Source organism: Oryctolagus cuniculus, chromosome 9, assembly GCF_051225735.1.
Source record: "Oryctolagus cuniculus isolate XC-2025 breed Fujian yellow rabbit chromosome 9, ASM5122573v1, whole genome shotgun sequence".
In the NCBI taxonomy this organism is placed as follows: domain Eukaryota; kingdom Metazoa; phylum Chordata; class Mammalia; order Lagomorpha; family Leporidae; genus Oryctolagus; species Oryctolagus cuniculus.
Genome location: NC_142875.1, coordinates 508,234 through 645,870, shown reverse-complemented (window position 1 = coordinate 645,870; position 137,637 = coordinate 508,234). Strand labels below are relative to the sequence as shown.

At 59.3% G+C, this 137,637-nt stretch overlaps 3 protein-coding genes and 1 long non-coding RNA gene across 28 annotated transcripts; 2 read left to right on the top strand and 2 right to left on the bottom strand.

Moving 5' to 3' along the window:
* Positions 1-20,232: 20,232 nt before the first annotated feature.
* On the bottom strand, positions 20,233-45,032 carry ADPRHL1 (ADP-ribosylhydrolase like 1). Of its 3 annotated transcripts, none has more exons than XM_089303352.1 (7): positions 44,717-45,032; positions 40,249-40,413; positions 27,317-27,442; positions 26,437-26,577; positions 25,433-25,560; positions 24,578-24,710; positions 20,233-22,459 (listed from the first exon to the last, which is right to left on the bottom strand). In XM_089303352.1, exons 1-7 carry the CDS (start codon positions 44,925-44,927, stop codon positions 22,302-22,304), a joined length of 1,062 nt encoding a protein of 353 aa, XP_089159478.1. In that variant the 5' UTR covers positions 44,928-45,032; the 3' UTR covers positions 20,233-22,301. The 3 variants fall into 3 exon arrangements, with proteins under 3 accessions (XP_089159478.1, XP_089159480.1, XP_089159479.1); XM_089303354.1 differs by lacking the exon at positions 44,717-45,032 and adding an exon at positions 44,004-44,309; XM_089303353.1 differs by lacking the exons at positions 40,249-40,413; positions 44,717-45,032 and adding an exon at positions 30,771-31,579.
* Positions 36,753-52,284, top strand: LOC149124484 (uncharacterized). The gene is made up of 2 exons (XR_016212645.1): positions 36,753-36,986; positions 51,427-52,284. It is a non-coding gene; the product is annotated as an uncharacterized LOC149124484 (long non-coding RNA).
* On the bottom strand, positions 46,291-75,308 carry DCUN1D2 (defective in cullin neddylation 1 domain containing 2). 2 transcript variants are annotated; one of them, XR_016212644.1, is made up of 8 exons: positions 75,132-75,308; positions 69,658-69,874; positions 68,799-68,967; positions 57,768-57,898; positions 52,596-52,742; positions 51,054-51,136; positions 49,058-49,154; positions 46,291-48,177 (listed from the first exon to the last, which is right to left on the bottom strand). XR_016212644.1 is itself a non-coding variant. In XM_051841697.3 (7 exons), the coding sequence occupies exons 1-7, from the start codon at positions 75,132-75,134 to the stop codon at positions 48,101-48,103; spliced, it is 777 nt and encodes a 258-aa protein (XP_051697657.1). In that variant the 5' UTR covers positions 75,135-75,308; the 3' UTR covers positions 46,291-48,100. The 2 variants fall into 2 exon arrangements, 1 of the variants encoding a protein (XP_051697657.1); XM_051841697.3 differs by lacking the exon at positions 52,596-52,742.
* On the top strand, positions 75,292-130,327 carry SLC9D1 (solute carrier family 9 member D1). 22 transcript variants are annotated; one of them, XM_070048543.2, is made up of 15 exons: positions 75,292-75,427; positions 80,660-80,733; positions 81,917-82,060; positions 84,338-84,517; positions 85,185-85,376; positions 86,325-86,453; positions 88,634-88,726; positions 92,130-92,316; positions 102,112-102,229; positions 108,143-108,338; positions 114,411-114,561; positions 117,060-117,139; positions 118,839-118,988; positions 125,743-125,842; positions 130,052-130,327. In XM_070048543.2, exons 3-15 carry the CDS (start codon positions 82,007-82,009, stop codon positions 130,117-130,119), a joined length of 1,698 nt encoding a protein of 565 aa, XP_069904644.2. In that variant the 5' UTR covers positions 75,292-75,427; positions 80,660-80,733; positions 81,917-82,006; the 3' UTR covers positions 130,120-130,327. The 22 variants fall into 22 exon arrangements, 21 of the variants coding, with proteins under 21 accessions (XP_069904644.2, XP_069904635.2, XP_089159475.1 ...); XM_070048534.2 differs by having other exon boundaries at positions 81,534-82,060; XM_070048544.2 differs by lacking the exon at positions 75,292-75,427 and adding an exon at positions 75,549-75,686.
* The last annotated feature ends 7,310 nt before the right edge of the window (positions 130,328-137,637 follow it).

The window sequence follows — 137,637 nt, the reverse complement described above, 5'->3', positions numbered from 1 at the left end:
CCCGGGGGACCCCACACTGCGGGCCTGGGGCTCAGGGCGGTTCTGGCCGGGGGACCCCCACACTGCGGGCCTGGGGCTCAGGGCGGCTCTGGCTGGGGGACCCCCACACTATGGGCCTGGGGCTCAGGGCGGCTCTGGCCGGGGGACCCCCACACTGCAGGCCTGGGGCTCAGGGCAGGTCTGGCCAGGGCCCCCCACTGTCTTCTCCAGGACAAACCCCTGCACCCGCATCTGGGGAGTAACCAGCGGATGGAAGATCTCTCTTTCCCTCTCTCTCTCCCTCTCTCTCTCTCTAACTCTGACTTTCAAATAAATAAATCCATTAAAAAAGAGTGAAAAGGGCCTCTCCCATGTTATCAGGCTCTTGTGAGATGGGGGTGGAGCCTAACTGAATACCCAAAGGGGGTGGGGCTTGTCGTGTGTGTGTGTGTGTGTGTGTGTGTGCATATGTGTATGTGAGTGTGTGTGAATGAGTGTCAATGTGTGTGTGACTGTGTACGTTTGTGTACATGTGAGTGTGTGTGAGTATGTTAGTGTATGTGTGTGGCTGTCAGTGTGTACACTGTGTACATGTGAGCATGTCAGTGTGTGAGTGTGTGAGTGTATGAGTGCGTCAGTGTGTGTGATTGAGCGTGTCACTGTGTGAGTGTGTCAGTGTGTGTGACTGAGCGTGTCAGTGTGTGTGAGTGTGTCAGTGTGTGTGACTGAGCGTGTCAGTGTGTGTGAGTGTGTCAGTGTGTGTGACTGAGCGTGTCAGTGTGTGTGAGTGTGTCAGTGTGTGTGATTGAGCGTGTCAGTGTGTGTGATTGAGCGTGTCACTGTGTGAGTGTGTCAGTGTGTGTGACTGAGCATGTCAGTGTGTGTGAGTGTGTCAGTGTGTGTGACTGAGCGTGTCAGTGTGTGTGAATGTGTCAGTGTGTGTGACTGAGCGTGTCAGTGCATGTGAGCATGTCAGTGTGTGAGTGTGTCAGTGTGTGAGTGTATGAGTGCGTCAGTGTGTGTGATTGAGCGTGTCACTGTGTGTGAGCGTGTCAGTGCGTGTGAGCGTGTCAGTGTGTGAGTGTATGAGTGCGTCAGTGTGTGTGATTGAGCGTGTCACTGTGTGAGTGTGTCAGTGCGTGTGAGCGTGTCTGTGTGAGTGTATGAGTGCGTTTGTGTGACTGAGCATGTCACTGTGTGTGAGTGTGTCAGTGCGTGTGACTGAGCGTGTCAGTGCATGTGACTGAGAGTGTCACTGTGTGTGAGTGTGTCAGTGTGTGTGACCGAGCATGTCACTGTGTGTGAGTGTGTCAGTGTGTGTGACTGAGCGTGTCAGTGCGTGTGAGCATGTCAGTGTGTGAGCGTGTCAGTGTGTGAGTGTATGAGTGCATCAGTGCGTGTGACTGAGCGTGTCACTGTGTGTGAGCGTGTCAGTGCGTCAGTGTGTGAGTGTATGAGTGCGTTAGTGCGTGTGACTGAGCATGTCAGTGTGTGTGACTGAGCATGTCAGTGCATGTGACTGAGCGTGTCAGTGTGTGCGCGTGTCAGTGTGTGAGTGTATGAGTGTGTCAGTGCGTGTGACTGAGCGTGTCACTGTGTGTGAGCATGTCAGTGTGTATGAGTGCATCAGTGTGTGACTAAGCGTGTCAGTGCATGTGACTGAGCGTGTCAGTGTGTGCGCGTGTCAGTGTGTGTATGAGTGTGTCAGTGCGTGTGACTGAGCGTGTCACTGTGTGTGAGCATGTCAGTGTGTATGAGTGCATCAGTGTGTGACTAAGCGTGTCAGTGCGTGTGACTGAGCGTGTCAGTGTGTGACTGAGTGTGTCAGTGTGTGACTGAGCATGTCAGTGCGTGTGACTGAGCGTGTCAGTGTGTGTGCGCTCCCTTGTCTGCTGCTAATGGACCACTCTAATGACAACCCCGGGAGCGTGCAGGAAGTGCGCCGTGTTTTAGAGGACACAGGCACCCCAGGCTGGGCCGTGAGAGAAGCCCACCCACTCGCTTGCCTCTTCTCCAAGCCTGAGTCCGTGCTGACCGCAGCCCAGCACCGGGAGCCTCGCCAGGACGCAGGTGCTCAGCCCCAGGCCCTGGTTCCAACGAGGCCTCCGGGCACCTCTGATACGGCAGATCCACCCACCGGGTCGGGAGGGACCGAGGCCGGGTCCTGCCCCGTGGGCGGCGGGGAGGGGGTGGTCGCTCCTGCTCTTCCCCTGTGGTGTGTGCAGCGCCCGCCCCAGGGCCGGCGGCATGGCTCTCGTGCGTCTGTGTCCCTCCCAGCAGTACCCTTGGTCAGCAACTGTGCAGAGGCTCCCTGGGTGCGGAGGGGCTGATGGCTTCATCTGTGCTCTCTCAGCCGCTGCCCACTGAATCCCCTGATGTCCCGGGAGACTGACACAGGGGGCGGGGGTGGGGCAGAGCCTGTGCCCGCCTGCAAGTCCCACCCCCGCCTGTGCAGAAGGCCAGAGCTTCAACCCCCTCCCGCCCTCCCTCCGCTGAGTCCTTTTAAAAATATTTATTTTCATTTTATTTGAAATGGAGAGAGAGAGAGAGAGAGAGAGAGAGAGAGAGAGAGAGAACCTCCACCCACTGCTTAACTCCCCAAACGCCTGCAACCTCCAGGGCTGGGGGCCGGCCGAGCCAGGGGCCGGGAACTCCACCCGGGGCTCCCACGGAGGGGCACGGGCACCACCACCGGCTGCCCCTCAAGATTCCACCAGCAGGGACGTGGATGGGCGGTGGAGGCACCGTGGTGCCTGGAAACAGTGCTCTGCCCAGAGGATGTGGGATGCCAGTGTCTTATCGGCTGGGCCACGCGCCCATGTTTTCAGCACCTACTGGGCACGTCCCTGGCCCAAGGCAGAGCCAACGGAGCTGTCCCCTGGAACTGCTCGCCCTGGGCTCCACCCGTGTCCTTTTCCCCAAGCCAAGGTCTGGAGTCAGCCCTGAAGATCAGTTGTTGGGCCGCCGCTGTGGCGTGGGCTAAACCTGTGCCTGCGGCACCAGCATCCCATATGGATGCCGGTTCGAGGCCTGGCTGCTCCTCTTCCGATCCAGCTCTCTGCTGTGGCCTGGGAAAACAGTAGAAGATGGCCCAAGTCCTTGGGCCCCTGCACCCATGTGAGAGACCTGGAAGACACTCCTGGCTTCAGAAAAGCGCAGCTCGGCCGCTGTGGCCTTTTGGGGAGTGGCTGGGTCAGCTGGACCTGAGCTAGGCATGGTCCACCCACGACGTGCCCCCGTGTGGGCCACAGCCAGCCGCTTGTCAGCCCCCAGCCCCCTCTGGTCGGGGACACAGGAACTGGGCCTCTGCGCCATGCGGCCTCTGTGCTGTGTGTTTGGGGTGTGGCCACATGACCGCACCCCGACGGCCGGCCACCCAGCATCCTGACTGCCAAGCCCTGTGCCTGGCCGCCGCCCTGGGCTCCAGGTGTTTGAGGGGCGCTTCTCCAGCCGCACACCCTGCAGGCCTCCTGCCCCTGGACAGAGGCTGCTGTGAGGGGCCTGGGCCGGGAGACACAGAACCAGGTGTCCAGGACAGCCAACGTCCCTTGACCAGCAGGCGTGGGTGGGAAGGGCGGGTGCGGGGAGGGGAGAGCAGGTACATTTCCCGGCATTGCGGGGCTGTTTTCAGAACGTGGCCACTACAGCCTGCTGCGCTTAGGTCAAGACGGGCGCTGCCGGAGGGGCCGAGGGTGTGCAGACCCAGAGCCAGGCTCGAACAAGGCCTCTCCTGGGGTGAGACTGACAGCTGAGCCGGGTGCCTCCGGGCAGGCCTGGCTGGGGCTGCGCAGGCTCTGGCGTGGCACCGACCCCCATCAGAAACACCGTGACCGTGAAGAAGGAGTTGGCAAATGTGCCAGAAGTGTGAGTCACGAACACTCTCCGTGGTGACCGGGGCTTTGCTGTCCTGTGCAGGAAACCCAGGCTCGTCAAGGTTTGCCACGAAGGTGATCAGATTTGCAGGTTGTCAGCTCAAGGGCCCTTGCAGTGCGAGTGTTTAAAGAGGCGGAGGGAGAAAGCGAGTGGGGCGGGATTTCGTCCCAGACGCCAGCAGCAGCCGGGCTGGCCAGGCCGAGACCAGCAGCTGAGGACGCCATCCGGGTCTCCCAGGGGCCCAGGTGCTTGGCCATCCCTGCTGCCCCCGGGGTCTGCACCAGCAGGGAGCTGTGTCGGAGTGGAGGCAGGACTCCCCCCAGCTCTGGTATGGGACGCGATGTCCCAAGAGGCATCTTAGCCTCTGCAGCAGACACCTGCTCCCTGCCAGAGCTTTTAAATAAGAATTCTAAGTCATAAGGAAGCCCCGCGCCACGCTGGACGGGCGGGCAGGAGGTCGCTGCGCTGCCCCAGACCCTGGCTGCTGGCCCACTGCCCTCCACGGCGCCCTCTGCCCGCCCTCTCTCTGTTCCATCCTGAAGGGAAATGGGTTTTCTTTTCTTTCCTTTCTTTCTCTTTCTTTCTTTTTTTGAAAAGAAATAAAGTTAGCAAATCTTCAAAAGAGAATAAACAGAATACATTCAGTAGCTTTTCCTAACAAGTCCGTTTTGGAGACGGGCACAGAGGGGAAATTCAATCCATCACCGCAGACCAGTGCGCACGGCCACGGCGCCCCAGGAAGAATCAGCGGTCCTGATTCCGACAGTGACGCTGCAGGCGGAGCGTCCGCCTGTGGCTGCCCTCGGAGGTCGCTCCTGGCAGAGTCTGCCGCACCCAGGGCACCAGCTCTCCACAGTCACAGGTCACGGGTGGTGCAGGCTCACAGGTGGCTCACAGGTCACGGGTGGTGCAGGCTCACAGGCGGTGCATGGCAACACTAAGAGCCCCGCAGGTGTGCCATGAACTGTGAGCCAGTCAGCTCTGCAGACAAGGCTACCAGACTGGACGCTGGAACACACACGCGGTTTTTCTCTTTCCCTCGGCTTTTATTTGAGACGCCTGCCAAGGGGCAGCTTTTGGTGCAGTGGTTGGGACGCTGCTGTGCCCGGCTTTGAGTCTCGGCGCTGCTTCTAGTCCGGCTCCCAGCGGGCGCGCACCCTGGGAGGTGACAGCAGTGATTCAGGACCTGGGTCCCTGCTACCCACGCGGGAGCCCTGCACGGAGCTCCTGGCTCCTCGCCTCGGCCTGCCCCGGCCACAGCTGCCTTCAGCCAATCGGGGAATTAACCAGTGGATGAGATCTCTCCCTCTCTCTCTCTCTCTGCCTTTCAGATAAGGTGAGAACAAAAATAAGTAAATAGAAATTGAAGGAAAACTTGTCCAATAAAGCAAACTGCCAGCGCAGGGCGGGGCCTGCAACAGTGGCCGCAGCCGGGGGCTGGGGGTCTCCTGCGGAGCCGGCACCCCACTGGGCCGCCCCGGCTGGTTCTGGCTCTCTGCCGTGGGGGGTGGGGGCGCCGTGGGAAATCACCGTTCCCACACAGAGCCCCTGCGGGCTTCAGGAGCAGAGCGGAGGGCGGAGGGCGCTGTGACCTTGAGCCCCTCCCCCGCGTGCCTTTCCTCCCTGTCACCCGCACGAGATTCTGGGCGTTTTTTCCACCACTTAAAATAATTCCACTCAACGCGTTCTCCAGCACTGTGTAAAAATAGAGCCAGGCCCTGGGCTGCTTGCTTCCGCCCGAGAGTGTGATATCTTTATCTGCCCTGCCTGTCATCCCGCCGGCACTGGCTCCAGCACTCTGTGCGACCACAGGTCCAGCCAGAGAGCGCGGTCTGGCCCCCACGCAGACGCCCGCCCCACAGGCCCTGCCTGCTCCCCCACCCCCAGGCCAGGCGCCTCTGACTCCTCAGGCTGGGTCACCACGGCCCTGCAGCCCCCCACCCAGAGAAAGGACCCCCACTCTCCCCAGATGCCCAGCAAGACCCCCAAGCCAAGTCCACAGGCCCTCAAGTCCCGGTGGGGGTCGTCTCGTCCCTGACACTGTGCCCGAGGGCCAGCACCTGCATCTGGGCGACTCTCAGGCTCATGGGGCGCAGCCAGGAACCCAGCAAAGCAACCACCCCCGCAAGGGGGCAGGGGAGCGGCCCTGCGGGGAGGGGACCCCGCGTGCCAAGGGGAGCCAGCGTGGCCCCGCGGGGAGGACAACAGAACTTTGTAGGATTTCGAGGAAACTGCTCTATGGCAGAGGCCAGATGGGACACGGCTCTGCACTCCCTGAGCAGCGGGCGGCCGGCAGCAGGGACCCGGTGGCCCCAGGCTCGCCGTGGGCGGGATGGGCTTGGGGAGGCCTCCCCAAAGCTGAGGTCAGAAAGCGGCTTCCGCTGCCCAGGGCCGAGTGGGTATCTGTGACATCATCCGCGGGCCAGACCATGATTCTGCTGGCCTTCTGTGGCCCAGGGGCCGACATCCCCACCCCCCACCCCCACCCCCCACCCCCTGCTGGACGTTGGAGGCAGAGCCAAGGCAGCAAAGGCCGGGAAGCCTTTGAAAAGCCAAAGTCAACTTTCTGCAAAGAGGGCCGTGAGCAAGCCGGGAGGGCCAGGGTGCAGGCTGTGGCCACAGCAGCCCCGTGTGCCGGGAGGTGTGCGGCTGCCCGAGAGGCCCGGGGCGTGTGGGCACGCGGCTCTGCACGGCGGGCGGCTGGGACTTAGCGCGGGGAACACTGCCGGCTGCTCACAGGAACAGCCTTGGTGGACTGTTTCCTCCTGCCGACTTCTACACGCGATGCCCACGTGGAAGACTCGGGGCGCAGTGGGGACAGTCAGTGGCCACGCGGGCTCCGCACGGGGGCTTCCTGGAGTCGTGCAGCTCCTGGCACAGAGGAGACCTCTCAGCCCCTCGCGGTCGCCCTCTGGACCTCAGCGTGGAGTTTCCAGGCCCAAGGCCCAGGTTCCTGGTGCCGTGTGGCCCACCAGGGCCCCTGCAGCACGGGAGGCCGCAGTCCCTCCAAGTGTTAATAATCTGTTTTTATTCGAATGGCAGATAGAGATATCCCGTCCGCTGGTTCACTCCCCGAATCTGTACAACACCTGGGGCTGGGCCAGGCAAAGCCAGGAGCCAGGAACTCCAGTGGGGTCTCCCATGGGGGTGGCAGGGGCCCGGCCACGGAGCCCTCACCGATGCCTCCCAGGGGCTATGTCAGTGGCAGAGCCAGGACTCGAACCCACCCACTCCGACGTGGGGCCGTCCTCTCCAGGTGTCATGGCTACGTGTTGGCCACAGGGGAGCAGCGGGAGCCCCAGTGGGAGGCCCCGGGGCTCCTGCCGAGCTCTGCGTGTGCAGATGGGGGAGTGAGGCTGATGCCTCCAGGTGGACCAACCTGGGCCTGGCAAGGAGAGACCTCCAGGCCCCGTGCCGGTCACCTCCGTCCACGCCAGCGCGGGTGCAGGGGAGGGGAAGGGCGGCAGCGGAGGACATGGCTGCCCGCGGCGTCGGGGATGGGAGTGGACGCTGCGGGCCCAGAGCTGGCCTCACTTGGGGAGCTCACACGCCTCGTGGGCCCTGACCGTGGTTCTGAAAGACAAATCGAAGGACCTCTGGTCCCCGAAGCTCTGGGCCCTGTACTTTGCCAGGCGCACCGACCTCCGACGCTCGTCTCCCAGCGTCCCCTCCACTGAGGCCCTCGCGGCCCTCTCTGGCCCCTGGGCACCTGGGGCTCCCTCCGATGCTGGGGGCTGGGGACCTGGGTGGCCTCCAGCATCGCGCCCTGGGGAACAGGCCATGGTGCTCTTGCTCCCAAGGCCGCTGTCTCTAGGGGTGGGACCGGGGGCTTCCTCATGCCGGCCAGCAGTGGGTGGCCCTTCCACCATGCTGACAGGCAGCTCCCGGGCCTGCGTTGCTGTCCCGCTGGCCTGGGCCTGCCCCCAGGCGGCCTGGCCTCTGGGCGCATCTGCACGCTGGGTGTCATCTCCCTGGGCTGGGCTCCTCACCTGCCTGCCAGGAGCTGACGGTGCCTGAGGCTCAGCCTTCCGGCCCCCAGGGGCTGCCCTCCCCTTTCCAGAACCACGGGGCTGCTGGGGCTGCTGCGACCGCACGCCTGGCCCGCGGGCACCTTCTCGCCCCCCCACGCCTGCCCGTGCTTGCCGGGTCTGGGCCGCACTCCCCGAGCACTCTGTCTCCAGGCCAACCGTCTGCTCTGCCTCCAGACTTGCTACAGGTGTCAGATGTGCCTCGGGGACAGGGGGCTCCTGACCCCGGGTTCTCCCTACCTGCACAGCCTGGGCCCCTTCCCCTGGCAGAGCCTGGACCCCCTCTGCCTGCACAGCCTGGGCCCCCTCTGCCTGCACAGCCCAGACCCCCTCTGCCTGCACAGCCCGGGCCCCCTCTGCCTGCACAGCCTGGGCCCCCTCCCCTAACACAGCCTGGGCCCCCTCTGCCTGCACAGCCCGGGCCCCCTCCCCTAACACAGCCTGGGCCCCCTCTGCCTGCACAGCCTGGGCCCCCTCCCCTAACACAGCCTGGGCCCCCTCCCCTAACACAGCCTGGGCCCCCTCCCCTAACACAGCCTGGGCCCCCTCTGCCTGCACAGCCTGGGCCCCCTCCCCTAACACAGCCTGGGCCCCCTCCCCTAACACAGCCTGGGCCCCCTCCCCTAACACAGCCTGGGCCCCCTCCCCTAACACAGCCTGGGCCCCCTCTGCCTGCACAGCCTGGGCCCCCTCCCCTAACACAGCCTGGGCCCCCTCCCCTAACACAGCCTGGGCCCCCTCCCCTAACACAGCCTGGGCCCCCTCTGCCTGCCTGGTTGCCCCCTTGGCTGGCACTGTGAGATGTGCATGGGAGGGCCCGGCGGCAGAAGGGGGCTGCTGTCCACCCTGGGCCTGCACAGCCACCAAGGGTCCCCACGGCCCGCCCAGGCCGTGTGCTGAGTGCTCTCCCTGGGGCTCAGGGTGCCTGGCAGCTGCTGTCTGGGGCTGGTCGCCGTCACCCCGAGAGTCTTCCCCCACGGCCTCGCTTCTGCTTCCTAACGCTCTGCTGCTTTTGCTGGCTGCCCACCCATTGGAAAGACGCAGCTGGGGCTCAGCAGGTGCTGGCCCCGGGGGGTAACGCTGCCCTGTGCCTTCCGGGGCGCCGTTCTCTTCAGCTGCACACAGCCCTGGGAGGCGGCCGCCCGGTTCTGGGGCAAGACCCCGGGGCAGACGACTTCCCTCCCCGACTGCACGGCCTGCCGGCCTGGCTGCACCTTCCTTCTTGTCCAAAGTCACCCACTCTCCTGCTGTCTTGGTCTCGGGGCTCTGGGTGCTGCCGGGAGACTGCACCGCGGGAGGCTCGGTGTTCCCCATGGCCGCCGTCTGCCCAGAGCCTCTGCTGCCTGGCGTGGCTTCGTCCAAGGAGGGCAGCCTGTTCTGGGCAGAACGGCCGGCGTCTCCCTGGGCAGCCCCCGGGGGCTGAGCAGGTGCTGTCTCTGGGGGCCTTTTGCCTTCTTCCTGCTCCCACACATCAGCCGTGGTGACACCCTCCGGCCCCCGGCCGTCCTGGGCCGCGGAGCCTCCCCCGGCCTCTCCATGCTGACTGCTGGGGCTCGGCCAGGTGCTTTTTCCTGGGTGGCTTTTTGTGGCCCTGGGCGAATGCGAGGCTGCACCCTGGCTGCCTGTGGGGTTTTCCTTTGGGGCCGGGAACCGATGCTTCTCATAGCTGAGCTCGGGAGCACGCTCTCCGGGGGCGCACTCAGGACCTCCGAGCACACCTGGGCCCTGGCAGCTGCACCTGCCGTCCTGCCCTCCGCGGGGAGCATCCTTTGGCCCCAGCGCTGCCCCTGGGCCCTCAGGACCGGCCCCAGCCGTGCCTGCCGGCTGTGCCTGGAACCCCTGCTCAGGAGCTGGTCTCCCGGCAGCCCGGGTACCCATCCTGTCCTCGGCCACGGTGGGAAACACGGCCTGTGTACTGTCGGCCACGTGCCCTCCCCCGGGGGTGCTCGCCACGCTCTGCGGGGGGGCGGGGGGCATCTCGTGGATGACGGGAAGGCGCAATGTCACCTGGGGGGACTCCATGGCGCACTGTGTCCGCCGAGTGGCCTGCACGGCCAGCGGCTGGAGCGGGGGGATAAGTTCCAGCCCTTTCTCTTCTGGGAGATGCTTTTGGGTGGCAAAGACAGGGTCTCCTCCGCAGGCGGGGGCTGCCTCCTCGGCCTCCTCGTCAGAGCTGCACACCGTCATGGTGACTTCGGGGGCTTCCCCTGGGCCGGCCCTCACCTCCCAGGTGGCACCTGCGCTGCCCCCGGCCCTGGGCTCCACTGCCCTGTCTCCTGCGGCTGACCTGGCGCCCCCTGGGGATGGCACAGGCACGAGGCCGGGGAGGGCGTGGCCTTCGTGGGAAGCACGCTCCGTGCTCAGAGCCAGGCCGCCGTCCCCGTGGGCCATCAGTGGCAGCGTGGGGTGCTGGGCGGGCCGGCGCCGGGACTCCGCGTGGCTGATTCTGGCGCAGTGAGCCAGCCAGCTCCTGGGGCCGCAGACCACGGTGGCGATGCTGAGGGCGGGCAGCGGCTCGGCCGTGCAGGCCAGGAAGCGGGCGGGCGGCGTCCTGAGGCAGGTGCTGGCCATGGTGGCCGTGTGCAGCACGCGCACCTGGGGCCTGTGCATCTTCCGGCGCTGCAGGTGCTTCCTCTTGCCCGAGTCCTTGCGCAGGGGCAGCAGGCCGGCCTCGGAGCACAGGCAGCTGCTCTGCTCGAACCTCTCCCGCAGGCGGCACAGGGCCGAGCTCCTGCCCGGGGCCTTGGGCCGGCCCGCAGGGGGCCTCTCGCCGGCCTCCTTCTCCTCCACCGCCAGGAACTTCTTCAGGATGTTTTTCACGAAGCTCTTCCCGGCCGGGGGGCCCCAGCGGGGCTTCTCTCTGGGGAGGGGCCTCTGGCCGGGGCCGCCGGCTGCTTGGCCGGTGCTTTCCTGGAGCCGATGGATGGTGGCATTCACCAGGCTCCTGCCCGGCCCCTGCTTGTCCCTGGAGATCAGCCGGCCCACCTCCCGGGTCCTCTTGAGGTGGGGCTCTCGGCCCGAGCCCATGAACTTGGCCTGCAGGAGCTGGAAGCGTGTGGGCCGTCGCTGGGCCTCCTGGGGCCCCGGCGGGCGGCCGGCTCTGTGCTCCGGGCCCTCGGCTGCCAGGGGCCCGTCTGCACGGCTGGCGAGGTACAGCAGGAGGCTGCCGAGCAGGGCGCGGGCCGCGGGGTCCCAGGTCCTGCTGACCCTCTTCCTCAGACCCTGCTGCGTGTGCGCCGGCACCGCCCTGCCGCCGGGCTCCCGGCTCTGTGGGCTGTGGAGAGAAACTCACAGTCACATGCCTCGTCATCGCCTCCTCCCAGGGGCTACGGAACGTTTCTAAGGGGGGTCTCCCTCCTGAGTGCCCAGGGATCCAGGAGGAAGAGCGAGGCTGGGGCGGGGCGGGGCGGGGGGGGGCTACCACAGCCAGGGGCACCACGGGTGCTCAGGGCCCACTCCCTGCGAAGCCGCCGTAGCTTCTCCCACCCTCCTCCTGGCGTCTTTGAAAGCTCACACTCGGTGTTTGTGTGTTTGCGGGGGGTGTGTGTGTGTGTGTGTGTGCTGTGGAGCGGCGGGTTAAGCTGCAGCCTGGGATGCCCAAGTCCATATTGGAGCGAAATTCAAGTCTCGGCCCCTCCGCTTCCCATCCAGCTCCCTGCCGGCACCCTGGGAAGGCAGCAGAGGCCGGGCCAAGTGCTTGGGTCCCCGCAGCCCTGGGAGACCTTTGGCTGCTGTGGGCGGTGGGGGAGTGAGCCAGTGGATGGAAGAGCTCCCTTCACTCTGCCTTCAAATTGATGAATCCGTCTTAAACCCAGCTTCGTGAAAGCAGGGGAAAACCGCTTTGCCTGGGTGGGGCGTGTGGAACACGAACATGGGCACATTCTGCTCACGTAGACAGGCCAAGAACCCAGAATCACTGTGGGTACACGCTCACGCCTCAGGGCCCCCGGGCCTGCCCTCACCTCCCAGGTGGTCATAGCCTCTGCGTGGCCATTCTGCTGCAGGCTTGTGGGGCCCTGACCGACGGCACAGCCCCCGTGACCCAGCTCTGGGCAGGGCCTGGGAACCTGCACCCCTAAGGGGAGCTGGCAGAGCCAACACTGCTGGTCCAGGGCCCCGTCCTGAGCCCACGGAGAGAGCAGGACCAGCCCGTACCGTGGACAGCCGTGGATTACAGAACCAGCACGCTGGTGCAGACACTGACAGACTCACACCAAGCCCGGATGCGTCCACGGCCACGGCGGGTGTGAGCGAGCTCGCCCTCAGCGGGGCTGCAGAGTGATCCCGCAGCAGCTGCACGGCACGTGGGGGCTCTGCCGCCCGGGAGGCAGCCGCCCCTCTCCTCCCAGCTGGCAGACCGGTCCCGGGGCAGCCGCACGCCCTGGGCCCAGACGCCCCACCCCGCATCTCGGGGACCAGAAGGGAAGCTCCCAGGGTCATGCAGCTGCCCGTGCAGGCGGTGCCCACTGAGGCTGGCACTCAGGCCACGCCTCCACGACACTGAGGCCACGGCCAGCGGCTGCCTCCCTTGCCTCCTGGGCCATTTGCCAACCCATCCCCTCCACGAGGGCCAGGTCAGCGGCGGAGGCTGCACGGGGCTGGGCCCTGGGGGCTTCGCTTCCTAGGACGTGGTCCGCAGGGCGTCCCTCAGGGTCTCCAGGCCAGGAGGGCACTGTGGGCACCTGCGCCCCCCTCAACCCTCCTCCCCTGCTCCTCAGTTAGGGTTCATGTGCTGTGCCCGTCCCCCGGCCTGCAGTTCCCACGCGGTCTCTGCAGCAGTGGGGCAGCCACTTGGCCTCAGCCGCGGGGCTGTGAGTGACCACGGGCACCTCTCAGCTGATGGCCGCTCAGTTCAGCAGCGCAGGGCTGCCCCTCTGCTGTCCAGGTCAGAGTGTCTGGCAGGACGTCTGGGGTCTTAAAGGCATCAAGTCACGTGACCGAACCCAGCCGCCCTCACCTCGTGTCCCCTGCTGGGTAGGTGGAGCCCCAGGCCCGACTGTCCTCTGTCGGCTGCTCCCACCCGGTGCCACCTCTGGCTAGCAGACTGCGTCCCCAGTCTCCGCCTCCACGCTGGCCTGAGGCCCCCAGCTCTGCACCCGGGCCCAGCAAGGAGGCCTGCTCCAGCAGGGGCCGCCCACTGTTTCAGGGTGGAGTCCAGGCTCCTGACGGCCACGGGACCCCGGGACCCCCGATCCTCCTCTTCCAGGGCCTCTGCTCATTCCAAGGCCTCAGCTGCCGGAAGCTCGGCCGTGGCCACCGTCCTGTGCCCTCCTGGCTCCCCCGTGAGGTCCACCTCCCGCTCTCCTCAGCAGTGCCTCTCAGGGTCACTCAGCTCCTGTCCCTTGGGACCTGCCCTCTGCTGTGGCAGCACGTGGCACATCTGCGGCTCCTGGTTAGCCACGCTCCGTGTGGGCCCGTGTGGGCCCGTGTGGTCTCTGCTACACGCCTGAGCCCCAGCCATGCTCTGTGAGGGCCCGTGTGGTCTCTGCTGCACACCTGAGCCCAGCCATGCTCCGTGTGGGCCCGTGTGGTCTCTGCTACACACCTGAGCCCCAGCCATGCTCCGTGAGGTCCCGTGTGGTCTCTGTCAAGTGCCTGAGCCCAGCCATGCTCCGTGTGGGCCCGTGTGGTCTCTGCTGGGTGCCCGAGCCCCAGCCATGCTCCGTGAGGTCCCGTGTGGTCTCTGTCAGGTGCCCGAACCTCAGCCATGCTCCGTGTGGGCCCGTGTGGTCTCTGTCAAGTGCCTGAGCCCAGCCATGCTCCGTGTGGGCCCGTGTGCTCTCTGTCAGGTGCCCGAACCTCAGCCATGCTCCGTGTGGGCCCGTGTGGTCTCTGTCAAGTGCCTGAGCCCAGCCATGCTCCGTGTGGGCCCGTGTGGTCTCTGTCAAGTGCCTGAGCCCAGCCATGCTCCGTGTGGGCCCGTGTGCTCTCTGTCAGGTGCCCGAACCTCAGCCATGCTCCGTGTGGGCCCGTGTAGTCTCTGTCAAGTGCCTGAGCCCAGCCATGCTCCGTGTGGGCCCGTGTAGTCTCTGTCAAGTGCCTGAGCCCAGCCATGCTCCGTGTGGGCCCGTGTAGTCTCTGTCAAGTGCCTGAGCCCAGCCGTGCTCCGTGAGGTCCCGTGTGGTCTCTGCTGGGCACCTGAGCCCCAGCCATGCTCTGTGTGGGCCCGTGTGGTCTCTGCTGGGCACCTGAGCCCCAGCCATGCTCCGTGTGGGCCCGTGTGGTCTCTGTCAGGTGCCTGAGCCCCAGCCATGCTCCGTGTGGGCCCGTGTGGTCTCTGTCAGGTGCCTGAGCCCCAGCCATGATCCATGTGGGCCCGTGTGGTCTCTGTCAGGTGCCTGAGCCCCAGCCATGATCCGTGTGGGCCCGTGTGGTCTCTGCTGCACACCTGAGCCCCAGCCATGCTCTGTGTGGGCCCGTGTGGTCTCTGTCAGGTGCCTGAGCCCCAGCCATGCTCCGTGTGGGCCCGTGTGGTCTCTGTCAGGTGCCTGAGCCCCAGCCATGATCCGTGTGGGCCCGTGTGGTCTCTGCTGCACACCTGAGCCCCAGCCATGCTCTGTGTGGGCCCGTGTGGTCTCTGTCAGGTGCCTGAGCCCCAGCCATGCTCCGTGTGGGCCCGTGTGGTCTCTGTCAAGTGCCTGAGCCCCAGCCATGCTCTGTGTGGGCCCGTGTGGTCTCTGCTGCACACCTGAGCCCCAGCCATGCTCCGTGTGGGCCCGTGTGGTCTCTGCTCACTGCTGGATGCCTGAGCCCCAGCCATGCTCCGTGTGGGCCCGTGTGGTCTCTGCTCACTGCTGGATGCCTGAGCCCCAGCCCCGTGGAGAGCGGGTGGCAGTGGGGATGGTGGGTCTGAGCTGTGGAGGTAGTGGGAGCCACAGGCCTGAAGAGACCACGTGCCGGGCCTCCGGCAGGCCCAGCCACCTCCCCGGAGCCCCGGCACACAGCAGCTGCTGCTCTCTGGGCTATTTCAGTGTGTGCATGACTGTGGCGCTGAGTCACTACGAGGACTGAAATAGCCACACTGACCACACGCCGTGGGCATGTGCTGGCCGGCGGGCCAAGGCCGTGAAGCTCACCCTCGTGGACGGTGTTGGAGCTCCGTGCTCTGGGCAGAGAGACGGGAATGCGAGTGGTCGTGCCCGGAGGCGCACAGGCAGGAGGAAGCCCAGGGCTCTGCAGACACGGTTCCGCGCAGAGCGCTGGTCTGGGAGTGCCGTGGTCACTTCTCGGTGCTTCTCACAGCTCGGATGTCACAGCGGGCCCACGCCCAGCACAGCGGCCACAGCAGGTCCACGTTCCTTGGCCCTGGTGACCAGTGACACAGCTGGGCCCGGTTCCAGGGCAGCATTGGGCAACCAGCGAAGCTAACAGCCACTAGAAGGAGGCCTGACTCCCTGTGCCCACTGCAGCGGGCTCTTGTCTCCAGCTCTGGGGAAGGTTCCAGCAGGTTCCAGAAGGCATGTGTGCCCCCTGGGAATGCTCCTGCAGAGGAGCTCAGCTGTGCTCTGGGCCCTATGGGCTGAGGACGGGGGTGGGCCCCCAGCAGGAGAGGACAGGGGAGCCACACCCACGCGAGGCCACTGGCTACACCACCTGACCCGGGAGCTGAACCTGCCTTCTGGCTGCAGGTCTGCATGCTGGGCCTTTGGGCCTGGAGCAGTCCCTTCCCTCCCAGCAGACTCCTACTCATCCCTCAAAACCCTTCCCCAGGTGATCTGTGAGGGCCTGGGTTGGGGTGGCAGTGTGGCCCTCAGAGCAGAGCAGCCGAGCACGTTTTGCGAGGTCTGCGTTTCCTGTCACACCCACTTGTGCGCCCCCGGGACGATGGCTGGGGCACCTCGTGGCACTCAACAGCCTGGACCTGTGCAGACTGCGCAGACTCTGTCAGTGGCCCTGAGCCGGCGGGGGGCATGGAGGCGCCTGGGCCTGGTCACGACCCTGGATGCAGCAGACGTGGCCCTGGCAGAGTGGAGTGCGCTCCTCCAGGGCCGGCATGAGCCGCGCCGCGAGCCTTCCACGTTCAGCCGGCCAGCGGCGAGTCACTGAGAGCATATCAGAGGGGCCGGGAAGCCCGCGGGGAGACACCCCCAGGCCCGCGCCTGGGCTGGACGCCACCTTCCTGCTCAGCCAGGGGCCTCGGCAGACCCCGCGCTCTCAGGGGACGCCTGGCCCACCCGGCCACACCCTCAGGCCCACGAGTGCACTGTGGAGTGGCCGCCAGCAGGGCCCCCATCACTGTCCTGCCCTCCGCGGCCCCCTGCATCCCGAGGCCAGTCGGAGCCGCGCTGTGCCCAGGTGGGGGCACCCTCCACCCCCCTCGGAGGGGGTCTCAGGCTCTCCTGCCCCCACCCCAAGATGCTCAGGTGCCCTTGGGAAATGAACCACAGCTGCAGTGAGTGATGGCACCGCATGAGCCCGCCCCGCCCCGCCTGGGGACTCAACCGCCCTGCGCCTGCCCTCAGCACACACCTGTCTGCTTCTCTGGTGGCCTGGCCCATGGCGGCCCTGTCACCTGCTCGCAGGAGGTCTGTGGTGCGTGTCCCACCCAAGGCCTCACATCTGCCTCTGGAGCACCTCTGCACAGGGCTGGGGCTCAGTGCCCCCGCCCCACGGAGTCTTCCTCGCACAAGCGACTCCTAGGGACACTCAGTGACCAGACAGGCAGCCACGTCCTCACCTCTGTCTACACTGGCACAGAGCGACAGCCTGGGACACGCAGTGACCAGAAATAGGCAGCTTCGTCCTCACCTCTGTCTACACTGGCACACAGCGACACCCTGGGACACGCAGTGACCAGACAGGCAGCCACGCCCTCACCTCCGTCTACACTGACACACAGTGACACCCTGGGACACACAGTGACCAGAGACGGGCAGCCGTGTCCTCACCTCTGTCTACACTGGCACACAGTGACACCCCGGGCCAGACAGGCAGCCACGTCCTCACCTCTGTCTACAATGGCACACACAATGACCAGAGATGGGCAGCCGTGTCCTCACCTCCATCTACACTGAGCACACAGCGACACCCTGGGACATGCAATGACCAGAGATGGGCAGCCGTGTCCTCACCTCTGTCTACACTGGCACACAGTGACACCCCGGACCAGACAGGCAGCCACGTCCTCACCTCTGTCCTCCGTGGTACACAGCGATGCCTGTGGACACACGAGCCTGTGAGTCTCAAGGCAATGGCTGCTGTGTCCATCCCTACCAGGCCACAAGGACCAGGGAGGCCGGGCCCCCTCAGCCCCGCCCCCGCACACCAGCACCCAGCAGTGTCCTGGGGCAGGCGAGCGGAGGGGACGGGGCCATCTGCCCGGTGCCCTCCTGGGCTCCACTGGTCCTCACAGGACAGACGGTCTGCCTGGCTGTCGAGAGCTCAGAGCCCAGGCCAGGGTGTGGGTCCACGAAGCTTTAGCAAAGGCCAGTGGGGAGTGACCTCTGCGGCCGGGCGGTCATCCATGAGCCAGCAGCACTGCCTGGAGCCCGGCTTCCCCTGCGGTGACCACTGGGGCCCAGGGTCCATTTGGCAAGTCACTGTCGCAGCGAGAGCAGCAGCCTGGGCCAGGCTCCAGACCGGAGCAGGGTCTCCGTGAGGTGGGTTATAGACCGAGACAAGTCGGAACTTCCCGATGTTCTGCAGATAAATCCGTGTTGGATTCCTGAGTATGGAAACGGACGCTGGGGCTGGGGGCAGGGGCCTTCTGCGGGGGGGGGAGGGGATCTCCCTCCCAGCGGGCCTGAAGCCGCCAGCACGGCTGTGACAGCCCCGGTGTGGCCGAGCCACGAGGTCGTGCACGGCTGCTGGCTGTCTCCTGCCAGGAGAGGCTGTGCTAACGGGGGGTCAGAGGACCCGGACGCCTGTGTCTCCCTGGAAACAACCCGGCTTCAGGCTGATGGGCAGGGCCATGTGCCCCCTCGCTGTGACAGGGAAATGTCGCCACGTGTGGGTTCTCACCCTGAGCTGTGCCGGGTGTGCGATGGCTCATTTGGTTTTAACTGGCAACGCGTGCACGGTCAGGGCTTGAGGACGAGGCCGCGCTGTGGTGCTGGTCCCAGGGTCACTCCCAGGGCTGGTCCCAGGGTCACTCCCAGGGCTGGTCCCAGGGTCACTCCCAGTGCTGGTCCCAGGGTCACTCCCAGGGCTGGTCCCAGGGTGGCTTCCAGTGCTGGTCCCAGGGTCACTCCCAGTGCTGGTCCCAGGGTGGCTTCCAGTGCTGGTCCCAGGGTCACTCCCAGGGCTGATCCCAGGGTCACTCCCAGGGCTGGTCCCAGGGTCACTCCCAGTGCTGGTCCCAGGGTCACTCCCAGTGCTGATCCCAGGGTCACTCCCAGGGCTGGTCCCAGGGTCACTCCCAGGGCTGGTCCCAGGGTCACTCCCAGTGCTGGTCCCAGGGTCACTCCCAGTACTGGTCCCAGGGTCACTCCCAGTGCTGGTCCCAGGGTCACTTTCAGGGCTGGTCCCAGGGTGGCTTCCAGTGCTGGTCCCAGGGTCACTCCCAGTACTGGTCCCAGGGTCACTCCCAGTGCTGGTCCCCAGGGTCACTCCCAGTGCTGGTCCCAGGGTCACTTTCAGTGCTGGTCCCAGGGTCACTCCCAGTGCTGGTCCCAGGGTCACTTTCAGTGCTGGTCCCAGGGTCACTTTCAGGGCTGGTCCCAGGGTGGCTTCCAGTGCTGGTCCCAGGGTCATTCCCAGTGCTGGTCCCAGGGTCACTTTCAGTGCTGGTCCTAGGGTAACTCCCAGTGCTGGTCCCAGAGTCACTCCCAGTGCTGGTCCCCAGGTCGCTTCCATCGGGGGTTTAAGCTGAGCTGGTGTGGCCCCGGGTGAGTTTTTGGGTGAAGGAGACTTGCTCTGAGGTCCTTGTGGGCGTTTCCCGTTCCGTCACTGACCCTGGGTTGATTTCCCGGCCGCTCGGGTGAGCGGGGCTGGCGTCACACAGGTCACTCCGGGGTTGAGGGCCTGGGCTGGGCCGTCACCTGACCAGATTGCTCTCACACCTGCTGCTTTGCTCTGGGTGAGAAACTCACCCCCTCTTCCAGCCGACCCCTCGGCTACACACCCCGCGCGTCAGCACCCGCGCTGCAGGAGGCAGAGTGCGTGGACCCCAGCGCAGTGGGACGGACGGGGTGGGGCCGCCTCACCCTAGGGAGGCCCCAGCGCACACTGCGGTCGACTCCTGCAGCCGAGTGACCCGAGTGCTCCCCGCACGGTCAGGACAGAACGCGGCACCTGCCACTCCTGCCTCTTGCTGGTCCTCAGATGTGAAGATGCGGGGAGAAGAACTTCCGAGGAAGAGCGCCCCTCTCCTGATGCACACTGTCCACACGTGGCCTCCCCCGGGCACCAGGCCACAGAACCCTGGCACGGGGCCTGCTACACCTGCGAGGACGCCATCCGCGCTGTCCCCCCACCCAAGCCACCGCAAGGGGTACTGCTGACGGATGTGGGGGAAGCAGGTGCAGCGGGTCACCCGCCCCACCCACGCCTGCCTTGAGAGCTCACCCGGGCCTCAGGCGCCACTTACGGCGTGCGCCACCCCAAGGCCCTGCAGCCACACCGCCCTGTTAGGGGCGCTCGGAGGATTAAACTGGGGACAGAACATCTAAGATCATCAGCATTTCAGAGATACTGGACACAAAACACTGTTGCAGTCAGAAGCAACACTTAGAAGGAACCACAAGCTGTTTAGAAACGGGAGCAACATCAGCCTGCCGGGCCCAGCGCGGCGCCCTGCCTCCTCCACCCTTCCCCACCCCGGGACGTGCCTGCCACGGTGGTCTCCGTCATGTTCTGGGCCTGGCCGCTGGGGGCTCTTGTCAGCTGTCCCCTTAGACAGAATCCCACCATCCCCGCCATGAAGGGAGGGTCTGATTTGCACCCCTGCCACCTGCCCCAGCCTCGTTCCCCTGTGGGGCTGCGGGAGTCCCATCCTGCCCCACAGCACGGGGTGCATGCCGCCTGTACTCGCCTGCGCCACAGAAGGCCCTGCCCACAGTCACGTGGGACCGCAGAACCGGTGTTCTCCCTCCCAGGTCTCTCCCAGCCAGACATCTCTGCCGCGCGCCCCGGAGACACCAGGAACAGCATGGGCAGCTCACGGCCTGTCTTCCCCATGAGCCATTCCCCACGGGTCGACCTTAGAGTGCGGGTGTTTCTGAAAACACGGGCCCTGGAGGGAAAGCGCACTGACTTTCTGTCATGAGGGCCAAGTGCACCGAGCTGCGGCCCAGGTCGCGTGCGTGGTGAGGTGGTAGGTCTGCCCACCGACGGGCGGGCGGGGCTGTCGCTGGGTCACTGCGGGGAGTGGTGCACCCGCTGTGCGACAATAAAACACACCCGTGGCCCGGGAGGCCGCTGGTTACACTGTATTTGCAAGTCTGAGTGGCAGACCTAGGGGACATCAGCGGTGCCAAAGGTTTGGTGCAGGTGAACGAGACACTCACAGGACAAACGGTGATTTCCTCGGGCAGCTGGGTCCTGAGCCTGGGCCTGACACCAGGCTGCAGCCCACTAGGCGGCCTGCCCTGCTGAAGATGTGGTGTGCATGCCGGGGCCGCCCTCACTGAGGGCCGTGGGTGGTGTGGACGACGGGGCCGTCTCACTGAGGACCGTGGGTGGTGTGGACACTGGGACACCCTCACTGAGGACCGTGGGTGGTGTGAACCCTGGGGCACCCGCACTGAGGACCGTGGGTGGTGTGGACACTGGGACACCCTCACTGAGGACTGTGGGTGGTGTGGACGACGGGGCCGTCTCACTGAGGACCGTGGGTGGTGTGGACGCTGGGTCACCCTCACTGAGGACCGTGGGTGGTGTGGACACTGGGTCACCCTCACTGAGGACCGTGGGTGGTGTGGATGCTGGGACACCCTCACTGAGGACTGTGGGTGGTGTGGACGACGGGGCCGTCTCACTGAGGACCGTGGGTGGTGTGGACGCTGGGTCACCCTCACTGAGGACCGTGGGTGGTGTGGACACTGGGTCACCCTCACTGAGGACCGTGGGTGGTGTGGATGCTGGGACACCCTCACTGAGGACCGTGGGTGGTGTGGACGACGGGGCCGTCTCACTGAGGACCGTGGGTGGTGTGGACACTGGGTCACCCTCACTGAGGACCGTGGGTGGTGTGGATGCTGGGACACCCTCACTGAGGACCGTGGGTGGTGTGAACCCTGGGGCACCCGCACTGAGGACCGCAGGTGGTGTGGACGACGGGGCCGTCTCACTGAGGACCGTGGGTGGTGTGCACACTGGAGCTGCCCTCACTGAGGACCGTGGGTGGTGTGGATGCTGGGGCACCCGCACTGAGGACCGCAGGTGGTGTGGACGACGGGGCTGTCTCACTGAGGACCGTGGGTGGTATGGACCCTGGGGCACCCTCACTGAGGACCGTGGGTGGTGTGGATGCTGGGACACCCTCACTGAGGACCGTGGGTGGTGTGAACCCTGGGGCACCCGCACTGAGGACTGTGGGTGGTATGGACACTGGGACACCCTCACTGAGGACCGTGGGTGGTGTGGATGCTGGGACACCCTCACTGAGGACCGTGGGTGGTGTGAACCCTGGGGCACCCGCACTGAGGACTGTGGGTGGTGTGGACGACGGGGCCGTCTCACTGAGGGCCGTGGGTGGTGTGCACGCTGGGTCACCCTCACTGAGGACCGTGGGTGGTATGGACACTGGGACACCCTCACTGAGGACCGTGGGTGGTGTGAACCCTGGGGCCATCTCACTGAGAACCGTGGGTGGTGTGGATGCTGGGGCCGTCTCACTGAGGGCCGTGGGTGGTGTGGACGCTGGGGCACCCTCACTGAGGACCGTGGGTGGTGTGGATGCTGGGACACCCTCACTGAGGACCGTGGGTGGTGTGGACGCTGGGGCCATCTCACTGAGAACCGTGGGTGGTGTGGACGCTGGGGCCGTCTCACTGAGGACCGTGGGTGGTGTGGACACTGGGGCACCCTCACTGAGGACCGTGGGTGGTGTGGATGCTGGGGCACCCGCACTGAGGACCGCAGGTGGTGTGGACGACGGGGCTGTCTCACTGAGGACCGTGGGTGGTATGGACCCTGGGGCACCCTCACTGAGGACCGTGGGTGGTGTGGATGCTGGGACACCCTCACTGAGGACCGCGGGTGGTGTGGACGCTGGGGCCGTCTCACTGAGGACCGTGGGTGGTGTGGACACTGGGGCACCCTCACTGAGGACCGTGGGTGGTGTGAACCCTGGGACACCCTCTCTGAGGACCATGGGTGGTGTGGACGCTGGGGTACCCTCACTGAGGACCGTGGGTGATGTGGACGCTGGGACACTCTCTCTGAGGACCATGATTGGTGTGAACCCTGGGGTACCCTCACTGAGGACTTTGGGTGGTGTGGACTCTGGGGCCTGCTGCCTAGGAGGGAACCAGAGTAGCTTTACTTCTCCTCGGTGGACAGGCGGTAGAGGGCCGCGCCCAGGTCCTGCAGCCGTGCCTGGTGCTCCAGCCCCTGGTAGAGGCCCCTGGGGACGGCGTCCAGGCCGTACAGCAGTCCGAACAGGCAGCCGGCGATCGTGCCCGTGGCCCCGCTCTCACCTGAAACGGCAAACGCGGGCCTGTGCCAGTGCCGCCCCCATGGCCTTCCTGGGTGGCCCTCAGCCAGCCCCCCCCCCCCCCTGTGTCCCATGGCCCCTCCCCCCCCGGGACACCGCTGTGAAGGAGGTGCCATCCAGCCTGCACACGTCTGCCTCCCGCTCTGTCTGCCTCCCGCTCTGTCTCGGGGTCGGCGCTTGGGCAAGCTGCTCGACTCCCTTGGGATCCTTTTTTTTTTTTTTTTTTGACAGGCAGAGTGGACAGTGAGAGAGAGAGACCGAGAGAAAGGTCTTCCTTTTGCCATTGGTTCACCCTCCAATGGCTGCCACGGCTGGTGCGCTGTGGCCGGCGCACTGTGCCTATCTGAAGGCAGGAGCCAGGTGCTTCTCCTGGTCTCCCATGGGGTGCAGGGCCCAAGCACTTGGGCCATCCTCCACTGCACTCCCTGGCCACAGCAGAGGGCTGGCCTGGAAGAGGGGCAACCGGGACAGAATCTGGCGCCCCGACCGGGACTAGAACCCGGTGTGCCGGCGCCACAGGAGGAGGATTAGCCTAGCGAGCCGCAGCGCCGGCCAAGGGATCCATTTTTAAAATCGGCGAAGCAGGGAATGTGGAACGATCACTTTAGTAGTACAGGAGGCTTCGGAGATTTCCCTGCTGAGAATAATAATAATAAAGGAAAATAGCGTGGGGAGCAGGCGTTTGGCCTGGTGGTTGAGTTGCCCAACCCCACGTCAGAGTGCCTGGGCTCAAGTTCCGGCCCTGCTCCTGCTAACGTGGCCCTGGGAGGCAGCAGTGGGGGCCCAGGTACCCGGGAGACCTGGGGTGTGCTCCCAGCCGGAGGCTGCGGCAGGGCTCGGGGTGTGACTGGGGACGGGAGTGAGAAGCACTTCACCCCGCGTCTCTGGGGCTGGACCCCTCAGCACCTGTGGATCACGCTTCCCCCACCTCCACACTCAGGGCATCGCTGAGTTCTGTCCTTTTCACACACGTCTGCTTGCACGTACACACACGCACACACGTGCACATGCGTGGGAAAGAGAAGCTGGTCTTGATGAGGCTGGGGCTGCAGTGGGTGGGGGGAGGTGAGGGGCCACAGCAGGGGACACCAGGAGTGGACACAGGCTGGGGGCTGGCCCTGAGGGAAGGCTGGACACAGACCCCTGGCCAATGGTCAGCTCTCGCCCCCGCCCTTGCTCCCTGCCCAGGACACGCACTGGCCAGGCAGAAGGAGGGCCAGGGTTTGCTGGGCATCTCCCCACCCTGATTCCTATCTTCAGCTGTGCAACAAAGTTCTGTCCCACACAGAACTTTCTAGTAGGAGTGGACGGCAAAGCGTACGAGGCTGTACAGAGCACTTGCCCGGGGGCCCGGTCAGAGAGGACCTTTCCGAGCAGGGCCTCCCCCAGGCTCTGCTGGGCCCCCTTGGCCGTCTCCCTACCCCATCACGTTGCCCGCACACGTGCCCGCCTCAGGGACTTGGCATCCATCCCCTGTGCCCACAAAGGAGACTGCACAGCACAGAACCTCCAGCCCAGCTCCTGCGTCCGACCCCACATGCCCCACTTAGGTCCTTCATTCTGTCCTCGGCTGGGTGTCCCCGGGCCCCCCAGGAGCTCCCGCACCTGGCCCCAGGCAGTGTTAGCGCCTCCACCTGGCAGGAGAGACCAGACCCAGCCCTCGTGACAGCACCTCTCCCTCCCGCCAGGGCCCTGTGCCATGTGGAGTGAGGTGCGTGCTTGCTATCTCACTTCAAGGGCACAGCACCCAGGGGTGGTGCCACCCCAACCCAGGACCCCTGATTCTAAACTGATCTGAGCTGTGCAGAGGCTGCAGAAGCAAGGAGGCGTGAGGAGGCCTCACAGCCCCCACGTGGTCAGGGGGCAAACTCTGAGTCTCGAGCCGGGGCAGTGAGGGAGAGGAGCCCGATGGCCACGCTGTCCTCCCGAGCACAGTGGGCTGGCCTCTCCAGGGCAGGCGCCTGGAGCCTGTGGCGTTCCTGCAGGTGCATGCTGGGACAGTGGCCAGCAGGGCCAGCTTCCAGAAATAGAAGCCACTGCTGGGGCCCAGAGGTTGCCCGCTCCGTGTCTGGCCCCAGGACGCCCTGAGGGGCCCTCTCACCTCCATGGAACATGGCACGGCGACACAGCTCGTCCCAACTGCTGCCCGCAGCAAGGAGGGCGTCGTAGGCTATCATGGGGGCGTCGTGGCCTCGTCGTCCCCCTCGGCCCTCAGAGCTCCACTTCTTGTAGGTCTGAAGGGGTAACCCAGGTCAGAGGCAGAGACATCAGCGTATGTCACAGCCGTGTGCGTCAGAGCAACGTGTGTCCCCACAGGCTGTCACTCGCTCATTAGCCCCAGTCACCCATCCATTTATCGTCCATTCGTCCCTCCCTCCTTTATCCCTCCCTGCTTGCATCCCTCCATCCATTCCTCTGTGTATCTAGCTATCTAGCCATCCGTCCGTCCATCCACCCACCCACCCACTCGTCCATCCACCCACCCACTCATCCACCTGTCCACCCACTCATCCACCTGTCTACCCATTGACCCAACCACTCATCCATCCATGCACCCACTCATTCACCTGTCCACCCATTCATCCATCCACCCACCCACTCATCCACCTGTCCACCCATTGACCCACCCACTTATCCACCCACACACCCACTCACCACCTGTCCACCCACTCATCCACCCACTTATCCATCCATGCACCCACTCATCCACCTGTCCACCCATCCACCCACCCACTCATCCACCTGACCACCATTCTACCCACCTGCATATCCATCCATGCACCCACTCATCCACTCGTCCACCATTCCACCCACCCACTCATCCACCCACCCACACTCCACCCACCCACTCATCCACCCACCGTCCATCCATGCGTCCGTTCTCCGCCCCCTTGTTTGTGCCTGTTGAGCACCATAGCAGTGCCAGGCATTGTCCCAGTGTGGAGGTGACACTTACCTTGTCTCTCTCCTCTGCATCGTAATTGTCGGGAAAGACGGCTTTGTTTTCTGTGTCTTCACTGATCTTTCTTTCCTCCAAATAAAACTGCCACTTAGCTTCAAAGTAAAACCAGTGCTCCTGGTATTCTAAAGGGAAGAAGAGAGCGACTGTGTCAGAGGTGATGGCCGTCCAGCTGGAGTGGATGAGGGAGGGAGGTAGGATGTCTCCCTCCGTCTGCAGGTGCACAAAGCACTGAGTTCCCGCCGTTGCAGGAGACACGGAGCAACTGTGCCAGGAACAGGGCAATGCTGACTCCTGCCGTTGTCTCGGAACAGTAAGGGAGCAGCGATGGGCGGAAGTCAAGCTCCAGAGTCGCTTAACTCTCTCCTCAAATGAGGGCGGCAACGGAAGGCTTTCAGTGTATCCTCCACAAATTCTGAACCTGCGCATCTTCGTGAATTGAACACTGTGTCTGCAAAGTTGGGAGGGAGGGGCTTCTCCGTTCCTGATTAATAGCTCGCGGTCTAAGCCCTAGAGACGTCAGGAGGCTGAAGACCATTGCAGGAGGCTGCTGGCCCAGCAAAGAGTTGACAACACAGTCACCGTCCACAGCCTCCAAGGAGCTGCAGGTGGAGGCGGGCACTCAGCGCAGGCCCGTGTCGCCCCTCCCACCAGCTGTGCAGGGACATGATGGTGGCGACAGACCGCCCGCCTACAGGAGCACGGAGCTGAGATCAGATCGGGGCTGGGGCGGGCGGCCACAGAGGGACGTTGGCTCCTGCCGTGTCTTCCTGGCCACAGCAGACCAGGAGGTCCCAGGACAGGTGCTGGGACGAGGGTGCGGGCCACCCTGGGACTCGGGCCTCTGGGAATGCTGGGATGACTTTGGCTTCACAAAACCCAGGGCAATGTGAGGTGAAGAGGGCGGACTCGGGATGAGGAGGTGTGCAGTCCACCACCCCCGCAAAGTCCTCAGGCCAGACGCTGCCTGCCAGAGTGACAGGAGCGGGAGGCCGGCTCACCTGCCATGTGCCGGATGGTCCTCTTGCAGTAGTCCTCGGCCCGCGGGAGCACCCGCACCATGTCGCGCCCCCACTGCACCAGCGGCTTCCCTTGCACGGCGTACGACACAAACAGGGCTGTGCACAGGGACCCCAGGAAGCCTGGAGGTCGAGGAGAGAAAGGCGGTGCTGTCACCCGGCCGGCCAGCCAGCCCGCTGGGTCCTGCTCACACCGGAGTGCGGATGGCGCCGAGGGTCGGCACGGTCATGGTGTAGCGGCACTGAGGGCGGCGGTGGTGATGGTGCCAGCCGCTGACGGCCGCAGTGAGGCTGACGGTAGTGCTGGTCACAGCAGCCATCGTGGTCAGGGAGGGCAGCAGTGGAAAGGGTGGCGGCCCCAGTGACACCAGCTGTGACGGTGTCAGTCCTACTGGTGGTGGTAGCCGCCCAGCCTGCCCTCCCGTGAGGACCGCTGCTTCCCTGTCGGGGCGGCTGGGTGTGGAGAAGGCCCAGGAGGCAGCCTGCCATGCCGCAGGGACCCCAGGGAAGCCTAGGGTCTTCTCACACAGCCCAAGAAGGGGTGTGCGCTCCCTCGCTACAGTCGCCCTGTAACAGGCAAGGGAACTGAGGGGCGGGGCTGGTGGGCTGGCCGAGCCCGCTCCCTGGGCTCGCAGCCGACAGCGCTATGTCAACCAAACCGGGTCCCTGATGCCAGCCTGGCTTCACCAGGGGCACCAACACCAGCAACCAATGAGAAGTCTTTCCCTTGTACACTTTCTCCAGCACCACCGCACTCAGCGTCAGTCCCACTCTTAAGTTGAAAACATTGAAAAACGTCAAGCCCCCCACGAATCCGCAGTCCCATGGGCAGGCCAGGGAGGCCCTGCCGGCAGCTCGGTACCTGTCGGGTGGTTGTGGGTCATCCTGCCGCACTCGACGCTGACCTCGATGAGGGTGTCCAGCCGCTCGGGCTTCCAGTACCTCAGGCCGATGCACATGGCTTTGGTGGCTGCTCCAAATCCCGAGCCTGCGGGTGACAGGGACACCTGCGTCACACTGCTGCTCCAACGGTCCCACCTCTGGCAGCCTGGCCTCACAAATACTTCGAAAAGTGCAAAACCGCGTGTAACCACGCGCTCGCGAGTGTGACTTGAACGAGTGGCCGACAGGCGAACCTCCAGGCGGCCAGCACGGAGGCCACGCGGCACCCTCACGCTGGGACGTGGCCTGGCTGTCGAAAACCAGCTTTCCTTGGCTGAGCATGTGCCGGTGAAAGACACGTTCCTGCCTCGGGGAAGCGTGAGGGCAGAGCTTGTGCCCGGTGCGCTTCCGTCGGAGCTGAGCGTTCTTCTTGTTTTAATGAAGATTCATTTTATTTATTTGAAAGGCAGAGTTACAGAGAGGGATGGAGGACACGAGATCAGTCTTCCCTCTGCTGCCTCACTCCCCCACTGTTCACGACGGCCAGGGCTGGGCCTCCCATGTGGGTACAGGGCGCAAGCACTTGGGCCATCCTCCACTGCTTTTCCAGGCCGTTAGCTGGGAGCTGGAGCGGAAGTGGAGCAGGCGGGACTGGACCCAGCGCCCACAGGGGATGCCGGTGTTGCAGGTGGCGGCTTTACCCGCTACGCCACAACACCTGCTCAGGGTGAGCGTTATCCTAACAGAATGAGGGGCATGCGAGGTTCGACACGTGTCCCCTGTGACGCCACGCCTGGTCACAGAGTGACCCTGTCCAGCGGCCGGCAGCTGTCCCAGGCCCTTGCCCCTCCCAGCAGGCACCGATCTGCCCGGGCACAGCTGCACGTTCTCGGGCTTCATACAGTGACACAGAGCGCACTCTCCCCTCGCTCTGTCTCTCGGCAGCAGTGTTCCAGCGTCCCCTTTTCATGGGTGACCACTGTCTGGGTCGACACCGGGGTGTCCCCCAGGTACCTATTGGTGGACGTGTGGGCAGGCTCTTTCTTTCTTTTTTTTTTTTTTTTTTAAGATTTATTTATTTATTTGAAAGTCAGAGTTACACAGAGAGAAGGAGAGGCAGAGAGACAGAGAGAGGGAGGTCTCCCATCCGCTGGTTCACTCCCCAACTAGCCGCAATGACTGGAGCTGCGCCAGTCTGAAGCCAGGAGCCAGGAGCTTCTTCTGCATCTCCCACATGGGTGCCGGGGTCCACACACTTGGGCCATCTTCCTCTGCCTTCCCAGGCCATAGCGGAGAGCTGGATTGGACGTGGAGCGGCTGGGACTTGAACCGGCGCCCTACAGAATGGCAGCAGTGCAGGCAGTGGCTTTACCGGCTACAGCACAGTGCCAGCCCCAGAGGGCTGTTTCAGCCTGGGGCCATTACCAACAGAGCTGGCGGGGACACGAGGCACCAGTGGACGTGGCTTTGTTTTCTCTTAGGCAAGTGTGTAGTCAGGGAGAGTCCCAATCACATTTCCGTTTTTTAAGACGCTGCCAAGCTGGCTTCTAAGGGGGTTGACCCATCCCCGGTGACGGCGGCTGCTCCACACCCGGGGACACTCGCCGTGCTCTGCCTTCCTCACCCCAGCTGTCCCGTGCACACGCAGGGTGCCCATTGCGGGTTTACCTGTGCTTTCTGACGCCCGACGCTGAGCGGGCTGGGCGCTCACGTGCTGGCTGTGCATTGTCTTTGGCAGGACAGGCCTCTGCCCGCCCTCTGTGTGCGCCCGCAGTGCAGCGCTGGCCGGGCTCCTGCCCAGTCCTGGCCGCCCTCCCCATCCTTTCAACAGCGCTGTCTCGAGAGCGGAGAGGGGTTTGGGAGCCCCTTCCCCATCAGTTCTCTGAAGATTGCGTTCAGCAGGCGTCCGGGGGTGTCCGGCGGGGAGGCCACAGGTGCCTGTTTGCTTGGTGACCTCCTTCCTCGGAGGGGCCACTTCCTGTGGCGGGAATGGCTGGGGTTTGTCTTTCGCGGAATGTGTTTGTTTCACGCGCGTTGGCGTGAAGTTGCCAGTGTTTCCTCGTCCGTGACTCCCTCTCGCGGTGGCGGCGGCGCCATTTGCGGCGTCCCTGGTTCGTCAGACCCGGCCTGTGAGAGGACCCTATCCTTTTTGATCTTCTTCAAGAACCAGCTCTTGGCTTCATTGATTTCCATTCTGAAACTCGTTATGCCCTTGCTTCTGCTGCCTTGGCGCCTGATTGGCTCTTATTTTTCTGGTTCTGTGCAGTGAAAAGTGCAGTGGCTGGCGTGACTCGCTGCTGAGTCTGCTGTCAATGGGACTTGTCCGCTTCCCACGCTGTCGGGTTGCTCTGTGTCTGGGGTCTCTGGGCACTGGTCACGTAGGCTTGTGCTGGCCTCCTGAGAACCTGCCCACGTCCCTGATGAGACCACCCTCTTCACCCCGGCGCGGTCTTGGCTCTGCCGCCCGCTGTGTGTGGCACCGACGCAGGCACCACGCCTGTCTTCCGGGTACTTGTGCACGTGCGTGTGGGGCCTGGGGCGGGGCTTGCTTCTCCCTCCAGGCTGCCGGCTCCGCCTGCTGCGTGGGATCCTGAGCCCCCTAGGGCCGATGCCCGTGTCGCCGGGGCTGCGATTCAGCCCGTTGCTGGCTTGTTTTCCATGGGCTTCACCTGTCGCCCTCAGGCGCTGTCCTGCCAGTGCGGGATTCGGTGTTGTCTGAAGGATTCAGCGTGAGCCCTTCTGTTGGCTGCTGCTTGTGGTCTCCGTGGAGGCCTTGGGCTTCCGTGCGCATCCCTAACTCGTTACTGCCCACGTGATCTGAGCCCTGGGAGGCTGTGGCGATGGCTTCTCTCACCCACCTGGGAGACCTGGATGGAGTCTGCCTCCTGGCTTCAGCCATGGCCCAGCACAGCTGTTCAGGCATCCGGGGGGTGTGAGCCAGAGGTGGGCGCTCTCTCTCTCTCTCTCACCCCTGCCCGTGTGGCTGCAGCTCCTCTCTCTCTCTCTCTCTCTCTCTCTCACACCTGCCCGTGTGGCTGCAGCTCCACTCTCGCTCTCTCTCTCTCACACATACCCGAGTGGATGCGGCTCCTCTCTTTCTCTCTCTCTCATACCTGCCCGTGTGGATGCAGCTCCTCTCTCTCTCTCTCTCTCTCTCTCTCTCTCTCTCTCTCTCACACACACACACACACACACACACACACCTGCCCGTGTGGCTGCAGCTCCTCTCTCTCTCTCACACACACCTGCCCATGTGGCTACAGCTCCTCTCTCTCTCTCTCTCTCTCTCTCTCTCTCCCCTGCCCGTGTGGCTGCAGCTCCCCCCTCCCCATCTGCCTGAGGGACCGACCTCCTTTAGACTTTCTCCCGGCGACTGCCGCTGGCGCCCTCTGCAGCCCTGAGGAAGGCCGCTCGCCTTCATTCCTGACTCCTACCTGAAGTCGTCCGCGGCCAGCCCGGTGAGGGGCTCCACTCTGTCCTCCCCGCGCTGTCCCTCTGCCGCCTCCGTGTCAGCCGCTCGGAGCGGTTTGACTGCTCTGTGCCTGGTGTGGTTCCCCTCGTGATCCTCGTGCTGGGACTTTGGCCGTTTGACTGCAGTTTCCAGGCATTTGTGGGGCTGTTCTGTGCTGCGCAGGCGCCTGTGCAGTCTGGACCGCGGCTCTGTGCGTGGGCCACGCTGGGCGGCTCTGTTGCTGCCCCCTCGAGGGCACCGATCTTTTCTTTGAGACGTCTCATCAGCTGCTCTTGAGTTCAAGCTCAGACATCAGCTCTCATCTCAAGGAGTGTGGCTCCGGTCTCTGCGCCTCCCACGTCTCCACGTAGCTTTCAGAGCCTGGGGTCCCCGCCTGGCCCTCCGAGCCCCCGGGTCAGCTCACGGCAGGTGCTACTGACTCTTCTCTTCCTTCTGGGCTGGGTTCCCGTTCTTTGCACGCCCAGTGCGATCTCAACCGAACGCCAGCCGTGGTGAATTTTCCTTTGGGAGTCCTGATATTTTCATATCCCTACAGATATATTTGAGCTTTGTCTTGGGGTGTAGTTAATTGCTTGGAAATAATTGACCTTTTCAAGTCTTGCTTTCTAAGAGTTGGGTCTCGGGGCTGGCGCTGTGGCCCTGTGGGTTAAGGTTCTGGCCTGAAGCGGTGACATCCCATATGGGCACTGGTTTGAGTCCTGGCTGCTCCACTTCCAGTCCAGCTCCTTTCTAATGGCCTGGGAAAGCAGCAGAAGGTGGCCCAAGTCCTTGGGCCCCTGCACCCACGTGGGAGACCTGGAAGAAGCTCCTGGCTCCTGGCTCCTGGCTTCAGATCAGCGCAGCTCTGGCCACTATGGCCAATTGGGGAGTGAACCAGCGGATGGAAGACCTCTCTCTGTGTGTCTCTACGTCTCTTTGTAACTCTGCCTTTCAAAATAATAAAAATAAATCTTTAAAAAAAAAAAGGTGAGTTGGGTCTCACTCTGAGGACCAGAGCAGCGTTCCTACAGTGCCCTGTGAACCGGGTGGCCTTGCTGGTGAGGACAGGCGCGCTTCCTGGTCCGTGCGGGCGAAGAACCCTGGGAGTTCCTCCTGACTGGCTAGGGCTGACCAGTGCCCGGCCAGATGCCCAAGGGACACTCGGCAGGATCCACTGAGTGGGCTCAGCAGGCTCTGCCTCAGTGCCCTTCCCCGCACTGTGGCTTGGAGACCCCGGTGGTGACCCCGGCCACAGCTGGCCTCACGTCCCTCCCGGGATCTGTGCCATTCGTGGACTGATTCCAGCATCCAGGGAACCAATGTGTCCCAAAGCCTGACTCTCCGGTTGCTCCAGACAGAGGGTGTATCTGGGTCATTCATTTTGGCAGACGTAGGGGTGTGCTTATTTCCACACTCAGGCACGGTGCTGCTCAGGACTGGCGGAACACGCACTCAGGAGCCCATGGCCGTGTGCGCCCTCACAACCCCTGTGCTTTCTAAAGGTTCTAGTGAGGAGGGCCTATTTGTATAATGGCAGTAACGTTCTAGACAGTGCTCTGGCGACAGAGGCTGTGATCACTCACTTTCTCCCGTGAGCCACTTGGGCTGCGGCTCGAGAAGCCCCGCAGATGCAGAGCTGCCGAAGTGGCCCCGTGGGGAGGACGGCAGACCCGGGTCCTGCTGCCTGCTGCCTGGGTGTTCACTTTGTCCAAAAGACAGAGATCTCCACCTGCTGACCCGCTCCCCAGATGCCTGCACCGGCCGAGGTTGGGCCAGGCTGAATGCAGGGGCCCAGAACCCAGGCTGGGTCTCCCACGTGTGCCGCAGGGACCCGCGCTCTTGCCCTCACTGCTGTGCCCTGGGAGTGCGTTGGCAGGAGCTGGAGCAGCGGCAGAGGAGCCAGGACTCCGAGAGACGCTGGTGCAGGAGAGAAATCACTTCCTGAAGCAGCAATCCCTCGATCACCTATCTCACGAGGGAGCTTTAAATGTTCAGGGAAGGGGCAGCGTCGTGGTACAGCCGCAGACACCAGCACCCCTGTGGGTGCCGGCTCATGTCCCGGCTCCTTGCTGCTGGGCTGGGAAAAGCCGCAGAAGCCCTGCCACCCAGATGGGAGACCTGGAAGAGGCTCCTGGCTTCAGCCTGGCCCAGCCCTGGCCACTGCAGCCTTTGGGGAGTGAACCAGAGATGGACAACTACCGTGGCCCCCCACCCGCCATTGCAACTCTGCCTGGCAAATAAATAAATCTTAAAAAATGTTCATGGAAAAGTGGAATTAAAAATGTTTGGTTGTGAAACTTAAAAAAACTCTGTGCACTTGTTTTTCGTAACATGCATTTTCTACAGAGTTTTTGAAGGCCCCATAAACCCCAGGCGTTGCATGGGATGAACAGACCGGGCAGAGCCAGCACCGCTCTGCGTCGTGGGGCTGGCTGGGGGTGGGGCGGTGCCCACCTTGCTTGCCTTGAATGAGACGATGCATGCAGATTGCTCTGGAATATTCTAGAAGCTGAGCAGGTGTACGGTGATTCTGACCCTCGAGAGGAAGTTGGACGTGGCAGCTACCATGCCTGGGTTCAAGTCCCAGCTCTGCTCCTGACCCCAGCTTCCTGGGAGTGTGCACACTGGGAGGCGGCAGTGAGGGCCCACACTGTGTCCCTGCCACCATGTAGGGGATGGGACGGAGTCCCTAGAGTCCAGCTTTGGCCTGGCTGTTAACGGGCATTGGTGGGGTGACTGGCAGGTGGGAGCTCTCTGTCTCTCTACCTTTATTTATTTATTTATTTATTTTGACAGGCAGAGTTAGACAGTGAGAGATAGAGAGAGACAGAGAGAAAGGTCTTCCTTCCGCTGGTTCACTCCCCTAATGGCCGCTACGGCCGGCGCTGCGCCAATCTGAAGCTGGGAGCCAGGTGCTTCCTCCTGGTCTCCCATGTGGGTGCAGGGACCCAAATACTTGGGCCATCCTCCAATGCCCTCCCGGCCACAGCAGAGAGCTGGACTGGAAGAGGAGCAACCAGGACTAGTACCCATTGCCCCAACCGGGATTAGAACTCGGGGTGCCGGCACCACAGGCGGAGGATTAGCCAAGTGAGCCACAGCGCTGGCCCTCTCCGCCTTTAAATACATATAAAAATACAAGTGAAAATGACCGGCCCTTACCACCCGGGGTCCAAGGCAGTGTCTTCGCCCTCACAGGCTGAAGAATCTTGTTTGAGCCAATGGCTTTCAGCCCGGGTCTTCCCTGGGTGGGAGAGCAGAGAAGGCCCAGGCCACGAGGGGCGGGGCAGGGCTCCCTCCCAGCCCCACTTTAGGGCTGCGGGCATCCGGGCACGGGGTAGCAGTGGGAGTGTGAACACTTCCTCTCCCAGGACACCCAACTCACAGGGATAATAACACCCGCGCAGCTGTTCACACCATTGCTGTGTGGATGAAAGTGTAAGAATGGAAAAATCAACTGTGTTAAAAGGTGGCAAGTTGAGGTCGGTGCTGTGGCACAGCAGGGTAAGCCACCTCGTACAGCACCAGCGCCCCATACCGGCACCGGTTCTAGCCATGCCTGTGCCACTTCCGATCCAGCTTCCTGCTAATGGCCTGGATGGCCTGGGAAGGCAGAGGAAGATGGCCCAAGAGTGTGGACCCCTGCACCCTCGTGGGAGACCTGGAAGAAGCTCCTGGCTTCAGCCTGGCTCAACCCTGGCTACGGTGGCCGTTTGGGGAGCAAACAAGCAGATGAAGAGCCCTCTCTCTCTGCCCCTGCCTCTGTAACTCTGCCTTTCAAATAAAGAAATAAATAAATAATCTGAAAAAGAAACGCTAGTGCGTGTCCCTGCGAGCTGCGCATTTCAGTCCACATTTCACCTTTCTGTCCTCCCTGGATTCTCTCTGAGCCTGCTTCCAGGCCACGGTGGCTTCCTAGGAGGCTGTGGCTGGGGACTGCGTGGGGCACCACCCCGTGAGCACAAGGCCCTCTGGGCACGGAGCCGAGGTTAGAGGCCAGGTCTTCTGATTCCAGGCTGTGTTCTTAAAATGAGCAGTATTTAAACTAGGCCTTCATAATGAGATTATACACGTGCATGGTGAAAATACAGAATGAGGGTCTGAAACTAAACCCCACATCTGTCGCAGCCGTTGTGACACACGCAGACCACGGGAGCACCTGCTCCACCGCCCAGTTCCCGTGCATCCAGCCCAGCTCCCGGCTCATGGACGGGGGAGGCAGCAGCTGATGGCTCAGGCACTGGCGCCCACTGGGGAGACCTGGTGGAGTTCTGGGCTCCTGGCTTTTGGCCTGGTGAGCCGCAGCTGCTGCGGGCTTCTCTGTGTCTCTGCCTTTCAGATCAGATGAAAAAACAATTGAGAACTAAAAGAGTTTTAAAAAGCAAGAACTCCACGGCTTCCACAGTTCCAGCCTCCACTGTGAAGTCTCGAGTACCCTTAGAGAACGGCTCTAAGAACACACGTGTCTATGATTGTGTGCACACGTGTGCACAGCATGCAAGTCTGCATGTATGTGCAGCAATGCGGGTCTATGATAGTGTGTGCATGTGTGGAACATGTAAGTCTGCGCACATGTGTGCAGAACATGTGAGTCTGATAGTGTCCACATGCATGTGCAGCACATGGGTCTATAAGAGTGAGCACATGTGTGTGGAACATGTGAATCTGTGCACGCATATGCAGAACACACAAGTGTATGCATGTGTGTGTAGGGCATACACATCTATGTGCATGTGTGTACAGAACATGAGTTTATGATAGTGTGTGTGTGCAGAATATGTGAGTCTGTGGTTATGTGCATTGTGCAGAACATGCAAGGCTGTGTTGCATATATGTGCAGAACACACAAGGCTGTGATTGCATGTGTGTGCAGCAATGCAGATCTGTGATTGTGTACATGTGTGTGCAGAATACACAAGTCTGTGATGGCACATGTGTGCAGTACATTCAAATCTATATGTGCAGATGTGCCGTGTGGGGAGCAGCTCGGACTAGACTAAGTTACTGGAATTAAGACTTATTCTATGCATCTGCTCTCCTCTGTGGGGAGCAGCTCGGACTAGACTAAGTTACTGGAATTAAGACTTATTCTATGCATCTGCTCTCCTACAATATGGCGCTGGGAGAGAAGTAAACAGCTTCCGCACAGCTGCCTCCAGTTCAACCAATAAACTGTAGGACTTGCTCCTGATTGGAGAGCAGCGTACTCGGCGTGTGGGCAGCCGAGTTGGGATTGGCAGAGGAGGACTATAAGGGAGGAGAGAGACGGCATGCACCAGGAACATCTATGGGGAACATCTAAGGGAACCCGTGCAGCCCCCGAGAGAACCGGCCGGCGGTGTGCCGCTCCCCTGCGGAAGTGGGGAATGTGGCCAGGGGGAACTGCCCTTCCACGGAGGTGGAAGGGATGGTAGCCAACCCGGGAAGAACCAGCAGCAAACCCGGGGAGGGCCGAGCAGACGAAAGAACAGCGCAGGGTCCTGTGTCGTTCCCCCACGAAGAGGGGGAGCGACATAATGGTGCCGTGACTCGGATAGGAAACCCAGGACGGATAGGAAACTTAGGAGGGAAGAAATGACTCGGATAGGAAACCTAACTCGGATAGGAAACCTAGGACGGATAGGAAACTTAGGAGGGAAGAAACGGGAAGAAGCAGGAAAATACCGGAGAGAGAGACTAGCGAAGAGCCTAGGGGAAAGCCAGACAAGAAAGGTGCCGGAAGAAGCTATTGAAAGCCTAGGCATAGACTCGGATACGGACTGTGGGAAAGAAGTTAGGATTGAAAGCGAAAGTGAAAGCTTTCATAGACTCGGATGCGGACTATGGCGGGGAAGCTAGGAGATTGAAAGCGAAAGTGAAACCTGGAGGAGGCTTGGACTCGGATATGGACTGTGGGAAAGAAGTTAGGATTTAAAGTGAAAGCAAGAAGAAACTTAGATACGGACTGAAGGTTGAAAGTGAAAGTGAAACCTATAAGAAACTTAGACTTGGATACGGACTGTGGGGAGAAGCCAGGAGAAATGAGAGGAATATTGTTGGAAGAAAACTTAAGGAAACATACCGGGTAGAGAGAAATGTTAGGGAGGATGAAGCCGCGAGTGCAGGCCAAGCCATCTTGGAATTCTTCAAGTCACCCCGGGGAGCAAGAGGCGAAGATCTGGAACCAGAGGCAGAGACGTGGGCCGCCAGGATTCGCCAGGTTAGTCCGGGGAACTTGGACTGAATGCCGGTGGTGGCGGAAACATTCGCGGAAGCCGCCGCGTGCAGAGAGAGCACAGGGGCTGGCGCGAAGCTGTGGTTCAGACGCGAAAGGGTTAAGCGTGGAGACCGCGGAGCGTGCGCGCAGAGCCGGGAACCCGCCGGCGGGGCGAGGCGCCGGGAAGCCGCGCAGAGCCGTGAAGCCGCCGCGGGGCGGGCGCCGGCGGGGCGAGGCGCCGGGAAGCCGCGCAAAGCCGGGAAGCTGCGCAGATGAGAGAGGCGCGGGCTGAAGCGGCTCAGCCGGGAAGCCGCCGAGAAGCAGCCTCGGGGCGGGCGCAGCCGGGAAGCCGCGGGGATAAGAATGAGAGCGGGAAGCCGCAGGGATAAGAGAAACACAAGTTTAGAAGTAAAAGAGAAATAGGAATGCTGGAAGATAGAAGTAAAATGGGAGAAATAGGAATGCCCGGAGATAGAGAAATAGAGAAATAGAAAGGCCTCCCCTCAACATGGCAATAAGAAAGCTTGGATTCGGTCTGCCTGATTAAGTGAGGCGATGAGCACCTGGGCGGCTAGCAGCTTATGCGCTGCAGGTCACCGAAGACAGGCACGAATTAACATCAGTAAGGCTTCCCCACGATACAACAATTAGGAGGCTTGGATTCGGTCTGCCTGATTTAAGGCGGTAAGCACCAGCAAGCAGCTCGACCAAAGCATGAGCTGCAGGTCACCGAAGATAGGCACAAACCAACACTAATAAGTCTCCCCCACAATATGGCGCTGAGAAGGCTTGGATTCGGTTTGCCTGATAGGTTTTGTAAGCACCTGCAGGCAGTTCTAGCAGAGTAGAGCATGCGCTGCAGGGCACCGAACACAGGCATGCATCAGTGCCTAGAAACCTCCTCACAACATGGCGAAGAGAGGACCCGGATTCGGTTTGCCTGATTGATAGGACTTGTAAGAACCTGTGGCAACTCTAGCAAGCAGAGCAGAGTGTGTGCCGCGGGACACCGAAGACAGGCGCGTATCAACGCCAAAAAAATAAAAAGAAAGGGGGATCTGTGGGGAGCAGCTCGGACTAGACTAAGTTACTGGAATTAAGACTTATTCTATGCATCTGCTCTCCTACAATATGGCGCTGGGAGAGGAGAAAACAGCTTCTACCCAGCTGCCTCCAGTTCAACCAATAAACTGTAGGACTTGCTCCTGATTGGAGAGCAGCGTACTCGGCGTGTGGGCAGCCGAGTTGGGATTGGCAGAGGAGGACTATAAGGGAGGAGAGAGACGGCATGCACCAGGAACATCTATGGGGAACATCTAAGGGAACCCGTGCAGCCCCCGAGAGAACCGGCCGGCGGTATGCCGCTCCCCTGCGGAAGTGGGGAATGTGGCCAGGGGGAACTGCCCTTCCACGGAGGTGGAAGGGATGGTAGCCAACCCGGGAAGAACCAGCAGCAAACCCGGGGAGGGCCGAGCAGACGAAAGAACAGCGCAGGGTCCTGTGTCGTTCCTCCACGAAGAGGGGGAGCGACAGTGCCGGACATGCAGTCTGTGTGTACATGTGCAGAACGCATGAGTATGCACACACATGTGCAAAACATGCAGTCTGAGCATGCACACATGTGTACAGAACACACAGTCTGCGTGTACATGTGTGTGTACAACTCTCCCTCTTTGTGTATCCTTTGGTGACAGAGCTGGGGTTGGGTCAGATGCACTGTGTGCAGCCAGCACGGGCAACCTCACCAGCACCTTAGGGAGGAGGGGCTGTCCCGGGAGGGGCAGGTATAAATGACAGTGCACACGCAGCACCCTGGCACATGCAGCGCCCTGGCACACACAGCGCCCCGGCATACGCAGCCCCCCGGCATACGCAGCCCCCCGGCACACGCAGCCCCCCGGCACACGCAGCCCCCCGGCACACACAGCGCCCTGGCACACGCAGCGCCCCAGCACACAAAGTCCCCCGGCACACGCAGCGCCCTGGCACATGCAGCACACCCCGGCACACGCAGCGCCCCGGCACACACAGTGCCTGGCACACGCAGCGCCCTGGCACACGCAGCACCCTGGCACACACAGCGCCCCAGCACACACAGCGCCCTGGCACACGCAGCGCCCTGGCACACAAAGTCCCCCAGCACACGCAGCGCCCTGGCACACGCAGTGCCCTGGCACACGCAGCGCCCCGGCACACGCAGTGCCCTCGCTGCTGCAGCCTTACCTCACCAGGAACATCTCAGCTGTCTGAAGGAAAACCGCCAGACCCATGCACGCATCCGCCCAGCGCTGATGGGTGACCCAGGCTTCCCTCTCAGGCTGGCGCTGCCTCCAGGCACAGGGAAGCTGTTTGCGCCTTAACTGCACCCTGGAGAGGGCCCTGGGCTCAGCCAGCAGGGCCAGCGATGCCTTCCTGCGCTGTGCACTGCCCACTCTGCCTCCGTGTCCAGTCTACACTGCCCACCCTGACTCGCTGTGTCCAGTCTACACTGCCCACCCTGACTCCCTGTTTCCAGTCTACACTGCCCACCCTGACACCCGTGTCCAGTCCACACTGCACACTCTGCCTGTGTCCAGTCTATACTGCTCACATAGCCTCCGTGTGTCCAGGCTACACTGCCTACTCTGCCTCCCCATGTCCAGTCTACACTGTACACTCTGTCTCCCTGTGTTCAGTCTATACTGCCTACCCTGACTCACTGTGTCCAGTCTACACTGCTCACATAGCCTCCCTGTGTCCAGGCTACACTGCCCACTCTGTCTCCCTGTGTCCAGTCTACACTGCCCACCTGACTCCCTGTGTCTAGTCTACATTGCCCACTCTGCCTCCCCGTGTCCAGTCTACACTGCCCACCCTGACTCGCTGTGTCCAGTCTACACTGCTCACATAGCCTCCCTGTGTCCAGGCTACGCTGCCCACACTGCTGTTCCTGTGGTGTTAGTGGGCAGTCTGGTGCCCGTGGGAAGGCCACACCTAGACCCGCTGAGGGTCCCTGCCCTGCCCTAGGGGCCCTGGCCAACCTCTGAGCAGAAGCAGGCTGCGGTGTTGGGGTTAGCTCGATTGGCAGGTTAGTCCAGGGACCCCGCCCTGCCCTAGGGGCCCTGGCCAGCTCTGCGCGGAGGCAGACTGTGGTGTCGGGGCTAGTGCGGGCGGCAGGTTAGTCCAGGGTCCTTGTCCTGCCCTAGGGGCCCTGGCAGAGGCAGACTGTGGTGTCTGGGCTAGCGTGGGCGGCAGGCTAGTCCAGGCTCCCCGCACACCAGCTGACCCTTTTCGTTGAAAGGTGTGTGCCAGGCCAGGAGGTAGTTATCTGGCTTCAGCTGCGAGCAGCCTTCAATCGTGGCTGGGTCTGGCCGCCGTTCTGGGAGTTTCTCGATGACCTCCACGTAGCACCTCACCATCTCGCGGTACAGGTCGTCCAGGCACCAGTAGTCTGAGGGGAGTGGAGAGCAGCATGTCAGGTGCAGAGCCGCGGAGCAGTGCCACCTGCCCCCACCTCCCGTGGGGTGGGGCAGGCTCTGTGGGGACCCCGGCCTCCCTCCCAGCTTCAGAGGGACGAGGGAGGTTCTAGGGACCTGTCATAGCCGAACCTGCTCCCTGGGGAAATTCAGCTGGGAGACAATCACTCTAGATGTTCTTTGTATTTCTGAAGACTTATTTTGTTTATTTGACGGGCAGAAGGACAGGTGCTGGCGGGATCTTCCATCCGCTGGTTCATGCCCCAGATGGCCAGGACAGCCAGGGCTGGGCCAGGCTGCAGCCAGGAGCCAGGAGCTTCCTCCAGTCTCTCAGGTGGGTGCAGGGGCCCAGGCACTTGGGCCACCTTACATTGCTTTGCCAGGCGCATTAGCAGGGAGCTGGATGGGAGGAGGAGCAACCAGGGCTTAAATCGGCGCCCACACGGGATGGCGGCGCTGCAGGGGAAGGCTTAGCCCACTACACAGCAGCCCCGGCTCCCCTAGGTTTCAGACATTACAGGTGGCTGCTGCACGCATCAGAGACATATGTGAGCAACTGGAGCAGAACTCAAGACCCTGTTTCTGCACTGCTGGCCCCGTCCCGGCGGGGACGGGGGAGCCGCATTCCACCTGCTCTCGGGTGACGAAGCGGTGTCTGGGTGGGGGCCGGCTCCCTGTCTCCCTGGACACCCTGTGCCCTGCACAGCCAGCTCCTGTAAAACCAGATCCCCAGCCCACAAGAGCCACCTGGGGACAAATACGGCCCCAGCCCCTCCCCACAGGTGCAGGTCCTCGCCTGCCGCGCTCCAGGACGTGCTGCGTCCCGCCCAAGGTGGGGCTCATCAATGGGTTTAAACACTTGTTTTTTTGAGTGGCAGAGAAACGGAAAGAGCTCTCGTCTGCTGGTTCACTCCCTAAATGCTCACGACTGCCAGACTGGGATTCCACCTGGGTGTCCCCTGTGGGTGCAGTGACCAGGTTCCTGAGCCCCCACTGCGGCCTCTCTGGGTGCACATTTGCAGGAAGCTGGAAGCCGGAGCGGAGAAGGGTTGCAGCCAGGCTCAGACGGGGGACGTGGGCGTCTTGACTGCCAGGCTGAACGCCTGCCTGCCAGAGGATGCTGATTGCCAAGCTGTGTGTGTGATCTTGGCCCTGTCGGTTCACAGCATGGCGGGCAGAGGGCCACGCATCCTCTAGCACACCAGGGAACAGGCCCTGGCTGGTGACGCAGGAGCAGGGCGCACCTGCCGCTGTCCCCTGAGAGCAGCCATGCATTTACATTCTGAGTGAGCTCCAACTCAGGGCTTTGGGGCTGACTCCAAGAAGCAGCCGTGTCTTCCTGTGCTGGTGGGCACCTTGTCTCAGGGTGGAAAAAAGCAAGAGACCAGGGAGGCAGGCCTCGCCCAGAGCTTCCCGTGGCAGAGCCGGGCTGGAGACAGGTTGGGAGGAACGAGGGCTGCAGGCCACATGGGAGGGTGGACACCGTGGCCCTGCAGGAGTGAGATCAGCTCTGAGTGCACACGAGCCCTGTTCCGGCAGCCTGTGCTGGGCCCGTCCACTCCGCAGCCCACGGGCCGTGGCTCTTGGCAGCAGCGTGATCTGCTCACAAGCAGCCTCTCTGCACTGTGTCCTGGGTTAACCCTTCTGAAGGCCCTCACACAATTCCTTTTGTTCTGGAATCAGATACATAGAATGTACTGGGGGCTGGCACTGGTGTAGCAGGTAAAGCCGCAGCCTGCAGTGCTGGCATCCCATGTGGGCACTTGTTCGAGTCCTGGCTTCTCCATGTCCAGTGCAGCTCTCTGCCATGGCCTGGGAAAGCAGTGGAAGATGGCCCAAGTCCTTGGGCCCCTGCACCCGTGTGGGAGACCTGGAGGAGGCTCCTGGCTTCAGATCAGCCCAGCGCCAGCCATTGTGGCCATTTGGGAAGCAAACCAGCAGATGGAAGACCTCTCCCTGTCTTTCCCTTTGTCTAACTCTGCCTTTCAAATAAAATAAATAAATATTTTTTAAAAGTCTGTACTGAACTGAATTCAGTTGTTTTAAAGCAAAAAAAAAAAAAAAAAGAAAGAAAGAAAGAAAAAGCCCATTAAGTATATCAACAGAAAGCATTGTCTTGCAGTTAGGATTGAACTGGAAACACGTGTGCCAAGTTGCTGTGCCTGGCGTTGTGGCACAGAGGGTAAAGCTGCCGTCTACGGCGCCAGCATCCCATATGGGCGCTGGTTCAAGTCCCAGATGCTCCACTTCCAATTCAAATCCCTGCTAATGCACCTGGGAAAGTAGCAGGGGAAGCCCCAAGCGCTTGGGCCCCCACACACATGTGGGAGACGCAGAATAAGCTCCTGGCTCCTGGCTTTGTTCTAGCCCAGCCCTGTCCAGTGTGGCCGTTTGGGGAGTAAACCATCAGATAGAAGACCTTTCTTTCTCCCTGTAACTCTGACTTTCCAATAAATAAATAAGGAGCGTTTCTGTTTTGTGACGCAGCCACCTTACGCTTCTCCATGTCACCTCTTGGTCGCTTAACAGATACTCAGTTCCCGAGACTGCCTTTGGCTCCCCTGATGCACGAGGGGTAGAACAGGCCAAGCACCAGCGGGGCTGCATCCCCCGCCCTCCCGCCAGCCCCCACGGCCCTCGGCAGAGGCCGTGTTCAGCCAGTCGGTGGCGCCAAGCCGGGGCCCCAGAGCTTGCCCTCAGGGGACACAAGCGGTCGCCGGACGCCTGCCCTGGCGAGATTCAGGCGCCTCGTGTTCGACGCTGTACGCACGCCACCCCTGACGCAGCCTGCCGGGCGCGGGATGCTGCTCCTCCCTGCTTGCTTCTGCTCTCTGCCCTGCTCAGCGACACGCCCCACACCTGGAGGCCGCACGGGCTGCCTCCCCCGGGGAGTCACAAGTGGAACTTAGGCAGCGACCCCAAGATGTAGCTGCTCGCGTGAATGCCTGGCTTTGGAAAATGGAAAACCACTGCACATGGTGACCCCTAAAATATGTGCATGGCCCTGGGGGCCCCGGGGGTGGGGAGAAAGCTCAAGAACGCGGCGGCGAGGCGCCAGGCTCAGGGCGCTCCCAACGCCGTCCTCCTGTAGCTGCCTGTGTGCGTCAGCTCCTTCTCCTGTCGGATGGTGACCAAGTCGGCCTCCAGCCCACCTGGGGGTGGGGAATGGCTTGCAGGACACATGGCCGTCAGCCAGTGCCTGGACACGCAGCACCGTGGGAGTCGGCTCCTGCCACCCTCTTCTGGAGGCTGGGATTTGTTAAAAACACTGGGCTGCTTGGAAAGTGAATTTCAATGAAATGTAAACTTGATTTTCAGCGAGTTGGGAGAATCGCTTACCCCACAGAGGAGCGAGGGATTCGGGGCCTCTGCTGAGCGCTGGCCTACTCAGGCTCCGCCATGACCGCCAGCCCTGGCCATGGCCGTGACGCCCTCCCGTGGGGACTGATTCTTCTCAGAAGCTCAGTGCACCCCCGCCCCCACCGTGAGTGCTGCTGACCCAGCCTCAGGGGCTCAGCAGGCCCCCAGCAGGACCAGACGCAGGGCTGTAGGCTGTGACACTCACCAGGTGCTGACAGAGAGCAGGACGCGCGGGGGCCGGCACACTTGTGGGATCGCCAGGCCCAGCGCCAGATGCAGGGCGCGGGGGTTGTGGGGGAGTGTGCTGCAGGACCGACGACGGTGCCATGTGCAGCAGCTTGATCCACAGGCCTTCCGTTCTGCACCGGCTCTGCTTGGGGGGTGTGTGTGACCACCAAGGCCACTGGGGGACCGCTGTGGCCCTGAGACTGCGGACGACCTCGGGAGGACTAGAGGGCGGCTTCGTCGCCGCCTCCCAGCTGGGTGCCTCACCCCATCGGCACGCCCCAGCTCTCCCTGCTATTTAGGGACGCAAAGCCGGCGGCATTCCTGCAGAATGACCACAGAACTAAACTGAGCTGTCCACAGCAGGCGAGCGAGTCCCATTCACTTAGCGGCTGCCCTCGGGGCTCACCCTGCAGTGCGGGGAGGGAGAGTGGGGCGTGACACCTGCTGTTTCCCGAAACTCGCATCCACTTCCACAGCACACCTGAGGAAACTTTGTCCCCCCCCCCCCAACTCCATCAACCTCGTACGATTTTCGAGAGGCCGCTCACGTACGAGCTGCCCCGGCTGGCGGCGCTGCCGCCTGATGCACCGGCTCAGGGTGCCCAGCAATGCTGAGTGCTGGACTTCAACCGGCTCCCTCCTGACCGCACGGCTGGCAGCTCTGCACAGCCGCGCCCGCGCGCGGCCTACCTGTGGTGAGGGCCTCCGCGGTGGCCATGTGCATGATGGTGTTGTCGCTTACTGGCCACTGCTCGGGGGAGAGCACGAGGCGGTCCAGCCCGCCGCTGCGCTGCAGCTCGCTCTGCACGGAGCCCGCGCTGCTGCGCTCCCTGCAGAAGTTGCTGTAGCCCAGGGCGTCGCCAGCAGCCCCCAGCAGCATCGCAGCCTTGAACTTCTCCATCGCTGGGGCCGGGCACGGCAGCTGCGGCTGCGGCCTTCGTCCCTGCCTCTGCTGCCTTCGGCCAGCGACGCTGACATTTATACTGTCACTGCTGCCGTCAGCGCGTCCTCTAAGGGGCTGGACGTTCCTTTCTTGTGTGCTGGTGCCACCAATGAGCTTGTATCCCACCACGTGGGAGGTGTCAGGTTCCCTGGCGTCCGGAGCAAAGCAGCTGCCGGGCTCCCGTGCGAGCTGAGCCGTCCCTCGCAGCAGGAGGCGTGTGCACATGTGGGCAGCGGGCCTCTCGCTGCACGAGGTCCGCGCCCACCGCCCCGCTCACCCGTTGCCTCTGGCTCTCGCCTTTCCCAGGAACTGCAAACGAATGCGTCTACCTTGCCACAGACTAGATTTTCCAGAAATTGCTAGAACCACCGTGCGGCCTGTGCCTGCTGCTCTGTCCCAGCGAAGCTCCGCCCACCTTGGTTTCCTCTCTTAGGAAGCTTGTTTTCTTTTCACGTTGGGGATAGAAAACTTGTAAAAAGGTTGCAGAAGTGAAGTGTCCTCCACACAAGGCTGTGGTTTGGAGGCGGCGGTGACTCTGGTCACCGCAGGGCCTCCTGCACTGAGCCCTGCCAGGCTGTGAGGAGGAGGCAGGTGCAGCAGGGTCATTACCCCACCCCAGCCCTGGAGGGGGCCACGCCGCCCTCCCACCTCCCTGGGGATCCGATCTCAGCTCCAGAGCAGAAGGAAATACACCATGAAAATAAAACTTCTTGGTTACAGCAAGACAGTGAGCTGCCCTGAAACACGGGGCGCGGTGTCAGTGCTTGGGAAACCGGGGTTCTGGAGCTGGAGTCAGGCGCCCAGCACGCTCCAGGGCAGTCGCCGTCCCGGGCCAGGTCTCCTGCCACCTTCACGGACAACAGTCGGAACAATCCCCACGGCCTGTGCTCCAGCGGCAACACTGAGATGAGCTCACCGGCTTCCTCGCTCAGGCCCAGGAACCGCGGCTGTGGCGTAAAGTTCGCTCCGGCCCCGTGGGGCAGAGAACACACGTGTTGCCCGTGAGCTTTACGGAGCTGTACACAGCATGCGCTACGTCACTGAGACAGGACAGCGTCTACGCCGGGCATTCTGAGGGCAGAGGCGACCTTACACCACTTTTAACAAGCCCGGGGGTCGTGCTGCTGCAAAACTCCCCTCAGTTCTCTGTGAGCTCTGCTCCCACGGAAGCACACCACGAGACGCTGGAGAAGAAAACCCCTGGAGACCTGGAGACGCGGCTGATGGAGTGCGCACCGGGAGGGGCCCAGGCCAGCGCGCAGGGGCCCGCCCTCCAGTGGCGGGAGCTGGCACAACCCAGAACAGAAGCAGACGACACACGGCCAGGGAACAGTCGCCTTTAATGTTTCTGCAGATCTCAGCACGGCACACAGCACGTGACAGAATGACGAGCCCCTCCGCCACGTGTGCACAGCCCACGGGCTTTAGGTCTCAGAGGGGAGCCCAGACCCGCGGCCGCCACGGGGCTGAGCTCTGGGGACTTCTCTGCACGCGGGAAGCCTGGAAGGAACCCGACGTGCCTGAGTCGTACAACAGAGACGGCCCAGCACCCGCTCATGTAGAGGGGAGCAGAGGCGAGAAAGGGCGCGTGGCGTGCTCTAGACTCTACTAGTCACGTCTAGGTACGTCCCCACGTGACTGGTGACATCCTCACACGACTCGCTATGTCTTCACACTGGTTATGTCCCCGTGTGACTGGTTATGTCCCCATGTGCCTGGTTATGTCCCAAGACTAGTTACATCCTCACACAACTAGCTATGACCCCATGTGACTAGTTGTATACCCGTGACTGGTTATGTCTTCATATGACTAATTATGTCCCCACATGACTAGTTATTTCCCTGTGACTGCTTAGGTATTCACACAACTAGTTCTGTCCCTACATCCCAGTTCTGTCCTCATAGGCCTAGTTATGCCTCCACGTGACTGGTTACATCGCCGCATGACTGGGAAGGGCCGGCTCGTCCCACCTGGGGCAGGGCACACAAACTGTGGACAACAGCGCACATTCCCTGAAGTGCAGAGGGCACCTTGGGTGCGGGTGCTCTCTGTGGTGTCTGGGAGGGGGTTGCCCTCCCCCACAGGCGAGCCCAGCCCACCTGTTTCATGGCCCAGTTGCAGGCGGGCAGCAAGGCAGGCCTATGATGCCAAACGTGGCAAGCGAGGTGTGGCCACAGAGCGATGGTCACAGCTCAGCACCAGAGGGGCGGGGGTGTCCAGACCCTCTGAGGCAGGAGGAGCACAGACGCCCGGCCAGGTGCCCAGCGCAGGGGTGGGTTGCGGCCCACAGGTGAGACGAGGGCCTGGGGCCGGCATCAAGCGCACATGACCGTGCGATGGCTAGACAGCGCGGGTGTCACTCATGGGTGACAGGAACCAGCGCGTCTGGTTTTCACATCTAACTCGTCACTCAGCAGAAATCTTTCTCATGGAAAAACTCCTTGAATGTAATAAAATACATTAAAGACACTCCGGGACTTCCCAGGAAGTTGACTAGCAGCATCAGACGCGGGGCGGGCCCCTCCGGCACGCAGCTAAGCAAAGCTTCACTGGGGACCGCTGCCTGCGCCCGCGTGCAAACTGCAACGGTGTCTTAGAAACCAGAAAGTGATCTCCAGATAAACACTACCGAAAGTGCAAACAAAAATAGATCTGGCAAATCTAGACATTCGATAATTCAAAAAATATAACTCTTGAATTTCTGGCACAAATTTAGAAAACGACGCGTGCAGAGGATCACCTTCTTCGGTGCATCTGCCACAGCTCCGACTTGTCTGGAGGTGCCGCGCCCTGCGAGGACACAGCGCGGCTCCTCAGGGCGATCACAGCACAGTGCAGAGTTCTGGTGACCGCTGGCGTCACCTCGGACCCTGAGCTAAGCGTCCCTGCAGCCCTGGCCGCGTGGGCCGTTTCTTTGTAACTAGAAAAACCATGCAGCAGTCTCCCAAAGCAGCAGCGTGAGGACAGGTCTCCTGAGTCGGCCGCCACTGTCGGGTGGACGGAGGTGGCTAGGCCGGCCTCACCCCGGTCGCGGATGGCCTCTGAAGGTGGCAGGCGTGCAGTGACTGACCAGAGCGTGGCTGCGCGGGATGCGTTCATCTCGCAAGCCGGCCCCGCTGCCACTCTCCTCCTAGCGAGGGCGGGGCTCACCCGAGACCACTGGCCGGGCGTACTCGACAAAGTCGTCTATCAGGACTGGCCAGGCGCCTAGGGAAACACAGAAGGTTAAGTCGGTCAGACAAGGTTTTCCCACAAAACACCTGCATTTCAAGAATCCCGTGCCGTGCTCATGGACTAAGCCGGCTGAGGTTCCACAATCCTTACGCTCGAGGAGGCCAGGTGCACGCTAACTTGGGCTCTGTGAGGGCAGCCCACACCCGGCCCCTACGTGTGCTCCAGGGCCTGGCTCCCAGCAGCCAGGCCCACTTGTCTTATGAGGCAGCCATGAGGGGCAGCTCTCTTCCGGTCAGTGGTGCTCCTGACCCCAGGCGGGGCTGCTGGCCAGATCCCCCCAGGGGAGCCCACCCACACAGGGCCCAGGGCACCCCGCAGCTCCCGCAAGCTGAGCCTCTGGGACTTCCCAGACCTGGTTCGCTGCCTGTGAGGCATGGGAAAAGGGAGGTGCTGAGGACAGAGATGGATGAACTAAAACGACCCGCATACCAGTCACCCAGTGCCCCGGCTGAAGGTGTGGGACGAGGCTGTCCCAGAGCACGCCCTGGCCAGATGCGTGGCCACGAGGAAGACGTGAGGGGGCCTCAGGGACCCTGCAGCCCAGAGGCTCTGCTGCTCTCCCAGTGTGGCACACACGCAGGGTCCTGAAATCCCGGGACCACTTGGGTAAGTGGACAGAAACGGAAACCACGTAAGCCGGAACAGCGTGCTGCTGTCTGTGAGCTCTGAGAAGCAGGAAGCAGCAGGCGCCGCTCCGTCCCCCGCGTCTCGGGAGACGAACGGGACCTGCCTGACTGCTGGTTCTGAAGCCGTCAACCCCTCTCCTCCTCCAGGCCCCTGTGCCCTCAGCCCTCTGGAGAAAGGGAGAGGTGACAGCCCCGTCCGACACAGCATCTCCCACAACCTCTAGTACCTTCTTCATCGTAGTTGGACATATCGTCTGCAATCACGTTTCCAAAATCTAGCAGGAGGTTCCAGGTGTCCCTGGGAATGGACCTTTTGTGATGCTCCTAACGTGCGAGAGAAAAACCCCCGGGTTGACACCGAGTTCAGCTCTCAGATGTTCAGGCCGGCGGTTCACACCCACTGAGGGATCCTCGTCAACCCAGGAGCAAGCCCGACAGCAGAAACGCTACAGGTCACAGTGACAGCAGCACCCAGGCTAAGAGCAACAATGCCCACGTCCAGACAGGGAACAGGCGTACTTGACCCCGCGAACACCTCACACTCCAGGCCAGAAGCTGCCGCTGCTCAGACACCAGGCCGCACTGTGCCCTCTGCCTCCCGCAGACGAGTTCAGGACGAGTGCAAGCGACTGTAAACACTCATCTCGTTATATGCCAGGCAGGTCTTCCACTGGGACGCAACACCTCTCCAAGAGCACCGTGGGGATGGGCGTGAGGCACGGGCTCTGCTTCTGATTCCAGCTTCCCGCTAACCTGCCCCTCGGAGGCCGTGGTGAGAGTTCAAGGACTTGGGTCGCTGCCACCCTTGTGGGAGACTAAGTGTGTTCCCAGCTCCTGGCTTTGGCCTGGCTCAGCCCTGGACGTGTGGGCATTTGGGGAGTGAACCAGAGGATGAAGAGCTCTCTCTTGATCTTTCAAATCAATAAGTAAGTGAATAGATAAATAAGTAACCTGTGACTCAACACTACAGGTAATGTAAGAGCTGTGTCCTCCCTGCCCCCGACTCAAGGGAGTGCCTGGTCTCCCACAGTCAGCACTCATCTCTCTCGTGCCTGTCCTGGCGTGTTAATCACGTCCATATGTAAACTCATCAAGAGCTTATAAGCTGTTTACCACTTTAAAACACTAACTCCTACCAAGTTATACCTGGTTTTCTGCCACCGTCTTTTCCACTCAGCATACGTCGGCGATCGAGCCTGTGGCCGACGCCGCCCACCCGAGCTCATGCACTCTGCGGCTCTGTAACCAGGGCTGAGGTTTAACTCGTCCCCTACCCGAGGACACTGGGCTGCTCCAGGGTCCTGCGGTCACAAGGCCAGGGGCACGTTCATCCTGACCCTGTGCACTGGGAATGTCTACAATTCGGGTTTGACCCCAGGTGGAGGAAGGCGTCATGGGCAAGGTTTCCTCCACCCTCTGGACAGACGTAGCCAGACGGGATGGGGCGGGTTTCTCAACACACCTCTCACAGTCAGCTCCCGCCGCCCCCGCGCCCACTCTGCGAGTACTGTGCCTCCGTGAGGAGACTCAGGCACACACGGCTCTTTCTGTGGCAGGGCAAAGTACACACACCACCTGGCACCATAAACCGAGGGTGGAGGCGCCGGTGCTCGGCCAGGCCGTGGGCTGTGCTGTGAAGACCACTGCCTTTGATTTCCATGGGGAGGACAGGCCTTATGGGTCTGCCACCCTCAGGGCTGTCCACCTCACCAGAAGGGCCCGATGTGGCTGCAGGTCCCACCCCACGGTCTCCTAGCCAACAAACCCACTGTACACACACGTCCCAGCGCCATTGGCCTGGGAGCCGTGGGGCAGCTGGAGACCAGGCACGGCCCTGTGGCTGCACCAAGCTTTTTCCTTAAGGACCAGAAGCTTCCTGCTGGGAGGCATTGATTTAGTTCAAGGGGTTCAGACGGCGACAGGCAGAGGGCTGCTGGGGCTGGCAGATCTTGCAGAACCCAAGGAGAGGGTGCTTGTGGGGCACCGTGAGCTGTTCTCTGGGACCCCCTCAGGGCAGTCTCCACCTGGGCTCACCACCGTGCCTTCCATGCGGTGCCAAGGCCGTGCACTGGCTCACCTGGGACCTGAGGGACTCTGTGTGGGACATCCCCTCACCCAGAACTGCCCCGCGTCAGCTCCAGCCACAGGACTGCACACAGCCGCACATCCGACAACCCCGCCTTCCGGCTGGGCACACACAGCAAGAAACGGGGCGCTACTTACCAGTAAGAACGTGTTCCAGAGATCTAAAAACTTAAACCTCCCAGATAATACCAGTTTCCAATAGGCCACAGCCATTTCTAAATCTGGCAAAAAAAGAGAAAGAGCAGTTAGTAAACCCAGTCGCTTTTTCTCTATTGCTCAAGAAAATGAGCTTCCCCGCAGGCTAACACCAGGCGTCACAGGAGGGCCGACGGCTGCGTGTCCCTGGGCTCTGCAGACGCAGGGGAGAGGACTTGTGCGCTGCACCGTCTGGACTGGGAGGTGACTGTCCCTCAGCGGTCAGCACGGGAGACGGGCGCGCGTCCTTTGGTCCTGACCTGATCCCTGGTAACGCGTGCATTTCTAAACACAGGCCGCTGCCCTTTCTCCACAGGAAGCTGCAGCGTGCGTCTTGTCCAGGAGCGACACGCCGCCCTCCCACGGGCCTGCCCTGTCCCTGCACCAGCAAGAACAGCTCTGAGAACTGCCGACTCCCAGACCGGGCCAGACGCGTGAGCAGCGCAGGGAAGAGTGCCCACTGCCACTGAGGTCAAGAGCCTTCCAGGTCACGACTGCCGCCAGTCCGGCCAGCATGCTGTGTGCTGCCCGCAGGGCAGTCGGCCCCGTCTCCAGCAGCTGGCTGACGGGGTGCGTGGTCGCAGGACCCCCATCCATAGGCTTTGGAACACGGACTTGTTCTCCTCTCACTGCAAGGTTCCTGTTTGCTGTTGTGTGCTTGACAGACCAAGTGCATACACAGGGTAGGAGGTTTATTTCTTAAAACCAATCACCTCTAGTGTGTTGAACAATGGGTACCGCTTGTGGGCAACAGGGCAGTTACACTGAAATAATTTCCTGATCACACCAGATAAACTCATGTGAAAAGCAGATTAATAAAGATGTCAAAGGGGGCCGGCACCGTGGCTCACTTGGCTAATCCTCTGCCTGTGGCTCTGGCATCCCATATGGGTGCTGGGTTCTAGTCTCGGTTGCCCCTCTCCCAGTCCAGCTCTCTGCTATGGCCCGGAGTGCAGTGGAGGATGGCCCAGGTCCTTGGGCCCTGCACCCCATGGGAGACCAGGAGAAGCACCTGGTTCCTGGCTTCAGATCAGTGCAGTGCCGACCGTGGCAGCCATTTTGGGGGGGTGAACCAATGGAAGGAAGACCTTTCTCTCTGTCTCTCCCTCTCACTGTCTGTAACTCTACCTGTCAAATAAATAAATAAAACATAAAATAAAATAAAATAAAAATATGTCAAGGGACTACATTTGTTTAGGGCAAAATACCCAATTAAGCACTTCAAAAGATCTCCCGCTGAACCTGCTGTAGTCCCATGTGGGTTAAACGGCGACGAAGCCGGAGCTCGGAGCGTGCCAGGGCCGATCCCTGTTAGAGGGGACACAGAGGGGGTCTAGGCAGCAGCCAGCTGAAGGAAGAGCTCTGTTTCTGTGTCTGAAGGGCCCGCGGAGGCCTCCTGAGCGGCAGACACCCTGGGTCTTGATCAGAAAGCGAGAGGGGTCAGACGTCCCGGAACGGGCGCGTGGGCAGCTCTCTAGGCCTTACCTATTGGGCCCGCAGTGCAATGCTAAGGAGGTTACTCTTGTCCTGCTTATAAGGCTACATCCTTATCCCTTAGGAGCAACATTAATTGCAATCTATATTCAGCTCATCTTAATGGTGTAAAGCTCTCACAGAGAGATGGAGGTGAACCTGGGGAGGAAAGAGAAATAAAGTTCACGGCAAACATTTAACCTGCTTGCTTCTGGGCCAGTTTGGTCCTAGAAACCTTTCTTACAAAGTACCTGACCTGCATGATTGACAATCGCACGACTCACAGAAAGTGTGCGAGTCTCCCACGGCTACCGCCTGTGCACGGTGCGAGTCTCCCACGGCTACCATTTGTGCATGGTGCGAGTTTCCCACGGCTACCGTCTGTGCACGGCGTTTAACACAGTCCCACACGGAGCCGTGTGCAAAACCACCACAGTAACAAGAGTCAAACTGAGAGCAGAGACCGCAGGTGGCCAGCACGAGGGCCAGAGTTCCAGAGTGGCCGCTTTCTCCCCAAGGACCTGGGCCCTCTCCCCTGAGCGTGAAACGCTTAGGGCCGGACGAAGACGGTGAGACGATGGTTCTCTGCCCGGGAGGGGCCTCAGGGCACACAGGACGTAGCCACGTCAGGAACCAGCATTCCCAGAGCCAGCTCCAAACTCGAGCCAGGAGGAGGCCACTCAAGTTCCTTACGTGAAGACAGAGTTGAAACACCTTCATGAGCCCCTGTACTGGGATGCCCATGGACACAGACATGTGAGCACACGCAGCCTCAGTGCACAGACGGGGGCTCGGCAGTGGAGGAGGCGCTGGGCACGCCTCCCCTGCCCCCTCAAGCCCACGCGTTCCAGCTCCCGGGGACAGAGACCTCGCGATAGTCAGATTTGAAATGGTTTAAATAGGCCACTCTGGTTTTGGTTTACGATCACAAAAATATTCTTCTTGCTTTATTATTTTTTTAAAGTGCTCTTAAATTTTCTAAAACAGTGTGTAATCTATATGAAACAGCCACACAATCCCAGAATTCTGAACAGACTATGGTCTGAATGTAATTTCATTTTTCTTCAATTACTCCCATGAAGCAAAGAAACAAAATCAGTGTCTTGTAAGTCCCTGGTGGGCGCCTGCTGAACATTTAAGTGTCTCCAGGAGTAGAAGATGATCTTCTGCTGTCAGTAAGGAACTGGGGGCCACGCTCTACACCGGTTTGGCTTTGCCGGCCTGTTCTGCTGCCTTGTGCTAAAATGCATCAGGTCTGGCATCGCAGACAAGGGTTCAAACACGGCGTATCCTTAGGCTGAATGCTGCTGGAATACATGAGGAAAGCAAGCGCTGTCACCTCAAATCGGGCACTGCAGAGCCTGATTTCCACCTGCTGGGAATCACTGTGGCGCTGTCCTGGGAGGGACAGCCCAGGGGAGGAGGCGAGGGCTCCTGGCACGTCCGCCCGGCCCGCATGAGTGTGAGCTATGGAACAAGCCCTCGTGTGCGGCGCCTTGCTTCCAAGGCGGCTGCTTGTGCGGCAGGTGGCGACCCAACCAGCGGTGCTGTGGGCACTGCCTGCAGCCCAGCTCCCAGCGTCCCTTGCTGCATCTCAAACACCACGCCCCTGGAAGTCGCAGGAAATGCAACCATGTAGGCACTTTCCCTTCCAAGCCTAAGAGGAAGGGTGCCGAGCCCGCACACAGCAAGCAGCACAAATGAGGAGGAGGCTACTCTGAAAACGCTGAAGAGGCACGGAGCAGCGAGGAGCGCGCCACGCACCGCGCGCAGGTGCCTTCTCCCGAGAACCAGCAGGCACCACGGCGCAAGCCCAGATCAGGCTAACGTCACAAAGCCAGGAACGCCTCCCGGGACAACCCAGCAGCAACGGGCCCCTGAAGCCCCTCGAAAACCAGGGTGGGCCACAGACCAGAAGAGGCCCTAGTTCAGTAAAGTAGGGGGGTGCCCCTCCTCTTGGAGTGAGTGTCCCTGTGAAGACAGGGGACCCAGGAGACACAGAGGTAGAAGCCCTGGAGTGTAAGGAGAAATGGCCACCTGGCAGGAGCAGGCGCCATCCTGCCCAGACGGCCCAGGGCACACAGGAGCAGGCGCCATCCTACCCAGACGGCCCAGGGCACACAGAAGCAGGCGCCATCCTGCCCAGACGGCCCAGGGCACACAGGAGCAGGTGCCATCCTGCCCAGTCAGCCCAGGGCACACAGGAGCAGGTGCCATCCTGCCCAGATGGCCCAGGGCACACAGGAGCAGGCCGTCATCCTGCCCAGACGGCCCAGGGCACACAGGAGCAGGTGCCATCCTGCCCAGATGGCCCAGGGCACATAGGAGCAGGTGCCATCCTGCCCAGTCAGCCCAGGGCACAGAGGAGCAGGTGCCATCCTGCCCGGATGGAAAAGGGGCACACAGGAGCAGGCGCCATCCTGCCCAGACAGCCCAGGGCACACAGGAGCAGGTGCCATCCTGCCCAGATGGCCCAGGGCACACAGGAGCAGGTGCCATCCTGCCCAGATGGAAAAGGGGCACACAGGAGCAGGCGCCATCCTGCCCAGATGGCCCAGGGCACACAGGAGCAGGCCGTCATCCTGCCCAGACGGCCCAGGGCACACAGGAGCAGGTGCCATCCTGCCCAGATGGCCCAGGGCACATAGGAGCAGGTGCCATCCTGCCCAGTCAGCCCAGGGCACAGAGGAGCAGGTGCCATCCTGCCCGGATGGAAAAGGGGCACACAGGAGCAGGCGCCATCCTGCCCAGACAGCCCAGGGCACACAGGAGCAGGTGCCATCCTGCCCAGATGGCCCAGGGCACACAGGAGCAGGTGCCATCCTGCCCAGATGGAAAAGGGGCACACAGGAGCAGGCGCCATCCTGCCCAGATGGCCCAGGGCACACAGGAGCAGGCCGTCATCCTGCCCAGACGGCCCAGGGCACACAGGAGCAGGTGCCATCCTGCCCAGATGGCCCAGGGCACATAGGAGCAGGTGCCATCCTGCCCAGTCAGCCCAGGGCACAGAGGAGCAGGTGCCATCCTGCCCGGATGGAAAAGGGGCACACAGGAGCAGGCGCCATCCTGCCCAGACAGCCCAGGGCACACAGGAGCAGGTGCCATCCTGCCCAGATGGCCCAGGGCACACAGGAGCAGGTGCCATCCTGCCCAGATGGAAAAGGGGCACACAGGAGCAGGCGCCATCCTGCCCAGACAGCCCAGGGGCACACAGTAACAGGTGCCATCCTGCCCAGACGGCCCAGGACACACAGGAGCAGGCGCCATCCTGTCCACACGGCCCAGGGCACACAGGAGCAGGCCGCCATCCTGCCCAGGGCACACAGGAGCAGGCCGCCATCCTGCCCAGGGCACACAGGAGCAGGCGCCATCCTGCCCGGATGGAAAAGGGGCACACAGGAGCAGGCGCCATCCTGTCCACACGGCCCAGGGCACACAGGAGCAGGCCGCCATCCTGCCCAGGGCACACAGGAGCAGGCCGCCATCCTGCCCAGACAGCCCAGGGCACACAGGAGCAGGCTGCCATCCTGCCCAGACAGCCCAGGGCACACAGGAGCAGGCGCCATCCTGCTCAGACAGCCCAGGGCACACAGGAGCAGGCGCCATCCTGCCCAGATGGCCCAGGGCACACAGGAACAGGTGCCATCCTGCCCAGACGGCCCAGGGCACACAGGAACAGGTGCCATCCTGCCCAGATGGCCCAGGGGCACACAGGAACAGGTGCCATCCTGCCCAGATGGCCCAGGGGTACAGCGGGCGCCTCTGCTTCTTGCTTGTCCATTTCTCGACAAGCTTGGCAATGAGCTCTAGAAAACACTGATGATGGCACTGTCACTGGGGTCACGGCTTGAATTCTGCCACAGAACAGTGTGGGATAGAGAACAGAAAAAAAGGAGTGTGTTAGTCCCCATGGAAAGAAACCAGGTGCTCAAAGAGCAGCCTTGAGTACAGCCATGAGGACGCCACTACAGAAACAGCCGGATCAGGCACTGTCCAGGTGTGGGGATGGGAGACGCGGCAGAGGGTGCAGGCCAGGAGGGCGGTGCCTGCCCAGCAGCCCCACCGACTTCAAAGCAGGGATCTGAATGGACGTCTGTGGCCCTGTGTTTACAGCAGACAAAGGAGGACGCTGGGTGGACGAATGGAGGAACGACCCTGGGGAGGCCACACTGTGAGAAATGAGCTGGGCTGGTGCCTGGAGGAGGCAGACCCACCCAGACCGAGCAGGAGGAGCGAGACAGGGCTCGAGTGTGAGGCGGCCCAGGCTTGTGTGTTCTAGAAATACATCTTGGCGGAGGCTGCACAAGGGACTCACTGTGGGCTGCGACATCGGCGGTGCAGCTCCTGCCTGCTCTCCTCCCTGGGGCTGAGTGTCAGCCTGGAGGCTGGGCTGTCCCGCAGCTGTGACTCCCCTGGGCAGGCCAGGGTCTCCTGGAGACAGGGAGAGCAGCGAAGGGGCTCACAGCTGCTCTCACTCCTGCGGGTGCACCTGCGCTGGCTATAACAGCCCCGCCTTCTTAAGGAGGGAGCGACCACTGTGGGCAGCCCCTGCACGCAGCGGGGAGGCATCAGGACGGAAACCCTGGTGCTCCTGGCAGTTTCCACCTGGGGGTTCCAGCTCCTCTCCGGCTCCCCCTGCGATGCTTCTCATCTGGAACACTGTTTATCGACGGGAGTCTCTCTCTGAGCACCTTCTGCTGCAGTCTGATTCTTACTTCAGAGGCCTCATGACCGCCCCTCCAAAGCAGCAGGAGGCGTCCCTGAACGGTGCAAGACAACAAGTATGATCAACTTAGCCCGGCTTTCAGACAGCGGCGAGCCAGAAATGAAGGAAGAGAGCAGAGCAGGATCAAAATCTCAGATGAGCAGGATCTCAAACTGGGAAATTAAGTTTTCCCGTGAACAACACAAAGTAAAGCACAAGTCACAGCGGTCACTCAGCGCACAGCACGACCCGCCAAGCCACCTGCAGGTCACCTGCCCAGCTGGCACCACGCTCCGACCATCACTGCCTACTGCCGGCCATCCCAACCGGTCAGCGAGGTGTAGGGGACACAGAACGCACACAATTAGCCAGCACTGAAAACTTACCATCACCATTTGCTATGCCAAAATCATTGTGAGCATCTCCACTTACAGTCCCGCTAAGACCTGGCCTCTCACAGGGCTGCGCGTCATACTCACCTAACCCTTTCTGCCCAGGGTTCTTAGCAAAGGAAAAAGTGAACTGATAAAAATCCTTAAACTTCGTGGAGTCCTTGAGTTCCTGCTCCAGCCTCGGCAGAAGTGCTTTCAGCTTCTCGGTGCTGTCACACCTGCAAGAGAGACAGCTGTGGCTCAGGGCAGACACTTCTCCCCAGCCGGTCCTCCCTGCTCTGTGCCGTAGGGCTGTGGCTACAGGGCGCCCATTGCCCAGTGTCCCCTGCAATGCGGCACATGGACACTGTTTTGAGTGGGGGGCCCGGGGGAGTCACAGGGCCCACCCTCCTGCCCAGAGGGAGCTGAGAGGCTCTGGGCTGCAGGTGTGATGGCTGGACAGCTCTGTGCATACACTGAAGCCATGGAGGGTGAACTTCATAACTTTTAAGATTTATTTATTTGAAAGACAGAGAGGGGAGAGATAGGGAGGAGGGTGAGAAGGGGGAGAAAGGGAGAAAGAGAGCCAGCGACAGAGACAGACACATCTTCCATCTGCTGGCTCAACCCTTCAACAGCCCCAAAGGCTGGCCAGGCTGAAGCCAGGAGCCCAGAACTCCATCCAGGTCTCCCTCACGGGTGGCGAGGAGCCCGGGCCTCCGGTCATCTTCTGCCGCGCATTCAGCAGAGAGCTGGACAGGGTGCAAACAGGTGCCCTGACCTGGAAGGCAGGCATCACGGGGGCCGCATCATGCCACTGGCCCGGGCTGTGGACTCCAAAGGGGAGAAGACACAACCTGTGCGTTATGTCTCAGCAAAGCTGCTGTCCAAACAGAACCACTTCTTGTAAACCTGAATAAGGGCAAGGGTTAGCTGCAGCTTCAACCGTGCCCAGGCCAAGGCACTGAAGACGGCACAATGACGGGGTAGACAGGCCGTGGGACAGCACTACTGCCTCTCTGTGCTATCAAGCAAGGCAAAAGTAAACCTGCATCATGAAGATGCTGTGTTTCGGGACTCTTCATTGCAGCTGGTTAAGGCAGCCATGTACAGGAGCTGGCATCTGTGGCACATTGGTTAACCTGCCGCTCCATACAGGAGTGCCGGCTCAAGACCAGCTGCTCTGCTTCAGATCCAGCTGCGACAACGCCCCTGGGAAGCAGAGGACGGCAGCCCACGTCCTTGGGCCCTGCCCCCCACAGAGGAGACCCAGATGGGGTCCAGGTACCTGGGTTCAGCTTGGCCCTGCCCTGGCTACTGTGGTCACTTAGGGAGTAAACAAGTAGTTGGAAGAGCTCTCTCTCTGCTCCTCCTGTCATTCTGCCCTTAAATAAATAAATCTTTTTTTAAAAGATCTGAGTTTAAAAAATCTCAAGTTTTAAAATTAAAATTTCTTCCAAAAAAGTCAAATAATCTTTAGAAATATAAAAGAGCCATTTAAAATCAATTTTTAACAATTTTTGTTTTAATTTTATTTGGAAGGCAGCTAAGAAACTCCAAGACAGAGAGACCTTTCATCTGCTCGTTCACTCCTCAAATGCCAGCAACCGCCACGGCTAAGAACACAACCAGGGTTTCTCCCGGGCACGGCAGGGATCCGGCTGCTTAAACCACCGTCCGTTACTGCCAGGGCACACAGCAGGAAGCTGGGGTGCAGGGAGCTGGGATCCAAGTCCAGCCCCTCTGATGGGGCAGGTGTCCCCAGTGAGGTCTCAAGCACTGTACCCACGGCCCACCCCTAAATGACCTGTAAGGCAAAACCTGGAAAAGGAAATAGAGCCTGTTTTATTCCAACTGAACAGCGAGGACTGGAAAAAGCAACACTTCCCTTATCCACTTATCCAATCAGAGCAGAGCTAAGGAAAGACGAGAGGAAGCCTCAGACAGCACCCCTGGAACACACAGGATGGCCCACGAGCACACGCAGAAGCACACAGAGCAGCCATGAGCACACGCAGAAGCACACAGAGCAGCCATGAGCACACAGAAGCACACAGAGCAGCCATGAGCACACGCAGAAGCACACACAGGACTGCACACAGAAACACACACAGGAGCCCACGAGCACACGCAGAAACACAGAGCAGCCACGAGCCCACAGAAACACACAGAGCAGCCATGAGCACACAGAAACACACAGAGCAGCCACGAGCACACAGAAACACACACAGGAGCCCACAAGCACACAGAGCAGCCATGAGCACACAGAAGCACACAGAGCAGCCATGAGCACACGCAGAAGCACACACAGGACTGCACACAGAAACACACACAGGAGCCCACGAGCACACGCAGAAACACAGAGCAGCCACGAGCACACGCAGAAGCACACAGAGCAGCCATGAGCACACAGAAACACACAGAGCAGCCACGAGCACACAGAAACACACACAGGAGCCCACAAGCACACAGAGCAGCCATGAGCACACACAGAAACACACACAGGACTGCACACAGAAACACACACAGGGCCACACACAGGAGCTCACAGCCAGCTGCAGACAAGCACCAGCCACAAGGCCCCTGGACACAGCCTCTGCTCCTGCACGGGGCAGGCGGACTCCTGTGCTGGGTGCTCTTCTGGCTGCACCCCGCGCAGGAGCACCCCCACCCGCGGTGTCTCTGAGCCCACAGAAAGGGTCTCCCGGTGTGGTACTCGGGCCTGAGCTCCATCTCTGGGCAGGCACAGCTTCTCCTTTTGTCTGCCTTGTGAACTTCCGCTAACTCCGTAGCTTGTAACTCGCAGCTCCTGCTGAGGGTGAAGCTTCCTGCTGTTTCTAGTTTCCTGGTTCCGAGCACCCAGATCCTGGCACACACAGAACGCATTCCACGAGCTGTGCGTCCCAGAGTGGCCCAGCTGGGTCTTGAGCTCTTAACTTATGGCCCACACCTCCTGTGGCCCACACGTCCACGACGTGCTGCTGAGGAAGGGAGCCATTCCCTGTGGCTGTCATCGGTCATGAGTGCGGCAGGCTAGCGTCTCACATGCCCACTGGCCGGTAGGGTGACCCCTTTCGCTAAGCGCCTGTTCACATTTCTTGCTCACTTTTCAATCCGCCTGCCTTTTCCTCACTGATCTGTAGGAGTCTGTATGCTGTTTGCCTTCCCACTTCTCGAGAATCAAGTGTTTACAGCACAGTGCACTCTGTCTCTCCCGTGGCCTGTTCTTGGTGACACGGTTTAAACCATCCTTACTGCTTATCAGAGTTTCATGTTATCTTCTAGCGGCTTTTAAAAAAGATTTATTTGAAAAGCAGAGTCACAGAGAGAGGGAGAACCAAAGAGGGAGAGATCTTCCTTCCACTGCTTTGCTCCTCAAACGGCCGCAATGGCCGGAACTGGGCCAGGTCGAAGCCAGGAGCGGGGAACTCCATCTGGGTCTTCTGCATGGGTAGCAGGGACCCAAGCACTTGGACCATCTCCTGCTTTCCCAGGCCCATCAGCAGGGACCTGGATCAGAAGTGGAGCAGCCAGGACTCGAAGAGGCACCCATGCCGGCTGCGCATCACAAGTGACAACCTGACCTGCGGTGCTACAACACAGCCCCTCGAGGGGCTTTCTGACTTTGCCATTTAACCTTTTGTAGTGAAATCCACAATCTACTGACCACCACTGCCCTTCACACACGCTGTGAGGTCGAGAGCAAGACCAGTTTTCCCCTGTGACTAGCCCGCTCTCCCAGGACTGCTTATCACACAGTCTTTCCTCCCCTTCTCCCAGGTAACACCTCTGGAACATCCCCACACGGGCTGGCTTCCGAGCTCTCCATTCTGCTGCACTGACACTCAGTGCCACGGAGCACTGTCTCAAAAAAAAAAAAAAAAAAAATTGAAAAGGAAAAGCCACACAGGTACACACACACAGAACAATCTTTCATCTGCTGGTTCACTCCTCAAACACCTACACCAGCCAGCGCTGGGCCAGGCGGAAGCCAGGAGCCTGGAACTCCATCTGGGTCTCCCATGTGGGTGGCAGGGACCCAAGTACTTGGGCCATCACCTGCTGCCATCAGCAGGAAGCTGATCAGATGTGGCGCTGGGACTCGAACCCAAGCACTCTGACATGGCACGCGGGTGTTCCGAGCCGTGGAAGCACCGCGCCCAATGCCCACCCCCACCTCGTAGCTGTACTACTGTAGCTTCCAAGCCTAGTATCCGATAGAGAAAAATCTTCCCAATGCCTTCATTTTCCTCTGTTGGTTATTTTTCCACAAAAATTTCAAGTCAAATTACATATAAATCCATGGTCTCGGGGTTTGTGACGGCACCTGTACTACATGTACAGATAAACTTGGGGACAAAATACTGAGTGCCTCTACTTCTCAGTAGAACTCATTCAGTTCTTTTCTCCTCTCAATCACTGCCTTCCCTACATCTTTAACCACACTTACCCTCAAGGTTTTGCATTTTTTGATACTGAAAATGGCACATCTAAAATTCATATGGCGTCTGAAATATGAGACTGCTGTTTGCTCGCCGTTGGTCTTGTGGCCTGGGCACCTCACCGCCAGCGCTGGTCCTTCTCGTAGCACTAGCCAAGGTCTCCTGTCCAGCCGGTGAGAAGTAGGCACGGGGTTTGCTTCCCTCAAGGAACAAGTAGCTTATGACTTGAATGAGTATGTTTGCTGTGGGGTTATTTTTTTTTTTTTCTGGCCAGATTAGTTATCTATCAGTTTTTAAGATTTTATTTACCTGAAAGGCAGAGTTAAGAGAAAAATCTTCCATTATCCACTGGTCCATTCCCCAAGTGGCCCCAACAGCTGGGGCTGGGCCAGGGGGAAGCCAGGAGCAAGGAGCTTCCTCCAGGTCTCCCACATGGGTGCAGGGGCCCAAGCACTTGGGTCATCCTCCATTGCCTTCCCAGGCTGTTAGCAGGGAGCTGGATAGGAAGTGGAGCAGCAGAGAACCGGCGCCCACATGGGATGCCAGCATTGCAGGTGGTGGTCTAACCCCCAATGCCACAGCCCCGGTTTGGAGTTTTTCTGTTTTTTAAAAAGTCTTAAGTGGATGCTGAATTTTACCTGAAGAATATTAGGGAGCGTTTCTTCCTGTGATAGGGAAAGTTGAACAATCCCGCATTCCTGGACACGACAAGTCCCGAGTGTTCTCCCGGCCTCTCGGCCAACGTGTCTCCTGAGCTCGACTCTGCCTGTCATCCGCACGCTCAGGGCACCGCAGCTTCTGTCTTCCCTCTGGAGTCTCCTCACTGAGGGCAGCCTGCAAGTCTCCCTTCCTTACCAGCGCTTGTCACTGGGCTGCGCTGCCTTAAGATGGGGGATCTCCCTCCTCTGCTGTTCTCTCCCAGACGTTTATAACATTGGTGACATTTCCCCCGCAATGAGTTTGGAAGGATGTGCTAGCGAAGCCATCCCACCCCGTAGTTTCCCCTTGAGTTCTACGTTACAGGCTCAAATCCCTAAAGATGATCCAACAAGCTTCTTCATTTCTTTATGTCAGTTTCAGCAAGTTGTTTCTTGAGGGCTGGCACTGTGGTGTAGCGGGTTGGGCCAGCCGCTGGTGTCCCACGTGGGTGCTCCGCTTCCAGTCTGGCTCCTGCTGATGCGCCTGGGAAAGCAGTGGAAGACGACAACCCCGGTGCTTGGGCCCCTGCACCCACACGGAAGGCTGGGAGAGGCTCCTGGCCCCTGGATCTGGCCTGACCCAGCCCCAGCCATCTGGAGAGCGAACCAATGGATGGAGGACCTCTCTCTGTCTCTCCCCCTCTCTAACTATACCCTTCAAAAAGAAACAGAGTAAATCCTAAATAAAAAATAGTTGTTTCTTTAAAAGAATTTCTCTATTTCACATAGATCGTCAATTTATTGGCATTAAGTTGTTCACAATACTTATTTTCTAAATTATAAGTTTACAGAGATGTTCTTTTTATTCTGTATTGGTTGTTACTACTTCTAGAAGCCTTTTCAAATAACAAGCCTCTGGTTTCACTGACTTCTCTGTTGACAACTTGTTTCTATTTAACTATTATTCTATTAAATCAGTTTTAAAAAATGAGTTCCCTCCTTCCACCATCTTTAACTTTCTGCTCCCTGACAGGATGTCTTGCTCACTGGTATCACGACACTTACTGTCTTTTCTTCTAAAACATGCATTTAAGCTGAATTCTTCAAGTTTTCATATCAGACTTTTCTTCATCATTCAAAATATTTTCCAATTTCCATTGTAGCCTTTATTTTCAATCCAAGGGTTAGAGATATACAATATCCACATATATTTTAAGCTGTCTGGCTATCTTGTTACACTCCTGGTTTAAGTGTACTACGGCCAGAAAACATACCTGGATAGCTTCGATCCTCTGAAACTGTTCCAATTCACTTTATGGCCAGTATCATCCATTTTTACCAGGTTTCTAGAATATTTTTGAAGTGACTATATCTTCATCATGATACATTCATTTTTCTCTGCCCCATGTTTTAAATCCATTGTTAGCGGTATGCACAATAGCTGGTTAGTTGATTTAAAAAAGATCCATTTTGCATTTAGTTTAATACAACTATGTAGTTACTGACATTTTGGTTTAAATCATCCATTGCCTGCCTAATTTTCCTTGCATTCTTTTGACTGTATTATTTATTTAGCAAATAGAAAGATACAGAACAGTCTGATAACGCTCACTTCTCACTCAAATGCTCCCTGTAGCCATGAGCCAGGGGTAGATGCCAGGAGCCAGGAATTCAATCGAGGTCTCTCACGTAGGTGGCAAGGATTCAGCTACTTGAGCATCACTGCTGTCTCCCAGGGTCCACATTAGCAGGAAGACAGAGTCACAAAGAGCCAGGTATCAAACCTAGGCCTTTGATAAGGACACAGACACTAACTGCTGTGCCAACACCACCGTGGCTGGACTCCTACCTGCACAGCAACCGTGAGGAGCCTGTGGGATACCGACCACATGCACGTGAGATATGAGAAGTGCTTCTGAGATACGCGTCTGCGTGCGGTGCTGGAGATATTTGCTATCTGTCTACGATGCACTTATGAGACACCTGTAACATATTTTTGAGGTGCATGGTATCTGATGTCAGATTTTGATGAGGTATTTACAAGTATTTATGCTTATGAGGTATTTGATATTAGTATTTATGAGGTATTTATGAAGTATTATAACATTTGAAATATCTGATATTTGAGGTATTTGATTTTAATATTTGAGCTATTTAAGGTATTTGAGATTTGATGTATTTGATGTTTATATTTATGAGGTATTTGAGATACTTATGACAGAGTTATAGGGAACATGAGGTATTTGATAGTTATGAGGTGAGATATTTGATATTTGAGGTATTTGGTGTTTGTATTTCTAAGATACTTGATATTTATGAGATATTTACACAAACATTTCCTCCCATGACCCTTTGCCTTTTCTATTCCCTTGACACCTGTGGATAAGCAGAAGTTGTGAAGTCAGATCAAGTCCCATTTACCAACTTTTCTTTTATGTTGTTCTTTGTATCTTTCTAAGCAAGCGCTATTTAGCTCAAAGTCACAAAAATAGTTTTTGTTGTGTGAAAACTTCACAGTTTGCATTGCTGTCTGGCTCTGCAATCGGGCTGACCCTGACGGACACCAGGAGGCAGAGACCGAGGCTGGAGTCTTCCCACTCCTAGTGCTTCCCCTCCCCTGCTCAGGAGCCCCCCCTCACTGAAACGCCGTGGCTCCTCAGAGGGAAAACCGGCCCTGGGCTGCTTTGTCCTGTTGTGACGTCAGGCGGCATGACGTCACCTGCATTCACCTGTCTCAAGTTCTGCACGAGACTTTAACGTCTAGCTCACTGGTAACCCTACAGTCTTCCATCTGCTGAGCAAAGCGAGTCGAGCTCTTTAAGGTCTGTTTAAACATCCTATCACCTGGAACCCCGGGCCCTTTTCTACCGTCCGGTGTTCCTGCTGGCTCTTTTCACGTAATCCTATCTTCTCACATTTCTGCTTATTTCTGGTACTGTGGTGGACACTGCATTAGAAAAACCTGTTTGTAGAAATAAGATTTTTCCAAATAGTATTTCAATTTCCTCTGGCAGCAATCGCTGAGCCTCAGCCATGCAGAATTCAGAGGTTGTTACTTTCTAGGCTCAGATGGCCTGGGTGACAGCAGCTCCGGTGAGGACTTCCGCTTGTCCCTGCACCTGGACGCCGCCTTCAGTTCCGTTCCTGTCTCCACACCGAGAAAAGGCTGTCAACTGGCAAGCACCTTAGGGAAAAGCAGGCCTGGCTGCTGCGCTCACCTCTTTGGGTCTCTGCTTCCCAAGTCTTCACTACCTTGTGAGCCCTTTGATCCTTCAAGCAGATTTCAAAAAAAAAAAAAAAAAAATGTTCGCAGTGTTCCAGCTATCCCTGTCCAGTGTTCCAGCTATCCCTGTCCAGTGTTCCAGCTATCCCTGTGGTCCAGTGGTCCAGCTATCCCTGTCCAGTGTTCCAGCTATCCCTGTCCAGTGTGCCAGCTATCCCTGTCCAGTGTTCCAGCTATCCCTGTGGTCTAGTGTTCCAGCTATCCCTGTCCAGTGTTCCAGCTATCCCTGTGGTCAGTGTTCTAGCTATCCCTGTGGTCCAGTGTTCCAGCTATCCCTGTCCAGTGTTGTAGCTATCCCTGTGGTCCAGTGTTCCAGCTATCCCTGTCCAGTGTGCCAGCTATCCCTGTCCAGTGTTCCAGCTATCCCTGTGGTCCAAGTCATGTGAATCTCTAAGTACACCACTGCTACACACCACACTCAGAAATTTCATCTGGTTTATTTAAGAATCCTCAAGTCCCCAACGAAGTGAGGTAGCACTATTAAAAGGAGTTTTTCTGGCTGGCACCATGGCTCACTAGGCTAATCCTCTGCCTGCGGCACTGGCACACCGAGTTCTAGTCCCGGTCAGGGCTCTGGATTCTGTCCCGGTTGCCCCTCTTCCAGGCCAGCTCTCTGCTGTTGCCCAGGAGGGCAGTGGAGGATGGCCCAAGTGCTTGGGCCTGCAACCCATGGGAGACCAGGAGAAGCACCTGGCTCCTGATCAGTGCAGCGCACTGGCCGCAGCGCACCAGCCACAGCAGCCATTGGGGGGTGAACCAAGGGAAAAGGAAGACCTTTCTCTCTGTCTCTCTGTCTCTCTCGCACTGTCCACTCTGCCTGTCAAAAAAAAAAAAAAAAAAAGGGAGGTTTTCTAACTTCAGTCAGGAGAGTTGATAGGAAAAAGTATGAAAAAATAAAAATAGTGTAAACAAAAGAGCTAAAATGCTTTTAAAACTCAGTGCTACTTAGATTAAAGCAAGCAGTTCTAGAAGCACGGGACATTAATAATCCAGAGATTTTTAATATTTGCGAGGCTTACAGTGTCAGATATGGAGAGTGGTGTTATTACCCATCATAAACCTTATAACCTTAGATCATTTACCTGGGACAAGAAGGCAAGAAACTGTCCTATTTGGGAAGATTCATGCCAAAAATCTCTAAAATTGGTTATGCCGTGTACTAGGCTAACAGGAACTTTGGAAACTTTCCTTTACGACGTGTTTGTGGCCCACAACCAGGACACACCGCTAAGTGCTTCTGCAGGAAGCACCTATGCCCGGGACCGCCCCTCCTGTGGAGGTTTTAGCTGGGGACATGGCACAGCCTACCCTGATGGGACGCCACTTCCAGCAGTGTTTTCCACTCCAAAAACAAGCAGCCATCCACCCAGGCCGTCAGACTTGCAAAGCCTCAGCTGTCACAGCACTGCAGGCTCGGGCTTCTGTTGGTCCTCGACAACCAGCAGGAGCGTGGGACACTCACCAGAAGTCTCACAGACTGCACGCCTACACAGGGCACTCACTAGGTCTGCAGAAAACAAGCACTGCTGGCTTTCCCCCTTCCTTGCTGTGAGAACATCTGATCACCTGAAGGCACGGGGTGGGGAGACTTTTCTCTGCCAGGGGCTAGCTGGATATTTATAACATCATTCTCAGGCCACACGAATTTATCAGCTGAAATATTAGCCTGCAGGAGCCGGTACGGTGGCACAGACGGCTAAGCTGAGGCCTGCAGTGTTAGCATCCCACATGGGCACCAGTGCAAGTGCTGGCTGCTCCACTTCCAATCCAGCTCTGTGTTAATGAGCCTGGGAAGCAGCGGAAGGTGGCCCGAGTCCTCGGGCCTCTGCACCCGTGCGGGAGACCCGGAAGAAGCTCCTGGCTTTGTTCCTGGCACAGCCCTAGCCATTGTGGCCACTTGGGGAGTGAACCAGCGTATGGGAGACCTCTCTCTCTGTCTTCTTCTCGCTGTGTAACTCTACCATTCAAATAAACAAGTAAATCTTGAAAACACACCAGCCTGCCACAACCTTATTGGATCTCGAGTCCTGCCTGTGGCTGCCCTGGCAGGCTGGAGACCAGACGACCCCGCGGGCTCCCACAGACCGCGGCCGACGTCGCCACCCGGCTTTCAAGCTTGCAGTTCTTCTGGGCAGCTGGAGACGAGCTCTTCCCCGGCGTGGCGCGGAGCCCCCTGACGTGTCAGCAAGCGGCTGGACGCACACCACCCCACGGAACAGTTCCCTCAGCTTCCCACCGGGGCTCTCGCGGCTTCCATGACTTACCCGACAGGCGAGAAACATGCTACATACAGATTTACTTAATAAATTAGGCTTTCACCCCAACCCTGACCATAGATAGACAAACGTTACAAGCAAAAACCAAAATATTTTATTAATGTTTAATATAGCAATGTAATGAATTACACATTGGGTACGTAACATTATAAAATAACTGAATGGCTGAAAATAATCCTGTTTTTACTGTTAATTCAAATTGGAAGGGAAAAAATTTTTTTTTCTTTTTTTTTTTGACAGGCAGAGTGGACAGAGAGGGAAAATTTTTTTTAAAAAATTAGTTACAAAAGTGATTAAAGGAAATAAAAATAGTAAATAAAACTTTACACTGGAACCTAAAGGTAAGCCAAAGGCTTAGTAGTGCAAACATACTAAGAAATTCCAAGATACACAAAGGAAAAAGACAGACATGAAACTGGTATTCACGGGACGGTGAAACAGAATTAATGCTGAAAGTATCTTCCTTTCTGAAAAAATTTAACTGAAACCAATTTACTTACCCAAGCTCCGTCATTCCCTCTATAAATTCCTTTTTGCTAAATTCACACTGAGTTGCTGCCCTGAATTTCCATGCTATGACCAAAACGCTGATACTGGCAGGATCCAAGCTTAAATCATCACAGAACTGTTGAATTCCATCAATTCCGATTTTGTTTTCATCTTGTGGGTCTGCAGTCAACATGAAGAGAGAAAGAAGTTACACTATTTTTCAAGGTAACCCTAGGGGCTGGCTGCAGTGCTGGTATCTCATACGGATGCCGGTTCTATTCCCGGCTGCTCTACTTCCGATCCAGCTCTCTGCTGTGGCCTGGGAAAGCAGTGGAAAACGGCTCAAGGGCTTGGGCCCCTGCACCCACATGGGAGACCCAGAAGAGGCTCCTGGCTTCAGATCGGCCCAGCTTTGGCGGTTGTAGCCAATTGGGGAGTGAACCATCGGATGGAAGACCTCTCTCTCTCTCTCTCTCTTCCTCTTTTCTCTCTGTGTAACTCTGACTTTCAAATAAATAAATAAATATTAAAAAAAAAAAAAAGAAAGAAAGAAAACATTGTATTTACAGGCATACCCATTGCCAGGGCACTCGGTGATTTTATTAGCCTGAGACTGGCTGCCATGACGCCACTCTCACTGCATAGAAGTTGGGCGAGGGCTTGCTTAACCTTGGCATCCCCCTCCTCCCTGCCTCCCCAGTCTATCCTGAGTCACGGTCCAGTCTCACTCAGACTGAGGGAAGTGGGTCCTGCTGCTGAGAACCAGGGAGACGAGGAAGGGAACCTGGACCAGACATTTGAGACACATACCATGCACCCTGCATGCCAGACACGCATTCGGTCCAGCTCTGCTGCCATGACACCCCTTACCTTTGTACCTGCCGTATAGCTGTTCTAGCTTCTTCTGGTCCACACTGCTCCGCAGGGACTCTCTGTGAAACGAGCCTGGGTTCTGGAAGAAGCTGTCCGTGGCCTCATCCAGTTTCCACTCATTTTGCGTCAAGCAGTAGATGGCGGTTGTTTCGCTAGCCTGAGTACACGCCATAAACTGGCGGACTCTGTCCTTCTGAGATGACTTCAGCTTATGCTGTGGGACATGGGGGACACCGGAAAGCCAGTGAGACACTGCAGGGCTGCTCTGTCTCTACTCCTAAGGCCTATATATATAATTTTTAGAGATTTATTTATTTGAGTGACCAGTGCTGTAGATGTAGCAGGTAACATGCAGTGCTGACATCCCATATGGGCGCCAGTTCGGGTCCTGGCTGCTCCACTTCCGATCCAGCTCTCTGCTATGGTCTGGGAAAGCAGTGGAAGATGGCCCAGGCCCTAGGGCCCCTGCACCCAGGAGGGAGACCTGGAAGAAGCTCCTGGCTTTTGATTGGCCCAGCTCTGGCCATTGCGGCCATTGGGGAGTGGAGCAGCAAATGGAAGGCCTTTTTCTCTATTTCTCCCTCTCTGTAACTCCGCCTTTCAAATAAATAAATCTTTAAAAAATTTTATTTGAAAGGCACAGTTACAGAGCAAGAGGGAGAGAGACCTGCTGTTGGTTCACTCCCCAACAGCTACAGCAGAGCTGGGCCAGGTGGAAGCCATGGCCTGGAACTCCATCTGGGTCTCCTGGGATGCCAGTACTGCAGGTGGCCGCTTAAGCCCCTGAGCCACGACGATGGCCCCAAGGCCTGTGTTTTAACTGGACTTTGTTTTGTTGGGTGACTCCACTTCGGAACTGCAGGGAGAGAAAAGCCTTATTCTTCAGTTAAGACTGCACAGTCTTAGGAAAATGGAATTTGTACAACACACACTCTGATCCTCCCCGGCTGACTCTGCACAGGCAGATCAGCATTTTTCCAAGTCTTGGCACAACGTTTTCCAAGTCTCGGCACAACGTCTGCAGCGTCCACTCAGCCCCCTGATGCGAGGCACCTGCTGTCACCCTGGGACACATCTGCGCGCTCTCGGTCTTCAAATTCAGGCTGCGAGCCGTGGGAGGAAGCTTCACAGCTTAGGAACGTTTTAAGAGTTTCCTCACTTTACATTCAACTGGACCACATTGATGAAAACATACATGCACCCCTAACAAAAATGTTCTAACTACTGAAGTGCCACAAGGAGGCACAAGGAGCCAATTACAGTTAAATGAAAATGATAATACTAAGGACGTCTGTGTATGCGAGACAGAAATAAAATGAAACATAGGGCAGAAGCTGTGGTAGGTGATAAATCACTGTCAAGTACCTGTACTATATATAGTAACTCCTGAAACAATGTAACACCGTACTGCTTCCAGAGACAGGATGGGAAACCCATGACAGAAACACCAAACAGCTCTATGGCCACAAATGTTCTCTAGAGTAAGGGAGCAACGTCATTTAAAGGACCGCACTCCAGCTTGTTCGAATACAGATGAGGCGATTTACAGAAACACAGAATAATTACAACTGACGGAAACGTACGAATGGAGAACCAGATGGAGACACTGAGAGGGAGACACGAAAGGGAAAGAGGCCCACCAGCCAGAGGGGTAGTGGGCTGGAGGCAGGCTCCCAGCTTCCCCGCTGACCACAGTTCCAGTCAGACTTGAACACCTCCGGTGCTTCACCTGTGGCTCTACTCCTGTCCTGAGAGCTGAGGGACCGGCTCTGTGGCCTCCCTCCAAAGGTGCACACGCACCGTGGCCTCGCCACCGAGTCCTCGCCAGGATGCCAACAGCAAACAGCAGGGCAAGCAGTCACGTTTTCCCTCCCTAGGGCTCGCTACCACCCAACGCCAGACACCGTCGGCAGGTGGCACGGGGAGCCTCGGCCATGGCTCCCCCAGCAGGCTCTGCAGCTGGCCTCCCCAAAGCCGTCTTCCCAAGAATTCTCAGTGTCTCACAAGCCACAGGAGAGGCCTCGGGGGCTGCGAGACGCGTGGTCTGCCGACAGACTGAATGCACGAGATCTGAGAAATGAACTCTGATAAGGCTGTGAAATGGATTTATCACTGCTAACTTAGAAAATGTATGTAATGTCCAACATGGCCAAACACTGATGACTGTTTCCAACGTAAGCAGAAGCTCTGTGAGAAACAGCCTGTGAGCAGCTGGCAGAGGCGGGCTCTGGGAGCTAACACGCCCTCCATCGGGACCATGACTCCATGTTCAGGGAGTCTGGGGTCCCATTCAGAATAGTGTACATCAGGAGTCCTCCCGGGGGGACACATACATGGTACTGTCCTGTGCATGTGGTCTTGCAGGAACTCTGGGGGTCCCATAGCCATTTTGAGCCCACCTGTGGTCTCTGGGGCGGGGAGGGTGGCAGAGGCAAACACTCTCTTCAAGACCCAGGTGGGAAAGGCGCTGGGCCACAGACGTCTGGGGACCCATTTCCTGCAAGGACACCTGGACATTCATCACACCACTCACAGCAACGTAAGACCATCCGTTTAGAGCCCGCTGCTACAGACCTGACTTTCCAGTCTGCCCGTGGCCGCCTCGGCAGGCCCAGACAGCACGGAAGGTGGTGTGTGAAGTCGCAGCTTGCCCGTGACCATGGCTGCCGACTGACCCTAGGCTGGAGGCACACGGGAACAGACGCTCTACACACCTTCCTGACGGTGAGTTCTGAGAACACCAGCAAGAACTCAAGGCCGCCCTCTGGTGAGATCACACGAGCGACGTGAGGGCAGAGCTGTGCCCGGGCAGGGAGCCAGCACCCGCTGAGGAGGCGGGCAGCCCGCCCATGCTGACAGCCACCTCCGACCTTAGGACAAAGAGAGTCACACGGTCCCAAGAGGAACAGCCGCAATGTCGTGATCACGGGACAGTCGTCAGTCCTGCCACGGCGATGGGACAAGGTCTGCTATGTCCATAAAATGAAGTTCCACGAAGCCACAAAGAAGAATGAACCACGGACACCGTGACAACACGATGCTGGCACGGCCGTTTGGTGCAGCAGCTGGGACACCAGTGGGGCCGCATCCTCTACCGGCGTGCCTGGGCTCAAGGCCTGGCTCTGCTGCTAATCCAGCCTCTGCCGATGCCCAACTTGAGACCGCGGAACGCTCCAGCACCTGGGTGCCTGCCACACACACGGGACACCCGAGTTCCCGGATCCTGGCTTAGCCTCGGCTGCTGTGCACATTTGGGGAGCGAACCACTGAGTGGAGGTCTGTCTCTGACCATGTCTCCTTGTTTTCCAAATAAAAAAATTTAAAAATCATGCTTTTAAAGAAAAAACAAAACATGCTGAGTGGATGATGCCAGACACAAAAGGCCACATGTTGCGGCCGGCGCTGTGGCACAGTGGGTTAATCCTCCGCCTGTGGCATCCCGTATGGGCACGGGTTCTATTCCCGACTGCTCCTCTTCCGATCCAGCTCTCTGCTATCTCCTGGGAAAGCAGTAAAGGATGGCTCAAGTGCTTGGGCCCCTGCACCCACGTGGGAGATCAGGGGGAGGTTCCTGGCTCCTGGCTTCGGACTGGTCTAGCTGCAGCCATCGTGGCCATCTGGGAAGTGGACTGGCAGATGGAAGACCTTTCTCCCTGTCTGTTCCTCTCACTGTAACTCTGTCACTCAAATAAATAAATAAAAACCTTTAAAAAAAAAAAGGCCAAATGTGATTGGACCTCAAAAGCTTTACCAAACAATGGAATTACAAGGCGATTTGAGCTGTGGGCGTAGGGCTGAAATGCCTGCGTCTCCCTTCAGAGGCTGAGCCTGGTTTCCCACTGGGGCCCTCGCCTGCCTCCAGCTGCCTGCCAACATGCGAGGCAGCAGTGACGGCTCAAGTAGCCACCACCCGCTTGGGAGGCCGGGGTTGAGTTCCTGGCTCCTGGCTCTGCCCCTGTCCACTGCAGGAAACCAGAGCCTGGGAGCTGTCTCTCAAAATAAACAAATACATTAATTAATTAAAAAATGCTTGAAATCTGTGCATAGTTGTTTTCATGATATTCACACCCATGAACTTTCTGAAGACCCACTTCTCTCTTTTTTTTTTTTTTTTTTTTGACAGGCAGAGTGGACAGTGAGAGAGAGACAGGGAGAAAGGTCTTCCTTTACCGTTGGTTCACCCTCCAATGGCCGCTGCGGCCGGTGCGCTGCGCTGATCTGAAGCCAGGAGCCAGGAGCCAGGTGTTTCCTCCTGGTCCCCCATGGGTGCAGGGCCCAAGCACTTGGGCCATCCTCCACTGCCCTCCAGGGCCACAGCAGAGAGCTGGCCTGGAAGAGGGGCAACCGGGACAGAATCCGGCAACCTGACTGGGACTAGAACCCGGTGTGCCGGCGCCGCTAGGCGGAGGATTAGCCTAGTGAGCCGCGGCGCCGGCCCGGAAGGCCCACTTCTATGCAACACTTAGAACCGGCAACTCCGGAGAGCGGGAGCAGAGGAGCGGCTTTTGGTAGGCACCGGCGTTCTCCGGGAGATTTAGACGTTCCCGAGCTAACACAGCTCCGTGAGTGCACGGACCGCCGCGGAGTTCACTTCAAAATTGACTGAGAGCTTTAGCCAGGGCCCAGAGGAAGGCGCCAGGCCAGCCATGAAGACACGGGCAGGAAGTGGGGCCAGCCGGCCGGCGTAATGACAGCCAGCGCTCTGCAGCCAGGCCTCCGGACCAGCCCTGCCCCAGGCTGTCCACACCGCCCGACCCCGTCCCCCACCCCAGGCTGTCCACACCGCCCGACCCCGACCCCGTCCCCCGCCCCAGGTTGTCCACACTACCCGACCCCGTCCCCCACCCCAGACTGTCCACACCGCCCGACCCCGTCCCCGCCCCAGGCTGTCCACACCGCCCGACCCCGGCCAGCAGAGGTCCCGCGCAGGTTTCCTCGGAAACAACAGTGACCGCCGGCCGCCCGTGCACCTGCCCAGGGGAACTCGCGGCCTCTTTGGAAAAGGCGGCTCCTCCGCTGACAGTCGCACGGGCCGGGGGCGCGTGCCCACCCAGGCGGGACTGAAGGCGACAGAAGCCGAAAACCACCCCCCGCGGAGGTAGCAGGTGCAGAAAGTAAGGCCAGCGAGTAGAGGGGAAGGGCCTTCGCTTCGTCGCCGTATTCTGCTAAAATGCACTAAACTGCAGGACGTTCACGGCGCAGGAGACGGCCACGGACACCCACGCGCGCGCCAGAGCCCCGACAACCCTCTCAGCGCCCCGCCAGGGAGTTTCTCGGGCTGCCCTCGCCAGGCGGACGGCGGGGCGGCCTCCCCAGCCTGGCCCGCAGCGTCCGTGCCGCCTCCCCGCCTCGGAGGGGACGCCGCGGCCGCCACAGGCGCGGGGCCCTCGCCGCCGTCCCGCGCCCCCGCCCCGCGCTCCCGCCGAACGCCGACCCTGACCCCGACCCGCAAGGGCGACGCCGGCACCTACCATCCTCGGCAGCAGCACCGCGTCTGTGGGCCCGCGCTCTGCGCAGGCGCAGCCGGCAGCCGGCCGCCGGCCCGGGCGAAAGCTGTGTCCGAGAGCCCCGACTCCCGGCGTGCACGGCGCCACGCAGGGGCCGACGGGACGTCCATCTCGCTCCGCCCCTCCTCCGCTTCCGGGCGTGTACGGCGTCCCGCGTCCTCGGGGCCTACGCGCCGCGCGCTCCGACAGGGGCGAAGTCCGACCCGCCTGCCTCTCCGAAGCCCCTCTCCCGCCCGAGGTGCTCCGGGAACGAGGAGCAGGTCGGTCCCGGGAACTGCAACTCCCGGTACTCACAGCGCCGCCCGAGGGCCGACGGGAACGCGCCGACTCGACTTCTTAAAGGGGCCGCACACCCCTCCGCAGTTGACGCGCGTCCGCGGAGCCGGCGCGGGGCTGAGGCGGCCCCGGTCCTCCCCGCGGGTCACGCCCTGGGCGCCCGGGAAGGGATGCGGGACGGCCCGCGCGCACTGCGCTCCGGCTCGGGGGCTGGACGAGCAGGGCGCGACCTCCTCCGCCCGGGTGAGCGCTGCGGGGCGCACGGCGGCGCGGTCCTCCCCCGGCTCTCCGGCGGCCTGCGGCCCCGGCTGCTGTCACAGACGGACGCCCCTGGCCGCGGCCGCGAGCGTCCCGCGGAGGGCGGTCCTGTCCCTGCTGTCCGCACGCCCGTCGCCGCGGGCCTTGCGCGGGCTCTGCGGGTCTTCAGCCTCCCGGCGCGGGTGGCCTGGTGGCGTCTCGGGCGTCCGCCGCGTTGCGCTGACGCCCGGCGCTTGTCCCCGTCCCTGCCCCGCCCTCCGCCTACACCGCCTGCGTGTCGGGTCACAAACCCGAGCTTCAGGACCGTGCCCCGCGGGTGCGTGCGGCTGGATGCGCGCGTGGGGGCGCTCGGCGCTCGTTCCCGCACTTGCCTGCGCGAGCCCCCCCCGGGGCCCTGGGCGCGGTGGACGCGGGGCGCGGCCGCAGCCTTCGTCTCCCGCCGGCCGAGGCGCTGGACCCGACCGCGTCCTCCCTGCGGGAGCGGGCGCGCCTCGGTGGACAGCGGCCGGCGCGCGGGCGAGGAGTCGGGGCGTGCCGGGTGCGTTTCTGGCGCAGGCGTCGTCCTGGGCGTCCAGACGTCCCCCGCGGTCGGGTCCTCGTCCGCCTTGGAGCACGTTTCGGGGTTCCTCTCCTGGGGGCGCGGCGCGGGGCTGGTTTTCCCGGGCTCAGGGGCGGGGGCCCTCTCTGCCCGGGCCGTCTGGGCGTCTGGAGGTTCGGGGGCACGCACAGCACCCAGGGAATTCGCCGGACGCCCCCACCCCTGCGTGCGTGGTTGTCCCGCTCGCTCGGCTCCCCTGCGTGATGGGGCTGCCTGTCTGGTTGCGGACTCACTGTGGGAACCGATTCAGAGCCCAGAGCCCACCCTCGGCGCAGGCCCCGCCCCTTCCCCAGAGCGCCGGCAGCTGTGCATCACGCGGGCGGGCGAGTGTGAGCGTGAGAAACAGTGAGTGCGTGAGCGAGTGTGATGAGGGTGAGAGAGCCGGTGAGTGCGTGAGCGAGTGTGATGAGGGTGAGAGCCAGTGAGTGCGTGAGCGAGTGTGATGAGGGTGAGAGAGCCGGTGAGTGCGTGAGCGAGTGTGATGAGGGTGAGAGAGCCGGTGAGTGCGTGAGCGAGTGTGATGAGGGTGAGAGAGCCGGTGAGTGCGTGAGCGAGTGTGATGAGGGTGAGAGAGCCGGTGAGTGCGTGAGCGAGTGTGATGAGGGTGTGAGAGCCGGTGAGTGCGTGAGCGAGTGTGATGAGGGTGAGAGCCAGTGAGTGCGTGAGCGAGTGTGATGAGGGTGAGAGCCAGTGAGTGCGTGAGCGAGTGTGATGAGGGTGAGAGAGCCGGTGAGTGCGTGAGCGAGTGTGATGAGGGTGAGAGAGCCGGTGAGTGCGTGAGCGAGTGTGATGAGGGTGAGAGAGCCGGTGAGTGCGTGAGCGAGTGTGATGAGGGTGTGAGAGCTGGTGAGTGCGTGAGCGAGTGTGATGAGGGTGTGAGAGCTGGTGAGTGCGTGAGCGAGTGTGATGAGGGTGAGAGCCGGTGAGTGCGTGAGCGAGTGTGATGAGGGTGAGTGTGAGAGCCAGTGTGTGAGCGAGTGTGTGAGCGAGTGTGTAGAGTGAGAGCCAGTGAGTGTGATGAGAGTGAATGCAGGCGAGTCAGCAAGCGTGATGAGTATGAGGGTGAGTGAGTGTGAGAGCCAGTGTGTGTGATATGAGGGTGAGTGAGTGTGAGAGCCAGTGTGTGTGATACGAGGGTGAGTGACCAGTGTGAATGTGCCTGAGAGCGAGTGGGCGGGAGCGAGCGTGGGGCCCTGGTGCGAGGGCGTGGAAAGATGCGGAGCCCTGCTGCTTCCTCCGCCCCGCAGCCCGTCGTGTCTGCAGCGTGTCCTTGCGTGAGACCTGTGGCTGGGAGCTAGGCCTCGGTCCGCCTGCAGCGCTGGCCCCCACGGCAGTGCCCCACTCGCGTGCAGCTCCCTGTGCGGCGGAGGCACCTGTCCCTGGGCCTGGGCTGTCCTCTGCTGCCTTCCCAGGCCGTCCTCTGCTGCCTTCCCAGGCCGTTAGCAGGGCGCTGGGTTGGACGTGGAGCGGCCGGGACTCCCAGGCGCCCACGTGGGATGCCGGTGCCACAGGCTTTGGCTCACTCTCTGCACCACAGTGCTGGCCCCGAGAAGTCTTTAATAACTGAAAGTAACTGACAAAATGACCCTGAAGCTGAGTGTTTACCGGTGTGCTAACGCTGCTGGTTTCATTTGTCCTGGAACCGCCGACACGAGACGTGTTTGAGGTGACACGAGACGTGTTTGAGGTGAAAGGAGGAGTTACGAAAGGGTGACTCACTTGCAGGGTGGCGGATCTCATGTTCTTGTCAGACGCGTGTTTCAGGGGAAGATGATGTGGATTCAGAAAAATGGACGCTGCCTTAGCTGTGGCCAGGGGGTGGCTGATGTGGGGTCCCTGGGCGGGGTTGGGGGCATGGAGCCTGAGACAGGGTCAGTGTGTGAGGGCTGGATGTGGGTGTCCGTGGAGCCCGTGATGGGGTCAGTGTGTGAGGGCCAGGCATGGACGTCCTTGGAGCCCGTGACGGGGTCAGTGTGTGAGGGCCGGGCATGGACGTCCTTGGAGCCCGTGACGGGGTCAGTGTGTGAGGGCTGCACGTGGGCATCCATGGAGCCCCTCACGGGTTCGCTGTGTGAGGGCTGCACGTGGACACGCCATGGAGCCCGTACAGGGTCTCCGTGTGAGGGCCGCACGTGGGCACGCCATGGAGCCGTACAGGGTCTCCGTGTGAGGGCCGCACGAGGACACGCCATGGAGCCCGTACAGCGTCTCCGTGTGAGGGCCGCACGAGGACACGCCATGGAGCCCGTACAGGGTCTCCGTGTGAGGGCCGCACGTGGGCACGCCATGGAGCCCGTACAGGGTCTCCGTGTGAGGGCCGCACGTGGACACCCCATGGAGCCCGTACAGGGTCTCCGTGTGAGGGCTGCACGTGGGCACGCCATGGAGCCGTACAGGGTCTCCGTGTGAGGGCTGCACGTGGGCATCCATGGAGCCCGTACAGGGTCTCCGTGTGAGGGCCGCACGAGGACACGCCATGGAGCCCGTACAGGGTCTCCGTGTGAGGGCTGCACGTGGACACGCCATGGAGCCCGTACAGGGTCTCCGTGTGAGGGCTGCATGTGGACACGCCATGGAGCCCGTACAGGGTCTCCGTGTGAGGGCTGCACGTGGACACGCCATGGAGCCGTACAGGGTCTCCGTGTGAGGGCTGCACGTGGGCATCCATGGAGCCCATACAGGGTCTCCGTGTGAGGGCTGCACGTGGGCACCCCATGGAGCTGTACAGGGTCTCCGTGTGAGGGCTGCACGTGGACACGCCATGGAGCCGTACAGGGTCTCCGTGTGAGGGCCGCACGTGGACACGCCATGGAGCCCGTGACGGGTTCGCCGTGTGAGGACTCTTGAGGAACGAGGGAGCCCACCTGGGGCCTCTCCAGCCTCTGTCTTGGTTCTGGGTGATCCAGAAAGGGTGTGCCTTGCCCTGTCGGAACAAGAGTGAGTCACTGAGCTCACACATCCGTGTTTGCTCTGTGTGACAAGCTCAGTTTGTTTTCAAGGAGGTGACGTCCTGTGAGCCGTGTGGAAAGCAGCTCGGCCTCTCGCTTGCCGTGCAGGTGGGGGCGGCAGGCCGGGCTGGGAAAGGTCTCGGGAGCCGCCGCCTCTTGAGTTCCACAGCTTGTCCTAGCAGACGGTAGACTCTGCAGGTGAGTTTGGGTTCCAAGTCTGACCTTGTGGCGTGCCCGGCCAGCAGGGCGCAGTGAGTGCAGACCAGGAGGCCTCTGGGTTCCTTGTGGAGGTTTGTGGGCTCTGTCTGTTGACCGTGCTCCCTGCTGGGCTGAGAACGCCGTCTGGAAAGGTCTCTGCTTGCCTGGAAGCCAGAGTGAAGACTGAGAGTTGGCGACAGCAGTAACACTGCAGTGCGTCTGCAGCTTCCAGAAAGCAGGGTCCAGGGAGGGGAGATATGGGCGTGTTTGATGGCTGAGTAGCATGGCAGGGCATGGCAGAATGCGGGTGCCACGACTGAGTGCGGGGAGGGTCCGTGTTCCCCCCTCGGCCTCTGTTGAGTGCTGCTGGGAGGGTCCCGTTCCCCTCTGGGTCCTCTGTTGAGTGCTGGGAGGGTCTGGTTCCCCTCTGGGTCCTCTGTTGAGTGCAGGGAGGGTCCGGTTCCCCTCTGGGTCCTCTGTTGAGTGCGGGGAGGTTCTGTGTCCCCCCCGGGTCCTCTGTTGAGTGCTGGGAGGGTCCCGTTCCCCTCTGGGTCCTCTGTTGAGTGCAGGGAGGGTCCCGTTCCCCTCTGGGTCCTCTGTTGAGTGCTGCGAGGTCCGGTTCCCCTCTGGGTCCTCTGTTGAGTGTTAGGAGGGTCCCGTTCCCCTCTGGGTCCTCTGTTGAGTGCTGCGAGGTCCGGTTCCCCTCTGGGTCCTCTGTTGAGTGCTCAGAGGTTCCGTGTTCCCCTCTGGGTCCTCTGTTGAGTGCTGGGAGGGTCTGGTTCCCCTCTGGGTTCTCTATTGATCAGTGTTCCCCTCTTGGCCTCTGTTGAGTGCTGGGAGGGTCCTCATCAATGCTTAATGTTTTCTTTAGGTTATAAATTCTGTCAGTGACAGGTTTGTGTCCTTGGTTTTGGCGTAACTTCTGTGGTCAGTGGTCTGCCACGGCCGGATTCCCGGATTCCACTCAGAGCTCATCTCGCAGCCTCTCTTCCCTCTCCCACGTCTCCAGTCGCTGCCTCCAGCGCTCAGCTCGTCCTTGCTCAGTGACCTTTGCCGACTGCTCTCCCACCTGCTCATTCGAGGAGCTCTGCCCTGCCCTCCAGACACCCACTCCGCCACCACAGGAAGCTTCCCCACTTGTCAGAGATCCATCGGGGAGTGGGCTCTTGTGCGTGTGGCACTGGCCGGGGTAACCTCACTCCGTGTCGTTCCAGGTCTCCCTGAGGAGAGGAAGAGAAGCAGCCGACACCTCCGTGGTCTGGCCGTCCAGTGAAGCCGGGACATCCAGGTACAGCGCTACCACGTGATGCTTCCTTTCCGCCTCGATGCCTTACCAGCGCCTGGCCACAGACTGGGAGCCCCACGGTGCTTCTGGAAGTGAGCAGAGTGGCAGGGCCGCGTGCCCAGCAGCTCAGAGGAGGCTCGTGTGCACTGATGGTGGCAGGGCCTCTGGCACCTCTGGCCTGTGGCCTGTGGGCCCTTCAGTGGGCCGGTTTCTGCCTTTTGTACATGGTGGATCTGGTGGATATGAGTACTTTTGTATGTTTGGTTTGGTTTTTATTGGAAAGGCAGAGCGAGAGGGGGGAGAGAGAGAGAGATTCTTCCATCTGCTCGTTCACTCCCCAAAGGGCTGCAATGGCCAGGAGCCAAGAGCTTCTTCCAGTCTCCCATGTGGGTGCAGGGGCCCAAGGACTTGGACCGTCTGCAGCTGCTTTTCCCAGGCCACTAGCAGGGACCTGGATCAGAAGTAGAGGAGCAGCAGGGACTTGAACTGGCAGCTATTTGGGATACCGGTGCTGTGTGCGGAGCCTTAACCCACTATGCCACAGTGCTGTGAGGTTCTTAATTACTTCTTATTTAGGTGTAGCTAACCTGTGATCTCAGCTCTTTATCAAGTACCCAGATAGGCCCTTCAGTGGTTTAAATTCTAATTTGACTCTGCTTTGGTCTGAGTGCCTGGCTTTGAGTTGCTGAAGTGAGTGGCTGAGGTGGGCACCAGCCCGGGACAGAGAGCACCCCTTCCGGAGGGCGACGTGTCCAGGCTCGGATCGTTTGGTCCTAACATGTGGCAACAAATCTGTTTTCCAGCTGAAAATGCGGCTCTAAAATGCAAGCCCAGCATAGCAGAAACCTGTGCGCTGCCCGCCCGTGGCCTCTCTGCCTGGGCCATGAGGGCGCTGCGGGGGCAGCCTCTGCTCTGGGCACTGCTGCTGTGCCTGCCCTGGCCGGCGGGCGCGGCCGAGCATGAGGAGGTGGCCCGGCACGCCATCGAGTTGCACCGGGGCAAGGGCGCCGCCGCGGCTCCCCGCCGGCAGTGGCTGCTGGGCGGCTGCCGCAGGCTGTCCGGCCTCCTCCACCAGAAGAGCGTGGTGCTGGACAAGCTGAGAAACGCCGTCCGCGCGGTGGAGAGAGACCCCGGGCTGTCGGAGGCGGAGAGGCTGTTCCAGGTGCACACGTTCGAAATCTTCCAGAAGGAGCTGAACGAAAGTGAGAACTCCGTGTTCCAGGCCGTCTACGGGCTGCAGCGCGCCCTGCAGGGGGACTACAAGGACGTGGTGAACATGAAGGAGAGCAGCCGCCAGCGGCTGGAGGCCCTGCGCGAGGCCGCCATAAAGGTGAGGCCACCTGCCGGGAAGCCCTGGCGGGGCGGGCAGTGGGCCTTTTACCTGGGCTCCCCAGTCCTTCAGAGTGTTACCCACATTCTGCCAGCAAACTGACGCAGAGACGAGTGTCGGGTGCAGGCTGTGCAGGAGGAGTTCGGACACTGGGTCCACCTCAGCCCTCCATGGTCCGCCCCAGCCCCTCAGGGTCCTGCTCCAGCCTCCTAGGGTCCATCCTAACCCCCAGGGTCCGCCCTAGCCCCCCAGAGTCCACCTCAGCCCCCCAGGGTCTGCCCAGCCCCTCAGGGTCCTGCTCCAGCCCCCTAGGGTCCGTCCTAACCCCCAGGGTCGGCCCAGCTCCTCAGGGTCCTGACCCAGACCCCCAGGGTCCACCCAGCCCCTCAGGGTCTGCCTCAGCCGCCCAGGGTCTGCCCTAGCCCCCCAGGGTCTGCTCCAGCCCCTCAGGATCCGTCCTAACCCCCAGGGTCCACCTAAAGCCCCCAGGGTCTGCCCCAGCCACTCAGGGTCCTGCCCCAGTCCCCTAGGGTCTGCCCCAGCCCCCCTGAGTCTGCCTCAGCCCCCCTGAGTCTGCCCCAGCCCCTCAGGGTCCACCTCAGCCCCCCAGGGTCTGCCTTAGCTTCCCAGGGTCCGCCCCAGCCCCCTAGTATCTGCCCCTGCCCCTCAGGATCCACCTCAGCCCCCTAGGGTCCGCTCCAGCCCCTCACGGTCCTGCCCCAGCCCCCCAGCATCTGCCCCAGCCCCTCAGGGTCCACCTCAGCCCCCCAGGGTCCGCCCTAGGCCCCAGGGTCCTGCCTTAGTCCCCCAGGGTCTTCCCCAGCCCCTCAGGGTCCACCTCAGCCCCTCATGATCTGCCTCAGCCCCCCACCCCACCCCGGGGTCCTGTGAGGGCCACCACATGTCATAGCCTCAGTGTTTGTGACAGGCTTGGTCTAGTCACTGTCCACATATTGAAACAAGAATTTCAAAGTCAGTTTTAAACAGTGTATACATTTAGAGTGAGGAGTTTGTCCCAGTTTACTTTTAAAAGGATGAGAGCCTATCTCAGATGTCACATTGTTTGTGTCGCCTTCCAACACCATGGCACCAGACGCGCTGTCACACACATCTCCTTAAGCCTTTGTTTCTGGAGTCCCTGCTCTGGGCCAGGCATGTGCTGCAGCCTGGAACGGATGAAAGAGCGTTGCATCACCACAGGAAAACCATGGTGTTACCGCAGCCTAAAATGGGCGAGGGGATACAGAATTACTAAATTTTTATCACTGAACTGTAGATTTTTTTGGGTAGAAATATGGTGATTGTCAGATGTTTATGTCAAGGTCATCAACAGCCCTGATCAGTCATGTTGCTGGTGTTACACGTGTGTGTGAGCCCTGTCAGTCTTGCCAGTGTTACACATGTGTGAACACCATCAGTCACCCTGCCTGTGGTAGGTGCTTGTGAGCCCCGTCGCCTGGCCCATGTACACGTGTGTGTGTTACACGTGTGAGCTCCGTGACTGCTGTTGTGGGCGAGGACAGAGCAGGAGCTGTCTTTGATGAGGTGTTACTGTTGCACGAGATTGTTGTTGTTACTCTGCACAATGTGACGTTTGGGTTTGTCGTTCTAAAGAGGGATCCAGGTTTGCCATGAAGTAGACAGACAGGAGCTCGAGTAGCTGACGCTGGTTCAGACGCCCACGCCCTTTCCACTTGTGTGGCTCTGTAGTGCTCCAGCCGCCCTGCTGTCCAGGATTCTCCTGCGTCTGTGTCAGAGGCACAGAAGGTGGCCGTGGTCACAGGGTGCTGGCACTGTCCCAACCGGCCCCACCCCCTTAGATGTGGGTGAATATTTCAACAGTCAGGGTAATGATTACATGTGAGTGTATAAAATGCCCTGCCTATCAGTTTCCGTGTAAGTAACACTGTCAGCTTCTACATGTTTTCTGGAACAATCCCCCTTTGTAAATGGAAAGTGACTTTGTGTATCTTGCTTAAAGACGTAGGTAGCGGCTGAATGTTCAGTATCACAGCTGTGTTAAAGTGTAGGCGGGGCATCTCCACGCTCATGAACATATGACCTGTGTGCTCCGTCACAGGTCACACTTGTGGCATGTGTGTGTGTATGAGAGACTCTCCATAGACACTTGCCAAGCGCAGCTCCAGGCAGGGACTGGGGCGCCCCGCCCGTCCTGGCCAGCTGGCGCCGGAGTCCCTCCTCCGTGGACAGAGCAGCCCGCGGAAGCCTGGGGGTTATTTCCTAGTAAACCTCACTCTGCTTCCCACAAACAAATAGGAAGAGACGGAGTACGTAGAACTTCTGGCTGCAGAAAAGCATCAAGTGGAAGCCCTTAAGAACATGCAGCATCGCAACAAGAGCTTGTCCATGCTGGACGAGATCCTGGAGGACGTGAGGAGGGCGGCGGACCGCCTGGAGGAGGAGATCGGCGAGCACGCCTTCGACGACAACAAGGCGGTAGGCGCCGTGTGGCTGGAGCCGCCCCCGTGTGGGCTGTAGCGGGGTGGGAGGCCGAGGAAGGTGGCATGCGGGCGTGCTCTGGGAGACTGCGCCTCCAGGAGTGAGTCACCCATTATCGTCGGGCCCGTCTCGCTGGCCAGTTGTGCCCCCAGGGGCACTGGCCTCTGGTCTCTAGAAAGCTTAGGCGACTCCAGTGCCGAAGGTGGGTCCGTGAACTCTGCTGACAGCATCTGCGTCTGGAGCAGGACTCTGGCTGCCCCCTCGTTAGAGGTGTCCAGGATTCTGAGGGGAAGTTAAAGATGGATGCCGAAAACTGACTGTGGGTCTCGGTGTAGACTCCGAACAGTTAGTGGTGAACCGCATCTGAGCAAAGCCAGAGCAAAGAGGGGGAGAAAGAAAGGGACGTTTACAAAATTGGCCCTGGGGCTGGGGGAGACTTGGAGGCCCTGGATTTCTGAAAGCGTGTGCCCTAAAGTAGATATTTGGAAGTAGCAGAAGTCCTGACGTTTCGATCCTGGAAATTACGTCTTTGTTTTAGAACAAAGTCCCACCGCCTGCTGATGGACACCTCACAGAATGTTCTCCTGGGTGGCAGTTGCTTTCTAGACACTGAGTGTAAGAGCATTGAGTTGATCTCGGTCGGTGCTGCCGGTTGTCCTTTCAGGTCAAAGGGGTCAATTTTGAGGCAGTTCTGAGGGTGGAGGACGAAGAGGCCAGCTCCAAGCAGAACATGACGCGGCGCGACGCGCAGGGGGACTTGGGGCTCAGCATGCTGATCGACTCCCAGAACAACCAGTACGTGCTGACCAAGCCCAGAGACTCAACCATGCCGCGGGCCGACCACCACCTGATCAAGGTGGGGACCGCGTGTGCCTGGCGTGTCCATGTGGGCAGATTACCACATGATCAGGGTGGGGACCGCATGTGCCTGGTGTGTCCATGTGGGCAGATTACCACAGGATCAGGGTGGGGACCGCATGTGCCGGGCATGTCCCACATGGGCAGACCACCACATCATCAGGGTGGGGACTGCATGTGCCTGGCGTGTCCATGTGGGCAGATTACCACATGGTCAGTGTGGGGACCGCATGTGCCGGGCGTGTCCCACATGGGCAGACCACTGCCTGATCAAGGTGGGGACCACATGTGCCTGGTGTGTCTCATGTGGGCAGATTACCACGTGATCAGGGTGGAGACCGTGTGTGCCTGGTATGTCCCATGTGGGCAGATTACCACATGATCAGGGTGGAGACAGTGTGTGCCGGCCTTGTCCCACGTGGGCAGACCACTGCCTGATCAAGATGGGGACTGCGTGTGCCTGGCGTGTCCACCCAGGCAGACCACCACCTGATCAAGGTGGGGACCACGTGTGCTGGACGTGTCCATGTGGGCAGACCACCACATGATCAGGGCGGGGACCACGTGTGCCGGGCGTGTCCCACTGCAGCCTGGTCTTCTGAGCGTTCACAGAGACCTACGTTGTCTCTGATCTGAGATGTCTCACGTAATGTTAACTTTTTCCTAGTGGAATACCCATGTTAATGTTGAAATGAAATGTGATTCTGCTTTTGAGAGTTTGGAAGACTTTTTGTCAGGCTCCTATCTTCAGCTCTCTGGAAACCGTTTTCAGTGACATAGAAAGCCCCCGTGAGGAGTGCTGTGTGGCCTTGCTCAGACGTAGGGTGCACAGTGTGGGGCCCTGGCACGCACGCGTTCCAAGTGGAGGCCGCTTTGTCGTCCCCTGCTGCCGTCCCAGCAGCTACCTGTCAGCTCACATTTCTGCTGCCTGTTTTGCTCTGCATAGGACATCGTCACCATAGGAATGCTGTCCCTGCCCTGTGGCTGGCTCTGCACAGCCATCGGATTGCCCACGATGTTCGGTTACGTCATCTGTGGGGTGTTGCTGGGACCTTCAGGACTGAACAGCATTAAGGTAAGAGCAGAGTGACTGTTGCAGGATCTGTTTACGGGTGTGGCACGTCTGGCCCACGGGCCGTCTTAGGCCAGCCACGTCACCTGGTCTGGCCTTGCCAAGGTAACCACAGGCAAGGCTCCAAGTTCAGTGCAGCTGTAGCAGACTGACTTGTCAGCTGGTGATCCTGGTGGCCTGCGAGTGATGTTGCAAGGATCCAAATGGCCCTCGGCAGAAAGTGGGTTCCCCAGCTCTGGAGAGAATGAAGACTAGGAAGGGGACCAGGTGACCGGAGGCATCCCTGGGGCTCCGTCAGAAGGCCCTCTAAATCAGGGGTCACGCATGGAGGGTGGCCTGGCTGGAGAGCACCTTGGGTCAGGTCCATTTCCGAGGTTCCGTCTCCTGTGGTGGACCAGACTTCAGAAGCTCCCACCCCCGGCAGCGCTGGATCAAATGTGTCCTAGACAGTCCTTGACGTGTGCAAACTGACCAGGACCCAGCTTCTACAGGCAGGGCAGCCGCGAGACTGCTCTCGTGGGGGCTGTCTCTTCTCTGGGGCAGGCGGATGGCCCTGCCCACATACGGGGGCTTCCGAGGCTGTCATCAGTGTACACATTGTGTGGGCCAGGAGCCCCGGGCCAAGGTGACACCCTGCAGCCACAGACCCCCCAACCTCCCGATCTCCCCTGGGAGCCTGGCGCCCTCTGCAGCCAGTTCACAAGCAAGCCAGGTCGGAGGGCCTCCAGGATTGCCTGGAACAACAGCAGTCGAGGAATCGGCCCACGAGACTACCGAGGTGCTGGAGCCGCGCCTGGCCGTCTGCGAGCAGGGCCTTGGCTGGGCTGACGTAGCCTCTGGGAGCAGTGCCCTGCGCAACTTCCTTTTCTTCACCTGATTGGAAGCCGAGCTGCAGCCTCTTCCTGCCCCGCCCACTCCTCCCTTTGGCAGGGCGTTTGCAGATGGAATTTACCACACTCCCCTTCCTTTCTGAACAGCAGAGCTGGCTCCTGAGCACTGGACACCATAAAAATTATGATTCTTTTCTTTTTTAAATATTGATTTATTTGAAAGTCCAAGTTATATAGAGAGAGGAGAGGTAGAGACAGAGAGAGAGATCTTCCATCTGCTGGTTCACTCTCCAGTTGGCCACAGTGGCCGGAGTTGGGCCGATCTAAAGCCAGGAACCAGAAGCTTCTTCCAGGTCTCCCTCGTGGGTGCAGGGGCCCAAGGACTTGGGCCATCTTCACTGCTTTCCCAGGCCGCAGCAGAGAGCTGGATCAGAAGTGGAGCAGCCAGGATTCAGACTGGTGCCCATATGGGATGCCGGCACTGCTGGTGGAGGCTTTACCTGCTGCACCACAGCACCGGCCCCTGCTCGTTTATTTCTCTCATTTCATGTCCTCTGCCACACTTCCTTGCTACTATTGTTTTCTTATTTATTCTCAAAATTAGGTTGTGACTTATGACTTCAAAGTAAGAGTTTAAAACCCTGTGCTTCCTGAGGCTGGTGCTGAGGCAGTGAGTTAAGGCGCTACCTGTGCCCCTGGCATCCCACGTGGGTGCTGGTTGGAGTCTCAGCTGCTCCACTTTCAGTCCAGCTCCTCTCTGATGGCCTGAGATAGCAGAAGAGGATGGCCCAGGGGTAGGAGCCCCTGTGCCCATGTAAGAGAACCAGATGGAGTTCCAGGCTCCTGGCCTTGGCCTGGCCCAGGCCTGGCTGTTGCAGCCATTTGAGGGGTGAACCAGCAGATGGAAGCTCTCTCTGTAACTCTGGCTTTCAAATAAATAGATCTTTAAAAAGCCTGTGCTTCTTAACGATTGCAAGCCATCGACTTGCTACCAGGAGAGGTAAACGTTCAGGTCCAGCTGTGCGTCTGCCCCTCGCACTTGGGCCGCCCTGCTCCTGGGGCTTTGTCTTGCTCTGCCTGTGAGGGCACTGTCTCCACGGTGTTGGTGACCTATTAAGGACTCATGGAGATGGAAGTGCAGCAAGTCCAGGAGTGGCTCCTGGAAAGTGGAAGGAAGTGGACACTGCAGCCGAGCCGGAGCCCGGGGAGCCCACCGTGACCGGGAGGCCCGGATTCTGTGATGCAGAAGACATTCAGAGAATGGCCTCTGGGGAATGTGCTGCCTTGGGTGTCTAGGGGAGGGGTGTTCCCGCTGAGCACCAGCCTCACGCCACCTTGTGTCTTGTTTTTCAGTCTATCGTACAAGTGGAGACTTTGGGAGAATTTGGGGTGTTCTTCACTCTGTTCCTTGTTGGCCTGGAGTTTTCCCCAGAGAAGCTGAGGAAGGTGAGACCCCACAGCTCAGGGCCGGGGGTCGGGCTGCTCCCGGCTGGTGTCGTGGAACAGAAGGTGGTACTTAGTGTGGTGCTGTTCTTGGACCATACATTCAGCTGGAATTGCTTTGCTGGTTGCAGAGGTCTGAGAAGGGCAGGACTTCCCGGAGGTGTCAGACTGTCAGGGAAGTGCCTCAGCCGGAACTGATTGACGGGCACTTTGTTTCCCAGCAGAGCTCTTAGAAGAGGGACACAGTCGGGGCCGGTACTGTGGCGAAGCAGGTAAAGCCACTACCTGCAGTTCCGGCATCCCATATGGGTGTTGGTTTGAGTCCCGGCTGCTCCACTTCTGATTCCACTCTCTGCTATGGCCTGGGAAAGCAGTGGAAGACAGCCCAAGTCCTTGGGCCCCTGCACCCATGTGGAAGACCTGGAAGAAGCTTCTATCTTCAGATTGGCACAGCTCCGGCCTTTGCAGCCAAGTGGGGAGTGAACCAGTGGATGGAAGACTTCTCTCTCTGCCTCTCCTCTCTCTCTGTGTTACTCTGACTTTCAAATAAATAAATCTTTAAAAAAAAAAAAAGAGGGACACAGTGAACACTGGTGGTGAAGAAAAAACTAAAGTAAGATCAGGTGCCGAGTGCCTTCAGCACGAGGCTGCTTCAGAAAGTGAGTGGAAAACAGAATTAAAGTATGAAGAACAGAAACTTTTCAGAATATGTAGATAATGTGTTATGAACAAACTACATGGATCACAAAGCATTTTGCACCAAAATAGACTCTCTCTCTCTCTTTTTTTTAAAGATTTATTTGTTTCAGAGGTAGAGTTACAGAGAGAGAGGGAGAGACAGAGTGAGGGCTTCCATCCTCTGGTTCACTCCCCAAATGACCACAATGGTTGGAGCTGGGCTGATCTGAAGCCAGGAGCCAAGAGCTTCTTCCAGGTCTCCCATGTGGGTGCAGGGGCCCAAAGACTTGGGCCATCTTACTGCTTTCCCAGGCCATAGCAGAGAGCTGGATAGGAAGAGGAGCACCGGGGACTTGAACCAGCGCCCGTAAGGGATGCTGGCACCATGGGTAGAGGCTTAACCTGCATCACTGCACCATCCCCTAGACTCACTTTTAATTCCATTTTCTGCCATGCACTTCTTGAATTAACCTTAGTGCTAACATCAGGGTGGCCCGGGGTGATCACCATGCTGGGGACAGCCTCCTGGCCTTTTTGGTAGCCTGGAATTGTTCGTCTCTTCTGCACTCCCAGGTCTCCCAGCACAGGAGGGATCAAACGTAGATTAACAAAGAATTTACAGCCGGCGCCACGGCTCAGTAGGCTAATCCTCCGCCTTGCGGCGCCGGCACACCGGGTTCTAGTCCCAGTCAGGGCACTGGATTCTGTCCCAGTTGCCCCTCTTCCAGGCCAGCTCTCTGCTGTGGCCCGGGAGTGCAGTGGAGGATGGCCCAAGTGCTTGGGCCCTGCACCCCATGGGAGACCAGGAGAAGCACCTGGCTCCTGCCTTCGGATCAGCGCGGTGCGCTGGCCGCAGCGCGCTGGCCGCGGCGGCCATTAGAGGGTGAACCAACGGCAAACGGAAGACTTTCTCTCTGTCTCTCTCTCTCACTGTCCACTCTGCCTGTCAAAAAAATGAAAAAAAAAAAAAAAGAATTTACACACTGAGTGTCAGTGGCTAACCTGTGACACAGCCACTGCCGGAGAATGTGCAGGAAGGAAGAAAGCACTGTGCCCTAACCTTGACAGACAAGCATGAGCCTGTGACAGGCCCATGGAACCCGGAAGCACAGACACGTGGGCAGCCGTGTGCCAGTAACTGTGGGCAGCTTGTTTTCCTTCTCCTCCACTTTCCTGGTTTCCTGTAACAGTGTCGTTGACCCCTGCCACAGCTCCCTGGCTATTTGTGGGCCAGGTCCTTCTAACGCAGAGAGTGCCCTGTGCCTGCCCACTGCTCCTCTCCCTTTGCACACCTCTCAGGTGTGCCTCTGTACAGGTATTCTGAGTTACTTTAGGGTATGGCTTGATAATTCCCACCTGTCAGTTTCTGAGTCCAGGGTTTAAAGAAGCGGCATTTGGCCCAGTGGTTAATCCATCTGCATTCCACATCAGAGTGCCTGGGGTCAGCTTCCGGCTGATGCACACCTGGGAGGCAGCAGGTGATGGTTAAGTGGTTGGGTTCCTACCACCTGTGACAGACACCTACATTGAGTTCTTGACTCCCAGTTTTGGCCTGGCCCAGTCTGGCCATTGTGGGAATTTGGAGAGTCAACCAGCAGATGGGAGCTCCGTGTCTGTCTCTATCTCGCTGTCTTTTGAGTAAGCAATTCATACAGAGACATTTTAAGGGAATCGCCCTGTTCCTGGGACCTGACAGAAGTGGCCCATCCCTCTGCGGCCCTTCCAGAGGTGTGTGTGCAGGGCGGGACCCAGGCTCCGGTGGTCAGAGCCAGAGCAGCCAGGCCTCGCCTCCACAAATGCCACCTGGGCCCAATCCATGGAATACAAGGCTTCTGTTTCCTAGCACGCTGGGCCTGTGTGGGTCTGTGTGTGTCAGAGCTACAGACGTTCATAGAAAGCTGAGATTCAGGGCGGGGTGGACTGGGGTGGGGAGACGGGTGCGAGGGGTCCTCATGAGGACACACCAGCAGTGTGAGAGTTCACATTCCTGTCTCTAAATCTCCTAGTTATTCTAGTTATCTCCTGTAGCATTCAAAGGTAAGTAATAATGTTACATAACATAAAAATGTGAACATAGTGGCTTTGTTTTTTTTTTTTTTTTTAATTTTACTTTCATTGTATTTGACAGGCAGAGAGAGATCTTTCATCCAGAGTTCACTCCCCAAAATGCCTACAACAGCCAGAGCTGGGCCCAGCCAAAGCCAGGAGCCAGGGGCACTTTTCCTTTAGGAGAAATGTGCTGAGTCAGGTTTACACAGTGCTGGGTTTTACTCTTTCCTACAGGCGAAATGTGCTGAGTCAGGTGTAAGCAGTGCCAGGGTTTACACTTCCCTACAGGGATCACATGCTGAGTCAGATTTACACAGTGCGGTTCAGCCTGGGGTTGTCAATCACCCTGGAGTCAGCAGGATGTTCTGACGGGCTTGAGTGTTGGAGTGGTCTGTGTGCACTCCTCCTACCACGGCTCTCTGTGGGAAGGTCTCTTCCCATTAAGGCACAGTGGACGTTCCCTGAGGTCCCCGTCACCTGGGAGCTGCAGGTCTCGGCATGGGCTGCACCTGGCTGGCACGGGCTCAGCAGGCAGTGTGGACAGCCGCGGGGTGTGTGACCGCAGAGGGCGCCTCGTCTGTCCTGTAGGAGTGGCCGTAGACAGCGGCAGAGTGCTGTCTCGGAGCAGACGCGTGGCTGTGTGCTGTGCTGAGGCATCCGCTGCTGTGATCTCTCTGAGGTGTGGAAGATCTCCTTGCAAGGCCCGTGCTACATGACACTGCTGATGATTGCCTTTGGCCTGCTGTGGGGACACTTTCTGCGGATCGGGCCCACGCAGAGCGTCTTCATTTCTGCTTGTCTGTCCTTGTCCAGCACACCCCTCGTGTCCAGGTTCCTCGTGGGCAGTGCTCGGGGTGATAAAGAAGGTAGGTGACGTGTCTGCACATGGGAGAGGGCGTACGTGAGCATGCAGTGGGGCTGGGCTGGGGCTGGGCCAAAGTCGGGAGCTGGAAACCCAGTCCAGGTCCCCCACACGGGTGGCAGGAACCTAGGTAGTTGAGCCATCAGCTCCCAGGACCTGCACTAGGGAGCTGGGTTGAGAGCTGCAGCTGGGAATCGACCCAGGCACTCCATGTGTGACATGAGCATCCTAACCACCAGGCTGAACGCCTGTTGGTGTCTTTAACAACAACAACAACAAAAAAACAAGATTTATGTATTTGAAAGGCAGAGTTAGAGAGAGATCTTCCATCTGCTGGTTCACTCCCCAGATGGCAGTTGTGGCTGGACTTGGGCCAATCCAAAGCCAGGAGCTTCTCTGGGTCTCCCACGTGGGTGCAGGGGCCCAAGCACTTGGGCCATCCTCCGCTGCTTTCCCAGACACATTAGTAGGGAGCTGGATCGCAAGTGGAGCAGCCGGGACTTGAACCTGTGACCATATGGGATGCCAGTGCCTACCCGCTCTGCCACAGTGCCAGCCCTTGGTGTCCTTTTTATAAAGGCCAAGCTAAAGCCTGAAGTGAGGAGATGGAGGCGTTGCCACTGTGTGGGCTGTGTGCTGGGCTGTAGATCTCAGTGGGAGTTGATAGTTAAGCCTGCTGGAGACGTGTGCACCTGCAGCCCAGTTAGAAAATGTGAGCTGGGGCAAAACATTGTTCTATCACCGAAAGGAAGTACCAGTCCTTCGTTCGACTACTGATCAAAAGATGGGAGCCGGCGTTGTGGCATAGCAGATTAAGCTGCAGCCTGTGACACCGGCATCACATATGGGCGCCAGTTCTAGCCCCAGCTGCTCCTCTTCTGATCCAGCTCTGTGCTGATGACCTTGGACCTGGTCCAAGTCCTTGGACCCTTGCACCCTTGTGGGAGACCTGGATGAAACTCCTCGCTTCAGCTTGGCTCAGCCTTAGCTGTGGCCATTTGAAGAGTAATCCAGCAGATGGAGGACCTCTCTCTCTCTCTGTCTCTCTCTCTCTGTAACTCTGCCTTGCAAGTAAATAAATGAAATTTTTTTAAAATCACACATTATTGAAGACATCAATGGAGAAAATCCATGGTCATGGATACAAAGTGTTACTGTGTAAAGATGCTGTTTCTCCCCAGATCTATAAACTCGTGGTTATTGTAATAAAATATTAGTTTTCCATGAAACTTGTCAAACTGATCTAAAGTTCACTTAAAATAAAAACTGCTACAAGCAAGATGGACCCTGGACTCCAGAGGACAGTGCTGTCCAGTCCTCTGGGCACCCTTCTCACCTACTTGGGCTTCTTCTTGCTCCTTGCCGTGTACAGGAGCTGACACGGCAGCGTATGTCCCACCCCAGCCCCACAGGAGATCTCTCTGTGCCCCTGTGCCCCTTGTCGGCCAGCAGGTGGGACTACGGGTGGTTGCAGGAGGGGCCACCAGCTGGGGGCCACAGGCTCCATGTGAGAATAGCACAAGGGTGTGGTCATTTCGGGCCGGAAGGGACCCCTTCTGAGGCTGGAAGGTTGAACTTAGGAAAGGATCATGGAAGCATGCCGACTGAGCCACCCAGCTTAGATCTGTCTCGGCGTGGCGTCCTCCAGTGTGCTGTGGTCAACTCAGAACCGCCGGAGTCCAGCCTATGACATCTCCCCTTTTAACACCCAGACGGCCTCTCAGGGAAACCCCATCCCAGGAGCCCAGCCACCCCTGGAGACAGGTGGGAACATGAGAGGACAAAGGAAATGCGGAGCGTGAGAAAACTTATTTCACACGCTTGTCTCCTTCCTGGTGTGGTCACAGGATAGCTGTCCCCATCTCCCCTTGCCCACTGCCCCCACCCCTTCTCCACATTAACTATCCTGCCTGGGATCCTGGCAGCAGTTGCTAAAGCTTGATTGCTCTCCCCCGACCCGGGAGGTCACTTGAGCTGCTGCACTTGACACTGCATTGATATTGTCACACAGTGCTTTCCAGTGCCAGATGATGGGGTTTGCTCTGAGAGGGCTCCGCGCTGGCTGCCCCTTCCCCACGGTGCAGTTTAGAGTGAAATGTGGGTAAAGCAAGGAAACAGATCCATGTGAACATCGATTTTGGGCAGGGAATGGAAGCCAAAGACCCCATGATAGAATCTTAGGAGTTGCTGGGTGATGGGTACTGGGAGGAAGGAGACCAGGGAGGCTGCGGCCAGAGGGCAGAAATCGTTACTAACACCTGCCCCTGCCACTTGTCCAGCCCAGTCCATGCTAGTTCCAGAGTGCTGCCCGCCTAGGCTGTGGCTTTAAGGGGGGGGGGGGGGCAGCACAGCAGGGTGCCCCCAGGTAAAGAAATTTAGAATCCTCCCATCCTCCCATCTTTTTATGGTTTAGTTTCTGTTAGTTCAAGGAAGGGACATAACCATGGCCAACTCCTCCTCTCGGAGTCTGAGTTACTGCTGCTTCCCCCTGGGCATCACGAGTGTCTGCAGCCCTTCTGTCCGCTCTCACGCTTCTAGGTAAATAGGGCCTTGCGCCACAGCGTGTGAGTACTGCCTCTGATGTTCCTTTGTTAACCTTGCATGCACTTACTCCTGTTCTGAATCTAACCTTGTGCAAGCAGCACATGCGAAAAATGTTTGCTTTTCAAAACTGAGTGGGGGAAAGTGGCATCATTGATGAGTGAGAACCACTCATCCACATGGAAAAAAGCAAAAGCAGCCCCGACCAAAACTGCAAAAATCTGCTTCTCCGTTGATCAGACATGGAAACGAGAATAGCAAAACTTCAGAACTATTGAAAGGAAATGTGGGCGACTGGAGAAGAGAGAACCCAGAAGAGAAAATAATAACAGTGGACACACTAACTTGATGCCTTTGTTTAAAGGTATTTTATAAGTCACAGGCTAGGGAAGGCGTTCACTACGGACAGAAAAACGGGTGACTGTTCAGAATGTGCCGGAGTTCCCATACATCCAAGCACAGCCATAGCTCAGGAAGGAAGGAAACAGGACGACTGATGGTGAAGACGCTGCCCTCGTGAGAGTCAGCAGCTGCGAGGCACCAGTGACCGTGGGGAGGGGCACGGATTTTCAGACCGACGTCTTCACACCAGGAAGAGCGTAGGGTCTCCAGGACTCCTTAGCATTCTCAGAAGAGAACCATTTTGCCAACCGAAAGTTGCATTTCTAGACAGAAGACCAGAGGATTCCTGAGATCAGCACACATCCGTGGCAGCCACGTCGTCAGTGGCAGGGTTGGCGCGTGGTCGCAGTGTTCACTCACCCCAGTGACTGGCTCACAGCAGCATGTTCGTGCGCTGGGGTGCTGCAGAGCTTGCTCTTTTTTTTTTTCTTCTTTTTTTAAGACTTATTTATTTGAAAGGCAGAGTGACAGAGATCTTCCATCTGCTGGTTCATCCCCCAAATGGCCACTGTGGTCAGAGCTGGGCCAGCTGAAGGCAGGAGCCAGGAACTCCATCTGAGTTTACCACGCAGGTTGCAGGGGCCCAAGACTTTTGCTATCTTCTGCTGCTTTCCCAGGAGCATTAGCATGGAGCTGGATCAGAAGTGGAGCAGCCAGGACTTGAACCAGGACTCTGACATGGGATGCTGGCATCACAGGCCAAAGCTTAACCTGCTGGGCCACGACGCTGGCGCTGGGTACTGCAGAACCGGAGCTCCTGGGAGGAACGCAGATGCAGAAGTAGCGTGTGTCATGACCTCGGGTACCAACTCTGAAAACCTGCCGAGCTTTCGCTAGAAGCCTGGAGACGGCTCTGCAAGGGTCGGTCTCAAGTGTGGTGCTTGTAATAATTGTTTTTGAAACAAGATAGCCACTAAAACGTGGAAGCGTGGTCCGAGGATTCCAAACCACGCCATTTTGAAGACTGCAGTTTTGTCCTAAGTTTTGATCACGAATTGTGGGTCCAGCTTTGTTCTCTTCAGGGTGGTTTTGGATTTCCCTGTTTCTTCAGAAAACACGGATGGAGCTGGGGAGGTGCTGTAGCCGCTGGGGCGTCTTGGGTCTCTATCGGCTGTGCTCTGAGTCTAGCATCCAGGCCCGTTGCCCGTGGGGTCCACCCTGCTCCTGATCTGCGGTAAATGGCGGGGTTGTCTTGGGTTTTGTCGCTGCAGTCTTTTGCTTTCTCCATGAGGGATCTGCGGCTGTGAACTGAGGGGATTCCATCCCTCTGGCTGCCGGCCTCGCTTCTGAGAGGTGCTCGGAGCTGTGCTTTTCGGGGACCGTGGGGTGGAGCGTCGGTGGGCACAGGCAGCTGCGAGCTGATGGTTGAAACCGGGCTGGGTGTTCCTTGCATTCTTCTGCTGCATGTATTAGAAAATGCTGTCAGGAGTTCCTGCACAACCCGGACCTAATGCCAGCCCACGCAGCCCAGAGCTGCCCACACAGCTGAGACACCCCCTGGGGAGTTCTGGTTTATTTTGTGCTGTTTTTCTGCTTCTGAAACCAGTTCGTCAGATACAGGGAGCCCCTCGAAGGCGCTCAGTATGTACGCCCACCCTACATGTCTGCTCCATTCAAGTCTTGGCAGCTGGAAGCCAGCCAGCAGCTGGACTGTGGTGGGCATTGGCTTCGAAAGTGTGTCTCATCCGTGGGCAGGGATGAGACACAGCCCAGCACGGACACGTGGAGGCCTCCTGGGTGGGACCTGGCCTGCACAGCCCAGGGCTGCACGGGAACTCTGAGTCCTGTGCTGTGGCCTGGTTGGTTCCCCCAGGGATGAGGACAGGTGGGAGCCATGTGTGCAGGGTAGGGTAAGGGGCCGCAGTGGTGAGGAAGGAAGGAACTCTGGTGGGAAAATGAGCAACCAGAATGTTCCTGACAGCCTGTTTGTGAGAGCGGAGAGTGGAAACCTGAGTGTCCATCAGGCAGGGTCTGCTGTGACTGAGAGAGTCAGAGCTTTGTGTGTCACACAGATGGTTCTCTCTCTTTTCCTTTTTAAATATTTATTTATTTATTTCAAAGGCAGAGTTGGGGGCGGGCGGAGACAGAGGGAGAGATATCTTCCGTCAACTGGTCCTCTCCCCAAATGGCCTAAACCAGGAGCTGCAGCTTCTTCCATGACTCCCTCATGGGTGCAGGAACCCAAGGGCTTGGGCCATTCTCTGCTGCTTTCCCAGGTACGTTAACAGGGAGCTAAATTAGAAGTGGAGCAGCCAGGACACAAACCAGCACCCATATGGTTCGCTGGTGTCGCAGGCAGGGGCTTTACCTGCTACACCACGACGCTGGCCCCACATGGATGGTGTTCAAAGGGCAGCAGAACACAAGGAGCAGGTTGTACCAAAGTCAGCTTACAGGTTTGAAATGAAAATAGTAAACTCTGCTGTTTCTAGATACACAGACGTTACTACCTTAAAGCAGAATTCATTCGAGGGACAAAACACAAGAAATATGGTGATGGGGCAGGCACTTAGCCTGAGGGTTAAGACACCCGCGTCCCACATCGAAGTATCTGGGTTTGAGTCCTGACTGGCTCCTTGCCTCAGCTTCCTGCTAATGTGCACCTTGGGAGGCTCAAGTACTTGGGTCCCCCTGCCACCCAGCTGTGTTCCTGGCTCCTGGCTCCAACCTAGTCCTGGGTGTTGTGGGTATTTGGGGAGTGAACCAGCGTATAAGGGCTCTCTGTCTCTCTCTTTCAGCCTTTTGAGTAAATAAATAAATAAAAACAAAAAACCAGGGCATCATGGCACAGCAGATGAAGCTACCGTCTTGGATGCTGGATCCTGTCAGAGCACCGGCTGCTCCGCTTCCCATCCAGCTCCCTGCTAAGTCACCTGGGAAAGCAGCAGGTGACGGCCCAAGTGCTTGGGCCCCTGCACCCATGTGGGAGACCTGGGTGGGGTTCCTGGCTCCCGACTTCAGCCTGGACCAGCCCCGACGCTGGCAGCCATTTGGGTATTGAACTAGCAGATGGGAAATCTGTGTGTGTGTATGTGTGTGTGTGTGTGTGAGAGAGAGAGAGACAGAGACAGAGACAGAGACTCTGCCTTTCAAGTAAATAAACTAAATCCTAAAAAAAAAAAGGCAATAGCTGGTGGGGAGTAGGGAAGTGGCTCCGGCAGCCCAGTGTCACAGGGCTCCAAGGTAGCACACCTGTGGGACTTGATTTCTTTCTAAAAAGCTTGAGTGAGTGAGAGCCTGTGGGCACTGGTATGCTCTGTTTTCTGTACATCTGACGTATGCAGGAGCCATCGCTGTCTAGCGCCAGCGCTGCCTCTCACTCACAGAGCTCCAGCCGAGGACGGGGGATGAGCGAGGAGGTCTTCCTGCCGTGGCTTGTGCAAAGACTGCCGGACAAGCACCAGTAGGCAACAGGCTACAGAAGCCACTCGCAAGAGTGCGCCCTCTACTGGAGGGGTGAAGAAGCCTCATTACAGGCCTGGTGCTGGGGCGCTCCGTGAAATTAGACTTTGTCACAAGTGCACTGAGCTCCTGATTCACAAACTCCCCTTCCATCGTCTGGCACGAGAAATTGCTCTGGACTTCCAAACAGATCTGTGCTTCCTCAGTGCAGGTCAGTTGGTGCTTTGCAGGGGGCCAGTGAGGCCTGTCTGGCCAGAGTTAGATAATGAGAGAGAGACAGAGAGAAAGGTCTTCCTTTTTCCGTTGGTTCACCCCCCAAGTGGCCGCTATGGCCGGCGCGTTGCGGCTGTGTGCAGCGCCGATCCGAAGCCAGGAGCCAGGTGCTTCTCCTGGTCCCCCATGGGGTGCAGGGCCCAAGTACCTGGGCCATCCTCCACTGCACTCCCGGGCCACAGCAGAGAGCTGGACTGGAAGAGGAGCAAGCGGGACAGCATCCGGCGCCCCAACCGGAACTAGAACCTGGGGTGCCGGTGCCGCAGGCAGAGGATTAGCCTAGTGATCTGCGGCGCCGGCCCCTGTCTGGCCTCTTGAAGACACTAGCCTGTGTGTATCCGTGCCAGACAAGTGACAGTTATGCCAACAGACATGTAGCCAGCATGCCACATACGTGCAGAGCATGCTTGAAAATCCACTGTGACGGGAAACGGCATTCTCAAAGTGGTTTTTTTGTGGGCTCCCTGTTGTCGGTAGTTCTGAATGGTAGATGTTTTTTCCCCAAGGGGTCAAAAGGTACCTAAGTATATGATTGCCGGAGGAAAAACAGGACAGAAAACAGTATTGGCAGTTTTTCCATTTTCGTTCGTGTGTGGATTTTTAACGTAAATGCGGGAACGTAAAGCATTAATGCAAGTCAGAATGTCAGCAAGCGAGTTTCAGCAGCTCAGCTTTATAGCAGTTGGAAATAAACTTACGGGTAAATTTTTCTGGGCAAGACCAGCATTTGGATTTTTTTAAGACAAGTAAATTTCTTACAAAAAAAATCCAGGACGTGTAATGAACGGACCGGGAAACATCAAGGAAGAGTTGGGCTCAGTGTGAAGTGCGGACAGACAGACGTGGGAGACGCGGTGGGTCTTTGGCGTCTGCCGTTTCCCGGCAAGTAACTGCTGTCTTCGTGTTGCTTTACGGCCGTGCTCACTCGTGTTCCCTGTGGTCCTGGCGGTTGGCCACTTGTTTCCGCCTGTTCCCTGTGTTAGGAGCGAAGGCAGTCACAGGGCTGGCCGAGCCTCCTCGGGCCTGTGTGTGAAGTGTGGGGTGGCGGGAGGTCTTCGTTTCTGGGAAGAGGAGGCGCAGGACGGGCTGCAGCTAGAGGGCTCGAGAGGCAGTGACCGAGATTCCATCGAGCCGGGACGGGGAAAACCTGCTGACTTTGGAGATATCCCAGAATTCTGTGCTGGTTGGGCGGAGGCGCAGCCGTGGCCATGTGCTCAGAGCACTCTGAAGTCCCAGGCCAGGATACGCTGGTCACCAGGAATGTGGTTGTGTGCAGTAAGTGAAGCGGCCCCTGCAAGGAGGCTCGTGACCAGAGTAAGACTTCTGCTGGGGCAGAGGGCTCTGCCCTGGCCTTGGTTTGGGCTCTCCCTTCCTTTTATGTAAGCCTAAAAATCTGATTCCAGCAGCTCTCCTTGGAGATGTGAGTGCCTTGTGTTGGGATGCAGATGATATTACTTCTGAAGGGCCCTACACCAGGGCCATGTCCATGAAGACGTGTCCCTGTCCTTTCCTCCTCTTAGGGTAGCTGTGCCGTTCCCTCTTTTTTTAAAAAAAAACTTTTAATTTATTTTTGTTTTAACTAAAAGGAAGAAGAAAGAGATTTTGATCCATAGGTCCACTCCCCAAATGCCCACTAAGCCAGAGCTGGGCCAGGTGAAGCCAGGAGCCCAGAACTCCATGCAAGTCTCCCCATGGGAAGCGAGAACCCAAGTGCTTGAGCCCCTGCCTGCTGCTTCCTGGGATGCGCATTAGCAGGCAGCTGGGTCAGAAGCCGAGCGTTGGGGTCTAAACCAGGGGCTCTGCCGTGGGCTGCGGGTCTCCCAAGCGTGGCTGAAGCTGCTGCACAAAGTGCCCGCCTGCTGGCGATGTTGTTCACAGGAGGACGTTAGTGTTTGGGGCAGGGGTTGGCCTCGCAGTGAAGGTTCTGCTGGGGTTCCCGCTCCCCATGTTGCAGTGCCTTAGTGCAAGTCCCAGCTCTGACACCTGCTTCCTGCAGACGCTGGCTCAAGTGTTTGGGTCCCTGACTCCGCGTGGGACACTTGGATGGAGTTCATGTTTCCTGACTTCAGCCTCGCCCAGCTCTGGCTGTTTAGAGGATTGGTGGAGTGAGCCAGTGTATGGGAAATCTCTCTCTTCTCTGTTTCTCAAATAAACAATTTTTTTTTTTTTTTGACAGGCAGAGTGGACAGTGAGAGAGAGAGACAGAGAGAAAGGTCTTCCTTTGCCGTTGGTTCACCCTCCAATGGCCGCCGCGGCCGGCGCGCTGCGGCCGGCGCACCGCGCTGATCCGATGGCAGGAGCCAGGAGCCAGGTGCTTTTCCTGGTCTCCCATGGGGTGCAGGGCCCAAGCACCTGGGCCATCCTCCACTGCACTCCCTGGCCACAGCAGAGGGCTGGCCTGGAAGAGGGGCAACCGGGACAGAATCCGGCGCCCCGACCGGGACTAGAACCCGGTGTGCCGGCGCCGCTAGGCGGAGGATTAGCCTAGTGAGCCGCGGCGCCGGCCACAATTTTTAAAAAATATTTAGTTTATTTATTTGAAAGGGTGACAGAGAAACAGAGATCTTCCATCTGCTTGTTCATCTCCAAATGGCCACAACAGCCAGGCTGAATGAATGAAGCCAGGAGCCTGGAACTCCCATCCGGGTTTCCCGTGTGGGTGGCAGGGGCCCAAGCACTTGGACCATCTTCCATTGCTTTCCCAGGCACATTAGCAGGAAGCCGGATTGGAAATGGAACAGACAGGTGTCAAACCAACACTGATTTGGGATTCTGGCATCACAGGCAGAGGCTTAACCTTCTGTGCCATAGTGCCAGCTCCTATAAGTTTTAAAGATGTTTTAGTCTTTAAAATGCTTCAGTGTTTGCCCTTAAAGAGATTTTCTTTTGAATATTTATTTTACTTGAGAGGGAGAGAGCTTCTGTCTGCTGGTTCCCTCCCCTAAATGGCTCCAGCAGCTGGGTCGGGAGCAGGAACTCGGAACTCAAGTACTTGAGCCATCACCTCTACCTCCCAGGTGCATTTATAGAGAGCTGGTAACAGGGTGTGCTGTCTCACAAGGGGCTTAACCCGCTGAGCCACAGTGCCCTCCCTGCAGAGAGATCGAGGGTCTGTTCTTGTTTGAGACGCCCAGGTCGTTTGAGGGCTGCACACGTGGCTGACTGTGTGGCTTTCCTGCAGGGGACCTCGACTACAGCACCGTGCTGCTGGGGATGCTGGTGGCGCAGGACGTGCAGCTCGGGCTGCTCGTGGCCGTGATGCCCACGATGCTGCAGGCGGGAGCAAGTACGTCCTCCAGGTGCGTGTGCTGCACACAGCTGTGTTCCTCGTTCAGTTGTGGGCGTGTGTCTGCTGCCTTTCTCCTCCGAGGTGTCCTGACAGGCAGCACCGACTGGGCAAGGTGCTGGCTCTGCCCTGACCACACGTTCTCCCCTTGTCATCTGTCTGGTGCTGTCCCTGGCCACACGTTCTCCCCTCGTCTTCTGTCCAGCGTTGTCCCTGGCCACCTCTCCACGTGAGCCTGTCACCTGAAGGTGTGTTCTCCCCTTGTCTTCTGTCCAGTGGGATGGGCGCAGGCTAATAGTACTTGCCCACAAGGTGAGTTAAGACACAGGCATGCTTGGAACAAGACCTGTAAGGTGTGCATGTGTGTGTGGTGTGTGTCCTGTGTGCTTGTGTGTGTGGTGTGTGTCCTGTGTGTGGTGTGTCTATATGTGTGCATGTGTGTGGTGTGTGTCCCACATGTGATATGTGTCCTGTGTGTATATGTGCATATGTGTGTGGTGTGTGTCCTGCACATGGTGTGTATATATGTGCATGTGTGCATAGTGTGTGTCTGCATATGGTGTGTGTATATGTGTGCATGTGTGTGGTGTGTGTCCTGTGTGTGGTGTGTGTTCTGCATGTGATATGTGTATGTGTGGTGTGTGTCCTGTGTTTGGTGTGTATATGTGTGATGTATGTCCTGCATGTTGTATGTATATGTGTGCATGTATGTGTGGTGTGTATTTTGCATAGGGTATGTGTATATGTGTGCATGTGTGTATTCTGAGTGTGGTATGTGTGTGTGATGTGTGTCCTGCATGTGGTATGTGTATATGTGTGATGCATGTCCTGCATGTGGTATGTATATGTGTGCATGTATGTGTGGTGTGTATTTTGCATATGGTATGTGTATATATGTGCATGTGTGTATCCTGAGTGTAGTATATGTATATGTGTGCATGTGTGTGGTGTGTGTCCTGTGTGGTGTGTATATGAGTGTGTGGTATGTGTCCTGCATATGGTGTGTATATGTGTGGTGTGTGTCCTGCATGTGGTATATATATGTGAGCATGGTGTGCATCTTGCATGTGGTATGTGTATATGTGTGTGTCATGCATGTGGTATATGTTCACATGTGTGGCGTGTGTCCTGCATGTGGTGTGTATGTTTTTGCATGTGTATAGTGTGTGTCCTGTGTTTGTTATGTATATGCATGCATGTGTGTGATATGTGTATGTGTACATGTGTGGCATGTGGTATGTGTATGTGTGTTGTATGTGTCCTGCATGTGGTGTGTATATGTGTGTGATGTGTGTCCTACTTGTGGTATGTGTATATGTGTGTGATGTGTGCCCTACATGTGGCATGTGTATATGTGTGGCATGTGTCCTGTGTGTGGTGTGTATATGTGTGTGATGTGTGTCATGCATGTGGTATATATGTGTGTGCATGAATGTGTGGTGTGTATCCTGCATGTGGTATGATTATGTGTGTGTCCTGCATGTGGTATATGCATGTGCATGTGTGTGATGTGTGTCCTGCGTGTGGTATGTATATGTGTACATGTGTGTGCTGTGTGTCCTGCATGTGACATGTGTATGTGTGGTATGTGGCCTGTGTGTGGTGTGTATATGTGTGCATGTGTGTGTGATGTGTGTCATGCATGTGGTATGTATATTTGCATGCGTGTGTGGTGTATATCCTGCATGTGGTATGTGTATATGTGTGTCCTGCATGTGGTATGTGTATGTGTGTATGATGTGTGTCCTGCATGTGGTGTGGTGTGTATATGTGTGCATGTGTCTTGTGTGATATGTACATGTGCACGTGTGTTTATCCTGTGTGTGGTGTGTATCTGTGTGCGTGTGTGGTGTGTGTCACGTGTGTGGTATGTATGTTTGCATGTGTGTGGTGTGTATCCTGCATGTGGTATGTGTATGTGTATGTGTGTGTGCTGTGTGTCCTGCATGTGACATGTGTATATGTGTTGTATGTGTCATGTGTGTGGTGTGTATATGTGTGTGGTGTGTGCCATGCATGTGGTATGTATATTTGTGTGTGTGGTGTGTATCCTGCATGTGGTATGTGCATATGTGTGCATGTGTGTGGTGTGTGTCGTGTGTGATATGTGTATGTGCACATGTGTGTGGTGTGTATCTGTGTGCATGTGTGCGGTTTGTATGTGAGCCTTTTCTTTGTCATTGCTCCCGTGTTTCCAGTCCGTCCTTCCATCTTCCCACTACAATCCCAAACCTTGAGTACAGTGGACAGGCTCGTGTGGAGGGGAAGCCAGAGGGAGCGCCATTTAACCAGCAAGTTGCTGGCTGTGCCGCCTGGTTGGAGATCAGATTTCTGTCCACGATATGGGTTCTTGGAAGCACACTCGGAGAATGTCAGCCAGAAATGGGCACAAGGGGAAGTGTGGAGCTTGTAGAGTGTGTGGGGGCAGGACCAGGAACCTGGTCTGTGTGGAGCAGGCCTGCTCAGCACACGCGTGTAGGTGTTGTGTGTAAGCACCTCTGGAGGTTGCCTTGCTACACCGCATGCAGCCCGGATCCGACGGTGAGGTCGCTCTTGCGGCTGGGGAGACTTGGGCGAGCCCATCCGAGTCCCCTGCGTGCTTCCTGTCTGGTCCACGCGCCGTGGCTGTCTCCTGGCCTTGTGGCACTGCCTGGGCTGTCCAGCATGCTGCCGGTGAGGTCAAGTGAGAGGGCAGCCTGCCTCGGCCTTAGTGTCCGGGGACGGTGCCCAGCCTCCCGCCGCTCGGTGTGGTGTACCGTGCTCGTGTGCAGGTCTGTGTGGGACTGAGGGGCTGCGCCTGTCCATGTGCTGCCCGACTGGGGGCCACGTCGACGCCGGGTCTCCCAGCCTTGCGTCCCCAGATTCAGGCATGCATTTCTGCCTCTAGTGTGCCCGTCTGTTGAGGGTTTCTGGGTTTCGCACACTGACGGGGTGGGTGTTGAGTCCCGCTGGGCTTGTCAGTGATTGGGAACGGTTCATTCTTCTCTTTCTGGAAAATACTCTATGAAGTTGACGTTGATTCTTCCTTAAATATGAGGCAGAATTCTCCTGTGAAGTCCTGTGGGTTTTAAGATTTCCTTTGGGGGAGTTTTCCTACATTTCACATCCAGCCTGCTAAATGGTTCCGAGGTGTTCAGGGTGTGGCTGCGCGTTTCTGATCAGAGCTGCTCGTGTGCTCCTTCATCGTCCTGTTGCCTGCGGGGCCTGCCCCGAGCTTCCCTGCTTTGTCCCTGACACTGTGGCCCGAGTCCTCTCTCTTCTCTTCTCTTCTCTGTCAGTCATACCAGGAGTCTGGCCAATCTATTGATGGTTTTAGATAACTGACTCTGCCTCATTGATTTCCTTTTTCTTTTTCTTTTTTAAAGATTTATTTGAAAGTCAGAGTTACACAGAGAGAGAAGGAGAGGCAGAGAGAAAGAAAGAGGTCTTCCATCTGCTGGTTCACTTTGCAGTTAGCTGCAACGGCTGGAGCTACACTGATCCGAAGCCAGGAGCTTCCTCTGGGTCTCCCATGAGGGTGCAGGGGCTCAGGGACGTGGGCCATCGTCTACTGCTTTCCCAGGCCACAGCAGAGAGCTGGAGTGGAAGTGGAGCAGCAGGTTCTCAAACCGGTGCCCGTATGGGATGCCGGCACTGCAGGCGGTGGCTTTACCTGCTGCCAACACTGGCCCCGCCTCATTGATTTTCTCTGCCATTTTTCTGCTTTTAGTTTCCACCTTTTTGTTCTTTATTTCTTTCCATCTGCTTGCTTTGGGTTTTTTTGCTTTTTTCTAGATACTTGTGTGAATTTTGATAATAGATTTGAAAACTTTCTTGTTTTGTACAGTTGGGGTTTAGTGCTACCAGTTTCCCTCTCGGCACTGTTTCTGCCGAATCTTGCAAACACTGAGATGTTGTATTTTTACTTGCAGGCAGCTCAGCGGATATTTAAAACCCCCTTTCCTCCTGCTTGACCCTGGTGGTGCTGGGAGGCAGGCTTCGTTTCCAGGCACGGGGAGATTCCCAGTTGTGTGCTGGCACTGGTTTCCAGCTGGGCGCCGCTGTGGTTCTCTGAGCGAAGGCGTGCAGCGCAGTCTGCTGTGTGACATTTTCTGTGGCAGGGAAGGTTGCCTTCCAGTTTTGATAACCAGGGAAACCTCACAGTAAAAACAGCAGAAACAGACTCAGCACGGATGCGCTCCTCCGGCTTCCCTGCGCACAGCTGAAGTACTGAGAGAAACCGCTGAAAGGGAGGAGCTCTTCGCCCGAGTTTGGAGGTTCGCAGCCCACGAACAGTGACCCCAGGGGTGCTCGTGTCTCCGAGTCCCTGGGGGCATCTGAGGGGCACCCAGAGGGCAGAGGCAGGGCACGCACCGTTGCCGGGTCTCCAGGTCTCTTCTTTTATTTATTTATTTATTTATTTATTTATTTATTTATTTTGACAGGCAGAGTGGACAGTGAGAGAGACAGAGAGAAAGGTCTTCCTTTTTCCGTTGGTTCACCCCCAGATGGCCACTGCGGCCGGTGTGTCCAGGTGTGTCCCTGCCACCCACATAGGAGACCTGGGTGGAGCTCCAGGCCCCTGGCTTCAGCCTGGCCCAGCCCTGGCTGTTGCAGCCGTTTGAGGAGTGAACCAGTGGCTGGAAGATCTCTCTGCCTCTGTCTCACAGCAATTCAAATAAATAAATAAAAACAGACTGCAGAAAGCTAGATAAAGGATTGGGAAAAGCTATGCGGTCAGGTCTTTTACTTACCGGGATGCCTGCTTCCATGAGGCGCCCGCCTTGCTGTGCGGCCCAGTGAGCCATGGTGCACGCCGGGGGACACCGGCTGAGCCTTCAAGCAAATAAGGCTTGTGCCGATAGAGAGACGCTTGTTTCCAGAGTCATTGGGTGGGAAGTAAAGATGGTGTACCTGCTGCCCCGGGGGCTGGGGGTCCCTGGGAAGGGGCACGAGGCCCCCGCTGTGTTGGGAGGGAGAATGTGGGGTCCAGGATGGAAAGCGTCTCCTCTCACGAGTGCTCTGCAGTGGGTCGAAGTGGTCCGTTGGGCTCGTGAATGGCTGCGACCACCGGGCCTGGGCAGGCGTCTGCGCAGGTGGCAGATGGTGCAGCTGTAGTCTGAGGGGCATGGCTGGCCCGTCCGGCAGGAGGGTGGAGGTAGGGACATTTAGCAGGTCCTGGCGGGACCTGTGTGGTGGGGTCCACAGTGTGTGCCTGGGCAGAGACGTCTGGCTTCATCCACTGTGCCTGGGGGCAGCCAGCCCAGCCAGGGCAGACTGGCACGAGGCTAGAGGATGGGGACAGCTGTGAGGGGTGTGGTGGCCTGGCCCTCCACGTTCTGAAGACACGGCTCTCCCGGTGTCTGCGGCCTCTGAGGCTTGCTCGCCGGCGGCTGTGGTGTGCCCGTGGGTGACTTCCTTGTCCTCTGTCTTAGCTTTGCACCCTGCTCTGCTGTAGTCCCGACACCACTTGTGGGAATCGGAGACGGATCCTCTGAGGTCACAGGTCTCCTCCGTCGAGGAGGAGGATTGGAAGCCAGAACGCAGCGGAGCGGTGGGGAGCTGAGCGTGGGTGTCCGTAGTCCCTCACAGACAGCGCGTGGTGGAAGTGCCTCTCCCCAGGCCCGGCTTGGGGCGGGGCGAGCACCCGGGCACATGCGCACTGTGCTGGTGTCCGCTCGGCTGCTGCCCCGCAGGGCCCGGGGTGGGGGGCTGCCCCCGCGTGAGGGGCGGTGCACCCAGAAGCTCTCAGCGGGGGCCGTCCACTCCCGCAGGGGACTTGGCCGAACGCCTGAGGTCTGTAGGGGTCACAGGCTTGACTGCAGTAGTTAGAAGCTGTGTATGAATCGGGTAATTCGTGTGCCGTGCTCCAGAATAAGAGGGAGCAGCCGGGCTTCAGAGAGGCGTGTCTGCAGCAGAGGTGGCTGACGGTCTCTCTCGCCCCTAGCGCGCTCCTGGAGCTGCTGCGTGTCCTGCTGCTCGCCGGGCAGACCCTCTTCTCACTGGCCGCCGTCCTGCTTCTCTGTCTTGTCCTGAAGACCTACCTCGTGGGCCCCTACTACCGCAAGCTGCACGCAGAGGGCAAAGGGAACAAAGAAATCCTCGTCTTGGGAATATCTGCGTTCGTCTTCCTGATGCTGACGGTAAGCCAGGCTCTGTTACTTCTGTCGTCTGATTGGTAGCCCGTTTCCCGGGACGCTTAGGTCAGCTCTTTAGTTTCCTCCTTGATGGCTGTTGAATCTTTGGAGCCAGACCTGGTTAGCTGTTTCCGCTCCTACACTCAAGCGCTTTGTGCAAATGTCGAGTGCGGAACTCAGCACACATCTATGGCTGTGAAAAGCCGGAGTATCAACCCGTGTTCCTCTGTCACACCTCCACTTGCAGCTGACGGGACGTGAGTGCTGTCTGTGCTGACAAGCCGTTAATAGGAAGCCTCCACTGCACACTGTCACAGAAAAGACCCGCTCTGGAGGCTTCCCTGAGGAGTGGGGACAGCGGCCATGGCCGCACACAAACTGTCAGCACCGTCACGGACCTGCAGTGAGCGCTCACCCAGAGCACGGGGAGGTTGCCTGTGGGGGGTCACTGGGTCCCGTGGTGCCCCTGAGATGAGCTCAGGAGGGCGGGGCCCATGGGGGGCCACTGGGTCCTGTGGTGCCCCTGAGATGAGCTCGGGAGGGCGGGGCCCATGGGGGTCACTGGGTCCTGTGGTGCCCCTGAGATGAGCTCGGGAGGGTGGGGCCCCATGGGGGGTCACTGGGTCCTGTGGTGCCCCTGAGATGAGCTCGGGAGGGTGGGGGCCCAGGGGGGGTCACTGGGTCCTGTGGCATCTGTGAGATGAGCTCAGGAGGGCGGGGCCCATGGGGGGTCACTGGGTCCTGTGGTGCCCCTGAGATGAGCTCGGGAGGGTGGGGGCCCAGGGGGGTCACTGGGTCCTGTGGTGCCCCTGAGATGAACTCGGGAGGGTGGGGGCCCATGGGGGGGTCACTGGGTCCTGTGGCATCTGTGAGATGAGCTCGGGAGGGCGGGGCCCCAGGGGGGGTCACTGGGTCCTGTGGTGCCCCTGAGATGAACTCGGGAGGGTGGGGGCCCAGGGGGGGGTCACTGGGTCCTGTGGCATCTGTGAGATGAGCTCGGGAGGGCGGGGCCCATGGGGGGTCACTGGGTCCTGTGGTGCCCCTGAGATGAGCTCGGGAGGGTGGGGCCCCATGGGGGGTCACTGGGTCCTGTGGTGCCCCTGAGATGAGCTCGGGAGGGTGGGGGCCCGGGGGGGGCACTGGGTCCTGTGGCATCTGTGGGATGAGCTCAGGAGGGCGGGGCCCATGGGGGGTCACTGGGTCCTGTGGTGCCCCTGAGATGAGCTCAGGAGGGTGGGGCCCCATGGGGGTCACTGGGTCCTGTGGTGCCCCTGAGATGAACTCGGGAGGGTGGGGGCCCATGGGGGGGTCACTGGGTCCTGTGGCATCTGTGAGATGAACTCAGGAGGGTGGGGGCCCATGGGGGGGTCACTGGGTCCTGTGGCATCTGTGAGATGAGCTCGGGAGGGCGGGGCCCCAGGGGGGGTCACTGGGTCCTGTGGTGCCCCTGAGATGAACTCGGGAGGGTGGGGGCCCAGGGGGGGTCACTGGGTCCTGTGGCATCTGTGAGATGAGCTCGGGAGGGCGGGGCCCAGGGGGGGTCACTGGGTCCTGTGGTGCCCCTGAGATGAGCTTGGGAGGGTGGGGGCCCATGGGGGGTCACTGGATCCTGTGGTGCCCCTGAGATGAGCTCGGGAGGGCGGGGCCCCAGGGGGGGGTCACTGGGTCCTGTGGTGCCCCTGAGATGAGCTCGGGAGGGCGGGGCCCATGGGGGGGGGTCACTGGGTCCTGTGGTGCCCCTGAGATGAGCTTAGGAGGGCGGGGCCCATGGGGTGTCACTGGGTCCCGTGGTGCCCCTGAGATGAGCTCGGGAGGGTGGGGGCCCATGGGGGGGTCACTGGGTCCCGTGGTGCCCCTGAGATGAGCTCGGGAGGGCGGGGCCCATGGGGAGTCACTGGGTCCTGTGGTGCCCCTGAGATGAGCTCGGGAGGGTGGGGCCCATGGGGGGGGTCACTGGGTCCTGTGGCATCTGTGAGATGAGCTCAGGAGGGTGGGGGGCCCCATGGGGTCACTGGGTCCTGTGGTGCCCCTGAGATGAGCTCGGGAGGGCGGGGCCCATGGGGGGTCACTGGGTCCTGTGGTGTCCCTGAGATGAGCTCGGGAGGGTGGGGGCCCATGGGGAGGTCACTGGGTCCTGTGGTGCCCCTGAGATGAGCTCGGGAGGGTGGGGGCCCAGGGGGGGTCACTGGGTCCTGTGGCATCTGTGGGATGAACTCGGGAGGGCGGGGCCCATGGGGGGTCACTGGGTCCTGTGGCATCTGTGAGATGAGCTCGGGAGGGCGGGGCCCCAGGGGGGGTCACTGGGTCCTGTGGTGCCCCTGAGATGAACTCGGGAGGGTGGGGGCCCAGGGGGGGGTCACTGGGTCCTGTGGCATCTGTGGGATGAGCTCGGGAGGGCGGGGCCCATGGGGGGGGTCACTGGGTCCTGTGGCATCTGTGAGATGAGCTCGGGAGGGCGGGGCCCATGGGGGGTCACTGGGTCCTGTGGTGTCCCTGAGATGAGCTCGGGAGGGTGGGGGCCCATGGGGAGGTCACTGGGTCCTGTGGTGCCCCTGAGATGAGCTCGGGAGGGTGGGGGCCCAGGGGGGGTCACTGGGTCCTGTGGCATCTGTGGGATGAACTCGGGAGGGCGGGGCCCATGGGGGGTCACTGGGTCCTGTGGCATCTGTGGCATGAGCTCGGGAGGGCGGGGCCCCAGGGGGGGTCACTGGGTCCTTTGGCATCTGTGGGATGAGCTCAGGAGGGCGGGGCCCATGGGGGGGGTCACTGGGTCCTGTGGCATCTGTGGGATGAGCTCGGGAGGGCGGGGCCCATGGGGGGGAGTCACTGGGTCCTGTGGTGCCCTGAGATGAGCTCGGGAGGGTGGGGCCCGGGGGGGTCACTGGGTCCTGTGGCATCTGTGAGATGAGCTCAGGAGGGCGGGGCTGCCCTGCGAGGGCCGAATCCTCACTGGGAGCCCAGCGAGGGGGCAGAGCACTCTCATTTCTTACAACTGTGTGTGAGTGTGTAAGTGTCTTGAAGTAATCAGGTGCGTTTTGAGAAAGAAAACGAGCAGAAACCGTGCCCTCTGGGCGCTGGACTGCTGCTCAGGTTTTGTGACCTTTGGAGAGGGCTACGATTCATGTCTTCTCAGAGCTCTGTAATGGGCTTCCTTGTGTCAAGATTGACTTCTCTGCATTTTACGGGTTTTATCTGTTCTCTTTGGGAATAAGCTCCAGCAACCGTGTCTACCAGACGGCTTCCGTGTGGCCCGCCCGGGCCTGGTGTCTGCTGTGTCACGCCAGGTGCCTGCACTCTGCGTGCCGGGCGCCCTGTCAGGCCTGCGTCAGACTTCCCTTGCGCACCGCCATGTGCCGAGCGTACCACACACGGACATCCAAGGGTCACCTTCCTCTGCCTGTCAGTGCGGACAGAGCTGCTTGGCGTGCTCACCCGGGTTTCTCACGAGGTGCTGTCCGGAGTTGGGATTGCTGGGCCGCGGCGTATACACATTGTTAGATCGGGACTGCGTGGCTGTTCACTCTGCCGGCGTGGTGCACTGGCTTTCACCCCAGCGCGGCACGGGGGTCCAGGTGTGCTCGTCCCCACTCCCTGATTTCAGCGCTGCCGGTGGCCGTGGCGTCTCAGCACCTCCAGGGATGTCTGGGGCGTCCAGGCATCTGCCTTGCCGTGTGCCTGAGAGGGTCTTCGGGTTATTGTTTTCCTGCGTGTTTGCAGGAGTTCTCCGTGTATCTGGCAGACTGTCACTTTCTCCTCACTGAGATGAAAGTCGCCCTGTTAACGTGTGCGTGCAGTGTTAACGTGTGCGTGCGTGATTTCCCGAGCACTGTGTAGCCCTGGCCCCCATCCCTTATCCAACCCGAGTCCCCCGGGTCACACCCCCATCCCAGTGACACGTGTCCGCCGTGTGCCCTGACGACTGAGCAGGATGCCGCGGAGGCTTCCTGTCCACCTGCTCTGCTCAGCGCCACACCTGGCTTGCCCCTGTTGTCGCCTGCTGGCCTTCACCCCTCCTGGCGATTGAGCAGTGTCCACGTCACGTCTTCTCTTGCTGACGTCTTCTGGTCTGGGCCTCTCCGTCTCACTCAGTAGTGTTTTCATGAACGGAAGTCCTTGAATTCAGTGTAGCTGATTGTCCGTGGTTTTCATCATGGTTGGCACGTATGTTCTGTGTAAAAGATCTCCGTGCTGCCCGAGTCAGGGAGATGCTTGGCTCTCCTCTGTCGCCTCCTCTGTTTAGTCGCAGTCTGTCTGGAGTTGAGCGCAGTCTGCCGTGAGGACAAGTGATCATTTTCTCACGTGTAATTCCAAATGCTGTGTGTGGAAAGACCTCTGGCCTGCTCCTCGCACCTCAGAATCCAATTAGCCGGGTGTGTGTGTGTGTGTGTGTGCGTGTGCCCGCACATATGCGCACATGTGTAGGGTGCACTGTGGGTGCATATGTGCCCACGCATGCATGCAAGGATGCTGGTATATGTGCGTGTCTGTACTGGTGGTGTGTGTGGGGGTATATGAGTATGTGCATGTGTGTGGTGCGCATGCATGTGGTACGTATGCCAGTGTGTGCATGTATGTAATGTGTGGTATATGTACATGTGCTGTGTGCATGCCAGTGCCATGTGTATGTGTCCTAGTGTGTGTGCATGTGGTTGTGCATGTGCAGTGTGAAATGTATGCAACTTCATGTGTGGCATGTGTGTTCATCGAGTGATGTGTGTGTGCATGTGCACATGTGTTCATGTAGCGTGTGCATGTGTGGTATGTATGTACATATGTGATGTGCACGCTTGTGGCATGTGCATGTAAGTGCATGTGTTTGTGGCTACATGTGTGGCATGTGTGTGCATTGAATGGTATGTGCATGTATGGTGTGCATGTGTGTGTGGTGTGCATGCTTGTGGCATGTGCATGTATGTGCATGTGTTTGTGACTAGCATGTGTGTGCATGTGAGTGGTGTGTATACATGTGATGTGCATACTTGTGGCATGCACACGTGTGTGTGACTACACGAGTGGCATGTGTGTCCATGCATCAAGTGTGCTGTGTGAAGTGTACCCTCGCCTGCTCTGACGCTGTCCTTAGCCTGGCGTCTGGTGCACTCGGGCTCCAGCATCTGTGTCAGGATCGTGTTGGTGACCTCTCTGTAGTCAGGGTCATCTTGCCCATGCCCGTGACCTTTCCGTAGTCCACGTGGGGTTTTAGATTGAGGCTCCTGCTAATGCTGACGCTGGGAGTCAGTGGTGATGCTCGGGTACCCTTTGCCTGCGTGGCTCCTGCAGGCATTTGTGAACTGAAAGTCTGTCTCTCTGCCTTTCAAATAAAATAAAAATAAATGAGTTTTAATGTTAGCGTTTGGGGATTTATCCGTGTTTTAGCTGCCCGTCGTTTGTGTCTGGGGCTGGGGATGGTAAACATGCTTGTCAGTGCCACAGCCAGGCTGTCGTCCCTTCAAGGTGAGGAGAACAGATCACAAACACTTACGGAAGGTTTTGGAAGATGCGCTCATATTCTCAGAGACAGCCACAGCCAGGGGATGATGATGTCAGAGATTGTAGGTTCAGTTAATTCATCCTGGGTTGTCCCAGTGCAGGCTCCCTGGGGACTCAGAGGTGAGCAGGAGTCTCCGCAGATGCTCGGTCATGGCTGGACAGCAGATGGGGTGACCTGGTGCCACCACGTGTCCTCTCCTGGGCTGGGCCCTGTCCTCTCTCTGACCCAGTGCCACCGCGTGTCCTCACCTGGGCGGGGCCCTGTCCTCTCTCTGACCCGGTGCCACCGTGTGTCCTCACCTGGGCGGGGCCCTGTCCTCTCTCTGACCCGGTGCCACCGTGTGTCCTCACCTGGGCTGGGCCCTGTTTTCACTCTGTCACCCAGTGCCATCGTGTGTCCTCACCTGGGCAGGGCCCTGTCCTCACTCAGGTCACCCGGTGCCACCGTGTGTCCTCACCTGGGCGGGGCCCTGCTTTCACTCTGTCACCCAGTGTCATCGTGTGTCCTCACCTGGGCGGGGCCCTGTCCTCTCTCTGACCCGGTGCCACCATGTGTCCTCACCTGGGCTGGGCCCTGTCCTCACTCAGGTCACCGAGCTGCTGGACGTCTCCATGGAGCTGGGCTGTTTCCTGGCCGGGGCCCTCATCTCCTCTCAGGGCCACGCAGTCACCGAGGAGATCACCGCCTACATGGAGCCTGTGCGCGACTTCCTGGCCATCATCTTCTTCGCGTCGATAGGTGAGCTCTCCTCTGCCTTGGCCGCTGCTCCCTCGCACTCCACGGTGCCGTGGGCCTGTTCTCCAGCGGCGCCTGCTCAAGGCTGTCTCGGGCACGGTTCAGGAACCCTCCCGTGGTTCAGACCTGTTCCTCGTAACTGTGCTGTGATGTGGGTGCCTCACAGGCGCCAGGTGAGCCGTGAACTCAACCCACAGAGGTCGTGTGTGCTGGCTGCTCCCTCTCCGTCCCTGCCATCCAGCCTCCCTGTTCTCTGAGACACACCAGTGCTGAAGTCAGGCCCCCAAATAGCCCCGCAACAGCCTCTCGTTTTCACGTGAGAGGAAGAGCCGACGTCTCCCACTGTAAGTCAGGAGGAAAAGTGACTGAGCTGAGCGAGGAGGCCATGTCGGAGCCGGGCTGGGCCGCACTCAGCCCCTCCCGCCAGGTGCCAAGGATCAGAGCCGCAGGGAACACATGCCTGGCGAGACAGGGGAGCTGCCTGATGCTAACGTGGAGAAAGTTCCGGATAGAAGACCAGCCCTGCCGTGGGTGGTCTGCCACGGGTGCTCCACAGTTAGCCCAGGCAGGCAGAGGAGCTGGAGCAGCAGAGGCCGGTCCCTGAGGGCTGAGGTGAGACCAGTCTGTCGTGAGCCAGCACGTGTGTGCAGGAGCTGTGGGAGCCGGGGTCTCACTGAGCCCACGGGTGGGGGCAGCTCCTTGCAGCCACGGATTCTCAGTGGAGGTGACAGCGTCAGCAGAGGAGAAGCCGGGGCCCGCTTCTGAGCCTCACAGGGCAGGCCGACTGCTGGGGGCCCTCACAGCCGGCCACTTCACAGGCGGCCACTGCTGGCTGACCTGCCACACCGCCTGCGCGGCCAGTGCTGTCACCACAGCAGCAGAGCCCCGACGACCCACGTCTGTTCACCGAGTGTTTCAGGCCCCCTGCTGAGACCTGCTCGGAAAATACCGCTGCCCCTGGACAGTGCGCCTGGCCTCCCAGAGCTCCGCTGGGCGTGCAGCGGGAGCAGCGTGCGCCCCCTGCTGGTGTGGAGCCCTCACTGCAGCCCGATGGGAACGCCCCTGCCAGGCAGCGGTGCCTGGATCTGGGCAAAGTCCACCACAGCCTTCTGCAGGGGTTCGCCCTTCCGGTGCCGATGACAACAGAGACCCACATTCAGAGCTTGTTGGGTTCCAACCCTCGTGCATGCCTCTGAGGTTTGGAATTTCTGCCTGGCGTGACTTGTGGGTGGCAGCCAGAGAGGCAGCTGGGGGTCCCCAAGCGCAGCCCTCAGACTGTCCCGGGAGGCTCTGCCGGTGCCAGGCCTGGGACACGAGGAAGCCGCTGTGACCTCAGATCAGCTACCTGTGACCTCAGATCAGCTAACACTGGTGCTGCAGAGGGTCGTGTCCTGGAGGGACGGGGACAGAGCGGGGACAGGACCCTGCAGGCAGCAGGAGAGCGCGACAGCCCCCAGGGGACACGAGGAAGCCGCTGTGACCTCAGATCAGCTACCTGTGACCTCAGATCAGCTAACACTAGTGCTGCAGAGGGTCGTGTCCTGGAGGGACGGGGACAGAGCGGGGACAGGACCCTGCAGGCAGCCGGAGAGCGTGACAGCCCCCAGGGGACATGAGGAAGCTGCTGGGGCGTGCAGTGAGGGGAGGCAGTGGGTCTCCAGGGGTCCAGGGTGAAAGGGCCAGTTTGAGAAGCTGACTTGGAAAATAAATGTTGAGAAGGGGCAGCCATGGCCCCCCAGAGGGACTGGGCTAGAGGAAGGAACCCAGAAAGGCCTGGGATGTGCGCGGGAAGCTGTGGTGGCCTTGGCGTCCCAGGATGACCAGCTTCCTCGGGGAGAGGGTGCCAGCGGCAGCAAGGCAGGCCGAGGCCCAGGTGGCTGGCGAGCAGTGAGTGGGGCCCGTCCCTGCATGTCTCTAGCCAGACAGGGCCTCTGCGGCCCCACCAGCACCCAGCTGTGGTTTTAGGATGGGTGGGTGAGGCCTCTGGGGGAGTCACTGCGGAGGGGGGCTGGTGGGGGTGGCGGTAATTGTCCAGGGAAAATCCTGTGATTTTCCAAAATGGGTGAGTGATACGGAAAAGGAAGAGGCGTGCTGGCGGTCCGCAGCCTCTGGGCGTGCATCTCGGTGCCACTGGGCATCCTGATGAGACCCAGGCCGCCTCTGACGTGCGGCTGCTCTTGCTTGTCCAGTGTCTTGGGCCCTTTGCCCCGGGCACAGCATTTTCATAATAGCCAGCCAGGCTGGCCGAGTAGCTGCCCCCCAGGGCCTTGGTAGGCAGAGCCTGTGGGGGCAGCCTGGGGCAGGGGTCGCCCAGGTCACCCAGATCCCTGCGGGAAGCACAGGGCTCCACAGAGCTGCCTAACGTCCGCTGTGCCTTTGTCAGCCCCTCACAGTGTCGAGGATTTCAGCTGAGTTCTGCCCTGAGGCTCCCTGAGCCGCAGGTGGTGCTGTGCAACGGAGGCGTGACAGTGACAGTGACACGTCCCTTCCCTTCCCAACAGGGCTGCACGTCTTCCCCACGTTCGTGGTCTACGAGCTCGCCGTGCTGGCCTTCCTCACGCTCTCCGTGGTGGCCATGAAGGTACCGTTGTCCTCGTCCCTGTGGGCACAGGCACTTCCTGTGGGGCCTGAATCCCAGCCCGGGAGAGCGTCCAGGCTGTGGAGCACCAAGGCTGTTCATCTGCGCCAGGCCAGGGGAGGTGGCCCGCGTTCCCCCAGTGGGGCCGCGCTGCGCCAGGCCAGGGGAGGTGGCCCGTGTTCCCCCCAGTGGGGCCGCGCTGCGCCAGGCCAGGGGAGGTGGCCCGCGTTCCCCCAGTGGGGCCACACTGCGCCAGGTCAGGGGAGGTGCCCACATTCCCCCAGTGGGGCCACACTGCGCCAGGCCAGGGGAGGTGGCCCGCATTCCCCCAGCGGGGCCGCATTGCGCCAGGCCAGGGGAGGTGGCCCGCATTCCCCCAGTGGGGCCGCACTGCGCCAGGTCAGGGGAGGTGCCCACATTCCCCCAGTGGGGCCACACTGCGCCAGGCCAGGGGAGGTGGCCCGCATTCCCCCAGCGGGGCCGCGCTGCGCCAGGCCAGGGGAGGTGGCCCGTGTTCCCCCCAGTGGGGCCACGCTGCGCCAGGCCAGGGGAGGTGGCCCACATTCCCCCAGTGGGGCCGCACTGCGCCAGGCCAGGGGAGGTGGCCCGCGTTCCCCCAGCGGGGCCACACTGCGCCAGGCCAGGGGAGGTGGCCCGCATTCCCCCAGCGGGGCCGCGCTGCGCCAGGCCAGGGGAGGTGGCCCACATTCCCCCAGTGGGGCCGCGCTGCGCCAGGCCAGGGGAGGTGGCCCGCGTTCCCCCAGTGGGGCCGCACTGCGCCAGGCCAGGGGAGGTGGCCCACATTCCCCCAGTGGGGCCGCACTGCGCCAGGCCAGGGGAGGTGGCCCACATTCCCCCAGTGGGGCCGCACTGCGCCAGGCCAGGGGAGGTGGCCCACATTCCCCCAGTGGGGCCGCACTGCGCCAGGTCAGGGGAGGTGCCCACATTCCCCCAGCGGGGCCGCATTGCGCCAGGCCAGGGGAGGTGGCCCGCATTCCCCCAGCGGGGCCGCATTGCGCCAGGCCAGGGGAGGTGGCCCGCATTCCCCCAGTGGGGCCGCACTGCGCCAGGTCAGGGGAGGTGCCCACATTCCCCCAGTGGGGCCACACTGCGCCAGGCCAGGGGAGGTGGCCCGCATTCCCCCAGCGGGGCCGCGCTGCGCCAGGCCAGGGGAGGTGGCCCGTGTTCCCCCCAGTGGGGCCACGCTGCGCCAGGCCAGGGGAGGTGGCCCACATTCCCCCAGTGGGGCCGCACTGCGCCAGGCCAGGGGAGGTGGCCCGCGTTCCCCCAGCGGGGCCACACTGCGCCAGGCCAGGGGAGGTGGCCCGCATTCCCCCAGTGGGGCCGCACTGCGCCAGGCCAGGGGAGGTGGCCCGCGTTCCCCACAGTGGGGCCACACTGCGCCAGGCCAGGGGAGGTGGCCCACGTTCCCCCTGCGGGGTTGCGCTGTGCCAGGCTGGGGATTGGTTTGTCAGTCCGGGCAGTTTTGGCCCGAGTTGGGGGTGTTACTCCGGGAATTACCAGCAGCTGGGAAGGGAGAAATTTTCTCTGGCTCTCCAGACACGCCCTCGGCCGGCCCCTCTGCCTGCTCGTCCTCTCCGGCAGTTCCTCAGTCAGTGCAGTGTCCGTGGCTTCCTGTGTGCCTGTGTTTTGGTGTTGTCTGGGGTCTGTTTCCGTGGTAATGGGCACACTTCCCTTGCAGTTTCTTTTGGCAGCGCTGGTCTTGTCTCTGATTCTGCCCAAGAGCAGCCAGTACATCAAGTGGATTGTCTCCGCGGGGCTGGCCCAGGTCAGCGAGTTCTCCTTCGTCCTGGGGAGCCGAGCGCGGAGAGCAGGCGTCATCTCGCGGGAGGTGAGTGTCCACCATCTGGCCGGACAGCGCTGCCCTTCCCGGATCTGTGAGTCAGGCCCAGCACCCGGCAGCCCGTTCAGGCTGGGCAGGCACGCTGCCGCGCCACGTGTGGAATCTTTCGGAGGAAAGCTAGTTAATGCCAGTGGGCACTGTTACATCACTGACGTTTCTGTGAGGAGAGCCCATTTATAAGCGAAGTACGGACTCAGGCTTCAGAAACGTACACCACACGCGTGGGCTGCCTGCTTGCGGCAGGTTCAGGGGGCGCCGGCGAAGGGCGACTAAGCCCGAGTGTTCAGTGTTCTCTCTCCCACCCTGCCGGTGTGGGAGAGCAGAGGAATGGGGCCTGCCCGAAGCTGCACTGTGCTAAGGGCTTCTGGGTGCATCAGCTGACCTCAGGCCAGCACTGCCTGCAGACGAAGAACCTGGCTCATCAGAGCTGACCCCAGACCTCACTGAACATAGATCTCAATGCACCCACGAAGCCCCTCAGGAGGGGTTGTACTCAGGTGAGACCTGGGGGATATCTGATTTGCGGGTGAGCTGCCTCGTGCTCCGTGAAAACACCGGGCCGTGTACCTGTGCAGTGCGCCTGCTGATGTCAGAGTGACCACACAGGGCCGTGTACCTGTGCAGTGCGCCTGCTGGTGTCAGAGTGACCACACAGGGCCGTGTACCTGTGCAGTGCGCCTGCTGGTGTCAGAGTGACCACACAGGGCCGTGTACCTGTGCAGTGCGCCTGCTGGTGTCAGAGTGACCACACAGGGCCGTGTACCTGTGCAGTGCGCCTGCTGGTGTCAGAGTGACCACACAGGGCCGTGTACCTGTGCAGTGCGCCTGCTGGTGTCAGAGTGACCACACAGGGCCGTGTACCTGTGCAGTGCGCCTGCTGATGTCAGAGTGACCACACAGGGCCGTGTACCTGTGCAGAGCGCCTGCTGGTGTCAGAGTGACCACACAGGGCCGTGTACCTGTGCAGTGCGCCTGCTGATGTCAGAGTGACCACACAGGGCCGTGTACCTGTGCAGTGTGCCTGCTGGTGTCAGAGTGACCACACAGGGCCGTGTACCTGTGCAGAGCACCTGCTGGTGTCAGAGTGACCACACAGGGCCGTGTACCTGTGCAGTGTACCTGCTGATGTCAGAGTGACCACACAGGGCCGTGTACCTGTGCAGTGTGCCTGCTGATGTCAGAGTGACCACACAGGGCCGTGTACCTGTGCAGTGTGCATGCTCATGTCAGAGTGACCATACTGGGCCGTGTACCTGTGCAGTGTGCCTGCTGGTGTCAGAGTGACCACACAGGGCCGTGTACCTGTGCAGTGCATCGGCTGATGTCAGAGTGACCACACAGGGCCGTGTACCTGTGCAGTGTGCCTGCTGGTGTCAGAGTGACCACACAGGGCCGTGTACCTGTGCAGTGTACCTGCTCATGTCAGAGTGACCACACAGGGCCGTGTACCTGTGCAATGCACCTGCTGGTGTCAGAGTGACCACACAGGGCCGTGTACCTGTGCAGTGCGCCTGCTGATGTCAGAGTGACCACACAGGGCCATGAACCTGTGCAGTGCATCTGCTGATGTCAGAGTGACCACACAGGGCCGTGTATCTGTGCAGTGCGCCTGCTGGTGTCAGAGTGACCACACAGGGCCATGAACCTGTGCAGTGCATCTGCTGATGTCAGAGTGACCACACAGGGCCGTGTACCTGTGCAGTGCGCCTGCTGATGTCAGAGTGACCACACAGGGCCGTGTACCTGTGCAGTGTGCCTGCTGGTGTCAGAGTGACCATACTGGGCCGTGTACCTGTGCAGTGCATCGGCTGATGTCAGAGTGACCACACAGAGCCGTGTACCTGTGCAGTGTGCCTGCTGGTGTCAGAGTGACCACACAGAGCCGTGTATCTGTGCAATGCACCTGCTGGTGTCAGAGTGACCACACAGGGCCGTGTACCTGTGCAGTGTGCCTGCTGGTGTCAGAGTGACCACACAGAGCCGTGTATCTGTGCAATGCACCTGCTGGTGTCAGAGTGACCACACAGAGCCGTGTACCTATGCAGAGCACCTGCCGGTGTCAGAGTGACCACACAGGGCCGTGTACCTGTGCAGTGTACCTGCTCATGTCAGAGTGACCACACAGGGCCGTGTACCTGTGCAATGCACCTGCTGGTGTCAGAGTGACCACACAGGGCCGTGTACCTGTGCAGAGCACATGCCGGTGTCAGAGTGACCACACAGGGCCGTGTACCTGTGCAGTGTGCCTGCTGGTGTCAGAGTGACCACACAGGGCCGTGTATCTGTGCAATGCACCTGCTGGTGTCAGAGTGACCACACAGGGCCGTGTACCTGTGCAGTGTGCCTGCTGGTGTCAGAGTGACCACACAGAGCCGTGTACCTGTGCAGTGTGCCTGCTGGTGTCAGAGTGACCACACAGGGCCGTGTACCTGTGCAGTGTGCCTGCTGGTGTCAGAGTGACCACACAGGGCCGTGTATCTGTGCAATGCACCTGCTGGTGTCAGAGTGACCACACAGGGCCGTGTACCTGTGCAGTGTGCCTGCTGGTGTCAGAGTGACCACACAGAGCCGTGTACCTGTGCAGTGTGCCTGCTGGTGTCAGAGTGACCACACAGGGCCGTGTACCTGTGCAGTGTGCCTGCTGGTGTCAGAGTGACCACACAGGGCCGTGTATCTGTGCAATGCACCTGCTGGTGTCAGAGTGACCACACAGGGCCGTGTACCTGTGCAGTGTGCCTGCTCGTGTCAGAGTGACCACACAGGGCCGTGTACCTGTGCAGTGTGCCTGCTGGTGTCAGAGTGACCACACAGGGCCGTGTACCTGTGCAGTGTGCCTGCTGGTGTCAGAGTGACCACACAGGGCCGTGTACCTGTGCAGTGTGCCTGCTGGTGTCAGAGTGACCACACAGGGCCGTGTACCTGTGCAGTGTACCTGCTCATGTCAGAGTGACCACACAGGGCCGTGTACCTGTGCAGAGCACCTGCCGGTGTCAGAGTGACCACACAGGGCCGTGTACCTGTGCAGTGCGCCTGCTGGTGTCAGAGTGACCACACAGGGCCGTGTACCTGTGCAGTGTGCCTGCTGGTGTCAGAATGACCACACAGGGCCGTGTACCTGTGCAGTGCACCTGCTGATGTCAGAGTGACCACACAGGGCCGTGTACCTGTGCAGTGCGCCTGCTGATGTCAGAGTGACCACACAGGGCCGTGTACCTGTGCAGTGCGCCTGCTGGTGTCAGAGTGACCACACAGGGCCGTGTACCTGTGCAGTGCGCCTGCTGATGTCAGAGTGACCACAGAGGGCCGTGTACCTGTGCAGTGTGCCTGCTGATGTCAGAGTGACCACACAGGGCCGTGTACCTGTGCAGTGCGCCTGCTGATGTCAGAGTGACCATACTGGGCCGTGTACCTGTGCAGTGCATCGGCTGATGTCAGAGTGACCACACAGAGCCGTGTACCTGTGCAGTGTGCCTGCTGGTGTCAGAGTGACCACACAGAGCCGTGTATCTGTGCAATGCACCTGCTGGTGTCAGAGTGACCACACAGGGCCGTGTACCTGTGCAGAGCACCTGCCGGTGTCAGAGTGACCACACAGGGCCATGAACCTGTGCAGTGTACCTGCTGGTGTCAGAGTGACCACACAGGGCCGTGTACCTGTGCAGAGCACCTGCCGGTGTCAGAGTGACCACACAGGGCCGTGTACCTGTGCAGAGCACCTGCTGGTGTCAGAGTGACCACACAGGGCCGTGTACCTGTGCAGTGTGCCTGCTCGTGTCAGAGTGACCACACAGGGCCGTGTACCTGTGCAGAGCACCTGCTGGTGTCAGAGTGACCACACAGGGCCGTGTACCTGTGCAGAGCACCTGCTGGTGTCGGAGTGACCACACAGGGCCGTGTACCTGTGCAGTGTGCCTGCCGGTGTCAGAGTGACCACACAGAGCCGTGTACCTGTGCAGTGTGCCTGCTGGTGTCAGAGTGACCACACAGGGCCGTGTACCTGTGCAGTGTGCCTGCTGGTGTCAGAGTGACCACACAGGGCCGTGTACCTGTGCAGTGTACCTGCTCATGTCAGAGTGACCACACAGGGCCGTGTACCTGTGCAGAGCACCTGCCGGTGTCAGAGTGACCACACAGGGCCGTGTACCTGTGCAGTGCGCCTGCTGGTGTCAGAGTGACCACACAGGGCCGTGTACCTGTGCAGTGTGCCTGCTGGTGTCAGAGTGACCACACAGGGCCGTGTACCTGTGCAGTGCACCTGCTGATGTCAGAGTGACCACACAGGGCCGTGTATCTGTGCAGTGCGCCTGCTGATGTCAGAGTGACCACACAGGGCCGTGTACCTGTGCAGTGCGCCTGCTGGTGTCAGAGTGACCACACAGGGCCGTGTACCTGTGCAGTGCGCCTGCTGATGTCAGAGTGACCACACAGGGCCGTGTACCTGTGCAGTGTGCCTGCTGGTGTCAGAGTGACCACACAGAGCCGTGTATCTGTGCAATGCACCTGCTGGTGTCAGAGTGACCACACAGGGCCGTGTACCTGTGCAGAGCACCTGCCGGTGTCAGAGTGACCACACAGGGCCGTGTACCTGTGCAGTGCATCGGCTGGTGTCAGAGTGACCACACAGGGCCGTGTACCTGTGCAGAGCACCTGCCGGTGTCAGAGTGACCACACAGGGCCGTGTACCTGTGCAGTGTACCTGCGGATGTCAGAGTGACCATACTGGGCCGTGTACCTGTGCAGTGCATCGGCTGATGTCAGAGTGACCACACAGGGCCGTGTACCTGTGCAGAGCACCTGCCGGTGTCAGAGTGACCACACAGGGCCGTGTACCTGTGCAGAGCACCTGCCGGTGTCAGAGTGACCACAGTCTGTGTTCACCTGTTGCAGGTGTACCTCCTCATCCTGAGTGTGACCACGCTCAGCCTCTTACTGGCCCCGGTGCTGTGGAGAGCTGCCATTTTGAAGTGCGTGCCCCGACCTGAGCGGCGGTCAAGCCTCTGAAGCACTGTGTGGACGCCCACTTGGGGAGGGCCTTGTGACGGCCAGAGCTGTGCTGGAGCCGGTCTGCTTGGCCCGCACCTGCAGCGTCTCCTTCGCAGGCGCAGAGGCATCAGGTGGCCGGGGCTGTTGCGCCTGGAAGCGCCTTTTTTCAGAAACTGCAATTAACTTTATTATTAATTCGTCAGTTTGATTTTTTCGGTCAAGAGGAAAAATTAGGTTGCTTTTTTATTTATTGTACATCTTTAGAAGTATAACCTACTTTTTAAGTATTTGTTATTTAACATTTCTGTGATATGAAATTTTAATCCTTTTGAATTTAATTTAAGGAGTTGGGAACTTTTATCTTGAAATCCTGTTTTCTGAGACGGCTATCTTACAGATGTCTATTTACCTTTTATTATAGCTATTTTAAATAAAACACTTTCATGTCAGTTTGTATTAGGTTCGTTACTCTACAAGTATTTTATTTGGGACGCATGCATTGGGCTTGGTGGTTAAGGCGCCTGCGTCCCCTGTTGGAGTGCCTGGGTTCCAGTTCCAGCTCCGGCTCCTGACTCCAGCTTCCCGCTAATGCAGACCCCGGGTCATGAGAGGGGCTCAGCTGGGGTCCGGTCACCCATGTGGGAGACCGGATGGGTGAGTTCCTGAGTCCTGGTGTCCATCCCAGCCCAGGCCATTGAGGGCACCTGGGAAGGGAACCAGCCCCCTCCCGCCCCTCCCCCCTTCCTCCTTCCCTCTCCCCCTCCCTCCCTCAGACTTAAAACCATATGTGGTTTTGAATCACAGGAATATACATTTTTAATAAAGGGCAATTATGATCAGGGTATAAATGAAATTTGTTGAAAAATTGTTTTTTAAATGAGACTTTTGTACCGAGCTAATCTGCACAGAACCCAGCTACTTTTCTCATTTGGATGATTCGTTCTTCACTTTACCCTTCTCTGCATTAGTGCAGTACCATTTGAAAAGCTTAAATCCTAACTGATGTGTAGCAAGTGTATTGTGGGTGCTGTGTGCTGTGCTTTAGGGCCCGACTGCAGCAGGGTTTCCCCGCGGGGTCGTCCTGCCCTGTGTGCGGCTCTGGCAGAACACCTGAGGCCCAGAGAGTCATACAGGTTCCTGGGCTGAAGTCCAAGCAGCACCAGTGGGCGGAGCCAAGACCTCTGGGCCCCACGGGCGGGAGCGGGAGAGGGAGCCCTCCACAGCCCTCTTCACAGTGACACCACTGCCTGAGACCCCCTCCCAACACCCCTGCGTCTGGGCTGAGTTTCCAAGCCGTGCGGTTGTGAGGGCGAACACGTTCAAACCAGAGCAGGTGCGGGTTTTGTCTCCCATCCGTGTGCTCTAACTGACAGGTAGAGCTGACCGGCTCGCCATGTCCTAGGCGGCAGGCACTTCACAGTGGGTCTGGGTGACGGCTGTGAGAGCCTAGCGCTCCGCCTGAAGGACAGCGGTGCAGGCGTTGGGCATGCGTGTACACAGACACACACACGCATGTGCAGGTGCACACTGGAGCACGTCAGTGCAGAGACGCTGCAGGTGTGCCTGCTGGGACTCCTTAGACCTCCCGCTGCTGAAGGAGGGGCAGGGCTCTGCTCCCGCGTGGCTGAGGGTGCTGGGGCCTGTCCCGCCGGGCTCCCGGTCTCCATCAGCACGTGCGACGCCCGGGCCCTCGGAGGTTTCCTGCCCCTGTGCCTGCCGGGACTTGGTGGTTCTGTTAGCTGAAGAAGTCCTCCCACAGCACGAAATCTGTCACGCGTGGCAGCGGAGCAGTGAACACGAGCCCTTGGTGACGGGAGACCTGTGCCCTTCGAGAGTTCAGTCACTGGCAGGTGACGCAGGTAAGACCTGGCGTGACCTCCCTGGGGAGAGCGCTCGGCCTCCCCGTCCCGCTGCCCCTCCATCCTGACCCACGCGAGGCCTTGGCAGGGCCCTGCCGCACCGCCCCCTCCCCAGCTCTCGCGGCTGAGGCGGGGTCGGGCGAGCCCCATGGACACATTGACTGCTCCACGCATGAGGGTTGTGACGTTTGGGTCTTAAACGCTGAGTCAGCTCCTGACATTGGGCTGGGGCGGGCCTGTCGGGCAGCAGCCACTCATTGGAGGCTGCGCCAGGGGCTCAGCTCCACCCTCAGACGGCCACCACCAGCCGTTTGTTGGCCATTGTCATTTGGCTTTTGCTGTAAAATATAAATTAAAAATATAAAAAAACTTAAGAAAATATAAACCAGCTGTTCCCACTCAGCCCCTCTCAGTCGCACCTCCAAGGGCAGCCGCCTGCCTTGGGGCCACGGTGCTGATCCTGTCCTCACCGCCTGCAGCTGAGAGCTGCGAACTCCCCAGGCCCCAGCCTCCGGGGTTGTGGGGAGACAGGGGGATCTCTGTCCATGAGGTGGGGGTGGAAGAGGGGTCTCTGTCCACGGGGAGGGGTGGAGGAGGGGTCTCTGTCCATGGGGGGGTAGGAGGGGTCTCTGTCCATGGGGAGGGGGTAGGAGGGGTCTCTGTCCATGGGGTGGGGGTAGGAGGGGTCTCTGTCCGGGGGGGTGGAGGAGGGGTCTGTCCATGGGGAGGGGGTGGGGGAGTCTCTGTCCGTGGGGGGGTAGGAGGGGTCTCTGTCCATGGTGTGATAGGAGGGGCCTCTGTCCATGGGGAGGGGTAGGAGGGGTTAGGCCAACCCAGAGCGTGGCAGGCATCCAGAGGCGGCGGCGGGTGCTGGCCGTGTCTCGCATGCCTGCCCTGGGTCTGCTGCCCTTGGCGCCCTGCATCTCACGGTTACCTGAAGGACTCTGGCCTCCCTGGCCTGATTCCTGTGGCGTCTCCGTGACAGGGAGCCCCGCTGCGCCAGCTCAGCCCCGCTCACAGGCCCTCCGAGGTCTTACCGAGCCTCACCGGCTGCTGCTTGACGGGACGCCGTCATGCTGTCACGGTGGAGACGGCCGGGAGCCTCGGCTGTGTGGGGCCGGGTCGGCGCTGTCCCTTCGTGGTAATGGGGGCGGGCGCTGGAGCGGGCAGCCTGCGGCGCCCATGGTGGGCGGAGCCACTCGTGGCCTGCAGCCCGGCTGCACCCAGGGCCAGCCTTGACCCCACTGGGCGTTGGGGGGTGACAGCTGCCCAGGGCACGTCGGGGAGAGGGGCTGCAGTGTCCCTGGGCAGCCTGGGTTTAAGCAGAGTCACCAACCAGTGACTGGAATTAACTTATCAATTCATGCAACTACGGGACAGAGAGCCTCGCGCTGAGCAGACGGTCAGCCTTGACTGAGGGCTCTCGGTGTCACCTGGGAAGGTCCATGATGATGGCACACTTCCGGCTCTGTGATGGCACACTTCCCGCTCTGTGCCGGCACACTTCCCGCTCTGTGACGGCACACTTCCCGCTCTGTGAGGGCACACTTCCCGCTCTGTGAGGGCACACTTCCCGCTCTGTGCCGGCACACTTCCCGCTCTGTGAGGGCACACTTCCCGCTCTGACGGCACACTTCCCGCTCTGTGACGGCACACTTCCGGCTCTGTGCCGGCACACTTCCCGCTCTGTGACGGCACACTTCCCGCTCTGTGACGGCACACTTCCCGCTCTGTGAGGGCACACTTCCCGCTCTGTGAAGGCACACTTCCCGCTCTGTGAAGGCACACTTCCGGCTCTGTGATGGCACACTTCCGGCTCTGTGATGGCACACTTCCGGCTCTGTGATGGCACACTTCCTGCATCTGTGCAGCCCCAAGGAGCTGCTGGGGAACGTCGTCCCGGGCAGCATCTTGAGTTACTGCAGACTGGCGCTCCTGGCGTCACCGCGACAAAGCACCTCTCGGCTCCGCACCTGGTGCACAGCCGTCCTGTGCCCCATGGCACAGCCCAGGGCGGAGCCCCCGGCCAGCAGGTCTCAGAGGCCCCTCCATCCACACCTGCTCTCCCGCAGAGCGACGCCAGCCGGTGCCTTGGTTCACGCAAAGGCTCCGGGGCATTTGCCTGTTGATCTGGCCTGGCTGGCACAACCCCCCGTGGCGCCGGCCTGTGGGCGGCGTCCGCTCGAGTGGCCTGTGCCCCTGAGACTGGACGGCCACTTCATGGGAGTCTCCCCTGGCTGGGGTTCACATCCCCAAACCCAGCAGAAGAAGCCCTGAGCTTGCGAGGGAGTGCCAGGGTCAGGGCGAGTGGCGGTGCCCAGGCCCACAGACGCTCCTGGGGCGGGAAGGCTCGGGGGCCACGGGGAGCTGCGAGGACACCCCTGTCCTGCAGTCTGCAGGGGCTGACGCTGCAGCAGCGACTCCCACCAGCATCGCCAGCCTGGCAGACCTGGGAGGGCTTGGGGAGCCCTCGAAAGGCTGGGTCCCCATGCTGCTTCCGCCCCAGCCTCCTGGGGGGTGGCCGTGCTGCCCAGTGCTCGAGACTGCCGCGCGCTCGGAGACTCGGGTGGAGTTCCTGGCTGTTGTGGGCATTTGGGGAATGAAAGATCCTGTGTGTGTGTGTGAGCGCTTTTTCAATAAAAAATGAAAATAAATCAGCATATGTATTTTTAAAAGATTTATTTACTTGAGAGAGTTACAGAGAGATTTTCCGACAGCTGGGTTACTCCCTAAATGGCTACAATGGCTGGAGCTGGGCCAGTCTGAAGCCAGGAGCCAGGAATTTCACCCAGATCTCCCACGTGGGTGCAGGGGCCTAAGTACTTGGCCCGTCTTCCGCTGCTTGGCCAGGCCATTGGCCGGGAGCTGGATTGGAAGTGGAACAGCCAGGACTAGAACCAGCACCCACATGGGCTGCTGGCGTTGCAGATGGCGTCTTAACCCGTTATGCCGCAGCACCGGCCCCGAGTATATGGATTTTCATAAAGGAAAGAATTCAACACTTGCTGCGGCTGCATCCAATTCAGTGTGGGACAGGAGCCCACCTGTGACCTGCAACCCCCAGCCTCAGGACACAGGCCCAGGGACTCCAGCAGCGCCCTTTGAGTGAGAATAGCTGATTAAAATGCAATTTGCGGGGCCAGCGCCGTGGCTCACTTGGTTAATCCTCCACCTGTGGTGCCGGCATCCTATATGGGTGCCGGGTTCTAGTCCCGGTTGCTCCTCTTCCAGTCCAGCTCTCTGCTGGGGCCCGGGAAGGCAGTGGAGGATGGCCCAAGTGCTTGGGCCCCTGTACCCACATGGGAGACCAGGAAGAAGCACCTGGCTCCTGGCTTCGGATCAGCGCGTCGCCGGCTGTAGCAGCCATTTGGGGAGTGAACCAACGGTAGGAAGACCTTTCTCTCTGTCTCTCTCTCTTTGTCTATAATTCTACCTGTCAAATAAATTTTTAAAAATGCACTTTGCTTTATGGTGTTTGTGGCTTTAGGAAGTACTCTTAGGGGCTGGCATCGAGGCGCAGTGGGTCAAGTCACTGTGTGCAATGCTGGTATCATGTCAGGGCAGCTGGTGAGGGTCCCAGATGCTCTGCTTTGGTTCCTTCTGCTGGGAGGCAGTGGAAGATGGCCCAAGCGCTCGGGCCCCTGCCCCCACGCAGGAGACGGATGAAGCTCCTGGCTCCTGGTTTTGGCCTGGCCCAGGCCTGGCTGTTGTGGCCATTCAGGGAGTGAACCACCTGATAAAAGATTTCTCTGTGTGTGTCACTGTGCCTTCCAAGTACATAAATAAATATTTTTTTAAAAATGAAAACGGGCCGGGGCTATGGCATAGTGGGTAAAGCTACCACTTGAAGCGCCAGCATCCCATAAGGATGACGGTTCAAGTCCTGGCTGCTCCACTTTCCATCCAGCTCTCTGCTATGGCCTGGGAAAGCAGTAAAAGATGGCCCAAGTCCTTGAGCCCCTGCACCCATGTGGGAGACCCCAGAGGGAGCTCCTGGCTGCTGGCTTCAGATGGGCCCAGCTCTGGCCATTGCGGCCATTTGAGGAATGAGCCAGCACTTGGAAGACCTCTCTCTCTCTCTCTCTTTGCCTCTGCCTGTCTGTAACCCTGCCTTTCAAATAAATAAATCTTAAAAACCAAAAAGCTGAGGGCCGGCGCTGTGGTACAGCAGGTCAACACCCTGGCCTGAAGTGCCGGTATCCCATACAGGTACCCATTTGAGACCCGGCTGCTCCACTTCCAATCCCACTCTCTGCTATGGCCTGGGAAAGCAGTAGAAGATGACCCAAGTCCTTGGGTCCCTACACCCATGTGGGAGACCCGGAAGAATCTCCTGGCTCCTGGCTTCAAATTGGCCCAACTCTGGCTGTTACAGCCAACTGGGGAGTGAACCATCAGATGGAAGACCTCTCTCTCTCTGCCTCTCCTCTCTGTAACTCTGACTTCCAAATAAATAAATAAATCTTTTTTTAAAAAAACAAAAAAGGCACTTTCATTTCCGTTAATGGTTCATCCTGAAGGTCATCTCTGGGCCCCCCGGCTCTCCAGTGCCTCCTGCTCTGGGAGAGACGCTGTTTCGAGGGGGACACAGCCACACTGTGGAGGAGGTAATTTGCCAGTGTGTTTCTGGTTTTCTGGTGCAGGATCATTGTCAGAAATGTACCAAGAACTTTAAAAAACTAAGTAAGAAAATGGCAGCTTGGTTGAAAAACGAGCAAAAGACCTGAGCAGGCGCCTTCTCCAGATTCCAGGTGGTGAAGTCTCCCAGCCGTCTGCCAGCAGGGAGCCTTCAGCCGCAGGAGACACCGGCATGCGTGAGGGTGTGCGTGGCCAGGCTCCACCTCGCTCACTGCCGGCGGCAGGGCCAGTGGTGCAGCCACTTAGGAGGGCAGCTTGGAATGGTGACACACTGGATGTTCGCCACAGGGCCCTGCAGCTGTGCTCTGCAGATTGGCCCAGGTGGGCTGAAGGCTCAGGGCCTCGCGGAAACCTCTTCCAGGGCCTCCTTCCTGGTTGTGCCCGGACGTGGGAGCAGCCAGGATGTCCTGAGTGGGTGAAGGGACAGCAAGCCGTGGTCCACCAGTGCTGAAGAGAAAGGAGCCGTGGAGCCACGGGAGGCGCCAGGAGCTTCAGGGCGTGTTAAATAGAAGATTAAATAGTGTGTGTGTGACATCCCGAGGGGGCCTCAGTATGCGAGCGGCGCCAACTGGGGCCAGCCTGCTGCTGTCTGTCCAGACCCACAGAACGGACAGCCGAGAGCAAGCCTAACATAAGTGACAGCCTCCTGGTGATGGTGACAGTGGCGCGGCAACCCAGGCTCCCCACTGTGACAACTGTGCCACTCTGGTGGGCATGCTGGGGTGGCTGGGGAGAGGATGGGGAGGGCAAGGTTAATGGGAACTCTGCCCATTGTTGCTGTTCATCTAAAACAGCTCTAAAAATAGCCTTTTAAGCCGGCGCCGAGGCTCAATAGGCTAATCCCCTGCCTGCGGCGCCGGCACACCGGGTTCTAGTCCCAGTCAGGGCGCCGGATTCTGTCCCGGTTGCCCCTCTTCCAGGCCAGCTCTCTGCTGTGGCCAGGGAGTGCAGTGGAGGATGGCCCAGGTGCTTGGGCCCTGCACCCCATGGGAGACCAGGATAAGTACCTGGCTCCTGCCATCGGATCAGCGCGGTGTGCTGGCCGCAGCGCGCTGGCTGCGGCGGCCATTGGAGGGTGAACCAATGGCAAAGGAAGACCTTTCTCTCTGTCTCTCTCTCTCACTATCCACTCTGCCTGCCAAAAAAAAAAAAAAAAAAAAAAAAAGCCTTTAAAAAAATCAGGTTGTCGGGGCCGGTGCTTTGCATAGCAGGTTAAGCATCTGCCTATGGCACCAGCATCCCACATGGCAGTGGGAGATGGCCCAAGTCCTTGGGCCCCTGCACCCACGTGGGAGACCCAGAAGAAGCTCCTGGCTTTGGATCGGCCCAGCTTTGGCCATTGCGGCCATTTGGGGAGTGAACCAGCAGATGAAAGACCTTTCTCTCTGTTACTCTGCCTCTCACATAAATAAGTAAATCTTTTTTTAAAAAAATCAAGTTGTCGAGCCGGCGCCGTGGCTCAATAGGCTAATCCTCCACCTTGCGGCGCCGGCACACCGGGTTCTAGTCCCGGTTGGGGCGCCGGATTCTGTCCCGGTTGCCCCTCTTCCAGGCCAGCTCTCTGCTATGGCCAGGGAGTGCAGTGGAGGATGGCCCAGGTGCTTGGGCCCTGCACCCCGTGGGAGACCAGGAAAAGCACCTGGCTCCTGGCTCCTGCCAGGATCAGCGCGGTGCGCCGGCTGCAGCGGCGGCCATTGGAGGGTGAACCAACGGCAAAGGAAGACCTTTCTCTCTCTGTCTCTCTCTCTCACTGTCCACTCTGCCTGTCAAAAAAAAAAAAAAAAAAAAAAAAAAAAAAAAAAAAAAAAAAAAATCAAGTTGTCAATTTCTGGAAAAAAGTGTCAAGATTTTGATTGTGTTGAATCTCTAGGTCGATTAGTTAGTTACACCAGCCATCATAACGATACTGAGTCTCCCATTCTGTGAGTATAGGGTATCAGCAGTTTTTCTTCCCCCCAAAGATTTATTTATTTGAAAGGCAGTGTTACAGAGAAAGAAAGACACACACACACACACACACACACACACACAGAGATCTTCCATTTGCTGGTTCACCCCCCAAATGACTGCAATGACTGGAGGTGGGCCAATCCAAAGCCAGGAGCCAGGAGTTTCTTCTGGGTCTCCCAAATGGGTGCAGGGGCCCAGGGACTCGGGCCATCTTCTACTTTCCCAGGCCACAGCAGAGAGCTGGACCAGAAGTGGAGCAGCCGAGACTCCAACCAGTGCCCGTATGGGATGCTGGCACTGCAGGCCAGGGTGCTAACCCGCTGCACCACAGCGCCAGCCCCACTTCTTAAAGCAGCGCTTTACATCTTTTCTGTGGAACTCCTGAACATTTAAAGGACTCCTGATTGGTCCCTCTGGTTGGCTGGTGGTGTGTGGCCTCGGCTGTAGTGGCGCTGCCGGCATCTGGGGCGCCAGCTCCGCACAGAGGGTCCCCCGGGGTGCTGCTTGGACCTCCTGATGCGTGTTGCTGAGCAGCAGGATTTGCCCAGTTTTGAAACGTTCGAGGTCCAGAGCACTTGCACCTCAGGAGTGCGCCGCTTCCCCCGCTCTTCGTGTGCCATCTGAAGGCGTTCTCACACAGATGCGGGCTTCTTCTGAACCGTCTGCAAGAAACTGTCACTATCCTGATGCTTGGCGCCTAAACCCATCACCATGCTGCTTCTAAGAATGAGCGGGTCTCTGCAATGGGACAGCCGTGATGGCCCCTAGTTCCCTTCTTACCTGACATTAGAAACAGTTTCCCCCGTCCTCCCCAAAATGTCCTTGATAGCTTTTAGAAAATGGCGTTATGGATACATAGTTGACATGCCATACAGTTGCTCATTTAAATTCTACAATGTTTCCTGGTGTCCTGTTGAACAGTGTCATACGAAACATGTAACAGAATTTGCTACCGTAAGCACTGGGAGTGTACAGGTCTGGTGCTAACGTTGTGCAGCCATCAGCACTCACCCTTGGCAACCTTGGCGTGAGCCCAGCGGAGAGCGGCCACCACCGGGCTCTGTCTCTGTGGGTCGCCTCCGCCAGGTCACGACGGCGGAGCCCCACAGCGTCTCCATCCCCGTCTGACCTCACTTAGCACAGAGCGTTCAGGGTTCCTCTGTGCTGTGGCCCACGTCCGATTCCATCCCCCGTGTCCACGGCTCTGTTGGTGAGCACTGAGGGTCCTTCCACCCTGTAGCTGCCGTGACTAATGCTACAGTGAACATGTGTGTGTGCATGTGCTAACAAGTCACGCTGACTTACTAGCTTACGTTGAACTACCTTCGCATCACGGGCTTTGGCCGGCCCAACCCTGATTGTTGAAGCCATCTGAGGAGTAAACCAGCGGATGGAAGCTCTCTCTCTCTCTCTTTCTCTCCCTGTGACTCTGCCTTTCAAAAGATAAAAATAAAAAATATATAAATGGAATACATTCACCCACCAAAAGACAAGATTGGCAGAATGGGCTAAAAACCAGGATCTAACTACTGCTGTCTACAAAGGAACTGCTTCGGCTCTAAGACATGCAGAGACTCAAAGAGAGAGGAAGGGGAGACTGCACACAGAGTGACTGAAAACGCAAGAGCAGCCATGCTGATCTCACAGAACGTTCTGGAAGTCGAACACTGCCACGGGGCAGGTGCCGGGGTTCACGTTCCAGCTCCATTCCCACTTCCAGCTTCCTGCTGACGTGCACCCTGGGAGCACCGATGGTCCCGGTAGCTGGGTCCCCGCCCCTCATGCGGCTCCCAGCTTTGGCCCAGCCCTGGCTGCTAGGGGCATTTGAGGAACAAACCAGCAGATGGGGGGGGGGGTCTGTCTGACTCTGTCTCTCTGCCTTTTAAGTAACGTTAGAAACTGTCACAAGAGACAAGGATATTAGATGAGTCAGGTCAGGGGTCGGCACGTGGGACGCCTGCACTCCATGTCCGAGTGCCTTGTTCAAGTCCCAGCCCCTCCACTTCCGCCCAGCCCCCTGCTGATGTGCATCCCGGGAGCAGCCACTGGGGTCACGTCCTTGCATCGCAGCCAGTCATGTGGCAGATACAGATTGAGCTCTGGTCTCCTGGCTTTGGCCTGGGCTCAACCGTGGCTGTCTGGGGGAAACAGAGGAATGGAAGATTTCTTTCTCTCTACATTTCAAATAAAATGAAAATAAATAAATTTTAAAAATTTCTAGAAGGGGTCAATTCACCACAAAGACTTAAGAATTATAAATATGGAGCTGGTGTTGTGGCACAGCAGGTAAAGCCACTGCCTGTGACTCCAGCATCCCATGTGGGTGCTGGTTTGAGTCCTGGCTGTTCTACTTATGATCCAGCTCCCTGCTAATGGCCTGGGGAAGCAGCAACAGAAGACCCATGTGCTTGGGCCCCTGCACCCACGTGGGAGACCTGGAAGAAGCTCCTGGCTGCTGGCCTAGTCCTGGCTGTTGCAGCTGTCCAGGGAGTAAACCATAGGATGGAAGATCTCGATTCTCTCTGTCTCTCTGTGGCTCTCGTCAATAAATAAATAAATCTTTAAAAGGATTCATGTCTGTACCACCAAGCACCAGGGCTTCCGTGTACAGTGCAAACATGGACAGTGGGAGGCAGCGAGGTCAGCTCTGTGACAGGAGGAGCAATCAGCAGACCCGTGAGGACGAGAAGGGAGCCCAGGACGCACTCAGCACCCACGAGGAGCCCTTGGAGTCTGCTGTGCCCTAAACTTCCTAGGAAACCTGGGACTGCAGCAAAGAGAAACTGACTGTAAGTGGGCAGCGGAAAACCCACAGGCATGTACTCCCAGGGTTCCGGGAGGTTCTTGCAGGTGTCCATGTGGGACTCGCTGGCTGTTTGTGGACAGTGTTCTTCTGCTGGGCTGTCTGTGGTGGAAAGGGCAAAGGCGAATCTGGCTTCTGACAAAGACCCCAGTCCCATTTCAGCTCCATCCTGAGACCCAGTCACCACAGTGACCCCGCCCACTAACACGGCTCTTGTGGGGTCAGCGTGGAACATTGGGGACACTCATGTGCACCCCACTGTGGCTAGTGGAGTTCGTTTCCTGAGCTGGGGACTGCGGGGCCGGGGACAGCTGGCCCAAGGCAGTCATGAGTTCATGAGCCAGGAGCAGCCAGGCCGAGAGGCCTCAGGATTAGCCGATGGCCTGGTTCCACTCACGAGAGTCACCCTCGTCAATGTTCCCACCGTTACCTTCGTGTTCTCGTCATGGACGGGCAAACCCAGGTCTGGAGGAAATCCACTCTGTATCAGAGGAGAGCATTGTTTTAAATCTGAGAGGCAAAGGCGGGGGTGGGGCGGCCACCTACTCGGCCAGTCCCGAATATCCACAGGGACCGGGGCTGAACCCGTTTCCCACGTGGGTGGCAGGGCCGATGCCTTAGCAGGAAGCTGCCTGCCGTCGGGATCTGAACCCAGCACTCTGGCATGGGTCGGGGGCTTCCTAACTGGTGCGGTAACTGGAGGGGAGGGTCGAGCAGCTCGCCCTGAGTGGCGCGGTAGGTGGGTTTGTGTGAGGAGCTGGACTTGAGTGAAATCACGTGGGTCCCACTGCCCATCTTCCCTCCCAGACGCGCGCGTCCCTCACCGCAGCTGTGCCTGCCTCTCCCAGGAGCTGCCAGGCCATCTTCCTTCCCCGCCCCCACAGTGCACTCCCACCTCCTCTCTGCTTTCCTGGAGCCCAGGCCCCGGCCCCTGCCCCACCTGCTGACTGCCTCACTGCTAACCCACTTAGCTGCTCCCTTTCTCTTCAGCCAGGGGCCCAGCAGAGGGGGCCGAGGGCCTGCAGGAAGCCAGCACCGCCCCAGGCCCAGGAGGCTGCACACCTGAGGGCTGTGCATGGAGACCAGGCCGGAAGAGGGCAGGGCGGCCTTCCCCACCCCCTTCTCCCGTCCTCTGACCTCCCCGTCGTCTGACCCCAAGTGGCCAGCATCCCTGAGGGTGCTGTCCCCGGAGGTCGGGCCCCCGTGGAGGGGGGGCAGAGTCAGAGAGAAGGGAGGGGTGGGGTCCTCAGCACCTCCTCAGGGCACAGCATGGGTCCGCCTGGAGCTTTCTCCCGTGGGCGCCAGGCCCAGGTGCTCCCCCGTGACAGGTGCTCGGAGCTCGTCCTGCACACCAGGAGCTCCCTGTCCACCACGCCTGCTGCCTCCCGTCCTCTCCTCAGCATGGCCTCATGCACCCTCAGCGCACCAGTGAAGTGAGCCAGCACCTCTGGCTCGGGAAACTGCTCTGCTCCCTGCTGGCGTGACAGGAATCACCTCTCCGGTGGAAGCCCCAGGGCCCAAGCGAGGGCACTGGAGGGTGCTGGGCCGATTGGAGGCTCCAGCTGGGCCTAGCGTCCACAGTGCTGGCGGCCCTGGCAGGGGTGGCCTGTGTCACTCCCAGCCGGCACCTCACCCAGCCCTGCTGCAGTGGGCACTCTCCAGTGTGCCCAGGCCCGCGCCTTCTGGCCCACGTCCTCGCTCGCTCACTCTCTCAGGAGCCGGGAGCCCCGCAGGGCAGGCAGACCCGAGAGCGTGTGGGAGAGGAGCGCCTGTCACTTTCGTCTGGTAAAACGCAGAGCCCAGCATTTCTGAGCCGCGGCCGGCACCCTCAGTCGGCATGGTGCCCGTGTGCACCCAGGGCTGGACACCAGCCCCTGGGATGGGATGGCTCAACAGCGACTACGGCTCTCGCCGAGACCAGGCCTCCTGCACGGCCAGGCTCAGAGACGCGGTGTGCCCAGGGGTCAGCTCACCGCAGGGCGTGGGGTCGGCCTGCTCAAGGCTGCATCCCGGGCCCTGTAAGACATCTGCACCCGCCACCCAGAATGAGGGAGCTGCCGCTGACTGTTAGCGAGAGGCAGGCTCCCTGGCGGCTGGGTGTCCTCGAGGAGCTGCCGCTGCTGTGGGGCCCCTGGAGTCCAGCGTGGGTCACCCCGGCCTGTGGGCTCGGGAAGCTTGCTGTCCAGGCCGCTCCACGAGGCTGGGAGGGGGCTCGCTGCTGCTGAGAGTCCCTAACCCGAGTTTAGGGAAAAATAAGATCCTACAAAAGGAAGAGCGAGGGAAAGGAAGAGCGAGGAACACGCACGGCTTTTGAGGACAGACTGCAGGAGACACACTTGCAAATCGGGACTGGCGGGCGGCGGCGCGATCCCACTGCACGGAACACAGGCTTCCCTGGGACAGG

Bases quoted from the DNA above. Each gene is read 5' to 3' on its own strand.
- ADPRHL1 (XM_089303352.1), bottom strand. From the start codon at position 44,927: ATGGAGAAGTTCAAGGCTGCGATGCTGCTGGGGGCTGCTGGCGACGCC. The intron at 40,414-44,716 runs GTAGGCCGCGCG...CACTCCCCTCAG, and splicing joins CGCGGAGGCCCTCACCACAG to ACTACTGGTGCCTGGACGAC. The intron at 26,578-27,316 runs GTACCGAGCTGC...CTCGACCTCCAG, and splicing joins GACCCACAACCACCCGACAG to GCTTCCTGGGGTCCCTGTGC.
- DCUN1D2 (XM_051841697.3), bottom strand. The intron at 68,968-69,657 runs GTAAGGGGTGTC...TGTTGACTGCAG, and splicing joins GCTATACGGCAGGTACAAAG to ACCCACAAGATGAAAACAAA. The intron at 51,137-57,767 runs GTGAGTATGACG...TTTTTTTGCCAG, and splicing joins CCCTGGGCAGAAAGGGTTAG to ATTTAGAAATGGCTGTGGCC.
- SLC9D1 (XM_070048534.2), top strand. From the start codon at position 81,614: ATGAGGGCGCTGCGGGGGCAGCCTCTGCTCTGGGCACTGCTGCTGTGC. The intron at 82,061-84,337 runs GTGAGGCCACCT...ACAAACAAATAG, and splicing joins TGCGCGAGGCCGCCATAAAG to GAAGAGACGGAGTACGTAGA. The intron at 125,843-130,051 runs GTAAGACCTGGC...TATCCCATACAG, and splicing joins GTCACTGGCAGGTGACGCAG to GTACCCATTTGAGACCCGGC.